We start from the raw sequence: 144,179 nt of genomic DNA on the forward strand, positions 1-144,179 counted from the left end.
TACTAGCAAGGCCCACTGTGCAAGCAGCATTCAGAAATCTAGTAAGCAGAGGTGCCCATAACATTACATTATTTTTAAAAATATCTACCGGGACACCATCTGGGCCCGGTGCCTTGCCTCCCTTACTTGAGTTAATGTCCTTGATTACCTCATCCAGCGTAAAAGAGAGGTTCATCCCCTTTTTATTATTTGGCATTGAAGGTACCTCCTGTATCAGCAGTTCTCCTAGAGGTTCCACAGGGCTATAAAGTGCCTCGAAGTGCTTCACCCAATCATCCTCTGAGATGGCAATCTCTAACCGCGCCTTAGTCATCTTTAAAAAATGGCACGTTGACTGCCCTCCAGAATGCAGTCATGTCCTTCGAGTCAGAAGCGTCTAAAAGTGCCATCCGTGCTGATCTGTAATTTTTACGGAGCTCCCTGATCTGTTTCAAGTCTCTATCATGTTTATTCAAGGCCCGTTTAAGTTTAGTATGTGCCTTAGTGCACTCCGGGTCAAACCAACCCTTCTTTCTATTACCATGATTCCTTAGGTTGAGCCAAAGGCCTTCCTTAATGCTTGTTTTGATAAGTTTAAACGTGTCGAAAACGACGGTGTCATCGTAACCCATGTCCAAGCAAGTTTCAAAACAATTTTTTCTCTCCTTAATCAGGTTACCAATAAACTCTTCAGGTATAACCTTGGACCATTTTAGGGCATTACCATTCTGCCTTGAAATTTCAATATTTTCAGATAGTATCTTAGGGATATTATCTACAGGGGCAGAAGGATCTATAATTTCAACCCTGTTTGGAAAATTATCACTTAAGGTGACGTCCAGTACACTGTAGTTGACTACACTATCCTCAAAACAAGAAGAGATCAGAACATAATCAATTAGAGAAGTTAACCCTCTACCATTAAAGGTTGCAGAGAACGGGACTTCTGGATGACACAGTTTATTTGCAAAATCTAGATTATTCGTGAAGAGGATCTCATTCAAAGCTTCCCCCTTACCAGTATGTTCAAAATGTGTTTGACTCCTTGTCCACCGTTAAACCCCAATTTCCTTTGCAATTAAAATCCCCCCATATGACGACGAACTCCTTACGTTCATTGCATATTATTGCGTTAAGTTCGGAGTTTAAAGTTTTGAACACTGCAACCAAATCAGCAGAGGGAACATTGTTATACAAATTAACAATCAAAATACAGAGGGCATTATGCAAATGCAAACCAACAATATGGTAATAGCGAATATTATGAAAAACCTCCATATTTTTACATTTAAAACAATTCGAGACATATGTGCAGAGCCCACCCTTGGCTCTGCCATGTGATGAGCCAATAGCTGGAGTAAAAACAGTCTTAAAACTATTAATATGGCAAACTTCCTTAGCCCAAGTTCACATCATGATCTTTAACTAGATCGGACCAAAGCGGACTATCCAATTTGGATCTAAGTCCAGCAATATTCCAAGAAATGAAATACTATTTATCCTTGGATTTAATGGTTACGACACGATTTAGGTCGATGACTGTATCTATACTGCTATCTGAAGAACCCTTACTTGTAAACGGGTCCCCCCCAGATGCAGCATCATTTCTTTCTAATTGGAAATCATCTGGATTAAGTATCGGCCACTCTCCTTGTTCTTGGTTTTCCTCAATTACCGGTAATGACTTAGCTTGGGTGTCATAAGAATTTTTAGCAGATGTGACAGCTACCTGGTCCCGTGAAGGTCAAACCACCCCTCCCAGCCCTGACAGGCAATCAAATCTGTTACAGGCTGGGACAGTGAAGTGATGATGATAATTATAATGGCTAGTCGGCACAAAACCTCCACTCATCATATGTGCCATTGGAGCATTAAAGCGACTTCCATTATATGTGGATCTCACTTCATTGAATGGTTCGTATGATTTTAGGTTACCAGGGACAGTAAAGGCCACAGGGTAAAAATAGCTCAAATCTAATGAGAGGATTCCTCCTGTGTTGTTATAATTAGGGAAACCACTAATGAACTGAACTGTTCTTGGGTCCCTAAAATTAACAATAATACAGTCTCCTTCGATATCCTTCGCTATATGGCCCAGCCAGGTTACTCTCCTAACAGTGATAATTTCCCCCCGCAAATCAGGTCTAAGGGGTCTATTTTGTCCCAGCCAGTACATAACTTTGTTTTTTAGTTCGTGAACAGATTCAACCTTGTTATTTTTCCAATCTGGCAACCCCGCCAGCACAATTACATAGGGGTGACAATCCGGGAGAAGATCAACTCTCATCTTATGTCCTTTAATTAAGGTAGCCTCTGTGTTGGCTATTTCTGGTATCGTTTTGTCAGGGCCTCTGGTTAAGCCTATTTTATGAGAGACTACGTTACTATCGCTCTCTGCCCTGGGGACCATTTTGTGATCATTAGCTTTTGACTTCCCACTTGTTTGCTCTGATGGTTCTTTTATAACTAGTCCCTGCTTCTTTCTAGGGGCAGGTTTCGGTTTGTTTTTGGGTAATACGGGGGTGCTAATACTAGCAGATGTATGATCCCCTAGTTTTTTTAACATCTCCGAATTAGCTCGTACAATTCCCTCGAGGGTTTCTAGATGTTCACCTTTCTTCCTGGTCCGTTCCACCAATGGAAGAATTAAGCTCTTAACCAGGTGCTCTATATTTTTCAACGAACACGTAGTACTAGTGGGATGTATTAGCGAACTTTCAGTTATCTCAACAATAGGGCTGGTAGGGTTTGAGCTGGGTTTATCCAGCTGGTTAGGTATCTTGTTCCTATACGTAACCCCAGTATCCCTGATCTTGGAAGTAACTGTTTTAATCTTTTTAATGCAGGATCCTTTCTGTTGATTTCCGCCACGCTTACATTTTAAAGCGGCAACCTGAGATTGTACTACGTGACTACTATCTATTGGCTGTTCCCTGAGTGATAATTGACTTTGGCGTCTGCCCAGATTTTCACTTGGATAGGCCATATAGGAATCTATGCTTGTGTCAATCCCACTTATGTCAAGGATAGTTGAAAGGTCTCGTTGGTGGCTAGCTATTTGATTACTCTGCGTAGTTTGTATATGGGGTTGGTCAGGTGAAGGAACAGTAGCAATACTCCCTAATGACGATCTTTTCAAGAATACAGGGTCAAGAGATAGCCGCTGTTCAGTTAAAGCTATTTCCTTCTCCAGTACAATGACAGCTTTGGTGAAGAAGGCATCTATAGTACCGATGACTCCTCCTCCAATTACCCCACTACCTGTTTTGTTCCCTTTAGAGGTTCTTAACGCCATAGCTATTGGACGTATAAGTGTGCCTCAATTTCAGTCAGTAGTACAAATGTACCTTTTAAAAAGAATTAAAAAGCAATTAAACATATGTGTATAGAGTCTTACTGAATACAGAAACATAAAGGGGGTGGCCCAGTCCAGTCTCAGCCAGTCTCTGACGGGCTCAGACGGGCCCGCCCCTGGCCCAGGCTTCACCCAGCTCGTCCCGTGCAAGTCCTGCGCGCGTCCCGCGCAGCGGGTGGAGTGATGGAATAAGTAGCAATTGGGAGGGACGTGAGCGGGGCTTCAAGCCAAACGCGTGACCAGCTGTAAGAGGTCAGGCAGGGACTCCTGGTACTTGGAGTCCCTGCGGCGTTCGGCGCATTCGTGTGTCCGCCCCCTCGGCCCCCAGCAGCTGCAGACGGCTCCCCAGTCAGACGGAGTCCTTCACCGGTAGCAGGGACCACGAAGTGGCACCCGCGAAGTGGGTGCGGCGAGGAGTGGCAGCAAAGTGTCAGAAGTTCCAAACCCCTCGGCAGCAACAGCAACAGGTCAGAGGTGCTTGACTACACCCCCACTGATTAGCCAGTAATTCCACTGTACTCATATAATACTGGTTCTATGATACATCATCTGCAAAAAGAGTCAAGACTTTAATTTATGTATTTATTTCACTTTATATCAGCACAATATTTCACACTTGGTGTTATTCACCATGGTATTTATCGGTGGTGAACTAGGGGTCAGATGTCGGGCAGGTTGCAAACTCTCGATTTACAATTGGCAACCACTTTTGGTGACCTGCCTCTTAATATATATGAAACATGTTGGGTGGAGGGGTTGCACTCCTGCTTGTCCGTGTTCTCCCTAAATTCAACTCCAAATATTTTCATTACTATTTAACTTTTGGCGTGCTCAACGGAAACGTGCTCAGCCCAATCGTCACGTATTAAACTAAGTCACATCCTAAATGGAACACCTCTCGGTCCCAAACCGATGTCACTGCCATGTACTGCTGTCAGCAGTCAATATTTTTTAGACCTTTTAACATTTTGACATTTCTTGAATGTTATTCTTATTTAAATCCTTTTGTTCACCACTTCTTTGTACTCAATTACTGTGATCCAATCCACAAGCAAGGAAAAGAGGCAATTTTCTAGATTTTTAATGTTTAAATGGGCGTCCGCACCTTCTTCAAAAACACGATTAAAGCCATGTTTATAAAAGGCAGTTTATTCAAACCCAATGCATTTCAAGCCAACCAGGCTCTTCGTCAGGGGTAACTGTAAATTGCAATATACATCAATATTAATATAACATCCATTTAATCATGTACAGTTTATTCTAAGTTTTTTACTGTCATTTATTCGTCTTGTTTAATCATAAACTATGTTGATGTCTCCCACGTCTTTTAAATGCGCTCATTACACATTGCTCACCCCCCAAATGTTTGCTTTTAGATGACCGGTATATTTAACAACCAGAGACGCATGCTCGCTTGCTCCACCACTATCAATGCTGCGCCTGCCCATCAGTGCACTTGTATTCTCCCTCCTCACCCTTAATACAATATATATAATATATATGGCCATTACATTCTCTGGCTACAACAAGAAACAGAACAAATGAGACAAGTTCTACAAGAGAGAGAAGCTGTCCGACCAAAACTGAGACTCATAGAGAGTTCAATGCAGTACTTAAATCATCCACCCATTCTTCATGTGGAACAATGTACTTCTCGAACCATGAACCTCTGGGGAGCTGTGGCTAATCATCTTCTCTTCTGTTAGGCTTTTTCTGCAAGTAATCGTTAGAAAACACAAATAAATTGTTGAAGTGTGACTTGTTCATCGACTGAATAGCAGAATTCACTCAGGCGGTCATGATACTTAATGAGTATGTCAATTGAAAAAAACATTTAGGAGTCAAGGAATAAAAACCTGGACCTAAATGATCAGCATGATATATACACATCAGTGTTAATGGCAACAGAATATTCTAAAGTCAATCATGAATATTAACACATTTATTTATTAAATATCAAAAATAGTTTTTATTTTGTTTTAATGACAAAAATGTATATTTTTCAAATTTAACAATTCTAATAATTCATATATTGTCTTTTAAACTCATTAAGACAAAGCACACAATCTATAGTGTCCTAACAATATTCATATCATGGCTATGTAATCTTGAAATTCCTACGCGCGTTTCGGCTATCAGCCTTCATCAGGAAGCCATGTAACCTTGTAGTTGATGTAGTGCGTTGTCACAGTATTATAGATCAAGGAAGCACCAACTTATTTTCTACCACATCCGTTAGGCAACTCGACACTGGCAGCAACTACGATAGTAAAGAAACTAATAATGGGAGCCTGTGTGCACTAGACAGTGCGTTTCTCACGGATGGATTGTAACATCAACAGGCAGTGTCTGCCCGTTTATAGGGGCCGACGCCTCACTCTAATTGTGGGGTTCTATTTGTCCGAATTAAATTCTTGGCCAAATCAACGTACTCTGCCGAGTCTGACTCGTGCGGTGACTTAATGAGTATCTACAATGCAAATTTACTGTGATGATTATTTGCATATTTTTTGATCATTCTAAATATCAATGAATTTTACTATTTTCGTGAATAATTGAGCAGTCCCATCATAGAGTTGGTCAGCAGCACTTTTGAGGTCCATCGGACCCCCGCAGTCAGTGCTCGGAGGCTGCAGGGATACTGTCTCCACCCATGCCATGTCAGACCACCCATCCTAATTAGATGTAACTATTGCAGCAGAATTCTTGTTTGTTCTCGCAAACAAGCCCCCAAGCAGAGATTTATTTCCAATAAAAATAAACCAAACCAATGTCCCTGACATGAAGGGTGTCCACCCCCCTCCCCCACCCCCCCCCCATCCATGGAGACTACTGTTGTCTTTCCCTGCTCGGTTTCGCAATGTTCCCCAAGGTAGACACAGGCAGGACAGATCTGCTTTGGAAGACCGGCCCTAAATAGAGTGAAGTAGATTTATAAGCCACTTGCGCCACCAGTGCGTAAAATTTAGTGACGCACCCGCGGCGCATTTTGCTGACCCATATTTACAAGGATACATAAAGCAACCCTTTGTGGCTTTTCGTGTCTTTGTAAATATGCCCCCTATTCACGTCGCACTTTGTGTGAAAGGGTAGTGCCATGGGTGTTGCTCTGGGTGTTCCCACGCAACACCCATGGCTCCTACCACATTCCCAGATTTACACCCTTTCGTAAACTTAGCATAGGGATGCGCAACCAGGAGAAATATTTTATTTTCTTCTCGTTTTTTCCTCTTTCAATGTGTGCAGCTTTCAGCATCACACATGAAAAGAGGAAAACACCTCTTGTGATTCTTTTTGTAAGATGTTCATTTCCACACAAAATTTCTCCCCTAACACGCAGTCAGCAAAGGTGCCTGCGCTAGTGCATGGCAGCCTATTACGCGCCAGTGTAGTGGAAAGCACAGGGATGTAACATAATATTGTAAATATGACGCATCCCCGTGCTTTGAAAGTGACTCAGTGCGGCGCAGCAAAACTGCTTGCAGTGCCATGCTGAGCTGCTTTCCTTCGAATAAGGCCCAGTGGGTTTATTGATGCATCAAAGGCAGAGACCAGTGACAGATGGCTTCCTGTCAGTGGAGGCTCCACCAGCAGTCAATCAGCAGCTGTTCACCTCCATTAGGAGGGGGAACTAAGAGTTCCCCAGGGCAGTACCCCACTAATTTACAACATGACTCCCCCTCTGTAAAATGCAGGTCCCCTTTGTAATCCATATTACAATGGTGGGATGAGTCAATTTATTAATTGGCACTTGTGTCCTTAAACACGTCACTACTACCAAATTGGACTATGGAAGATGAGGCTCGTTATTAATTGCCACTAGTGCATTTGACGCATGTCCCTACCACTAGAGTTAGATGGTGGGAGAAGAGGCTACTGATTGTCACTAGTGCCCTTGACATATGTCACTACTAGCATGGTTAGATGGTGGGAGATGAGGCTATTTATTAATGGGCCCTAGAGACTTTTGTTATGGATATCATCTGGAGATGTGAAAGGGTCCAACAGTGGCCCAAGCTGTGTTTGAAAGTGTATATGAACCCCACACACTGACTTCAGGAGGGAGTAAGTGGAAAGAATTTCAGAGCGATCAGCAATTCAAGAAAGTTATTTTTTATAAAGTAAACATGTATGTGTTTGTTGATCCTTTTCTGCTGCTACCACTTCAATCTCATTCACTTACCGAGTGGTGCTTATTGGTCCGACACGAGCAATTCTCCACATGCTGACCTTGAATGCTGAATATTTAACGTCAATTTACACTTGCATATTATACTTTCTCTGCCCCTACTCCCCTATTTATTGAGTCTTGTTCTCTGATCTAAATTGCACAATCCTGCACTAATTGACATCACATGCGATAGTCTAGGACAGAGGTATTCAAACTTTTCCAGGTTGAGCCCCCCCAGCTGAATTCCCCCGGATGTTGGGCCCCCCCACCACCCGACCAAAACCTCGGGAATCCGGCACACCACATGATCGACTGCAACGCGCATACCGCGGGCCATATCCGGCAAACAATGCTCAACACAACAAGAGTGCCTAGCAAACTGCAGGCCTGTGAGTGGGTGTGGCGAAACGACAGAGGCGTTCCACACAGCTCAAAACACAATCCTCCAAGGCAAAGGAAGTCATCACAACCCTCCCCATCCATCATGTACACCTTGTCATCGACCAACCCCCCCACCATTCATTCCGTCCCTCCATCTGTGCCCCATCCACATCCAAACCCCTTCAACCACTTGCAAACCCATCCACCATCCATCCCTCCATCCATCATCTCACCCATCCATCCCTCCATCCACCCCTCACCCATCCATCCATCATCCCTTCACCCAATCCATCCCCTCACCAATCCACCCACCCTCCTCAATCACCCATCCATCCCCACATCCACCCCTTCACTCATCCATCCATCCATCCATCCATTCATTCACCCCTTCATCCGTCAATCCATCCATCCATCACCTCTCTCATCCATCCACCCACCGACTCGTCCACCATCCACCCCCCATCGATCCATCCACCATTTCACTGATCCATCCATCCCTCCACCCATCCATCTATCCTTCCAACCATACACACATCCATCCACTCCCATCCATCCCTCCACTCATGCATCCATCCTCTCTCCCACCATTCATCCACCCCTTCACCCATCCATCTACCCCTCACTCATGCATCCACCCCCCCACCCATACATCCACCATGTCACCCACACATCCACCATTCCACCCATCACTCCACCCATACATCCACCACTACATCTATTCACCCACATAGCAACATAACAGACGTCTGGTGGCAGGCTCCACCGGACATCCCTCACACATTTGATGCTTCAAATTCGAATCTGCACACCACCATCCCTGAACACAGACACTTCGGTGCCCCACACAAAGATCCTCATGAGTTGATGACCGCAGACCAGAGCCCACTGTTCCGATTCATGGCCCAAACCCGGATTGCAACCTCTCCCTCCCTTCCCAAAATAACTGAAGGACTCCCGCCCCCCCTCCCCCTCACACCCACCCCCTTGAAAGGCTGGGGCCCTGGGCCAGAGCCCACCCAGCCCATGCCTCGAACCCTCTCCCGGAAACCTTCTCTCCCTTCTGGGAAGAGCTAACTCTCCCAGGAGGGGGCCAATTCACGGAGTCGACAGCTTCTGCTGCAGTGGGAGGCAAGGGGTCTCCTCTGCTAAAGCTGAAAGCGTGTGTTTCTTTGCTTCCGTTTTTAGCAGAGGAGACTCCTTGCCTGCACTGCAGCTGAAGCTGTCGACTCCATGAATTGGCCCCCACCTGGGAGAATCACCCAGACAAAGGAACAGGCACAAAGGGAAGATCGGAGTGGAGCACGCGCCCCCTCTGGGGTGGTGCCGTGCCCCCCCCCCCAGGGGGGCGCGCCCCACAGTTTGAAGAACCCTGGTCTAGGAGGACTTATGCAATGTAAGGTATCAGGTGTTAGAACTTTGTTTGAGTATTGGTGGACATGTAAGTGGTTTGGCCTTCCAATGCACTAGGGTCACACACTTGCATCCATTCCATGTACAGTTTGTATAAATATCTTCCATTTATCCCTGTGGTTAACTAGTGGACTACAGGGACATTTAGTGGTCTTTGTATACTTTTTATCCTTGACAGAGAACTTGGTATATCCAAGCAGGATCAGCATCCAGAGGGTACAGGCTAACCCCAAGCACAGAGCAAATGCCTGGGTGCAACACAGGCCTTCTGACAATTCTTCTCAGATAAGAACAACACCTCCTTAATGAACCTTAGTGATGAAGAGCCAGTGGATAACTTTACCGTAGATAAACTTACCAAAGGTGTAGTTGGCCTGGAATCCCGTCATATTCACTGACTCATCACTGTGGAACTGGAGCAGAAGAAAGCTCCCGGTGGAGGTCACCGGTGGGACTAGGCTGGATCCGCAGTATTTGCCGATAAGCGGGGAGGTGGTCTTGGCACCATCAAAAATAGACAAGGAGTCATAAGCGCATACTGGATGAGATTCAATGGAAAAAGATGTGAATGTCAATGAAACCTGCAGGGTGTAAAAGAAGTATGTGTTAGCCCTTAAATGATACCTTTGTCATGCCAGCAGTAGACAGTGTACCATAAGGAAGAAAACTATGTGACAGTCATTACTGACCATCTCTATCTTGCAAGTAGGGGGCAGTGTGAGACAATGGAAGATGTATGCAGTGGCGCCTATTTACTATTACTTTCCTGCCACCAGGAGGCAGTGCGACATAAGGAAGCAGAAGTATGCGTTGGCCCTTATTTACTGTCACTGACCCAGCAGCAGGGGGTTCTAGAGCTCTTATATATACACAATTCAGTGCCTACACACCTTCATCACCCAGAAGTGACATATAATCACCTGAGTGGAATGGCAAGCTAGGAATTTTTTTAACATGGCTTTGATTCTCTGTTCTGGAAAATCATGATGCCATACCGCCGTCAAAGGCAGACCCCTAAGAGGAACTTCATAATTCCAGGGCCTACCTTGCGTGTGTTCTTATTGCGTTCTTATTGTCAGTACATTGTGTAGCTGTGGCACTTACCTTGTATCCAGCTGGAGCCACGAGGTAGAAACCACAGTCCATCTTGGGATGGTAAACATTGGGGTAGTAGGGGGATGAGACGGTGCCAGCAGAGCTGGTGAACGTGCCGCCACAATTTACTGTCAAATAAAGGAAAACGTCATCTTAAGTACTCTGCAGCATAGAGTTCTGGACACAAGTTTGCAATGTCCTCACGCACAAACCAAAGAACAGCTCAGCTTCAGCCCTTCAACAACAACTGTGTGCCAAATTGGAGCAAAGAGTAAGGTGCTGCCTGGGGTCCTCTGCACGCTGTTTGTACCTCCGCTCACATGTCCCCAAAAAAGTTGTCCATTGCAATTAATTGAAGATATTAGTGCACATCTGGGAACCAGCTGCGTAATGTCATGGGGTCCCAGTCAGAAAGTAAATATTTTCAGTCAGGATAGGGAATAATAGAGCTCATGTCAAGGGAGCTGTTCTATATCTAGAGGACCCCCACTATCAGAGATCCTTGTTTGCATTCTCCCACGCCACTTAGTGTTTGTGTGCCCATATATTTTGTGAACAGTGTGAGCTTTGCCAACTCCCGATCATCAGTGGGCAAGATTCCACAGGCCACGAGCTCAAAAACAAAGCACCACCCCACCTCCTTACCCAGACTCAAGGGGATTATGTCAGTGTACGGCGCCCACTAAATCTCCTTGCATTCCGTGGTTAGACCGCTATTGATTCAGAGAAACAAGCACTTTCTGCAGTAAACCATATGCCAACATGCCAAGAGATCCTTGGGGAACATCTCACTGGGCCCCAACAAGAGGCCTTTGCGTCCTCTCTCTCTCCCGTCTGAGAGTGTCCTCCCAGCAGGGACTGTAGCATTGATGGAGGAGGTCTTTACGATCTTCCTCTCCTGACCGAGAGTGCCCCCAACACCAAGGACTATCCCATTGCCATAGGATGCCTTTGCGACCGCCCTCCCCAACTGACAGCGACCAACACTGAGGACTGTACCATTGCTGTAGGAGCTGTAGCCCTCCCACCACCTCTGTCTGAGTGCACCCGACACCAAGGGCCATACCATTGCTGTAGGAAGCCTTGACGTCCCACCTCCTCTGTCTCCGAGTGGCCTGATACCAAGAACCGTCCTGGTGCTGTAGGAGGACTTTGCAAACTCCCTCCCCTTTCTGAGAGCGTCCTGATACCAAGGACCGTACCATTGCTGTAAGAGGCCTTTACAGCCCACTCCCATAACCGAGAGTGGCCTGACACCAAAAGCCGCACCATAGCTGTAGGAGACCTTGCCATCCCACCTCCTCTGTCTGAGAAGACCCAAAACCAAGGGCCATACCATTGCTGGTATGGAAGAAGGCCTTAAAATTCACTCCCTTGACTGAGAGTGCTCTGACACAAAGGACCTTCATATTGCTGTAGAACTAATTGCTTCCTCCCTCTCATTACAGAGACCGCCCCACCATTAAGGACTGTACCATTGCTGTAGGAGGCCTTTGCGACCTCCCTCCACTGACTGAGAGCATCCTGACACCAAGTACCATACCATTGCCATAGGAGGCCTTGTCGACCTCCCTTCCTTTACTGAAAGCACCCGACACCAAGGGCCATACCAATGCTATTAGAGGCGTTTGCGACTACCCTCCACTGAAGCAGAGTGTCCCGACACTAAGGATCGTATAATTGCTGTAAGAGACCTCTACATTCCTCCTCCCTGTAAGAGAGCAGCCTGACACCAAGGACCGTACCACTGCTGTAGAAGGCCTTGAACCCATTGGCTGTGATAGAGCTGTCCATCACAAACTCCAGCAACATTTCATTTCCGGAAGAGGTGAATGGCTGGAGCTGTCTGGTCCCACATGCTTTGCTGAGTAAGACTGGAGCTGTCTTATTGTTGCCATCGTAAATTGTGAGGTAGTCAGCGGTGCAGTCTGGGGATGGTTGGAGATCGAAGGCATCAAACAGCAGAAGAATCTGAGAAGAAAGACCAGTAAATTAGACATGCGACCTCCAGAGTGTCTAGAACTTTCTATCCATAATTTCTATCAAAACGACCTTATTTTCAGTTTTTTAAAGTTATCCACATATTAGACTCAGTTGGTGATTTTGCATTCCCTCTTGGACAATACCTATACCACTTCACCTCGACTCTTAAATTCAGTGACAGCTACTGTTTACAGCCTCGCTCAGCACCTTCCACCACTTCAGTTGTGTGTTCAGAGACATGACACCCTTATATTGTCCCTGCACCTCCTGACTTCTCTCATGGTGACTCTACTTGTAACACAACCTCTGCTGAAGCTCAGGTACATCTTGTGAAGAATTTACAACCTAGGGGCATGTTCATGAAAATTGTGCACTGGGCAGCGCCACAAGTCATGTTGTTGCACTGCCCTGCATCACAGGGAGAGGGCATCAATGAACCGTATTTATTCAATTTGGCGAATTCCTGTCCTCTTCCCCTGTGATGGAACCATTTTGGCTGCCTGGTGTCAGCACAGCCAGGGGTGCCTTTCTGCAGAAAAACAATCCTGAGAGGCTTTTTCCTCTTTTAATGTGTGCGATGGAATATAGCACACATAGGCTTAGGAAAAAACGAGGAGGAATAAAGATATTTCTCCTCGTTATGCCTTCCCTGGGAAGGTGTTCAATTTTGGTGCATTCTGAGGTCTAAAAGTCCTTGTAAATTTGGGAATGCGTCAACATCAATGGGAGTTGCTTGGGAACACCCACCGCAAGGTCCATGGAATATCTACCCAGGGCAGAGTGAGGCATTACAGCAATGTGCTCTGCATTGTGTTACTCCAGATTCATGAAGACACTCAGAGCCACACAAAGTGGCTGGGCGTGGCTTCATAAATCTGTCATAGAGGATTGCGTTGTGCATGTGCCATGTTGCGTGGTGCAAGCATGGTGCAAACCACTCGTAAATATGGATTCTTGATTGCCTATGCTAAGCTGCGGTTTTCCACCAAGAACACGTACTTAAAGGAGTTACCGGGAAGTTAGGCTTGTGTAAGCTTGGAGAGACATGGTAAAGTTGGCTCCTCATTAGTGTAGGCCCTAGACCTCTCGGGCACTGCCTCTGGATTATCAATAACCTGTGTCCTTCCTTTGAATGAGTGATGCCCAACAGCAGACCAATGAGATGAAGAAGGCTGCCGCCCTTCAGAGTAAATCTCACAAAGGAGTCCCACACTGGGAACGGAAGCTTATGATTTGTGCGTCAGTTTTTGTGCAAAAGACAAGAGTTCATTATAATAACAGCATGATTGTAAAAATTACATCGTTATTTACAATTACGAACTTCATTACGGCGTACCTAGATAAAAAACAATTAAATATTTTTTAAAGCTACGTTCTTTTAAGAGAAAAATAGGCCAACACATTATAAATAGACATTCACAGCCTAATTACAATCACAGCAATATAAGTCAACCAACATACATCCTAATTAATACTAGAAAAAGTCGCCTTGATATATATATATATATATATATATATATTTTCTTTTTTCTTTTAAGGAATTAAGAAATGGTAAAAAATCTGTGTGCTAAAGGAATAGGGAACCACCTGCTAAAAAAAACTCTAAGTAACTTTTGGGGCCTCATAATATAGTATGTCATAAGAGCTACACCCTAAGGACTTTCAGAAGAGTACTTAGAGCGCCTGATCCATACAGCCATTAGGAAGTTTGCTATACAGAATACAATCATTCGTGTTGTATGTGTCTTCATTATTCTATATGCCTCCTTGTGTCACCTTACTCCCAGATTTGTACAAAGGGGGGTAATCCATTTAAGTCAGGATCAGGAGTAAAGGGGGCAAAAGAATAGTACATGTTCAGGTGTTTCAGTGATCCCTTGGCAGCAGGAGCAACATTCTTGAGTGTTCTCCCCAGCTTTACTGTCATATAGATGCTGCTTTTTCTATATACTGTGTTAAGTTAGCATGAGTTTATTAAATGTTTAAACAACATATTTTTCTTTGGTTTCAGTTTGCACACAACACATAATTGTTATTGTAGCTTTCAACCTAGACGAAAGATGTGATTTATTTGAGAATAATATGTTGTTGCTCTGATATCAGTCATGCTTGGTACACTGTCTGAACAGTGAGTGCTGAACCCTCTAAGTATAACCTAACACAAGGTTGCTGGGAGCTCTGATCCTCGCACCACTAGACATAACACAAATACAGTTGCTGCCAACATTGGGCTCTAAGCGAGCTTAAGATAGAGTTACTGAGAATGCAAAAACACACTTGATGGTGCTTCGCATGCAGAGAGCTGGTAGCTGATGATGTGATCCTCTCCTCCTGACATTTAGAGGTATGGGCCCACCCTGCTAAAACCCAAATGCGACCTTCTTAGATATAATATAGTATGCTAAATAGGGAACGCGAAAAATAGGTGATACAAATTTCTATTGATTTTTGCATTATAATATGCCATTACCGTTTGCTTATTATGGATTAGTGACTATGCTGATAAATCTGATTTTTATAATATGTCTTCTTGTATTATATAAGATACTGCGTTTGAGAACTTTGCATTGAATAATAAATATTTCAAAATTGCACGTGTCCTCTTTTACTCCACGTTCTGGTTTGAAATGATTATATAGCGAAAGAGTGTTCATGTGTTCCACGATACCTGAGGTAACCTAAGTTCATGTTCTGGTTTGTCTAAGTCATTGGGAGTTTGTTATGACCAATGAGACACTGTAGCTAGCTCGGTAAGGGGATTTTGGATACTGAGGTGAGTTTTGGGTCACCCTAATTCACTGAGGTTCCTGATCCCTATGCACAGTTCTGTAAGAGAACGGAATCCCTGCTACATGGCGCCCGTACGTTGTTGGCCTTATATCATGACACTCGAGTAGTATATCATTCATACCTTAACCCCTTCATTCCCGTTTCCGGAAAATGGTGGTTTCGGAAAAACCTACCTATTTTTGAAATAGGTCTTTTCAAGCTTGAATCTATCTAAAACGGTTTCCTTGAATTACTACCCAGTTGTGCTACAAAGTAATCTTTGTTTTTTCACGTTCCTGTGCAGTCATGGCTCAAGCCGTGGACATTCCGCTTCATAGTCGCATTGCGGTGCATGATCATTTGCGGGCTTATAATGTTCCTTTGGAAGGCTTGGCTGTGATAATGGTGGTTAGTGCGGAACACGCTTATCCATACAAATTGTTTTATTCGTGAGTGATTCTGGAGTGTTCCACACATACACTGTCACTCCTGTACCTGCTGAGTATGCTCCGTAGAGGGCACAGGAAGTACCTATTGATGTTTGGCAGCATGGAGTTTGGTTTGGTGGCGCCCTACCCCATTCTTTGACCGCTCCGAGATTGGGTCCTTTGTCCATTCCAGGTGCAAATTGGCCTGCTTTGGCTGGATTTACACCTCACCCTAATCACGGCAATTGTACTTTGGCTGAAATTAGGCGATTTCATGTTGTCGCTATTGCCGTGATTAGAGCTTTAGTACATTACACGAGCCGTAATGTTCAGGGTGCAGCCCCTGGAGGTGCGGCACTTCTGGCAGGGCAGGCTGGTCTGAAAATCAGTCCTGTCTTGGTTAATTCCGTAATGGGCAAAAAGCCCCAGAATAAGGATGATTTTCCTTTATGGCTTGCGGAGAAATTTGACCCTTGGAAGCAATGTTTCCTAATACGACTCCTGGTGAAAAACACTGGATTCTTACGCTTAGTTTGCCGAAAGATTTGGCCCCTGAGCTTGTTGACTGGGAGACCTGGGGTAAGACTTTTGCAGCGGTCTATTCGAGGTGCTTTTGCACCCCGTCTGTGTCCAATCTGTCTACGGTCCTTAAACGTGTTCAAGATGATCACGGACCGTAGTCTGCAGTTGAATTGGGTATGCGCCTGTGTGGCTCCTTTGATGTAGTTTGCAATCTGATCCTTGCGAATGTCAAGGGGGATGCAGTGAACTTTCAGGTGGCCAACGCTTTGGTGGTGGTTCCCAATGCCGAGAACCCCCGACAGTTAGCGAGGATAATTGTGGCCGCAATGCCAAGGGTCTTAAGCCTTTTTCTGATAAAGAGAAAAAGCAGCCCCAGGGACAGTCTTCGTTGGCGAGTGTTCTGCCCAGTTCCAATAAGAAACAAAATTGGCCTAAAAAACAGGAGCAGGGTAAGCAACAGCAACAACAACAAACACAGGTTTCTCGTCCTGCGTCTCCGTTGCCTGTGCAGTCGGAACGTGTTTATGATTTGCGCGACCGCGCAATGATTAAATCACCTGATCGGTTTCAGGCTTCTGACCAACGCTCTCCTCGTTCCTTTCAGGACTCATCGGCTCCGTCAACTGGTGGTGGAGGGGGCGGCAGGGACCGTGGTGGCCAGCAAGGACGTGGTCAGCCCCGCCCGCGCAATGGTGCAGACAAGCAGGAGGGAACTACGCCTCAGAGACCGCAGTTTGCCAAGAAGAAAGTCGCAGCCTTAACGGCGCATCGATATGCCCCAGATTGTGAGAACGCGGCTTCGGAATCTGACGTGGGCTCTGACCTTGCTGGACAGCGTGGCGGAGTTACCATAGTGAGAGAGGCCCTCCGTCCACTACTGAAGGTGACAGCGACTGACACTTATGTTGTGATTGAAACAGCTGATACCAGAGTTGCTCCCCCTGATAGACTTTTTGAAATTGTCCTGTTAATTGAAGGTGACATACAGCGTACCGTAAAAGGGGTATTTTGGGAAAATCTTTCGTCTACGTATGATATTTTGCTTTCGGAGGCTGACTGGCCCCAACCTTTTGTTCTCGCAGCTCCGAGAGGGGAGGAGGTAACCCTCCCCAGTTTCTCTAACACTGTTTCAAGAGTGGAAGCGCTGCACTTTGCAGAAGAGTGGGCTCTGGCGCTTGCACCGGCTGTGTACCACAATCAATGTAGCTGGGATAAATTGTCCCCAAGCCACGAGATTCCTTTATGGTCTCAGCCGCAGCCTCAACCTCAATATCCCATACGACGTGAAGCCAAAGCTTCGGTCGCAGCGATCCTTGAACAATTGGAATATCAAGGTGTAATTGAAACATGTGTGTCACCGATGAATAACCCCCTCTTTACTGTTAACAAGCCGGACAGCTCATATCGTTTGGTTTTGGATTACCGGCATTTAAACTCGCCTTGCCGTAACTGTGCAGTACAGAATACTCACGGCTCTGCCCTTGTAAATAGTCTTGTGCGTAAGCAGTTCAAAACCACGCTTGACATTTCCAATGGTTTTTATGCCCATACATTGGACAGTCTGAGTTCCCAATAGACTTCCTTCACATGCAGCGGTGTCCAAAAAAAGTTTCGGCGTCTCCCAATGGGCTATATGAATAGTCCTGGAGTTTTTCCCGCCCGCATTGTCTCTCTGTTGGAGAGAATCGACCCGGATGCTTGTTTGTATGTGGATGACATTTATCTCACGGAGGACGAGCTTTGGGAGCATCTGTGTCGAGTGAATAGTATTATTTGTAACTTTGCAGACATGGGTTACAAGTTTAACTTTGCAAAATCGCACATTGCAGAGTACACAGTGTTGTTTCTAGGCTATGAACTCAACAATGAAGGAAAAGGCTTGGCTCTTCACTTCCTGGAGAAATGCGCACAGTTGCGCTCTCCGACAACACTGAAAAAATTACAATCTTTACTGGGCTTTTTGAATTTCGGAAGAACATACATTCCGGAATGTGCCCAGCGTATCAAGCCTTTGTATGCTTTGATACAACCATCTTTTTCCAAATCATGCTGGCTGCCAGAGCATTCACCTATTCTGCAGTCTTTGCAAGCTGATTTGCTCGCTTCAGAATGTTTACAGACTCGTGACAACCAGACCAACCTGGTGATAAGAATTGTCCCTGGGACGGTAGGTTTCACATACCTAACTTTTAATGAAGGAGATACAGTGCCTATTGCTTACAAGTCACACTTGTACACTTCGGCTGAAATGCGCTTTTCCACTGTGGAAAAAGTTTTGACGGCTGTGCAGATGGCAATTCTCAAGGAACGTGCCCTGTCACAGGGAAAACGCATGTTGGTTGTTACCCCGTGTCCTGCCTTGGAGGCAGTTACGAAAGCCGGTGTACTAAATTCCAAAGCTTTGCACCCTCAGTGGATTCAATGGGCTGCATCCTTGACATCCCAGGATGTCACGTTTATTTTTAACGCCACTTTGCGGTCGCAGGAGTACTTACAGTATGAATTTGTTCATCCTGCTCCTTTGGCAATGCGGCCATTGGAGGATTTCCATTGCATCATTTACACTGATGGTTCGGCGCAGGTTGCGCATGGCTCTAATCATGCCTACGTTTCTGCTTGCGCCATTGTGGTCGGTGCCAGGGTGAACGATGAGTTCAAGTCCAGTGTCGTGCACACGCAGACACTTGGGGACTGCACCACGCAATTGGCAGAGCTTCGTGCTCTGATGCTTGCATTGGAGTACGCAGATCCTAGTGTGACGACTTTGATCGTAAGTGACTCTTACTACTGTTTCCAGTCTTACAATGAAAACCTGTTCTTTTGGATTCAGAATGAATTTCGTGATTCCAAGGGTAGCACAATAAAACATAAAATGATCTGGGTCAGAGTGGCGGAACTTAAAGTAAAGTTACCACTCGTGTTTGTGATTCATACTCTTGGCCATCAGCGCGTAGAAGTCCACGCTGTCGGTGATTCGCTTGCTGATGAAGCGGCAAAGTCAGCAGTATTAAAATACTTAGTTGCAGCAGTCACGAGGTCCAAAAGTAAGATAGATGATGACATCTTGGCAGCTGTTGCTGTCACTGTGGAGGGAGGTGAATATCCTGCGGGGTTCCCTTCGAAGTTGACATACCACTTAAGTCCCGATAAGGTTCCTTATGTGAAACTTCCTGAAGTTAGCGAACGTTTAATTCCCAACTCGGATCGCAGAGCTGCTTTGGTTACAGCGGCTCATGAAGGTGTGGCGTCTGTAACTCCACTGTAACTCAGCTACAACAGAGGTTCTGGTGGCGGGGACTGTACAAACAGACGTGCAATTATGTCCTTCAATGTGACATTTGCCAGCAGATTAAGCCTTCAACTGCTGCGGGTCCGCCTCAGACACAGTTGTACGTTTCTAATAAACCATTGGGGTGCGTTTATTTAGATCACTGCGGTCCTTTTTCTTCTGATACTGCGTATAAGTACATCTTAGTAGCAGTTGATTCATGCACACGCTTTGTGTGGGTATGGCCCCATCGGAGCGCTGATTCACGGACTGTCATAAGAGATTTGCGTGTCTTTGTAGGGATTTTTGCCTGTGGTACCTTCCATTCGGATCAGGGTCCGGCTTTCGCCTCTTAGGCGTATAAGGATGCTATGGTTTCGTTGGGGGTCCAAATCAAGTTTTCGTCTCCGTACAGACCTAAGTTCATGTTCTGGTTTGTCTAAGTCATTGGGAGTTTGTTATGACCAATGAGACACTGTAGCTAGCTCGGTAAGGGGATTTTGGATACTGAGGTGAGTTTTGGGTCACCCTAATTCACTGAGGTTCCTGATCTCTATGCACAGTTCTGTAAGAGAACGGAATCCCTGCTACATTACACCAGTTTCTTCTGAAGTGATTTAGGGATAGGCACCCATACCTTAACTGTAGGTACAGTTTCTTTGCTAGTGGGGGTACGATTTCATCCAGTGTAGGCTCAAATCGCACAGTCTGTTTAAAAATTATAACATCGGGCGAAGGTGATTCCTTACAATTCATTATCAGGTCAGTTTTGGTAAAGCCCCAATACAGAGCTTTGAGAGTAGATTTGTTTGTCTGGCTTGGGGTTTTTGGGTCTCTCCAGTAGGCAACCAGTCCTAACTTACCTTGGAGGAGATTCGGGAATGTGCGGACACCAACAACCTAATCCCAAGTTATCAGACAGGCTTCAGAAAAGAGACAAGGACCACAACAAATCTTACAGCCCTAGCACTCCTGATGGAAAGAGCCAAAACTAACAACAATCGGTTATATGGCTGTTTCATTGATATTAGAGCAGCGTTTGACCGAGTCAGTAGGGGGAGACTTTGGGAAAAACTTTATGAGTGGGGGCTGCCAAAAAATGTCCTCAACGCTCCCATGCTCCTCTATACAGACACTTGGGCCAGAGTCAAACAAGGACAGGGTTCAAGCCTCACGTCCAAAATTCCAACCGAGGACGTACTAAAACAGGGCTGCGTCCTGGCCCCATGTTTATTCAATCTATACCTGGCAGATCTAGGAAAAAGGCTCGGTCAAATTGCAAGCCATGCTCCGAAGCTAGGTAATACCCCACTGCCAATCATCCAGTTTGCCGACGACATTGTGCTCCTAAACGGAACCCCAATTGGGCAGCAAAGGCTGATAAACACTCTATATCTCTATCTGGATAAAGAACATCTAGAGCTAAATAGAGAAAAGACAAAAGTAATATGTCTTATAGAGCGAAAGCCCATTAAATTTAGCTGGACATTTAACCATCTTACCATTGGGGAACAGCCATACTATTGGTATCTGGGGGTCACCCTAGGCAAAGACAACTCAACAAAAGAACATTCTGCGGTGCTAAAAGCCAAATCCCAGACTTTAATTTATGAATGCAGGCGACTCCTACAAAAACTGGGTGGTCCAAACTACACCTATCTTCTGAAAGTAATGGCCGCCCAGATTTTACCAGCACTGTCATACGGTCTGGTCACTTGGCTTGGGGGGAGGCCGGTTTACTAAACACCTAACAAACCAAAATGTATTCAAAATGTAGTTTTCAAACTCCCGAAATGCGCCTCGCCAGCCCAGGGGCGCTTAGAATTTAGTCTTCAAAATCAACCAATTTCTGCCACAAACTTCGTGCTGCCGATCCACACTCACAAAAAAATCTCTGTTGGCAAGCAATCAATATTGACTCTACCCAGCCCTGGGCTTTTCATCTGCATAATTGCCTTTCGGATCTCGGATTGCTTGAAGCCTCGAAAAAAAAATTGACCAGGCTAGTTTCTGCAAAATTGCCAACTCAAACGCAAAACTGAAGTCATTATTGGAAGACAAACAAACATTGACCCATCGACGCCATGCCTGGACAGTTATTTCTTCTTACTCTTCTTACAACAACCCCAGGCATACTTGGCAACACACTTTAGCCAACACAAGATCCTTATTGACCTCCTTCATGAGTCCAAGGACCTAAGACCCTCCTGGAAATCCCAAGACAACTGCCCAAAATGCAGACTCTGCGGTTATCAAAACAAATCTTTAATTAATTTATTTTGTGTGTGCCCAATCCTTATGGGAGACAGAAGAAAGTTCTTACGGGACATACTAAACAAAATGAACATAAGAACATGTCGCCAGGCCGTTATAATCTGGCTGGGAGGTTCATCACCAATTCTGACTTGCAGGGGTCTTAAATTTATGATTGAGATTGGAAAGCAGCTTCAGGTCCGTGCATGATCATTCAACATTTTGCCTTAGGCCATTTAAAAAAAAATTTTTTTACGTTGTTAGTGATGGGACATGACCTAGTTTTAACCCTTTTTTTAAAACTTTGATACTGCCTTTTGTTTCTGTATTTTAACGTAATTTGTCATCTTTTTACAGGTTAATCGTACCTTTGCTAATTGTATGGATTTTTATTATTTCAACAATAAAATATTCTGACTTCTGACAGTCCTAACTTAACTAACAAATTCTTGACGGTGAGCATGAAGGGGATCTTGTCCACACAAGTTACTGCCATTAGCTCATAGAGACCTACCCTATAAGAGGCGAGAGCTGCAGTGGTCCACAACCGGTGCCAGAACATGAGTATCCACAGGCCAATTTTATGTGAGACCCTCTTCTAGCCAAGATCTAAATAAAGAGGACTAATCAGAGTAGATACCGGAAGGATCACTAGAGATCTAAAAAAATTCTGTTCAATGATTAGGAAATTATTACAGTTAGAACAACTCCAGAGCTCGGCACTATATTAAGTCGAGTCTGGGGTTTTAGTGTTGTAGATTTATAATGCTTGGGCCAGCTTTCTAGATGTGGTTCTCTTATGAATTTTCACAATGCTTGCCGTTTGATATGTCTGGGTTAACTGAGCTTTGACCAATTGTGGGACCCAAATCATGTTCTGGGTGAGACAAATACCCTGATAATCAAACTCTGTCACTAATTCTAGCGATTCACCGCCACATACAGATGTTTCTTACATTTCGTCTTCAAGTTAGATGAAAAATGCATGCATTTTGTTTGGGAGCTGTTTAGATCCAGGCCTCGTTCCGGAAAGAATTCCGGAAAATCCTCCAGCAGCTGCTTGAGCCTTTGCGGTGTCTTAGATATGAGCAGAGTATCATTCGCAAATAGGAGAGCAGTGGCCCATTGCCCTCCTATATTTGGAGCATCACAACCATCCCTGCTAAAAAGTCCAATGACGTTGGTAATGAACAGGGTGGGTGCTAATACGCACCCCTGCCTAACTCCTTTATTAATGTGGATCACTTCTGTTAGGGCCCCATTTCTCCCCACCTTACTTGTGCCAGAGTATTAGTATGAAGTCTTATCAGAATGTTAAGAAGAGGGGCTGGCACTCCCATGTTTTCTAGGACTTCCCACAGTTTTGCTCTTGGTACCATATCAAAAGCTGCAAGAACCCACAAATGTCCATATACTTGAGGGAACTCCTCTGGGATTCCCTCTCACCTTTGGTTTACTGCTCCCACGTGACATTTCTTTGAAGCCCAATTTGAACTTGATTAGAGTCTAATTTAGTTGCCCCTTGTAAACCCACTCTTTAAACTTAATTCCATCTACTCTGCAGTGGCAGCACTACTGTAGGTTTCAAGAATGTCCTCTGATTGGTGCTCTGAAGCTCTGTGGTTATAGTACTAACATCATTGGAGAGAACATTCCAAGGACAGATTCTTCTCCCAGCTGATGGACCACTGTAACCATAGTGACCTGCCTCAGCAGCTGCCTCTGCCACATGTTAATCATGCAGGTACTAACCCAGTGAACTACTCTAAGCGCCCCCCCGACAGCTAGGTCACTTGCAGGAAGAAAGCTGTTCTGACTTCATTACCTTATCACTATCAGAAGGCACTCTGATCAGGTAGACACAGTTGACGTTGTTATGGTGCGAGGAAGGGTTATTGGGTGACATCAGGGTGCCGGTTGGGCCAGTGAGCAGAGTGTTGCACAGATCTGAAACCAAATATGAAAATGAAATGTCTTGAAACTGTACATTGACCCTGACACGTAGAACTTCAACCACTCCTACCCAGAATTTCTCAGTTATGTTCACTAGTATTTAAACAAGCATCTTATATCTCCACTAAGAAGAAGCCCCTTGATATAAACAATGATCTCTGTGGCTGTTGCATGTCTTTGCAATGATACGAAAGCATGCAAAAGAATATAAGTAGGTACCAAAAACTACACAGGGCAAAATGAGATTCAACAAAAACTGCCCTGGTGCAGATAGAACAGCAGTAGGGAGAGGATAGGGTTTCGGAAACATAGATAAAAAAGAAACTAAGCAAAATAAAATTATTTTGCACCAAGAACAAAATCTTTTTATCACTCCACTTTCTCTGTGCTGGTCTGTAGTGAGTTATGCATTCAGATCATAGGAACATACATGGTGTATATGGCTAAAAAGCCAATTAAACCCTAATTTGAACTCCATAAAGATAACAAATGGGCACAGCAGAACTCTAACATCAAAACTATCTGATACACCAACATAAGAGGAAAATTGTTCCATAAATAAGGACATAGTGTTCAGATCTCATCAGGTTAATAATGGGGAGATTTAGTCAGAGGATAAATGATGGCATTTCATCAGAAATAAAAAAAATGGGACCCCACAAGTGGGTAGATGGTAGGATCCCATGAGTGAATTGATGCTGGGATCACTGCCAGAGATGAATTCCAGGATTTCATGTAAGGAAAAAGAATGCAGACTTTCCAACAAGGGTATGAATGCCGGGATAAAATCAGTAGATGAATGCTCGTTTTCAAAAATGGACAATGATGTGGTCTCATGGGTGAATGTATCCAGGATGCTGTGAGTATATGAATGCTAGGATTCCATTGTATGTCAGTTCAATCAAACTAAGGCACCAGTACTGAGGTCCTATTGCAAAATATGTCTTAGTATCTTATCAGGAGATTAGTAAGGATTCTGCCAGTAGACCAAAGCTGACATTGTAGCCATAAATAAATAGTTGGATCCAGTTTACATATAAATGTTCTGATCATGGAAACCGGATGCACTGAATCTATGCTGGTAGTGGAATACTGAGATCCATAAGTACATTTATGCTGGGATACCATCATGGATTGAATGCTCGCATTACACTAGGTATGAATGCTAGGATCCAATCAGAAAATAGGTGCTGGAATCGAATCAAGGGCATAATGCTCGGATCCAATCAGAGAATAAATGCTGGAATCCAATCAGGGGATAAATGTTGCGATCTTATCAGGGGCTAACCAATGGGATCCCTTCAGGAAATACATGCTGGCATTAAGTCATGTGATAAATGCTGGGGTCCAATCTGGGAATTAATTCTGGAATCCCATTGGGGAACAGAGCAATAACACAGATATAGTTACCTACCTTTTTTATTTTTATTTATTTGAGCAAGTTCAAAAGTATACAACAATCAGAGAAAGATTCAAGTCATATGTACCAAATAACATAAATGGTTAATACCACAGAGATACATCCAGGGTTCCCAAGTCATGATCTCCAATTATATACAGAAAGAAAATGATCAAATGTAAAGTAACAATAAGAGTATAGAGTTCAATCCCATGAGAATTTTAGGACCCTCTTTCATTCTCATACCAAAGAGTAATAGGAGCCCAAATCTGTGCCCCAAGCAATCTAGATTTCTTCCCTCTTGTTGCGTAGATAGCTGTCTCTTGTTTATAAGTCCCCAGAAACCGGCTCAACCACATTTGAAAGGTAGGTGGCTCTAGATCTTTCCAGCGGGCAGCAAGTATAATTCGCAACACAGCCATGTCTAAAAATACAGACATTACTTCCTCTTTGCTATACCCCAAAGAGTCATCATAGCCAAATACATACAAAGTCAACAAAGTTCCTAAATTGTGCCGAAAGATTTCTGTCCAGTAGTCGGAGATCATTCTTTTAATTAGATCTAATTTAGGACAGTCGTCAAACATGTGTATAAGGTTCCCTGGTGACAGACCGCATCTTGGACATTGATCATTAGGCCTTTGGCCCCAGGTAAATAATTTTGCAGGTGTATAGTAAAGGTCATATATTGGTCTATAGAGTTGGGCCTTTAAGTTGGATGCTAAGAGCAATATAGAGGATAACATCAGTGACATGTCAACATCTACATTAGGATTGTCTAGTTTTATGGCCCATCCTCTCTCAACACGCTCCACATCATCGCGGTGGCTCTTTATCAGCAGATCATTTATAGCCCCTATCCTGGTGGCCCGCCTAGCTATAATTTCAAAGAAGGGGATAATCTCTGACTGGATTTTTGGTGAGGGTTGTCGAATGGTAGTGTAAACTTGTATGTATTTTAAATAGTCAGTGGAAGGGATTAGGAATTTCTGCTGCAGATCCCCAAATGATGCTGTGGGTCCTTGACCAAGAAAGTCGCCCACAATGGCAATCCCTAAGTTCTCCCATTTTCTAGAAGTGATATCGTTATGCCGAGATGGTAAGATCGAGCTATGCCAGAGAGGCTTATGGATGCTGTATTTCGGAATTGCTATATGTTTTGATGTACGTTTCCAGATCCTCCATGCGTCAGTAATAATTTTAAATTTAATTTTTTTAAAGTACGAGGGCCCTACTAGCCTTAATAACAGCCCTCTAGCTTTGTCCCCTAGTGCCAATTCATATATCGAGGGTATGTTATGATCCAATGCAGCAGCTGTTGTTGGCTTGATGTTAAACAGAGCGGCCATTTGCTGAAGGAGAGTCGCCCATAAATATAGAGTCAAATTTGGAATGGCTAACCCTCCCCTGTGCTGTGGTAATGTGAAAGAGACAGATCTATGAATCATAGGACTACAACCTACCAGTTATTGTACACACTCCAGGCGGGGAGTGATTCTCGAGAGCACGGCAACGAGTTAATATCAATTATCAAAATTAGAGGCAGTGCACGACCAGAACCCAAGCCTATTCGCATGTATCCCATCACTTGGACAGAGCACGCCCATTCAGTAATCCAATCATGCAATATGAGGAAATAACGCACTCTACAGAAAGTAGAGCAGAAACATTCGCATACACAGCAGAAGCAAGTGAACAGATATATTCCTTGATACAAGCGGAGCCCACGGATCAAACACATACTAAATTTATGGAAACAACATATAAAACACCTAATATACCTAACACGGAAGGAAATCAATCAGAGACTCCATGCCAGTACTATGATAAAATACCATAAGGCGCAAAGGATTCCCAGAGGCCTCCGGAAAAAGAGATTACAATCTGATGTATAAGAGAATGAATCTAATTCAAACAATCATTTGGTTAAATGTGATTACAACATGATCAAGTCTAAAGAAATTAAATAAAAAGAACTATGCATTATCATCAATTTTTGGATTGAGCCAGAGTGATTTATCAATTTAAGCTGAAAGAGTTCAGCATGCAACCAGTGCCTTGGGAGACAGATCTATGGATCAGAGGACTGCAACCTACCAGTAATGTCAAATATGGCATTGCCCTCCTAATTTTTGCATAGTTCCATACAAATTTAGACATACAAGAGTCCATAATTTTAATGATATTATCCTCAACCATCAGCGGAATTGCTCGAAATAAATATAATATTTTCGTGAAAATATTCATTTTGAGGTAATTCCCCCTACCTGCGATTGACAGATGGAGATTATTAACTCTTAAAAGATCTTTTTTAGTTTTCTTAATCAGTGGATCATAGTTAAGTTGGTTGATTTCTTTCACCTTAGGAGAAATACATACTCTCAGATATATAGCTTGATTGACTCTATACGGGCTTTCAAATGAAATATTTTCTCTATATAAAACCATTGTCTTGTCCCTATTCAGGGAATACCCTGAGTAGGAGCCAAAGGTTTGGGTGATTTGTTCAATCTCCTGGATTGCCTCAGTAGGGTTAGGTGTTAATATCGCCACATCATCAGCATACACTAGAATTTTGGTATGAAATATGATCCCTGTCATAGGTTCTATTAAATTGGAAATAAGCAGTTTTGAAATTAGTGGATTGATGTAGAGGGCAAATAAGATTGGAGAGCACGGACATCCCTATCTCGTGCCCTTTTCAATACTGATAGCCTCCTGATTCGATGCCCCTTATGGTTAGTTTGGCCTTTGGTTCGACATATAGTGCTCTGATGGATTTAACGAAGCTCGGACCGAAGTTGTGTAGTTCCAAAACTCCCCATAGGAATTGCCAAGAGACTCGATCGCAAGCCTTCTCGGCATCAAGCAGGATCATCGACATCTGGTCCCCCGTCACTCCCATGATGTCAAAGAGGGAGATGGCTCTACGGGTGTGATCTGTAGTGCCCTTTCCGGGGATAAAGCCATGTTGCCACGGGGAGACCAGATGTTCGACAATCCTGCTGAGCCGGTTAGCGAGAATCTTGGCATAGAGCATCAAGTCGGAATTTATGAGCGAAATGGGCCGATATGAAGATGACAACTCGGGTGATTTTCCTTTTTTAGGAAATATGGCTATATTTGTAAATTTCCATTATTCAGGTGGACTGCCGTGCCATTGCACGCCAAGGAACAGGTCTAATAAATATGGCATAATTTGCTTTCCAGGTACTTTATAAAGATCCAGAGGAATTTTATCTGGACCGGCGGCTTTTCCATTAGTAAGCTCGGAGAGGGCTAATTCAAGCTCGGTAATTGAGATTTCTTTGTCCAGATCTTCCCTAGTTAGTTTGTCGATCGTCCTAACTAAGTCAGAATCAAGTAGCCAATCACTTAGAAAATCTTTGGTGGCCGCTACTGCAGCTTGATCCTCATTTTGATACAGCTTTTGATAGTAACATTGGAAAGCACCTGCAATGTCTACAGATGACGTATGTTTCTGCCCCTAAAATTCGATAGATTGTATAGCATTATAAGATTGTTTCTGGCGTGTAAGGAGGGCAAGTTGTTTCCCCACCTTTTCCCTGTTTTCATAAATATTGTTTTGATTCGCCTGAAAAGTCTCAGCTGCTTTTTGGGTCAGGCCACTAATGATCTCTGTTTTAAGGACTAATATTTTACGCATAGTGCTCTCGCATTCTTCTCCACGGTGAATCTGGGTGGCATGTTGCTCTTCTAGGTTTGCTAATTCGGAACTAAGTTGTTCATTTGCCCTATCCTGGTCCATCTTACGTTTACCCACAAAAGCGATGGTCTCCCCCTTAGGGCTGTTTTAAGCAATCCCAGACCACCAGTCTAGAGGCACTATACTGATTATAGTCAAAAAATTCCTGTGCCTAGAGCGTTATATATGTTATATACTCGTTGTTTACCAGAAGCTTTTGATCAAATGACTACTGAGAGTAAGGCCTCTTATAGTTGGTAATATCAAGGGTGAGGATAAACGCATTGTGGTCTGACAGTGTTTTAGGGGTTTTAGCTATCACCGCGGTTACAGCGTTTTTCATAGATGTCATTATATAATCGATCCGGACATATTTATTGTGGGGAAAGGAGAAATAAGTATATCCAGTATCATTTTTATTTTTCAGGTTCCAAATATCAATTAAATTGTGGCTATCCATTAGTTGCCTTACTGCCCTATAGACTTTAGGCTTAGGTCCCTTATAAGTCTGCAGTAATTGACTGCTCTGCGAAAAACCGAGAGCTATAATAAAATCACCACAGACCACTAATGAGCCTGACCAAGATGCCAATTCGAGCTCAAGATCTTGAAATATCTGAGGATCATCTTGGTTCGACCCATAAAGTGAACAGATGGTAATGCCTAATTCCAATTGAACTATCACCCACCTACCATGGGGGTCGGCTAATCTACGTTTGGATTGACCCAAAACAATTTTTGCTAGAATAGCAACCCCTCGTGTCTTGGACGTTTGTGTTGTTAGAGCAAGAACATTATACCCGGGTATTTTTAGCAACTCAAATATCCGCCACAGAAATTTGGGTCTCTTGTAAGCAGAGTACATCATATGAGCCTTGCCGAATTGTCTGATAGAGTTGTGCTCTTTTACCCCTATCGTTGAGACCTGCGACATTCCAGCAAAAAAGTTTTAGCTTCCCCATCTTAGATATTGAGCAATCAGACCATCACTAGCACAATATGTCATTATTTGCCTAAATAGATATAACCACAATTTCAACTTTCCAAATTTCCTTAAAGTTAATTTGATATCACTTGTTACAAATTTTAATATAGCCTTTGAACATTTGAGCTTGCTCTTTTTATTTTTCTGCTGCCTCCCCTCCCCCCTCCCCTTCAGAACCCACCCACCCCCAAACCCCTCCTCCCTCGAACCCAAACAATGGGCAATGAGACTCTGTAAGAGTCTGTGGTGATGGAGTAATGCTACCTAACCAGTGCTCAATGGTATTTAAACAGTGAACAAAAAGAAAAAAATGACTACGCGGAGACAGAAGAGAAAGACGCGGAAAGAGAGGGATAGGAGGAAAGAGTATGGACAAGAGACAGAACCCTCTTGGTTGTTCTACTCATTTACTCTGCCGAGCAGATTTTCCTGTTCTTAAATACTAATATAAATGATCTTAATCTCATTGGGCCTTTAAAAGAAAGAAGAAGCCACATGCAGAAACCACTGCCGAGCAGAAATGAAGGGTTCTGTATGTACCCATGAAGATACTATAGCAATACTGTCCTCCTCTTTTCCCCACTACTCTCCTAATTCTATAATTAATTCAGGCTATCTAAATATTCTTTCGCCTTAATCTCAAAGGTAAAAAACCTCGTTCGGCTCCCAAAAAATATTTTCAGTTTATTGAGATATGCCTGTGCATTTTTCTCTAAGAATGGCTTGATCAGTTGTCGGAGGCGCCATCTCCTTTCCACTGTAACGTGGCAGAAATCCGGTTGGACAAAATACGAGATAGGGTCTCTGCTGCGTCGTGCTTCGGGCCAAGCCTTATCAGAGAAGGCATGTCGTAAAAGAAAGTTCCCGAAGTATGCTAGAATCGCACTGGGGTAACACCCCGGTTTCACTGCTGGTTTCAATGTCAGTGGGACTCTATGGGCGCGTTGTACTTCCAAGTCCCAGTTCCAGCTGGAAAGTTCAGGGAGGGTATCTCGGAATAGCTGTATAATGTATGCACGGACATCGTCTCCCTCAATTTTTTCTGGAATACCTAGGACTATAGTTACCTACCTTAGGTGAAGATGGTGAAATATCTTTATCAGGGCTGATACTGTCAGCTTTATCAGCCACATTCCACACATTGGACTATCACCTACCGCATGCCTGCTCAGAAGGGCACTTTTTTGGATGCAGTTCTAGAATGGTTGTGATAATTTCCTGACAGGACCCAAGAGTCCACACTTTCTCCCCCTCTCTCTTGTTTGTCAAGATGGTATTTTCTATCATTAGGGCCAGAGACCTGAAATATTGTTTATTTGCTGATAACATGCAGATCTATCTGCGTGTCTGGGGCATGAAGGAAAGGTACTGTGCCCTTAAAAAAAAGGCCTAAATAATCTGGCCATTTGGATGAATTAAAGTCGGCCCACTTTGAGTGCAGCAAAAACTGAGATGCTCTGCATAGGCTCATGCCACAGACTCCTGAAAAACCTCACTTAGCCCCCTGACCTTATTTGAGATCCCATGCACCTTCACTAAGACATCTAAAAGGTTGGAGTTCATGTGGTAAACAGAACTGAACTTTAAGGATCACATCAGCTCTGTACTTCTCTGGTTTATTCAGCATAAAACAACTGCAACAGGCATTGACCTACATCCAAAACAAATATCACAAAATCAAATGTTGTCCACTGACTAATTCAAGTCTGGATTAAACCAATTCCTTTATGAGTGGGCTTCCAAAAATCAAATTGCTAAGATGCAACATGTACAAGACATGGTGACATGACTTGTTTCAAAACTAGGGATACATTGTCATTTATCAGCAGACGTATTAATTGGTACCCATCCAAAAGCTATCCAGATGGTCATCATCTTATCAGCAAGCTAGACTTCATTGGTAGCTATCCAAAACCAATATCGAAAAGGGCATTATCCTCAACACAGCATTCCTGGTTTTTCGGTACATCAAGAAAGAGCACCCGACTGTGGGGTAAAAACACTGGACATCTTCCTGCCTGCACCTTAGGATCATGTGGCTTATATCTTCTTCACAGTGCAAGTACTGATATTCAGTGGAAGGGAGACTGCAAATTCTTGCTAGTTTGCCCAAAGATTTTGGATGTAGAGCCACAGGATTCTAAGAATAGACATACTCTACTTACTTTTAGGAAAGCCTTAAATCATGTATGTGTGTTCTTTTTTTGCAGCTCTTGCATGCATATAGTATTTAATAAGCCTGGACAAAGCACTACTCTATGCTCTCGTAGTTTGCGCTACTTCGAATTACGCGAATTGCACGTAGCACAGTGCAAACACGCGTAGCGTAGCGTAGCGTAGTGCAGCAGTCATTGTTTGCTTGCTAGCGGTCCTCAATGTCAAGTTGGGGACCGCTAGCAAGCAAAATTACATCCTAGTGAGACTTTTTCATCGTTCGCGATCAGCAACATCAAGTTGCCGATCGCAAGAGTGGAAAATAAACCTCCCGGCGTGCTTCTCAACGTAGGGAGGTCAGGTTTCTGATTGCGAGTGGTCGCTTATGCTCTAAACCACTCACGATGAGAACCTACCAGTCCGCATTGAGAAAGCTGCCGCTTGAGTAAAAATCTACTTGAGTGGCAGTAAGAGACTGCTCGCACTGTGCAAGATGCCGTTTTAAATGACTGCACAGTACGGCAAGCATCTGGCACTGTGCAATCATCGTGAACAGCGCACTATGCAGTTCACGTAGCACTACGCGTAGCTATGCGTAGTGTTACTACGCAAACTATGCCCAGGGTTAGTATTTAATGCTATTTATTTAGGGAGCCTGGTGCCTAAACTCATTAACTTATTTCATAGTGTGGGCTCTACAAATAATGTCCTATGCAGAATCATTTTAGTTGAAATTGAACTGAAATCATTAAAAACATAATATAATCAGCTAGAAGAAGGGAAATAATGCAAGGACTGAGGGGCATATCAACAACAGCCAGTGATTCGCTAAGCGCGCTTAGCGCAACAATAATTATTGACGGCTATCGCTGAATTTTATCGCTTAGATAGCGCGCTATCAGCGACGCATATCTCCAAAGTGATAAAATTCCAAGCAATAGCTGCTAAATGTGCGATTATCGCTGGAAATCCAGCGATAATCGCACAGTCATAGGCGATAGCTTGATGATAGAGCAGGGCAGACTTAGTCATAATATCCACCTTCCATTGGACATAATGGCTAAGTCAGATTGAAAGCAGGCCTAAGGAAAGTATCGATAAGCGCGTTAAGCGTTACTTTTCTTATCGCTGTGCAGGTTAGTGTGCAGATTAATAATAGTTGAAATATCGCTTAGTGAATTGGCAATTTCTGTGTGTTACGCCCACTTTGCATCTCATTAGCGATGCAAAGCTGGGCGTTGAGGAAACGGGCGAAGAAGCATGAAAACACGCAATAGCGTGTCTTTTGTGATAGGGCGATAAAATTATCGCCACTTTTCACCCAAAAAACGGACGCTAAAGTGGTGATAATTTTATTGAGGGCCTTGTTGATATGCCCTTTAATCAGTAGATGAATCTCATCAGTGGATGTAGCCAGGATGCTATGAGTATATGAATGCTTGGATTCAATTGTGTGTCAGTCAGACTAAGGCATCAGTAATGTAAATGTACTGGAATTTATATAGCGCAAATCACAAAGCGGTTTCTAAGCTCTTGCTTAGGGAACCCGTCCTGGTATTCCCCTGTGGGATAACCCCGGCAGGGTATCTGCAAGGTGAAAGCCAGGCATCCAGCCGCGAGGGGCCGTTGTGGAGATTAAGCAAGCTATTGCCCAGAGTTGCAGCGTGTGAACCCGTGAATCGAGTAGGCACCGGAGCGGAGAATTGTCGAGTCCATGGACATTTTAGGACTCAAGACCCCGCCGAGCCGGGAATTGAACCCTGGTCCCAGGCTGACCTCTGCTTCCAGGTCTGCCTCCTCAAACCAGTGAGCCACACTTCTCCTTTATACTAGGATTTGTAATAGGATCCTATTAGGAAATATGTCCTGGTATCTTATCAGAAGATCAGCAAGGATCCTGTCAGTAGACTAATACTGAAACCATAGTCAGAAATGAATAGTAGGATCCTATTTACATACAAAGGCTGAAATCCAATTATTAGCAAATTCCAGGATCGATTGATTCTATGCCGGGAGATGAATGCTAGAATCTAATAAGGGAATAAATGTTGGGATACTCTCATGAACTGAATATTGAAAACGCACCAAGGATAGATGCTGGAATCAGTCAGGTGATAAATGCAGTAAGAGGTCATTATCTTATCAGCAGACTAGACTTACTTGGTATCCATCCAAAAGCCCTATCTAAAAGGTCATTATCTTCAACAAAGCATTCCTTATTTTTAAGTGCATCAAGAAAACAGCATCAGTCTGTCAGACATGCAGGGAAAGGGAAAATGCAAATTCTCGCTAATGGGCCCAAAGATTTTTAATGTACTGCCACTTTATATTAACAATAGACATAATCTGCTTACCTATAAGAAAGCCTTAAAATACTTTACTGGTATTCTTTTTTGCAGCGCTTACTTGTATATGATATTTTATATCATTTATTTAACAACCCTAGCAACTAAACACAATAATTAATTTCATAGGATGTGCTCTACAAGTAAACTGACAAAACAAATGTCCCATGATTGATTATATTGTTGGAAATTGATCTGGAATTACTAAAAAAGAAAATGTTATTGCCTAGGAGGAAAGGATATTGTGACTGGTATGAAATTTCAGAATCTATCTGCCGGAATGCACTCCTTACTGCACTGGTACAGGGTGTTGATTTTGGAAACATCCAGTTTGCTAAGCCCATCCCTCTGTCCGATGGGTACTTTAGGATCTGGCTTGGGGACCATGCTTGGCTTTCCAGGTTTGTTACTGAAAGCATACCTGTGGAAACAAAAAAATCACAGGTAAAGGCCACAATGTATGTGCCATTACAATTAATTATTCACCCAAACAACTATACAGCGAGTCCAGGTTTGACTACAGCGGGAGCAGGTGAGGGTAAAATATTTGGTGTTTGCTTAAAGCATTGCATGTCTAATGCTTTTACTGAACCAGACCCCCATGGATCCTGCCTAGCTCAGTCTAAAACTTCACAGTTCTCCCTTTCATGAGCCTCTAAGCCATTGGTGGCAGAACACGCTAACCTTAGCGCCCTCACTCACACGACTAGTAATAAAAAAGGGGGAGGCTCTGATCAGTAAGGCTGAGCCCAATAAAGTTAAACAACAAACGAAATGCCAATACTGATATATTCTTTTGAACCAAACTGTCTTGAATACAAAGACCACTTTACAATGCAACCAAGTGCTATTTAATAGCTGTTTATTGAGAAGCTTATTCTTTAAAAATTCATTTGAAATTTAGAAAAAAGTCACCATAAATTTATATATTGACAGTGGAAGTGGACACAAAACATAAACGAAATGTTCTTTAAAACTTCATTAATCCATACTCAAACGTTTCACAATCATACCAGACGCATACACTCAAAAAAATCAAAGACTAGTTTGGGTGGAAAAGAAAAGAAACCACCGAAAAGTAAAGGATCTGCCAACTCAAAATATCTACATCAAGGATGGTTTTAAAATACACCGTACACAGTTCTAATCAACACTATATTACATTCATAGTTAACTATAAGCAACAGGATTAGGTGTATTGTTGCCACAAGGGGAATTGCGAGAAAATTAATTGGCAAAAACACGGGCAACTTGGCAGACCCGATGGTCCACGCGTTTCGAATCTCTTCAAATTAAGAGATTCTCCTCAGGACCAAAAGCCAGTGTACAGCAGATACAGAATCATCAATTTTAGAGCCAGAGTGTATGTGTCTGGTGTGAGAAGTTGGCCTGGTATATAATGCTCACTAATTCTAGTGATCACTTTGTACCATGCCAAGCAACCCTTATGATGATGGTTATAATTCAACCTTGTAGACCAGTTATCCTAGTGGTAACGTGGACAAAGCAGTCTTAGGCTAAACTCTGAAAGGCATGTGAAGCCAGCTGTTATACCATACACAACCCCCTTGAGTACCAAATGAAAGGGACACCACACAGATATATATTGAAAATATATATTGATTTATTAACTATTAAAATCCCCTGGACTCTTTATGAGCACAGAAGCACAAGCGTTAAATCACAAGACAGTTTAAAATACACAAAAGTTGCACAATATGGATGAGCCCTAGGGGCCACCTAAACCATATACTAAGAAAGTGGTATAAGAGATACCAGGAGGAAAGTGAAGAGGCCTAGGGCCTTGGGAATCGCTGGAGCTATTCGAGACTGGCAATGACTAAGTCGGGAAAGGCCCACGGAACTCGGGTGCAGTGTTCAAAGTGCACGCACTTCGCAATACAAAGTCTATGGTGCGTAAAAAGCACAAAGTTAGAAAGTTAGGAACCTTCCGAGTGACCTACGGAGCTGAAACTTAAAACACAGGCCCTTGGGATGTGTACCAGTGCAGGAGCACCGGCGGAGCTGAGTTACCTCACCCACAGGAAGCGGGTGCACAGGGTCGAAGTTGTGTCGGGTTTCGTCACGCTGGTCGATGGTGCTTGGAGCTGAAGATGCTGCAGGCGGCTCGATGAGAAGAGTTCCGGTGGATCCAAGGGTGGATCTGAAGATGTGAAGACATGAAAGCAGAGGGGACAATGTTCAAAGTCACTAGCCAGTGACTACCGTGGAACCAGATTGGAACCAGGCGATGTCGGGTGCAAACAGGCGTTGTCGGGTAGCTTCTTTCTGCAGCCACGTGGATACCCGGGGTCGAGGACGTCCAGGAGTCGGTCACGAGCTGTCCCACGTAGGCTTCTCGCTGTTGGCGGTGTCGGCGACCTGATCGGAGCAAACAGGCCTTGGCAAATGCAAGCCACGCAGAAGTTGAAAGATGCTGTTCACTCGGACCAGCAAGGTCAGAGCAGGTGCTCCTTTTCACAGGAGCTTGGGTAGGTCTGGAGCAACCAGACCTGCTGTGTAAATCTTCGGGTTCGTCGCCAAGATGGCCGCTGACCACGTGGCTAGTGGCCGGGATGGCGCGTCGAGTGGCACAACGCAAAAGGGCCCCACGCAGATCGTGGAGATGCTGGAGGGCTGCACTTTGGTGCAAGGGCTGCTCGGTGGTGGGGGTTCTCAATCCCCAAAGCACAACGTCGAGGATGCCTCAGAAGCTGCGCAGTCAGCTTTTCGAGTGTCTTTCAAGAGGTCCGGTCCCACGTCACTCGGTGCCTCCACGGGTCCCTTCTTTGCAGGGACTGTGGATCGGGCTCTGAGAGGTCTGGGAGTCTGGTTCTTGTTGGGCTCTGGGCTCGGTCTCCGGCGGGAGGCGGCGGCAAAGCAGACGTCGAGTTGCTGGTTGGTACCTGTGTTCACAGGGTGGCCCCTCCTAGGCCACTAGGGAGATTCTCTTCAGTCTTCTGTGCAGCAGAATGTCGAAGTCCAGTCTTCTTCTTGTTTAAAGTTGATTTCAGGATGATCTGCTGTGCAATGGCACTGCTCCCTCTCTTATTCCAATCTGAGGGGTGGATCTCCTGCTAGGTCCCTCCCCTATGGGTGGGACCAGGAAGGGGGGTGGTTACACCCCCTCTCCTTTGTCCAGCTCCTCGCCAGGACTGGGGCTGGAAAGCCCCAGAACCGGTTTGGGCTGGCTTATGCACAGGGACACCTTGTGTGCCCCAGGCATGTCTCAATCTATTCAGCCCTGTCCTACCCAATACACAAAACCCTGTCTGGGGTGGTGCTCGCACCTCCCCAGGCAGGAAACCCTTTGTCCAGGCCCTCCTCGCTGGAAGGACTCCCAGCAGCAGGAGGTCAGACATGTGTCTGTGGTGGCAGCATCCATTTTGTGATGCTGAGGCTCTGGTTAACTTTAACCAGGGTTAAGGCTACACACATGTCGTGTCCCTCTAGAAGGGTGGAATGCTATCCCCGTCGACAGAACTGTCGAGGGGATAGTATTCCAATTCGTATGACACCTTACTCGACATGTTTTGATAAAGCCAAACCAAAGATAGCATATAACCGCGAGGATTATAATGCACTTAAGAGTATATGGTATGGCAATATCCCAGAACAGCTTAGGGAGTGGTTCCCGACAGCTGCAGACAGGCTCAGCTCATGCTAGAGCACCATCTCACATATTTCCAAGCACTCTGCCTCCAGGATTGATGAGGCCTTCCATAGGAGTGGCTGATAGGAACATATGTGTCCAGTTTAGGGTTAGGCACAGGCATACTGTACCTAAGCAAGAGGTGATTACACCAACTTACCCCAGCTGAGAGATCAGCCAGTTGTGTCAAATATGGAGGCCAGGCCAGGGGTGGCACAATACATGCTGCAGCCCCTGGTAGGCCTTGGCTACACCTATGCCCTGGGTACCTATGGTACACTGTTACAGGGGCCTATAAGGTGAACCAATTCCAATTGTTTTATGCACCTAAGGTACATGGAGTCCATTTTAAGGAGAGAGCAATCGGCCTGGGGCCCTGAGTAGCAGGATCCCAGGCCAACTAAGTCAAAAACCAGCTAAACACCAGGCAAAAAGTTTGGGGGTAACCATAGTCAGATATCCACCTTCCTACATAACCCCCCCCCAAACGAAAGGAGATAAGGCTATCCTTGACCAGGTAAGCCTATATTGCCTAAGTGGCCATATAAGGAAGTACCAGCTCTGGCTTGGTAACCCCCTGTTTCATGGTCCACTAAGCAATCCCTCACCCTAAGGGTATCTGAGGGTCTCCACCATAGGGAATCTCTACCTGTGGTGTGTCTTTGCAAAGTCAAAGGCTGGTGTTGAGATGGAGTACTGAAGTGAGTTTCCTCTGTAGGGCTCAGCTTCCTCCAATCACTCTCCACCATGTGTGCCTTTCTTTCTCTGACTGAGTTGCACTGTGCTCTCAGGGTCAACCTCTGGCTACCTAAAGCTGGAGGCTGGGTCCCTCTGTTTGGCTTACTGAAGGGACAGTTCAGGTTTGGGCCCTTAGGGTCCCAGGTTTGGCTGTGCCCAACATTATCCATCTGGGGGAGGTCCCTAACTACTTTTAAGGGGGATCCCTCAGGAGTTTTTAAAGTTTGCACCTCACTAGGGCTACTAGTTTCGGTGCCCCAAATCTGTGGATGGGGGTGCTTTATTTGACAGGGGGCCCTTTGGGTCTCACTGTCCTTCTTGTCCTCTGCAGCCCTGGGCTGAGTAAGGCAAGGTAGAGAGGGGCAGGTTACCTGCTCCAGACTGGGTCCCACCTGAGAAGGGTCCACTGCCATCAGAGGCTCTGTTAGGCCAGGCCTAACAACCTCTGGGACAGTTCCTTCATCAGGGGTAAGATCAGTTCCCTGAGGAGGCTGATCCTTTCCTAAAGTCTGGTGGGAGGGAGATTTCTCTTCCTCCTCAATGCTCTCTGTTTGGGTGGAGTGATCCATCATTTCAGGCTTCTCTACCCATGTATCAGTTTGAGTTTGGGCTGTGGCCATCACAGCCCCACCAACCTTTTCAGGAGGAGACTCAGTTTGGATATGGGCTGTTACTAGTACAGCCCTGCTACTCTTTCCAGGAGGGAAGTTATCTAAAGATGGGGCTGAGGTTTGCTCAGCCCTCCCAACCTTTTCAGGAAGGACATCTTGAATTGGGGCTGTAGCCATTACAGCCCCACTAACCTTTCCATGGAGATTTACCATTCTAGAATGGGTTTGCTGTTCAACCTCAGCCCAGGCTGAGATTTCCAAATCATTACCCAGTAGGCAATCTACAGGCAAGTTTGCTGACACTGCCACTCTCTTTGGGCCAGTGACACCTCCCCAGCTAAGATTGACTACTGCCATGGGATGATTGGTTTCTATGCCATCAATGTTTGTCACCTGATATCTGGCATCAGGTAAAAGTTGCCGTGAGGGGACTAGACATTCAGCCACCATGGTGATGCTAGCCCCTGTGTCTCTGAAGGCCTCCACTTTCAAGCCATTGATGAGGGGCTCCTGTCTATACTTGCTCAAAGTGTTTGGGCAAGCTGTGAAATTGGCAAACCCCATGCCAGTCTCATAGACAAGAGTATCTGAGTTAGGGGACCTGGATAGGCCAGAGTCCACCTGTCCTCCAAAAGTAAACCCACCCAAATTCTTGGGGGTGCTCCCACCACCTGGGGGACCACTGCTAACAGTGACAGGAGGTGTTGGAGCCTTACCTGGAGGTATATTCTCCTTATTGCCATTCTTTGGACAACAGCTATCTGTTTTGTAATGCCCCACCTGTTTACAGGTATGACAATAAGGCTTTTTCTGGGATGTAGAAGTGTCTTGGGACCCACCCCCATTCTTGGAGTTTTGGGGCCCTGGGGAAGTCTTTTCCTTACTTTTATCCCCACCCTTCTCTTGAGGCTTGGTAGTCTCTTTCTTTTGGTCACCACCCTGGTTCTTAGGCCTGATCCTGGTTCTGACCCATTTGTCTGCCCTCCTACCCAATTCTTGTGGGGAGGTCAGATCAGAGTCAACCAGGTGCTGATGTAGAAGCTGATTTTGACAATTACTTAAGATTTGCTCTCTCAAAATTAAATTATACAATCCTGTATAGTCAGTAACCTTACTTCCCAGCAACCAGCCCTCCAGAGCCTTAGTGGCACACTCAACAAATTCAGACCAGTCCTGAGTCTGTGTCTACTGGGTATCTCTGAACATTAACCTGTACTGTTCAGTGGTTAAGCCTAACCCATCAATCAGAGCACTCTTCAGGACCATGTAGTTTCTAGAATCCTCATCACTAACTGTGAGGAGTCTGTCTCTGCCTCTACCTTCAAAGGAGAGCCACAAGATTGCTGCCCACTGCTCCTGAGGGATCTGCTGTACCATGCAGGCTCTCTCAAGTGCAGTCATCCATTTGTGGATATCATCCCCAGCTTTGTAGGGGGGCACAATCTTACTCAGGTTTCTTGTATCAAAGGACCTGTCTTTATCCTTCTGGATATTGCTGCCACCAGTGGATCCTAATCCACTCTCTCTAGGCTGTCTTGCTCTAGCAAGTTTCTCTTGGGCCAGGGCAATCTCTAACTCTTGTCTCTGGACTCTCAATTCAGCCTCTCTAATTTGAGATTCTCTCAATTTGGCCTCATGTTCCCTTCTCTGAGGGCTAGTCATCCTTTTTCTGGAGTGACCATGAGAACCTCTAGAAGCATGGGAGTTGTCAGAGTCACCTGAGTGAGTCCTTCTCCTCCTAGGCTTCTGGTTAAGTCCACCTGGGGGTCTGAATGGGTTGTTACCTGATTCATTCCCAAGTAAGCTTAAGTTAGCCTGGTTCAGTCTGCTGACCAGCACCTGACTATTTCTGTCATTATCTGACTCACTGCTTTCCACCTCCTCCTCTTCCTCTTCCTCTTCCTCTTCCTCTTCATCTACCTGAGGAGCTCCAGTGGTGGAGGCTTCCTCATCTACCAGGATAATAGGGACAGGGGTGTCTACAGTGTCATCCTCTGAAGGATGGCCTCCTTCAGCATTCCCTGTGGGGTTTGCTTTAGAGGGCTTTAGAGTCTCAGACTGGTCTAAGAGCTCTCTTAGGTGGTCTGTAGTAGGGGAAGGCCCTGTCTTCAGACCCCTTAAGACACAAAGCTGTCTTAATTCCTTAAAGGAAAAAATAGCAAATTTGGATGGTGCCCTTGGAGGGTCACTCTCAACAGGAGTAAGTCCACTGGACCCCTCTGCTCCAGACATTGCTCTAGTGTGGGTGGATGTGTTGCAATCTACCTACACTGGTGTTTACCTACTAAACCTATCTAGTAGTTGTAGCTAGGGTGTGCTACTCCCTTTGCTCTACAACAACTAAGTTCAGTAGAACTTAAGTATACTAGTCTTGTTTTATATGTACCTAGCAGGTACCTGTATGATCTTTCAAATGATAATCTCAAAGATTGTAATGGTAAAACAACAGCAAGCTCAGATCCCAATCCGCTGCTCACCAATGTGAGAAGTTGGCCTGGTATATAATGCTCACTAATTCTAGTGATCACTTTGTACCATGCCAAGCAACCCTTATGATGATGGTTATAATTCAACCTTGTAGACCAGTTATCCTAGTGGTAACGTGGACAAAGCAGTCTTAGGCTAAACTCTGAAAGGCATGTGAAGCCAGCTGTTATACCATACACAACCCCCTTGAGTACCAAATGAAAGGGACACCACACAGATATATATTGAAAATATATATTGATTTATTAACTATTAAAATCCCCTGGACTCTTTATGAGCACAGAAGCACAAGCGTTAAATCACAAGACAGTTTAAAATACACAAAAGTTGCACAATATGGATGAGCCCTAGGGGCCACCTAAACCATATACTAAGAAAGTGGTATAAGAGATACCAGGAGGAAAGTGAAGAGGCCTAGGGCCTTGGGAATCGCTGGAGCTATTCGAGACTGGCAATGACTAAGTCGGGAAAGGCCCACGGGACTCGGGTGCAGTGTTCAAAGTGCACGCACTTCGCAATACAAAGTCTATGGTGCGTAAAAAGCACAAAGTTAGAAAGTTAGGAACCTTCCGAGTGACCTACGGAGCTGAAACTTAAAACACAGGCCCTTGGGATGTGTACCAGTGCAGGAGCACCGGCGGAGCTGAGTTACCTCACCCACAGGAAGCGGGTGCACAGGGTCGAAGTTGTGTCGGGTTTCGTCACGCTGGTCGATGGTGCTTGGAGCTGAAGATGCTGCAGGCGGCTCGATGAGAAGAGTTCCGGTGGATCCAAGGGTGGATCTGAAGATGTGAAGACCTGAAAGCAGAGGGGACAATGTTCAAAGTCACTAGCCAGTGACTACCGTGGAACCAGATTGGAACCAGGCGATGTCGGGTGCAAACAGGCGTTGTCGGGTAGCTTCTTTCTGCAGCCACGTGGATACCCGGGGTCGAGGACGTCCAGGAGTCGGTCACGAGCTGTCCCACGTAGGCTTCTCGCTGTTGGCGGTATCGGCGACCTGATCGGAGCAAACAGGCCTTGGCAAATGCAAGCCACGCAGAAGTTGAAAGATGCTGTTCACTCGGACCAGCAAGGTCAGAGCGGGTGCTCCTTTTCACAGGAGCTTGGGTAGGTCTGGAGCAACCAGACCTGCTGTGTAAATCTTCGGGTTCGTCGCCAAGATGGCCGCTGACCACGTGGCTAGTGGCCGGGATGGCGCGTCGAGTGGCACAACGCAAAAGGGCCCCACGCAGATCGTGGAGATGCTGGAGGGCTGCTCTTTGGTGCAAGGGCTGCTCGGTGATGGGGGTTCTCAATCCCCAAAGCACAACGTCGAGGATGCCTCAGAAGCTGCGCAGTCAGCTTTTTGAGTGTCTTTCAAGAGGTCCGGTCCCACGTCACTCGGTGCCTCCACGGGTCCCTTCTTTGCAGGGACTGTGGATCGGGCTCTGAGAGGTCTGGGAGTCTGGTTCTTGTTGGGCTCTGGGCTCGGTCTCCGGCGGGAGGCGGCGGCAAAGCAGACGTCGAGTTGCTGGTTGGTACCTGTGTTCACAGGGTGGCCCCTCCTAGGCCACTAGGGAGATTCTCTTCAGTCTTCTGTGCAGCAGAATGTCGAAGTACAGTCTTCTTCTTGTTTAAAGTTGATTTCAGGATGATCTGCTGTGCAATGGCACTGCTCCCTCTCTTATTCCAATCTGAGGGGTGGATCTCCTGCTAGGTCCCTCCCCTATGGGTGGGACCAGGAAGGGGGGTGGTTACACCCCCTCTCCTTTGTCCAGCTCCTCGCCAGGACTGGGGCTGGAAAGCCCCAGAACCGGTTTGGGCTGGCTTATGCACAGGGACACCTTGTGTGCCCCAGGCATGTCTCAATCTATTCAGCCCTGTCCTACCCAATACACAAAACCCTGTCTGGGGTGGTGCTCGCACCTCCCCAGGCAGGAAACCCTTTGTCCAGGCCCTCCTCGCTGGAAGGACTCCCAGCAGCAGGAGGTCAGACATGTGTCTGTGGTGGCAGCATCCATTTTGTGATGCTGAGGCTCTGGTTAACTTTAACCGGGGTTAAGGCTACACACATGTCGTGTCCCTCTAGAAGGGTGGAATGCTATCCCCGTCGACAGAACTGTCGAGGGGATAGTATTCCAATTCGTATGACACCTTACTCGACATGTTTTGATAAAGCCAAACCAAAGATAGCATATAACCGCGAGGATTATAATGCACTTAAGAGTATATGGTATGGCAATATCCCAGAACAGCTTAGGGAGTGGTTCCCGACAGCTGCAGACAGGCTCAGCTCATGCTAGAGCACCATCTCACATATTTCCAAGCACTCTGCCTCCAGGATTGATGAGGCCTTCCATAGGAGTGGCTGATAGGAACATATGTGTCCAGTTTAGGGTTAGGCACAGGCATACTGTACCTAAGCAAGAGGTGATTACACCAACTTACCCCAGCTGAGAGATCAGCCAGTTGTGTCAAATATGGAGGCCAGGCCAGGGGTGGCACAATACATGCTGCAGCCCCTGGTAGGCCTTGGCTACACCTATGCCCTGGGTACCTATGGTACACTGTTACAGGGGCCTATAAGGTGAACCAATTCCAATTGTTTTATGCACCTAAGGTACATGGAGTCCATTTTAAGGAGAGAGCAATCGGCCTGGGGCCCTGAGTAGCAGGATCCCAGGCCAACTAAGTCAAAAACCAGCTAAACACCAGGCAAAAAGTTTGGGGGTAACCATAGTCAGATATCCACCTTCCTACATCTGGTATGATTGTGAAATGTTTGAGTATGGACGAATGAAGTTTTGAAGAACATTTCGTTTATGTTTTGTGTCCACTTCCACTGTCAATCCTTTACTTTTCGGTGGTTTATTTTCTTTTCCACCCAAACTAGTCTTTGATATTTTTGAGTCACATACAGATCATCAATCCTAACCATTCATGTTCACCAACACAGCCATCATTTAATATCCCCGCTTCACATACAGAACGTTAGTCTTGACAAATCATGGTCACCAACAAAGCCCTCATTCCGTACCCCTTTTCACATACAGAGCGTCAATCCTGACCAATCATTTTCACCGACACAGCCATGCTGGCACCACTCTTCCTCATCCATGGACCTTCCACTCTGTGGGAACATGTTCATTAACACAGCCATGAGTCTACAGTCCTTTCTCACATTTATCACCTATGGCCCATCCAAATTCTTGCATTCATTTCTCTTCCCCCTAACAAGCACAGCCACCATTCTGGTGCTTTTCTTCACATGTAGAGATTCCAATATGTACCAAGCTCTGATCCCTGTATTCACTCCACCTCCAAAGTTGAAATAAACATCACCAATCTTATTGCTGATTAAAGAGATCCCATCAGCATGTGATCAGAATAACCAGGTGTGATTAGGGTTTGATGGACAAAGGATGAAGGGGGTGGAGGAGGACATTAAGAATGCCATCCCGACGGTACTCCATCTGCCAAATTTAAAATTGACCTCAGCTCAGCAGTCCTCTCTACACAATTAAAGGAACCATCATCACTGCAGTTCCTTTCAATTACTAGATATTTTCACCCAGGTTGTGGGAATAGTTGTTATTTTCTTCCAGTCGCACACTTCTAGGTTTTTCCTGGCGGTGATGGACAGGAAACAAATTAAGGTATCACCCCATTCCCCCTAAATAGGGCTGGAATTGTAATGTCATACCTCAGATGGCCACTGCTTCATACACTATCAGAGGAAGAATTCCATCAGTAGAGGCAACAGGGGCTAAGTTGACAAAACACTTAGGGTCCACCCATCTCAAAATGAAGCTGGCGTCCTAGGCTTTGGTGAACACAGTAGTATGTCATGTTTGCAACAGAGTACTGTCTGACAAAACCTAAATTAGGGTCACTGTCTATATATTAAAGCCTTAAATGAGAGTTGTAAACAGAAAATAACTCTTCATTGGGGACTTACCTCCCATAATGCATCACCGAGGCGTAGTCGTACTCCAGGCCAAGGTTGTTGGTGTTCTCTTGGTAAAAGTTGAGGAGGTCTTCTGTTAAAATGAACAGACAGTAAAGATGAGATAGTGACGACTTAGCCTGATAGGGCAAAATCAATGAAGAGAAGTTCCCAGCTTACTAGGGGGCTGTGCTGCTTCTGCCATATCTGGGATTAAAAATAATCTACTGGAACAGAATTTTAAATCTCAATTTCAGCACAAGATCGAAAAGCACGTGATTTGAGGAAAATCACTTAATCGCATCAGCATGTGAAATTAAATTGTGTAATTCTAAATTTAAATCCCTAGCGAGGTTCACACTAAATAACGCCAATGTTTACATACATCCGCAGTGACCTATTCCTAGGACATCCCCGCGCCGCACGGCCACCAGCTGTAGCGTGTGCTTCCCGCCTGCCGCTGCCCTCAGCCTTGCTGATCCTTCCTGACCACGCCCCCGCCATCGCTCGGTGTTGTCCCCAGCTTGTACTGTTTTTGTTTTCTGTATTTAAGTCGATCTCCTTGTTATTTAGCCCTTTGCCTGTTTATTTTTTTGTGCCCCCCTGTGCAGTTTCCCCTGCAGTGCCCCCTGCGCCCACCCGCCCCGCTCCCCGCTTCCCGCCGCCGTCAGTGCGGACACGCCCCCTTTCCTTCTGTGCCCTCCCCACTCCCGCCTCACAGCTGATCCTCCCTCCCTCGCACTTCGCCATAAATGGCGGCTGTGCGCACGCGCAGTGTTGACGCGCAGCGGGTGCGCCGATTGTGCGCCAAAGGCGCGCCAAAGGCAAGCCCGTCTGCGCCCGTCCGCGCCTGGACCGCGCCCAGCGCCAGGACCCCTGGTCCCCACCGCCAATGCAAGACTCCACGACGGACCAACGACGCCGCCACTCTCAACGCACTCAATGCCGGCCGGAACCCTGCCTGCTACCGAGCCACCCCGAGACGCACCAACGGACCCTTCGCCTGCAAAGCTTGCCACTTCACCTGCTACCGGACCTGCACCGCCCCCGCCGACTCCAACACTAACAGCAACCACCTGAAGTGCATCCTGCTGAACACCCGCTCCATCCACAGGCACGCCGTGGAACTCTGGGACCTGCTCGACGCAACTGCACCGGACATCGCCTTCCTCACCGAAACCTGGATGAACGCCTCCTCAGCGCCCGACATCGCCACAGCCATCCCGGATGGATACAAGATCACCCGAAAGGACCGCGTCAACCAGACTGGAGGAGGCATCGCCATCGTACACAAGAACACCATCCGCATCTCGACTAACTCCGACAAAACCTTCTCCGCCGCCGAGCACCTGCACTTCCAGATACACACCGACCCCAAAACCACCCTCCGAGGCACCCTCATCTACAGACCACCGGGACCACGCACGCTGTTCAGCGAAGACATCACAGACTTCATCAGCCCGCACGCCCTTCCCTCCGCCGACTACTTCCTCCTAGGGGACCTCAACTTTCACCTGGAGAACAACAACAACAGACCACGCACCCTACCACCGAACCAACGCCCGCCACCACCAACCTCTGCAACTGGACCATGATCAGCACCGAAGACACCACCCGCACGATGAGCTCCATCCACTCAGGATCACCAACCTACCCATGTCCACACCATGTCTTCAATTAAGCCGCCGCCATCATCGCACCCCACCTCAGAGACACCATCAACTCCTCCTTCCACACCGCCACCTTCCCAGAGAGCTGGAAGCATGCCGAGCTGACCGCCCTCCTGAAGAAACCAACGGCGGACCCCACCGCCCTCAAGAACTACCGTCCCATCTCGCTCCTTCCTTTTCCGGCCAAAGTCATCGAGAAGACCGTCAACAAACAGCTTGCCGCCTTCCTCGAGACAAACGGATCCCTCGACCACTCGCAGTCCGGATTTCGGGCCAACCACAGCACCGAGACTGCCCTGATCGCAGCCACCGACGACATCAGAACCCTGATCGACAACGGGGAAACGGCGGCCCTCATCCTCCTGGACCTCTCTGCAGCGTTCGACATGGTCTGCCACCGAACCCTAGCAAAGCGCCTCAGCAACATCGGAATCCGAGAGAAAGCTCTGGAATGGATCATCTCGTTCCTCACCGGAAGAACTCAGAGAGTCCGCCTCCCTCCGTTCAGATCCGACGCCACAGAAGTCATCTGCGGCGTACCACAAGGATCTTCTCTCAGCCTGACCCTCTTCAACGTCTACATGAGCGCCATCGCACGCCAACACCACCGCAACATCATCTCCTACGCCGACAACACCCAGCTAATCCTCTCCCTCACCAACGATCCCACCACCGCCAGAGCCAACCTACACGAAGGGATGAAAGACGTCGCCGACTGGATGAGGAACAGCCGCCTTAAACTGAACTCAGACAAGACGGAAGTCCTCATCCTGGGATCATCGCCCTCCGCCTGGGACGACTCCTGGTGGCCCCCGGCCCTGGGCACCGCCCCCAAACCAACGGACCACGCACGCAACCTGGGCTTCATCCTGGATTCCTCCCTCTCGATGACCAGACAAGTCAACGCCGTCTCCTCATCTGTTTCAACACCCTGCGCATGCTCCGCAAAATATTCAGATGGATCCCCACTGAAACCAGGAAGACCGTCACCCAAGCACTCGTCACCAGCCGACTGGACTACGGGAACGCCCTCTACGCCGGAACCACAGCCAAACTCCAGAGAAGACTACAACGCATCCAGAACGCCTCCGCACGACTCATCCTGGACATCCCGCGACACAGCCATATCACCGGACACCTAAGAGAACTGCACTGGCTCCCTGTCAGCAAGAGAATCATGTTCAGACTCCTCACCCACGCACACAAGGCTCAACACGACCTGGGCCCCAAGTACCTCAACGACCGCATGACCTTCTACACGCCCACGCTCCTGCTACGATCAACCAGCCACACACTCGCCACCGTACCACGCATCCGCAGAGCCACTGTCGGAGGAAGATCCTTCTCCTACCTGGCAGCCAAGACTTGGAACTCCCTCCCCATTCACCTTCGACGTACCCAAGACCATTTCTCCTTCAGGAAGTAACTCAAGACCTGGCTGTTCGAGCAGTGACACACCCCTCTCCCCCAGCGCCTTGAGACCCTCCCGGGTGAGTAGCGCGCTATATAAATGCCGTGATTGATTGATTAATTGATTGAGTGATGTACTGGAGTTTCCGCCAATTTTAAATATAACTCACTGTTGTCTTTTTGAAGGGAAAATCATCATGTTTTTTCCTTATGAAAACTTCTTTGCCTCATAAAGTGATCTAACCATCTTGATGATCTTCAGGGTGTGTTCTTCACCCATCAGATTGCATTGACATTATAGGTATATAGTGCTTACTACCCCTTACAAGGCCCTGAAGCATGTGATGCCAGAGAGCACACTGCTCCGGGCACTCAAGGTTTAGGATTAGTCTTGTGCTCTCAATAAAACTCTTTCATGCACTTACTCCAGTGTCTTAGAGGAAGGGGAAATTAGTAGGAGTTAGTGGTGATTATTTGGGTAGTGGATCAAGTATTTTTGTTCTAATAGATGATTTGTGGGATTAATACATGAAAGAGAAGATTAGGTATTAGTTTGCAGCAAGGACCTTCAAAGCAAAGGTGATTTATTTGATAATTTGGAATGAAATTAGGACATTAGCAGTAATATAATAATAAAGATTAAGGCAAACATGCCTCTGACTTAAAATAGGCTGTGCTCAGAGAGAGGAGACATGCCGAGTATGAAAAATAAGGAGACAGGCATTCGAATAAAAGGGAGAGGGGAGTTTTTCATGGAGAGGTTTGGGGCTAATGAGGAGGATTTTTGAGATACGTACAATCAGGGAATGAACAAACTGAAGAAACACCATTATTTGTATGTGAGATAGTGGAGTGAGAAAGAGCGATGCTCAAGCTGCTATACATCTCATCAGTGACCAGATGAAAAACACATGCTTTGTGTCAGGTTTATGTTGCTTTTCTAATGCAAGCTCAATGCAAAGTGTTCAACAATTGGCTTGTAAACCAAAGTTGCTTAAAGTAATGCATAGTTGCTCTATGCACTGCCTTGCATTACTTTGTATCATTGGCGGCTCCCCCATAAAGGCAGAGGAGCGTAGCCCCGCTGCTCCGCAGTAGGAAACATAAAATGATAATAACTCATGTCATATATCTTTTTAAGTTTCCTTCTGCTGCGGCAGCTCTCTGGGTGAGTCGGGGCTGCTCCGAAAACAGAGGAGCAGGGGAGGAGTGGTTTGCCCACTCTTAAACGCCCAATGTCTGTTTGGTCAGCCCTCTCAGGCCACCCAAAACGCACATGCGCTTATCCCATATTCTCCATGCAGGCCGCATTACACCCTGCATGGGGAACATGCCCCCCTTCAGCCTCCGGCTGAGCACCGATAAACTGCACTCAGAGCAATCACAATGCAGCATTGCAGTCTTGTGATTGGCTATGGGGAGCGTGGGAGCTGGCTTCCTGCTTCCTGTATCCTGCTGCAAGACAGAGCAGGGGGATGCCGTCAACCCCATACCCTTGCCTGCCCCCCACCACCGAGTCCAATAGCAGCAACTACTGCTTTGTATCAAAGGGGAATTCGATGGGTTGTGCATGGGCATTCCTATGAAACCACCCACAGGTGTAGACATAAATCCCTATCTACAAAATTTGTAAACAGGGATTTGGGACAAAATCCTGTGCTTCCTCAAGAGAAGTGTTTTTTCTTCTTTGCATCTGTGCTGCATTGTATACCTCAAAAGCAAAGTGAGAAAGGTCTCATAGAGTACATTTTGTAAATAAACGAACCGTTTTTGGCATAAATAGTATTCTTCAGACAACGCAGACACTCTAGCCCTACAGTGAAGAGACTCTGCATTGGTGCACTTCTGCCTAAAGTCTGCCACCAGCACTGGGGGAGAGCAGAGCAGCACCACATCTTAGTATTGCATTCCTACAATGCAGCACATCAAATTAACTTGCTGCACTCATTGTGTGACGTCTGTGTAAATCTGGGCCGTCACTGTGAAGCAGGGAGCTGTAGTTGGCAGTCACTGATCATCAATATCGACATCAGGTCATGGGCATTTTAAATACGGGTCACAATTTATCCTGTGCCAGGAGTTTTTATGTAGGCAAGCAACAATGGTTTCAAATGAAGAATTTCTCCAATTAATGCCCTCAGCAGTGGTAACTTTTGTGAAAAGGACACCAGCCTGTGACAGTAACAAATATTGATCACTCTAACCAAGGGTCGGATTGGTAGAAAGGGTATGTTGGTGGGTATTTGGTACAAAAACCTAAGCTGAACAAATCCGGGATCCAATTCATTGCCAAGGTGAGCCCATCAGGAATCTTAGCCGTACTCAGTTTTACTTCTCAGTAGTAAGTGGAGCCCAAGAGGTGTCACTGACCAGGAGCAATGTTCTCTGTCATGATGGTCAAATAGTTGTCGCGGTCGCTGCGGGTATGCTCGTGGTAGAAGCCCAGGACGTGGTTCAACTCATGTTGAATGACTCCTTTCCGCAAACATTCTCCTGAGAGAGATAGCCGCTGACGTCCCCCTGTCTTCCCGGTGTACGACCAGCACCTAGGCGAGAAGATTTACCAGTGAGACCCATAAATCATTGCAATAGCACCTTCAGAGAAAGAATAATACAATCTTACCCCATACAAGGCATCGACCTGTGCGTTTCCTCTCCGACTGTTGTTATATGCAAGGGAGGAGGGATTATAGGATAGTGACAATGTGCAGTTTAGGTTGTGACAAAAGCCCTTTGAATGCAAAGGAAAGCTGTGTCATCCTGAACCAGTCTGACTCATTTCTGGCCTTTCCTGTAACAGTGTTTGTCCCAATGGACTCCATATCTGGGACTATTTTCTGCATGGGAACCCATATCTACCAGCTGTTTAAGGGTAAATCTGTTCAGTCTCTCATAAATAGGATCCATACTCCAACGCTGTCAGTATTCCAGTTGTGTGTGGCATGTTACCTGTGTATTGTGCAGCTAAGAAAGCATATACATTGAGAGTGGTGTCTTAAAATGATGTGTCCCTTCAGGATGTCTTTATCGTTTGTAGACTTTTTTCTGCCTCTGGAATATTGTCAAGGAGACCTCATGGATCTATAGGTGGTTAGACTCAACATTCCTGTCCAGCAAAAGGACCCAAGATCCGCTCCTGCCCTGTGTTGTGATGGGCATGGCTGTGATATGCCCGGTGTTTGACTGGACAGATCTCTATCTGTCCAGTCAAACACCGGGCATATCACAGCCATGCTCATATCCTGTAGCACTTTGAGAATTATAGACACCACCATAATTAAAGAGTTCCTGGCTGAAGCAGAGAACAGCACAACATCCCCCAGAAGTATAACCCTATGCATAGGCTACAACATTACTGATGTACTAGAAGAATGCTTGGATATTGCTTGAGGTTGTATTTTGGCCATCTTCTGTGTTTTAGGTGCTCTCTATGTTAACTCATTTGCTTTCTCTTGTGTAATACAATGCACAAAGAACAATCAAAATGATCAAATAGTCTTTACTAGACTTTTACTTATTCATGTGCAATAACTTTTATCGTACTGGGAGATTCAAACCCTCCACAACCTCCTGGAGCAAGCCTCAGCTACTCATCCTTGCTGCTCTTAAGCAGTCACAAGTACAACAGGAGTAACTTATTATTAGACACTGTTTGCCTTCCAACCTCCTGTTTTTGCTGCCCAAAGCATTCTGCGCTCTTTACCAATGCTAACCAGTGCTAACGTGTTTTTGGTCTTTTCCTAAGTTGTGGTAACATCGGCCAATCGATAGTTGGCATATTTAATTTAATTTACTTATAAATCTCAAGTAATGTGTACTAAATGTGCTCATAGCCTGTAAGTGGAATGCTTCTGTGTGTGCAGGTATAACATGCCAAGTCGATCTGGCAAGTAAAACCTCTTGCCAGGCCAAAATCTAGTTTTTTAATACCTATAAGTCACCACTAAGATAGACCCTGAAAAGCCCAGAGGGCAGGGTGCAATGTATTTTAAAGCAGGATATATGCTTTTAGGTTTTTAATGTCCAATTCTTACATTTGTTTTCCACTACTGCAAGGCCTATATCTCCCATTGGAAAACATTGGGATTACCTTATTCCATTCTATAAACGTCATTTCGAAATGGGAAGATATGACAGGATCGAGTTTGGTGTCTCTGGAATCCTAATTTAAAAAGCTAATTTATGGTACAGTGGGATTTTACTATCCTAAAAATGACCCTTTAGGACAGTATGAATTTTCTTGCCTTAGCCATTTGGGGCCTGTAGCCTGTCTCTTTGCTCATGTTTGAGTTGGGCGACAGCCAGGCTTTGTATATTTCATCCAGGCTGGAACACACAATGGGAGTTTAGGTGTGACCTGATGGGCCATCCTGACAAGATGGTATGGAGGAGCTGGGCACAGTCTCACTTACACTAGAATAGGCTGTGTCTTGTACGCCCACTAAGGGCTGCATACGCCCTCTGTTGTAAGTCTCGAGGCAGGGCAGGAAGGAAGGGAATCTGCACACCTCAAAGGCATCTCTTCAAAGGTACTACTGTATATGAGAACTGGTCCTCAGACACCACAACCACAGTGCACTTCTAGACCTGTGGATACTCTTCCAAGAAGAAGAACTGCTGAAAGAACTGCCACTTTGCTCGACTGCCACTCTGCTAGACTACTACTTTTCTGTGTTGACCTGCTGCGACATGCCTATTTGCTTGGGTGAGAAGGACTGGACCTGCTTCTATGGACTCCGAACCCTAGTTGCCAGGCATCATTATCAGTGTCTATAGGCTTCCAATAACCTAGCATCTGCACCTGGACTCTGCCATCTGTGAATCTACCTTGCCAAGTGGACTCTTGGAGGTGGTGCCACTCCAGTCTTTGGACCCTTAGACATTGGCCTAATGTGCTTACCAGCAGAACCTATGCATCTGCTCTGCTGAGCGGCATATCCTCTGACAAACCGACTCATCTCCATGGCTGAACAGCACATACTCAAGCATAACCAAAGCATCGCTGCTGTTGAATGGATTGAACCCAACCCAGAAGGTCGGCAGTGCCCTTTGCATTTTTGGAACCGACGCATACCTGATGGCACATTGCATCTCCGCCCAGGTCCACACATCCTTTATCCACAGCAGCTCAATGACGACAACAGCCTCTGCCTTGCAGCGTTGGAACTCATCAGAACTGACACATTGCCCCAGCTGAACACCACATCCTCAACACCCAGACTATGCATTGCAAGCCCCTGTCTTTGGGGCCCTTGACAACGATGCAAGAACCTTGAACAGCATCTTGGAGCTGACACATCACTTTGACTGTGCTGCGCTACTCGTCTCAGATCCATGTAAAGCTCTGCAACCAGGATTTAAGATACTTTAATCAGCATATCTAACTTGGTGCCTGTAGCCGACCCGTGCTCCATCACGGTTGGCCTGAAATTGTGACGTCCTCTTGGTTAAGCATGACAAGTTATCTCTTGCTGGATTTTGTGCTTTTTGGGGCTATCTTTTGCTTAATCTTTCAAATTCAATATTCTCTATTGTTCTAAACCTTGTGTGGGATCTTTTAGTGTTATCTTTTCACTGTTTTTACTGTTGATGTGTTGCACAAATACTTTAAACATCACCTTGAAGTTAAGCCTGACTGGTCTGTGCCTCGCAATCAGAAGGCACATGTGGCACAGTAAGCACTGACTGCCCCATAAACCTTCTGAAAATGTTAACAGTTTATTGAAAACAACTCTGTACTGGGGTGAATGTATGACATTGTTCTACATTCTATCCATCAACTGTTCTTTTTGCATTTGTCACCCCGAGTGGGATGGGTATGCTCAGACGTGAGTCCCATGCTATCCACACCACTGGAGTCAAGCTATCCTAGCTGATGACGGCTGATAGCCAGTAACCGGTCCTAGGATGCTTGATTCCGGTCCAGGAAAGACATGGCTAGGCAGTTCGAGCTGGACTGTTCCCATGAGGCACAGGGCCAAGGCTGATTTGCATATGGCCATGTCTGAACTGGGGTGGTGTGGAGTGCAAAAAAATGATGGATTTATGCCCAGATCTCTGTACTGGGGTGAATGTATCACATTGTTCTGCATTTTGTCCATAAACTGTTGTTTTTGCATTTGTCACCCCGAGTGGGATGGGTATGCTCAGACGTGAGTCCCATGCTCTCAACACCACTGGAGTCAAGCTATCCTGGCTGAAAACGGCTGATAGCCGGAAACCGGTCCTAGGATGCTTGATTCCGGTCCAGGAAAGACATGGCTTGGCAGTTTGGTTATGTAGAACCATGTGTGAGTGGGTCAGCAGCTTGAATTGGCAACTCTTCTGTACGGGGAGCAAGTGGAGTTGCCTGAGGTGGGGTGGAATCTCTGACAAAATATTGATTACAAAAATATCGTCATGCTATCTCTAACAAGGTAAGTACAAACATATAGAAAAAAAAATATCGATGTCAGAAATGTTGTTATTAAAAAAATATCGTATTTTTAAATTTAAAAATTATGTAATATAAATAAAATAATACTTATAAATGTAATAAACATAGTTAAAAGTATGTTATATTTAAAATGAATAAATAATACATAATTTAATTTTTTAAATTAATAATATAAATATAATACATAGTACATACTTCCTTGATACTAACTTTTAAAAATAATTTTAATAACTTACAAATAAATAAAAATATTATAAATTACAAATAAATATACACACATAAAATAATAACACAAATAAAAATTAATAAAAATGTAAAACAAATTAAAAAAGAGTAAGTAAATGTTGAATAGCATAGGGGTAAAAATTAGTATTCCCACTCCCGAGAGTGCAACAGTCGGGAAAGTGTTGGATAGCGTAGGGGTAAAAATTAGTATTCCCACTCCAGAGAGTGCAACAGTAGGGAAAGTGTTGGACAGTGTAGGAGTAAAAATTACTCTTCCCACTCCCGAGAATGCAACAGTAGGGAAAGTGTTGAATAGCGTAGGGGTACAAATTACTATTCTCACTCCGGAGAGTGCAACCGTAGGGAAAGTGTTGGATAGCATAGGGGTAAAAATTACTATTCCCATTCCAAAAAGTGCAACATTAGGGAAAGTGTAGGGGTAAAAATGACTATTCCCATTCCAGAGAGTGCAACAGAGGGAAAGTGTTGGATAGCGTAGGGATAACAATTACTATTCCCACTCCAGAGATTGCAACAGTAGGGAATGTATTGGATAGCGTAGAAGGTAAAAATAACATACTTATAAATAAACTAGTAATTTAAAATAATACAAAAATCAATTATTAAATAAATATAAACTATTTACAAATACCAATACATGATTATTAAAAACATGATACACAGAGGCACTCGTAACACAGAGGCGCAGAGGAAGGAGGAGAAAACGCTGCACGCTACCTGCCATCAGCCACCAGCTACACGCTCGCAGACAAGGCTCCTGGGTTGCTACCGCTGCAGTCTCGCCGCGCCGCATTGCTCCATCTTGCGGCCCGCGGCTGGAGACTACAGCTCCCAGGGAGCCTAGCGGGGGACTTCCGGTATCGCCGCTACATCAGCGGGAGGCTTCCTCGGTGGAAGCGGGGAGAGGCACTCGTAACACAGAGGCGCAGAGGAAGGAGGAGAAAACGCTGCACGCTACCTGCCATCAGCCACCAGCTACACGCTCGCAGACAAGGCTCCTGGGTTGCTACCGCTGCAGTCTCGCCGCGCCGCATTGCTCCATCTTGCGGCCCGCGGCTGGAGACTACAGCTCCCAGGGAGCCTAGCGGGGGACTTCCGGTATCGCCGCTACATCAGCGGGAGGCTTCCTCGGTGGAAGCGGGGAGAGGCACTCGTAACACAGAGGCGCAGAGGAAGGAGGAGAAAACGCTGCACGCTACCTGCCATCAGCCACCAGCTACACGCTCGCAGACAAGGCTCCTGGGTTGCTACCGCTGCAGTCTCGCCGCGCCGCATTGCTCCATCTTGCGGCCCGCGGCTGGAGACTACAGCTCCCAGCGAGCCTAGCGGGGGACTTCCGGTATCGCCGCTACATCAGCGGGAGGCTTCCTCGGTGGAAGCGGGGAGAGGCACTCGTAACACAGAGGCGCAGAGGAAGGAGGAGAAAACGCTGCACGCTACCTGCCATCAGCCACCAGCTACACGCTCGCAGACAAGGCTCCTGGGTTGCTACCGCTGCAGTCTCGCCGCGCCGCATTGCTCCATCTTGCGGCCCGCGGCTGGAGACTACAGCTCCCAGCGAGCCTAGCGGGGGACTTCCGGTATCGCCGCTACATCAGCGGGAGGCTTCCTCGGTGGAAGCGGGGAGAGGCACTCGTAACACAGAGGCGCAGAGGAAGGAGGAGAAAACGCTGCACGCTACCTGCCATCAGCCACCAGCTACACGCTCGCAGACAAGGCTCCTGGGTTGCTACCGCTGCAGTCTCGCCGCGCCGCATTGCTCCATCTTGCGGCCCGCGGCGGGAGACTACAGCTCCCAGGGAGCCTAGCGGGGGACTTCCGGTATCGCCGCTACATCAGCGGGAGGCTTCCTCGGTGGAAGCGGGGAGAGGCACTCGTAACACAGAGGCGCAGAGGAAGGAGGAGAAAACGCTGCACGCTACCTGCCATCAGCCACCAGCTACACGCTCGCAGACAAGGCTCCTGGGTTGCTACCGCTGCAGTCTCGCCGCGCCGCATTGCTCCATCTTGCGGCCCGCGGCTGGAGACTACAGCTCCCAGGGAGCCTAGCGGGGGACTTCCGGTATCGCCGGTACATCAGCGGGAGGCTTCCTATGCGTCGCGGGACGCGCGCGGGCGGCGCCGGGCGGAGCCCGGGCAGAGGGCGGGCCGTCTGTGGCCGTCCGAGGTCGGAGGAGGCCGGGCTGGGCCCAAAACTTTGGTCTATTTGCTGTCCCCCATGTGGTTTTCGGACTGGTAGGGATCCTGATTTTCTTTACTACCTTTGACTGTTAAGCAAGTGCCTGAATATTGGATTATTGCTTCTGGTCTGTCACAATCATGCCTAGTGAAACTAGAAGTAAGGCAGCTGCGGGCGGGGCCAAGTTGATTGGCACACTTGACGATTTTATTGTCCGTACACATACGTTGATAGATCAGGGAATAGTCCTAATGGAGAGGAGGGTGTCCCAGGATCTGGCGTTAGCAAAGAGGTCCTCTATGGGCCACATTGCGCAGGCACGTACTCCAGGACGTCCCGCGGCCCAGACTACTTCTGAGCTGACTCTTGTTGAGGTCCACAATAATATGATTACTCAACCCGAGCTTCGGGACTCTGTTCAAATTGATTCTCAGAAATTGGCACCTTCCGGTAATATTTTGATTTCCCCACAAATAGATACCCAGGCAGAAAATTTGATTGTTGATTCACAAGGGGCAAGGGAGGGAGCAATCCCAAAAAAAAGGCATACTCAACAAATTCCTAATCAAAATAAGACAACTGTGACATCTGTACATAGAATAGGACCTGTACAAAGTACAGAACGATTAAGTGGTATTTCTGGAGAGGTCGCTAGGGAAGGAGCAGTTGGTCCACTAATAATGCCTATGACCATCATGGACTCTACCCTAGATGACACACTGGCGGATATATTTAATAACAGTTCGTCTTCTAATGGCACTGTTGCAAATTTAGACAGGGAAGATCCCAGTAAAGAGAGGGAGGACCCCTTTATAATAACATTAAAAAACTTAATTAAAGCCCTGTTGTGCCCTTTGGAAATTAAGCTCCAGGCTATGGAATTACAATTAAAAGCAATGCACACGGATATAATAGCCCTGTGCTCGACTACAACCAAAAATCCCATACAGCCAACCCTTCCTCAAAATAATTTACCATTAACAACAATAACTATAGCAGAAGTAACTAATCCTGCTTTAAAAGTACCTGCACCAAAACCGTGTATTCCAGTGATTAGTAAAAATTTAATTAAACCTACTCCAGCTGTAGAGGTAAATAAATCAACTATTCCAACTAGTTCTGTCGAAAAACCCACCCAAGAAAGACAGGAGAAACGTAGAGTGATTGATTTACCACCAGATGCCTGCCCATATGTAGTCATTTTAAGGGGTGTCCCTGAACTAGCTACTCAAATGAAAGAATCTTTCTGGGCACTCAAAAATAAAGTGTTTTACTGGTTGAACTCAAACCACCCCCTCCCACCTAACTTGTATAGTAACTTAAAGATGGTGGAGCGTGTCCCTTGGGTGGGGAAAAGTACAAAAAGACTACAAGGGGACTGTGTGGTGATAACTTTTGATAACCCGAGATCAGTGGAATATATTTGTGAAAGGTCTAAGGGTCAAAATGGGGCAACAATTGTGGCAAGGCCGCTTTCTTTCTTTTACATGCCTGTGCAGCACATGGATAATAGATGGAGCTGGATGAGGGGCTCAAACTCTGCACAGGGAGGATGGGGAAACAAAACACGACATGACTCAGTTTGTAATGCTTGGGGAGAAGAGGGAAATGATGGTTGGTCTATAGTTAAACGAAGGAGAGGGGGAATAAACTATTCAGACCAATACCGACATAATGAATGGAGGGACTTCCAACAAGCTCCGTTCCCTACTCCTTGTTTCAATCGATTCAGCAACTTGGAGGCTGTAGATTGACAGTTTGATATCCAGGTAGTAAAATCCCCTGTGTTTTTACCCACCCTAAGTAACCCATTGGATAGTCCCGGGCTGACTCTTCCACTTGCTGTGATCCCAAGGCAGGAATCTGGAAAGAACCTAATACCTGAAATTGATGTATTAAATGTGGCCAATATCTTGGGAAATGAGGTTGGAAATTCCAAAGAAATGGACACCAGAAGTGTTGAAAGTACGCATCGGAAAAAAGATACATGTTCCTTAATGATCTGGAATGTGGCAGGACTTAAAACAAAAATCACCAATCCGGAGTGGGAGGGAGTGATAAAAGACATAGAAATCATGGCCCTCCAGGAAACATGGGCCACTGACCAGATACATTTGAATGGTTATAGAACGTTTTGTACACCAGCGATTGGGGCTAGACATGGGAGACCAAAGGGTGGCTTGATAACGTACTTGTCGAATAGCTTAGTATATGAGAGGGTACGCTTTTATCCTAAGTGTGAGTTCTACCACAAATTAGCAATAGACACCAAAACTGGATTGCGTTTTGTAATTATACATTTTTATAATAATATTCCAGTTAATATTTCACGTGATATTTTGAAAATGTTAGCGATCGACCTACAGTGTGAGTCTGATAGCAATGGAAAGGAGGTAATGATTTTGTGGGGGGGTGATTTTAACTGTCCATTATGCACAAAAGGCTCTAAAGGAATTTGTGGTATAATGTTGGAGCAGGATGTTAATTTACCACATTTTGAACACACAGAGACCGGGGATATGTTGAACGAATTATTATTTGAGCATGATCTGGGGGTTGCTAATGAATTAACTGAGCAGTCAATACCATTTCACCAAACTTTTATTGGGAGGGGAGCATCCACCACGATAGACTTTAGCCTTTGGTCTAATGGTTATGGTCATAAATTAGTTAGTTATAAAATAATGGATGCACCACTCAGTGACCACCTACCGCAAAAAATTGAGATGGAGAACCTTTTCTTGGCCTCCTATAATGAGCAAATACAGGTTGTCCCAGACATTACATTAGGCAGACAGAATGGGTACACCCTCAAGTGGAGTAAGGTGGTACCTGAAGGCTTTCTTAAAAAATTGTTAATTAGCTGCCCAGAAAATTTTGAGATCTGTTTAAATGAGGATTCCGATAGTGAAAGTATATTAGTTAATTTTAATATTATTGCTTCCACTATCAAAGAGAACCTACTTTTAGTATTAAAAAATGGTTTAACGAAGGGTACAAGATGGTTTGATAAAACCTGTACTAGGGCTCTAACAGATCTTAAACATGCATTACATAAGGATCCGCGTGATGCTGTAGAGATAAGAACCTTAAGGAAGGAGTATAATGAGGCCCTAAAAAATAGAAGAGAAGCAATTAAAAAAGGAGTATGGGATGAACTTTGCACAGCCTCACAAACAAGGGATGCATCCGCCTTCTGGAGGGTGGTAAACGCCCCCCTATCATACGAAAATACCAAAGCACGGTTGGAAATTGCGATTAATGAGGATAGCTGGGTCACGCATTTTTCCACCCTGTATACGTCAGTAGATGAGTTAAGAAATACTGGGGTAAACACAGAAGGCGAACCAGTTGAGGAGGAAAGTGAACTTAAAGTAACACTACCAGAGATTGTGGAAAGCCTGGGAGCTACCAAGGGCGGAAAAGCGGCGGGCCCAGATGGAATCCCAGCGGATTTGTACAAGTCAAATATCGAACTATGGGGCCCGATACTTGTACAACTCTTTAATGCAGCTCTTGTAAGGGGATTGAACCCTTCCTGGTTCACATCAATTATTGTACCCATTTACAAGAAGGGAAACAGACAAGATTGTGCCTGCTATAGGCCAATTTCTCTTCTGGATTCGTCAATAAAGATCCTTGGTAGGGTGATTTTAGTTAAATTGCAAAACTGGGCGGAAGAGGCGGGGGTAATTAGTGATTTACAATTTGGATTCCAAAAAGGCATAGGAACAATAGAGCAGGGATTAAATTTGTTCCTGATTCAGCAGAAACATACTGTGATAAAAAGGGAGCGCCTATATTGTGCATTTGTTGATCTTACATCAGCTTTCGATTGTGTGTCCCATAGTAAATTATGGGACGTGATGTCACAATTGGGCGTGGAAAAGCCGATAATCCAATTCTTAAGGGACCTATACGCAGGAGCATCAGCTGTTGTACGTTTTGGCAAGAAGGGGGAATGTACCAGATCTTTCGGAATAGGCCGTGGAGTGCGCCAGGGGTGCGTACTGGCGCCCTTCCTATTTCTTATTTATATAAATGGTCTGGAAAAGTGCCTGCTGCAAGAGTGTGTGGATATGCCTAAGATCGGAAAGAGATTTATTCCCACACTCCTGTATGCAGATGATGCTGTTTTGATGGCGCGCACCCCCATTGCCCTACAAAAAATGTTAACATCTTTTAACCAGTTTATGCTCGATCTTAATTTAAAAATAAACTGTAGTAAGACTTTTTCAATGAACTGTGGCACGCGCACCAAAAAACAAATGAAAACAATGTACATAAATAATGCCCCCTTAGAAAGAACATCTACCTTCCCATATCTTGGAATTTTGTTTCACGAAACTGGTACTTGGTCAAGTGCGGTGAAGGTACGAACGCTCTTGTTCTCTAAGACAATCATGGCATTAAAAAGTTTTACACGTAAATTGGGAACGAAACCAATCAGGGAAATTTTAACTGTGTACAATGCGACGTGTGTATCTGTGGCACTGTATGGAGCTGGCCTCTGGGGTTATACCAATATAAAGTCACTTCAGATAGTCGAAAATAAATTTTTAAAGAACATCCTATCACTTCCAGAGAGTATAGCGAACTCTATATGCCATGATGAGTTGGGGATCCCCTATATAACGGACACATTTAGAGTACAACCCATCTTACTATGGCACAGAGTATGGACAGTGAACGAATGTGTATTAAATCGAGCCATAATACAGGATGTCTTAAAAATGGGGAGAGCAAATGTTGTTGAATGGCTAAATTACATCAAAACGTTTCTTAATGAAATAGACCGTTCACTCTATTACAATGATCCGCCTTCCATGGTAAATATTCCTAGAAAAGACCTGAAGACACTATGTATGGAATTCCTCAGAAATAGAAGACAGCTTGATGAATCGAATAAAAATACTGTCACTTCTCATCAATTAATTTTAATAAGCGACAAATTACAGCCATACTTAAGTTTATATATGTGTAATTTTGATAGATTACTTTTAACACGTTTTAGAGCTAACATTGTTTTTAGATTATTTACTTTCCCTGTAATGAATTCATGGGCCAAAGAACTCCCTTTATGTCCCTGTGATGAAATATCTATGCAATCGAATATACATGTTCTATTTTTTTGTAAATTCTATACGCTGCCTCGTAGAAAACTGATTGTCCCCATTTTAAAGGAAATGAATGTGAACAGATGTCGCCTAGCATATTTAGTACTGCAAAAAATGGACAATGTTTTTACTGTGGCTTCATTAATTGAGTATTTTAAATTGGTTTTTAAATTTAGGAAGTCGCTTCGCTTGAATGAACTGTAATAGTGTAAATACTATGTATTGTTTTTAATATCCTCCTACATTGATGTAATACTGTGCAATGTAAATGAAATATGACTGCTGTTGCTTTTATGGTTATACCTTTTTAGCCGAATAAAGTACTTTTTGACTTTGACTTTGATACACAATAAATAATTAAGTAAAAATAAATTAATAACTACCAATTAATAATAACAAATTACAAATTAATAATTAATTAACAATAATATAATTAACAAAACAATGAATTAAAATAAATTATTACATAATTACATTTAAATTACTTCACACCCTGTTCCCCTATAAACCTATAACCTGCTAAAGAACATAATTATCAATTAATCAATTAATTTAAATTAATTACCAATTAATAAAAATTAAAAACCAATTAATTAAAATTAATTTATATTTTCAAAAAATTAATAATTAATTTACTATAATAAAATTATTTCCCACCCTATTCCCCTATAAACCCATAACCCGCTATGGAACATAATTATCAAGCATTCAATTAATTAAAATGAATTACCAATTAATAAAAATAATTACCAATTGATTAGAATTAATTCATAATTCCTAAAAATTAATAATTAATTTACTATAATTAAATTACTTCCCAACCTATTCCCCTATAAACCCATAACCCACTACAGAACATAATTATCAATTAATTAAAATTAATTACCAATTCATTAAAATAATTACCAATTCATTAAAATTATTTTATAATTCCTAATAATTAATAATTATTTACTATAAGTAAATTACTTCCCACCCTATTCCACTATAAACCCAGAACCCGCTACTGTACTAAAATACAAAATTTTGTTAAATTACATGAATAAATATTAAATACATTATACATACATAATAATATACATAAAAATCATACAAAAAACAATATTAGTAACATTGTTATTACTAACATCGATATTAGTAACATCGATATTAGTAACATAGAATCTTACTAACATCGATATTAAACATAATGATATAACTTACCTTCTATATTATGTCCCTTCGATATTTAAACATCGACATTATTGTATGTCGATATTTAAAACTCGATATTTTGTTTGCCTACCGGTGAGGAGTGATGTGGGTTCATCTTGGAAGGCTGACAATGAGTTAGGCAGTGATTTCTACTTAGAGGGCATTGCAGTAGTCTATTCAGCTGGTGATGAGGGCTGGTGTAACGGGGCATCTTGTGTGTAGGCCTAGCCACTTGAAGATCTTATTTTGCATGCGCAGCGGGAAGTAGCAGGCATAGGACACTGCGTTGATCTGTGATTTCATGGTGAGCTTTTTTTCAATGATGATTCCTAGGATTCCTGCATGGTTGGAGGGAGTGCATGCAGATCCTAGGTCTGATGGCCACCAGGAGTTCTTCCATGTGTTGCTGCTGTTGCCAAAGGTCAGTACTTCTGTCTTGTCTGGGTTCAGCTGCAGTCAGTTATTCTTCATCCAGTCAGCGATGTTTTTTATGCATCAGTGGAAGTTGGTTCTGGTGGTGGGTGAGCGAGAAGATGAGTTTTGTGTCATCTGCATAGGAAATTATGTTTAGACCGTGTAATGGGAGCAGGCAGATATGCCAGTCGTTTTTGAGTTAGCTGGGGTTGGCTGAGGCTTTTTTGAGCAGTGGTCTGACTTCAGCATGTTCTCATGCATTGGGAAATGTTTCAGGGGTGATAGATGTGTTGAGCAGGGTGGTGAGGTCCTGACCGATCCTTTGGTTTCTGAGTTTGAAGATGTGAGACAGGATTGGGTCTGTTGGAGCTCTAGAATAGATGGATCTCATCATGGAGGTGGTGTCCTGGGTGGAGAGAATTTTCCAGGTGGTCAGTGTATTGATCTTGTCAGTTACAGTGGTGGCATGTTTGTCAAGGAAGTTCGTAGGTGGGGTTTCAGGGTTTCTGTATATGGCTGTGTTCTTGTCATGGAAGAAGTGGGCAAAGGTTTTCTCCCAGCTCCTGTGAGGGTGTGGTGTTTTTTTTTTTAAATGTTTTTTTGAGTTTTAAAAAAATAAGCACATTCAAAAAAAGAAAAGAAAACGGATCACATTTTCAGGTGTCACATGTGTTTGCTTACATAGGAAGGTGGAAATGCGCAGTTTAACAAGGATTGGGCTGGCCTGCAACAATAAATCAACATACTAGACAACATTGGATATGTATGACCACGAAACCAGACTACACAGACTGGGAGTCAGAACAACATTTCACAGTGCTAGGACATCATAGTCATTATCAACAAGATAAGAAGTGCTCTAATTAAGTCAATCGCACGCCTCTCTTCCTGGTCTACCCTTCTCTTGACCCAAACAGTCAGTTGTTAGTCTTGATTTACATCACTATCATGTTGAATTGCCTAATGTTGTACAAACAAACCCCCAAAACTTTGCGGCCGACTGCTGGGGGGGGCATCGGTTCATTATAGACCTCCGATTGAGTATTACAATACAACATATCTTTTTCCCATTATGCAATCGTCGGGATGGGGCCCCACATCCAGCACATCGCCAGCCTATGTTTCGCCAAAAGCAGAGACATAGTAACCAATTTACAAACACTCTTTCGTAGAGGCTTTGTGTAACCGAATAGCGCCATCTTGGGGTCAGCTGTAAGAGACAGCCCCAATATATCCATTAACGCTTGAAAGATGCTGCTCCAAAAACCTCCAGGGGGGACACTGCCAAGCAAGGTGATGCCACTCATGTTTAATGCGAATAGGTTGAAAAACAAAGTGAGGCTCTCAAAGCCAGACATTAAACCCTTGGGTGTGCTAGGGAACCAAGAAAGTTGGCTGGGTATTTTTGTGGGTCTATAGAATTCAAAGGTCATATAATACCAGGGAAGATATATGTGTCTGTGAAAGGTGACTCCTTAATAAGTTGGATTCATCAACGCGATCTCTATGCGTATGGACCCCAATGCAAATCCTTCTGTTTGTGTAAAAGACATTCCAGTAGTTCGCAGTGTTTTGTATAGATAACTTGCTGAATGAGTTTTCTAATGTTTTCAGAGAAGAGCTGGGGTGTCTGAGGAGCTATGTATCTGAGATTATGCTTTGATCTAATGGTCTTCGAAAAGTGGCTAAAGTTGGAAGTATGCCATTGGCAGTCAAGGATAGAATGAAAGAGAAGTTGGACAGATTGCCTGCTGGCTGGATAATTAAGGAACTAGAAGCTTCTGAATGGCTTGCACCTGTGGTTATAGCATGCAAGACCAATAGTGATGCTAGGTTATATGTTAATTTGAACTAACTTAACAATGCTATGATTGTTGACCACTTTCCCCTCCCCAGCATCAGTGAAACTCTGTTGGTTGAATGGGGCTAAACATTTTTCTTCTTCAGACCTTAGTTAGGTATATCATCAAATTATGCTGACTGACCCTTCACAAGATTTTTACCTTGTTTTCCACTCCCTATGGTACTTTTACGTTTTTGATGTTGACCTGTGAACTTATATCAGCGGTTTCTGTCTTTCGAGGGCAATAGAAAAGGTATTGAGGGGTGTGGCAGGGATGAATGTTTATAAATTATATTTTGTTATTACGATCAAACATAGTGGAGTACAATGGAAGGTTGTGTGAGGTGCTCAGAATATTATAGTAGACAGGGTTGACATTGAAATGGAAAACGTTTAAGTTTAATATACTTGAGATAGAGTATTTAGGGTATCTAATCATTGGATCAGGGACTCGGCCAAAGAAAGGATTGCTGGACACAATAAAACAATTGTCCTTGCCTAAGTGCAAGGAAGAACTTGTGAAGTTCTTGATTATGGCCGAATTCTACAACAAGTTTGTGCCAAAATTTGCTGAAAGAACAGTTCTTCTCGGGTGTCTGTAAAGAAGGGCAACAAACATATATTTGAAGTGATGGTTGTGAGAGGGAGTATAAGGACATGAAATCTAATTTAGAGAAGGCCTCAGAATTTGGAAGTTTTAATACTAGGGATGACATCATCATAATGAGGTATGCCAGCTCTAAGGGGTTGGGAGCTATTTTGATGCAGAAGTCAGAGGGTGTGTTTAGAAATGCAGGTAAGACTGATGATAACAAAATCTGGAATCTTAATAGGGTTGCCAAATGTAGCTATATTCTAGGAAAAGAAGTAACTTCTTCAAGCAAGGAGTTATCCGAGGAGCACAAGAGTTGACCTTCAACAAGTAAGGAAGAGAACAGCTCAGTTTTGTGACTGTGTTTAATTGTACTTTGTTATGTGACTATGTTTAATTTTGTTCTAGTTATGAATTTATATCCTTATTATTGTTTTTCACTTTGCATTTTCTTTGGTTTAATTTGGAGGGGGTGAATTGTAATTATTTTCTTTTTTCATTTGGGTAAATGAGCGCGGTGATGTGGTATCTCAGGTTACAGAATCTTTATGATTCTGTAACCAAGTGGTGAAGCGCAAGCTGGTGTCCAAGGCATCACCGCTCGAGATTAGCTTGTTGGTGAGAGGCTAAGGAAACTGTTGGATGCTGACAACAGCCCTGCCTGCAGATGGGGCCTCTGTACAACTAGATACTTCAATAAAGGACTTAAATAAAACATGGCACAGTGGTCTCTACAACTATACTGGATTCCTGTGCTCTTACCATCCACTGCCGGGGTCTGGAGGTAATGAGTCTATCTGATGGATCCCTACCCCATGTGATGCTACATGTAGGATCAGTCCTTAGGGTTCTATGTGCTCGTACGCATCCACAGGCATGATCTGAAGGCAATGAGTTTGTCTGGATCAGAATGGATCAGTCCTTAGGGTTCTATGTGCTCGTGCGCATCCACAGGCAGGATCTGAAAGGCAATGAGTCTGTCTGTTGGAGCCCTATCTGGTGTAATGCTGAATGTAGGATCAGTCCTTAGGATTTCCTGTGCTCTAACCGATCCGCAGGCAGTGTCTAGAATTAATTAGTCTATCTGATTGAGCCCTATCTGGTGTGATGCTTAACGTAGGATCAGTCCACAGTGTGCCCCTTGTTCTTACCCATCCACAGGCAGGATCTGGTGGTAATGAGTCTATCTGATGAAGTTGTGTCTGGTGTAACGCTGAATGTAGGACCAGTCCTTAGGGTGCCATGTGCTCTTATCCATCCACAGGCAGGGTCTGAAGGTAATGAGTCTCTCTGATGGAGCTGTACCTGGTGTGATGCTGAATGTAGTATCAGTCCTAAGGGTGTATTTTCCTCTTACCCATCCACAGGCAGGGTCTAGAGGTAATGGGTGTATCTGATGGAGACGTACATGGTGTGATGCTGAATGTGGGGTCAGTTCTTAGGGTTTCTCATGCTCTTACCCATCCTCAGGCATGATCTGGAGGTAATCTGGTTCCAACGTATGGGTCACAAAGCGGATGCAGGTAACTTTTTCAAACTCACTCATTGCATTTTTGATGTCATCCACATTTCTGGCGCCTGACGGAAAAAAGAGGAAATGGGCAGGATGACATAAGGTGAATAAACTTAGAAAGGTATCTACGAAAGACAATCTTGAGCACTGGTGTAAACGTGAACTCACTGTAAGTGGGACTAAGGGTGTAGGGCACAGAGACGGTCCCATCACTGGATTTTGGCCAGAAGCAGCTGTTGTTTCGGCATATCCTGGCATTGCGGCCTTGTCGGATGGCAATGTCTGCCTCATGAACCAGCTGTGAGCTGCCTACAATAGTGAAAGACAGTAATAGTAGTCAGTGTCTGTCATAACACTAGAAGGAACACAAGCACAAGAAAGAGAAGGAAGCTGATTTTAGGCCTAAGGTGTGATTTCAAGAAACACATAATAAAATGCAAGAATCCCTTGTGGAGGAAGAAGATTTTGGGTATAACATCAAACTATGATATAAGTTTCAGGGCTTTTGTGACGCAAGGGGCTTGGCTATTAACATCAGTAAAACCAAGTTCCTTGTGCTGAATCCCCACAGGAAGACAGTCCACCCGCCATCTCTGGACTCAGTACCATTAGAAAGGGTTAGGGAATTCGATTACCTAGGAATCAGACTTTGTGATTCCATGAGTTGGAAGGCGCACCACCAAAAAATCATCTTGACACATAGGAGGGTTACGGGCGCCCTCCTAAAAGAACATCGCGCCTCATCCCTTAAACCCATCGGGGTGATACTTGATATCTACAAGGCAAAAGCTGTGAGTGCGGCATTGTATGGGGCTGAGTTGTGGGGTACCCAGAAATTTGATACTCTATCCCATCTGGAGAACAAGTTCCACAAAGATCTAATGAGGCTCCCCCACAGCTCTCCCACTCTACCTCTACTACTTGAAACAGGAACACGATCCATAGCCGATCAGGCCAAGTTACGTCCCCTCCTTCTGTGGGCCCGTATATGGAATGTCCCTGAACTTTCAAGTTATACGGATGCACTAAGCGAACTCCTCTCAACCCCGGGCTGGTGTAAGATCGGTTGGCTCCTGGGAGTAAAGCGCCTTCTTTGCGATTTAGGCCTGGATGACGCTTGGGCCAATAGATCTTCACCACCCAAACAGCTGTTAAAGAAAATATTCTGGATGTGGGTGGATAATGAGAGAGCGACCCATTCGAATCTGTGCAGATCTGCTGTGGAGTTTTTGGCTATCAAATGCCGTCCTTTCAGAGAACCTTACCTTGATGTGATTTTGAATCCAGTAGATAGGGCGTTGTACTTTAAATTCAGGGTTGGGGTTTTGCCTTTAGGCACAAGGACAGCTAAATGGAAACCACCTTGGCAAACCATAGAAACTTGCCCTTTTTGTGCGACCAGGGATGAATCCATTCCCCATTTGATGTTCGAATGCCCAGCCTATGCTGCTCCTCGTCGCAGATGGTTGAAACCGCTCTGCACGAGGCTGGGCACTCGGTCACACTCGGAGGCCCTACAGCTGTTAAGATCAGACCCTCACCCACTGCTTGCTTGTGGCCTGGCAAAATTCTTGGGGTGGGCTTGGAGGATAAGAACCGCGAGGAGAATGATCCTCCAGTAAGGGTGCCAACTTACACTCTATCGGCCCCGCTGTTTATTGTTGCGTCCCCTTTCCTTTATTTTTTCCAAAGATGATAATTACGTGTTTGTATAAATGCTTTTAGAATGGATGCTCTTTACTATGTTGTATATTTTATATTGTCCTTTTGAGATCTGTCAGTTTTGATGGCCAAATTGTATAACTGTTCTCATGTTTACATTGATTTTTTATTGTAATGCTTTTATGAAATGAAATATTTCGAAATAAAGCTATACAACGACAACAACAACGATATAAGTACCTAATAAATAAATGACCCCATGGACAAAAAAGGCCTCAGCACACAAGCATCCTTTTTGTTGCTGCTCTCTATAAATCCTTGATTGATCCACAGTGAGTGATTGCAGCTGTTAATGTTTACTGGGAATGGTTTCCCCTGTCTTACATTCTTATAGTGTTGTCATCATGTCATATCAGGAGTTAATTATGGCACTACAAAAAGCATTTTACTGACTTGCAACAATAACATGGAGCATATTAAGATAGAAGCATATGGTTAACAACTGCAATGGCGAAATGCCTTCTAAGTGCCTTAAGTTGTCTTTCAGCACAGACCAGCAGTGACATCTCACGTGTTGACATTGGCAGCCATCCCACACTGTCACCACCCTAGATTTCGTGTGATTCTTCGTCCACACATTTGTATTACGTCTTTAAATCGAAAATAGGATTGTAGACGTCATTATCTGTCTTACATACAAGACTGAACCAATGTATCGAATTCTTTGAATGTTTACTTATTGAACCAGATCAATGAGCAGGATCGATTCACACAATTTGTAGCACAAAAAGGTTAGTTTGATTTTCATTGATATGATTGTATTACCACAATCCTTCAAAATATATACTACTGTCGGCCAATCATATGCTTGATTAGTAATCGTAGTTCTGTTGAGATGACATGATACAGGTCTGTATGTGTATCCAGATGTTTCTATGCTATGAATATGAAATGTGTTTTGGGATGACTTTGTTTCCCAGAATGCATTCTTTTTAAGTGTGTTACTCCACGCTGTATGTTTTTAAGATATGAGCATCTGATTATGTATTGAGACCAGCTGTAAATGGCTGCTTCAAGCTGCAGTGGCAGGCCTGAGACATGTTTAAATGGGTCCTTTAGTGGGTACCATGAGGAGTGCTGTTGCCCCGTAGTAGAGTTCAATGTACATGCCCTGGGTACACCTAGCACCAGATACTAGGGACTTACAAGTAAATTAAATATGACAATTAGCTGTAGGCCAATGTTACCATGTTTTACGGAGAAAGTAGAAGCACTTTACCACTGGTCAGAAGGGAAAAAGTGCACAAAGTCCTAAAAGTCAACAAAAATGAGTTCAGAAAAGGACGGTAGAGGAAGACAAAAATCTGGAGTGACCCTACAGAAAGGGCCACGTCCAGGACCTTGGTTGTCTTTGGTGATGATTGGCTCAGGATCACTGTTGACTATCTTGTAATAGAGTGTAGCGCCAAGAGGCCTGTAGTTTTCTCTTACTTTGGTTCTGTTTGGTGACGATCTCGAAGACGTCTGAGACAGGGTCACAGCTGACTATTGTTTAACAGAGTCTAGTGCCCAGATACCCTCAGGTTTGTTCTTTTCTTGGTTCCATCTTGATCTCAAAGGCGCTTGGGATCAATGTCACAGCTGACTGTCTTGTAACAAAGTCTAGAGCCCAGAAGCCCAAGGTTTTCTCTTACCTATGTTCTCTTTGGTGATGATCTCGAAGATGCCTGGTAGCTCCTCTGAATCCCGGGTATCTGAAAGAGAAAGGACATTTCCAGCTTCATATCAGCTGCTTCTGCACAGGAATAGGTGGATTGAGAAATCAATTACAAAAGATGAAGTATTCACTCGAACCAAATGTGCATCTGAGTCTTCTTTGCACTAACTGTATTTCTGCCAACTCTCAAATATGTTCATAGATATTGTGTGGGAGGGGGTGAAATGCGCAGAGCTAGGATATATGTGTCAAACGAGGAAAAATGTGCAGGACCATCTGTCTTATGGAATCTCTTAATGACGTCACAGTGGGCGTGGCGTCGGACGGCTGGGGGGCATCCGGTTTGCGCAAGCGTGGAATTTGCACGCACGGCAGGGGAATTCCAGCCGCGCCCAAAGGTTAATGGGTAACTTTCTAAATCTGTTCCCAAATACCGGTTGTAAATACACAATGGAGAGGTTCGATCAATAAACTGCTCCATTTCTTTCACCCAGCCAATGGTGCTTGGGGTTTTGCTTCTCTATGGACGTTTCTCTCATTCTCACTTTCCTTTCTTGGCGACTTCTTTTTGCTTATGGAGTCAGTAGTGTAAATGCTCCCCCTTTCATCCTCACACCTTGTGACTCATAGCAGCATTATATTCATGCACTTGGCACAAAGGCACATCATACTCTCTATCTCTTTGTAAACCCACAAAAAGCAAATTAAACGGATTTAGTAGATCGAACACGTTGCAGCCGCCAACCATGCCCGAAATATAGCGCCTGGTTAGGTACAGGAGCTATGCTCAAGTTTAAACATATCCCGATCGTAAATATACTTACTGTTTTTCTCAAGTCCACCGACATTCTGCAAAAGAGAAAAGTTGCATTTTAATCACCTAATGTAAATATGAGGATTTTAGAACTTTAGCTAACCCTAAAGCCATGTTTTAAAAGATTAAGTAAAATATAGGTTGAGCTTTATGTCATAATATCAAAACAATAAATCTTGATCTGCAATGGCAAGGGCTACAAAACATCCCCTTGCACAGTATCATCAAGGTAAGAGTATTTTGGGGAGTGGAGAGTTACTATTCCAATGCCCCCTTGTTGACTTTCCTTGTTGATACTGTGCAGCTGATATCTTGCTGTCAGTATTGTGGCAGGTCGATATTTAAGCGCCCCATGGTGTGGTAAAACACTTTGGCTCGTGGCCTGGTTTGTCCCCTTGTTTCAAGCACTCTGGGTTGCACAGATGTCGAGGTTAAAGTCTGTGGTTGATGCACCTATTTGGAAGCTGACAACTGCTGAAGGAACGTTTCGGAAAAAGTTTCACAAGCACAAATGGCCTTCAACAGCACAGATGGCTCCGGAGATATACAGAGTTCTCTATAATTTAACAGAAGAGTCTAGGGAGCTGTCCTTAAGGTATCTCAAGTAGAACCATCTGATGTCTGCACTATTCCTGATTTGGGTGCAAACTCCTCTTTGTGCCTTAATAGTAATTCCAACTTGTGTGCTAATCTCTTCCCCTCAGGATTTTTGGAAAGGTAGATTTATTGACAGTAAAAATTGGCAGAAATCAAGCAGGCACACTCCACAACATCTGTATGAAAGTCCAACATATTTACACCTCCTGACACATATGATTTAGGCATCTCCCACATTCCTATACCCCAAAGGCAGAAAAATGAGCACATTGTCCAATAGCCATCCACCGTGTAAATACCCACTAAATACACTACCACACAGGACCATTGCTTACAATGAGCTCAGTTTGATCCAGGAATAACATGGCTCAGTCAGCGACGTGTGCATCTTGGTGGGATACAGACCCAGAATGAGTACCTTGGAACTGGAAAATGTCCTGGGAGGTTCACTACAACCACCCATCCCAAAGTCCTACTCCTTATAGGATTTGTAAAATAAGCCCAGGTGGAAATCATACTTTCAAGTCACTTCAAATTTGATTGACACTTATCACCTGTCCAAGTAAGCTGACCTCTTTTCGCGGTTCGAACGATAAGGTGCCCACGGCCAACGGACCGATACCTCACGAATGCTCATGGAAAACTATACTGTTCCTCAGATGTGCCTCTAAGATTACTTTTGGAGTCTAGACACGTTGTGTAGATAACAATGGTGCAGCAGCTCTAGGGGTGCTGGAGGTGTGCAGGCCTCGCGTATGTAATTCTGTTGCTGATTTACGCTACTGTGCAGTTGAGCTATCTGTGAAGCACGCCTAAGAGGCATTACATATATACAGAGCTACGTAATACTGTCACTTATATACCCTCCTGTGCTCTCTATTAAGCACACCTGAGAGGCTTTACATGCACACAGTATTCTCCTGCACAGGTACACCTTTAGTAAAGCACACCTAAGCAGCCTTACATGTACACAGGGTTATGGAATACTGTCACTGATATACTCTCCTGTACGGGTGCATTTACAGTGGAATACACCTAAGAGGCATTACATGTGAACAGGGCTGTGTGATGCTGTAGGAAGGTGGCTACCTGACTATGGTTACCCCAGATTTTTTTGCCTTGTGTTTCGCTGGTTTTCGACTTAGTTGGCCTGGTTCCCTGCTAATCAGGGCCCCAGGCTATCTGCTCTCTCTGTAAAATGGATTCCATGTACCCTAGGTACATAACTAGATTGGCTTGGGTAGTGTACAGAGCACTATTGGTGCCGAGGGCATAGGTGCATCCAAGGCCTACCAGGGGCTGCAGCATAACTTTTGCCACCCCTGGCTGGCTATCTAAAATTGACACAACTGGATGATCACTCAGCTGGGGCAAGGTGGTGTAATCACCCCTTGCTTAGATATAGTATGCCTATATCTAAACCTATCTGGACACATATAAACCTATAAGCCACTCCTATGGCAGGCCTTAACAATCCTGGAGGCAGAGTGCTTGGTTTTATGTGAGATGGTGCTCTAGCATGAGCTGAGCCTGTCTGCAGCTGTCGGGAACAACTCCCTAAGCTGTTCCGGGATAATGCCATACCATATACTATTAAGTGCATTATAATCCTTGCGGTTATATAGCAACTTTGGTTTGGCTTTATCAAAACATGTCGTGTAAGGTGTCATACGATTTGGAATACTACCCCCTCGCCAGTTCTGACGACGGGGGTAGCATTCCACCCCTCTAGAGGGAGAAGACAGGCTACTTTACTGAAACGCGGTTGATTGAGCCTCAGATCCACAAAATGGATGCTTCTGCCACAGACACGAGTCTGACCTCCTGCTGCTGACCGAAACTCAGCAGAGGAGGCCTGGACAAAGGCTTTCCTGTCCCAGGGAGGTATTACACCACCCCAGACAGGAGATAGTGGATTGTAGCAGGGAGGTTTGAAAGAAACCAGACACTGCCTGGGGAGCACAAGGGTTCCCCTTGCATAATCCGGCAAAACCGGTTCTGGGGCACACCAGCCCCAGTCCCAGCGCGGCCTGGATCAAAGGGAAAGGGGTGTATCCACCCCCTTCCTGGATCCCACCCATAGGAGGGGACCTAGCAGGTAATCCAGCCCCCTAGATTGGTATAAGAATGGGACCAGTGCCAACGCACTCAGATTATCCTGATGAAACATTTGAAACGAAACTCTGGACCCTTCAACATCCTACTCAACGTAGAAGACTGAAGAATCTCCCTTGTGGTCAAGGAGTGACCACCCTGTGCAAACAGGCACCATCCAGCACCTCGACGTCTGCTTTGTTGCAGTTCCTGCCCAAACTCGAGCGACAGAGATAAACGAGATTAAGCTTGCCTGCCTTCTTACAGCCTGATCCACAGTCCCTGCAGAGCTGAGACCCGTGGAGGCGACCGGAAGCGTGGGGCACTCCATCTTGAAAATCAATCAATCAATCAGTGACACTTATAAAGCGCGCTACATACCCGTAGGGTCTCAAGGCGCTGGGGGGGGGGGGGGGGGGGGGGGGGTGCCGCTACTGCTCGAACAGCCAGGTCTTCAGCTTCTTCCTGAAGGAGAGGTGGTCTTGGGTCAGGCGCAGGTCGGTCGGGAGGGAGTTCCAGGTCTTGGCGGCCAGGTAGGAGACGGACCTTCCTCCTGTAGTCGCTCTTCGGATGCGGGGGACGGCGGCGAGGGCGTGGTTGGCTGATCGGAGGTGGCGTTTGGGAGCGTAGAAGTTGACTCGGCTGTTGAGGTAGCTCGGGCCTTGGTCGTGTAGGGCTTTGTGTGCGTGGGTGAGGAGGCGGAAGGTGATTCTCTTGTTGTTGTTGTTGTTGACGGGGAGCCAGTGAAGTGAAAAGACCACGAGACGCTGACTGTACAGCCCATGAGTGGCCCTCGAAGCTGTACACCGGGGTTTGAGAAGCCCCAACCCTGAGCCACTCTTGCACTGAAGCTCACCCCTCTACACTCGACGAGTGCTGCGTGGGGCCCTTCTGCTTTCTTTGGCTTGACGTGTTGACCCGGTCACTTGCCAGCTGGCTTGTGGCCCCTGTGCCGGCGAAAACCTAAATACATCTTGTGATTCTGGTTGCTCCAGACTTGCACCCACTCCTCTGAAAAGGAGCACCCGCTCTGACCCTCCTGGTCCGAGTGAGAAGCAATCTTCCAGGCCTGCGTGGATTGCTCTTGCCAAGTGTTGTTTGCTCCAATCTTAAAGCCGACAGCGCCGACAGCGCCGACAGTGAGAGCCTGCGTGGGACAGCTCGTGACCTGCTCCTGGACGTCCCAGATGCCCCAGAGCCCACATGGGAGCGGAGAGAAGCTCCTCGACAACCTCCTGATTTCCTTCAACATTGCCTGGTTCCGTCCTGGTTCCACCCTGGTCACTGCTGAGTGACCCAGACTCTGTCCCCTCTGCTTTCAGGTACTTTTCTACTCTGATCCACCCTTGGATCCCACCGGACACTTCTCCTTCACATCGCCTGCAGTATCTTCAGCTTCAAGCACCAATAACCTGCGTGACGAAACCCGACGCCACTTTGACCCTATGCACCCGCTTCCTGTGGGTGAGGTAACTCAGCAAAGCCGGTGTTCCCACACTGGTATACACCTCTAGGGTCTGTGTCTAAAGTTTTGTCCTTCTAGGTTCAGCGGAAGTATCCTTAAACTCTATTTGTGTAACTTTTACGCACCATTGGCTTTGCATTGGTGCATGCGTGTACTTTAAGCACTGCACCCGAATCCCGCGGGCTTTTCCCGACTTCAGCATTGCTTGTCCTGACTGCTCCCAGCGATTCCCTAGGCCCTAGGCCTAACCACTGTTTGATTGGTATCTCTTATACCACTTTCTTAATATATGGTTTGAGTGGCCACCCGCCCTCATCCATAATTGTGTAACTTTCATATGTTATACTGTGCTTTTGATTTAACGCTTGTGCCCCTTTGCTCATAAAGAGTACTGGGGATTATTTTAGAAATAAACACATATTTTTATAATATATACTTGTGTGGTGTCCTTTCATTTGATATTACAGGATTGTGATTGGTAAAACAGCTCGCTTAACACGACCTCTTGAGTTTAGACTTTAAGGCTGCTTAGTCTATGCTACCATTAAGATAGGTTGTCTATAAGGTTGACTACAACCAGACACCATAAGGGATTGTTTGGACTGATACAGGGTGGTTCCAGAATTGGAAACAGCATATATCAGGCCAACTTCTCACAGATGCTGTCACTGATATACTCTCCGTAGAGGCATGCTCTCTGTAAAGCACACCTTAGAGGAATTACATGTACCTAGGGCTATGTAATACTGTCACCAATATACTCTCCTGCACAGGGGCGCTCTCTGTGTAGCACACCTGAGTGGCATTATATGAGCACAAGGCAGTGCAATACTGTCACCGATATACTCTGCTGCACAGGTGTGCTTTCTGTGAAGCACAACTTAGAAGAATTAGTTGCGCGCAGGGTTAAGTAATAATAGAGTCACTCAGATCCTCTCCTGTACAGGTGAACTTACTTTGGAGCACACCTTAGAGGTGTTAGATGTACACCAGGCTATGAGAGACTGTCATTCATATACTCTCCTGTACAGGTGCAATGCAGACCTATATATTATGGTTACGGTGGTTCTTAGCTTTGCAGATGCCACCGTAGTCAGGTGAGGTACATCAGAGAGGATGTATGTGTACAAAGGTCTCGCTAACACTATTACTGCTGCTCTAATCTACACAGGTGTGCTTACAGGTATGCACACCTGAGAGTTTACACCTGCACAAAACCATAAATAACACTAATAGCTCTCACTTGCAGAAGTTTACTGGCAGTGATGCACACCAGACAGTGGTGGCTCGCAAAGGGCATGCTGCGGGCAGTGGGGCAGGGCAGGGGAGGGGCAGGGTGGGGGGGGGGGTAGTAAACGTGGACATACGACGGAACAGGGAAACGTAATAATTACTTTCCTCCATTCCGTCGTATGTCTGTGCATGTCAACACTAGACCCCAAAATAGACTCCATGAGCATGCAGGTAGGCTACCTACGAGAAGATCATAAAAAACTGAAAGATAGATTCAAAAACTCTGCATATACCTTAGCCACTCCAAGACCCACAGTCCTAGATACCAACAAACACGTCCAAGCATTAAAAGACAAAGGGAAATTCCTGCGAGCTTGGGTCGATGACCAAGAAGGGGAAAAAAAAGAAGGGAGATTGCGACAAAATTATGTTCACATAGTGGGTTTGCCAGAGAAATCAGTAGGCCAAAGCTTTGAACTTTACTTGGAAGACTGGTTTGTTCACACCATCCTACAAGGGAAACAATCAACCTTCTCTGTGGAAAGAGCTCACATGGTACCCGGAGGCCCGCCTCGTCCAGGCACTCCACTCCGCCCGGTGGTAGCCCACCTATTTAACTACTGTGACAGTGACCACATACTCCAATCTACAAGGGCTCGAGGTCTGTGGATAGTAAACAGCACACCGGTACACATTTATCCAGACTATTCATTAGAGGTGCAGTGCCATAGGTCCTCCTTCCTGGGAATAAAGAAATCCTTACTAGAGCACCACATGAAGTATGTCTTGCAGTTCCCTGCCACACTTCATACACAATACGAGGGCACCACTGCTTTCTGCATGACACCAGATGAGGCATGAAACTGGAAAGGCCAAAAATGATTTTCTGTCTCGCATACATCAACAAAAGGATTCACTTCTCCATGGCAACAACAGAAACGCCTCAAACCTCGCAACAAGCATGGACCACAAGGCCCCTCAAGTGAACAAGCATCTAAAGAGCAGGAAAAAGCAATGAAAGACATAGAGAGACATGCTAGAACTCACTCTCCCTCGGTAGCAGAGAGCCGACCAGATGGAGTACCGCCATTGACAGAATCACAATTGGCTGAGGTACTAGAAGGATGCCACAGACATCTGAAGAACTGATGTAATGAACGAACACCAGCAGGTTTGGAAGGGGGCAACCACACACTGCACATTAACCACAATAGGTGAGAAGGTAATGCTGTAATAATACTGAACATTTAAAATAGATCACAGGGGATATGATCCACACAGGCAGGAACCACAGTCAAATTAAAGAAAAAACTCCAACGCTTTCAGAACGCCTCCGCCCAACTCATCCTAAACATACCCCGCCACAATCACATATCTGGTCATCTGAAAGACCTCCACTGGCTCCCCGTAAACAAGAGAATAACGTTCCGTCTCCTCACCCACGCACACAAAGCTCTCTACAACCTAGGACCTAAATACCTCAACACGTGCCTGACCTTTTATACCCCCACCCGCCAACTACGATCGTCCAATCAAGCCCTCGCCGCGATTCCATGCATACGAAGAGCTACCATGGGTGGAAGATCTTTCTCCTTCTTAGCGGCCAAAACCTGGAATTCTCTCCCCACCCACCACCGCCTTACACAGAACCACCTCTCCTTCAGAAAACAACTCAAAACCTGGCTGTTTGACAAGTAGCGAGCACCCCCCCTCAAGCGCCTTGAGACCCTCTGGGTGAGTAGTGCGCTATACAAATTTTAACTTGACTTGACTTGACTCTGAACATTACCTGGTGACCCCCAACAATACCGTAACTCAGTGATAAATACGTTGTTCTGGTTTTGGATTTGAGTTTTCCTTATTACAGCATTTAAGTGCAAATGGTCGGTCCTCCATTGATGTACTGGCTTGGGAAAGGGAGTTGGATATTGTTACTAATGATTATTTATTGTTTGTGTAAAAGAGGAGAATTTTTAATCTACAATGTATGGAGTTTCTTCAATAGCATCCAAATGTGTGGGTTTGACGGGTGGGCGGAAATTGCGGGAGCGATATACACTAGGACAAATCTGTATTTGCCAATATGACCTTAATGAATCAGACACAGACCTCCAATATAATACTGTTGACTTGGAATAGCCAAGGTTTAGCAGGCTACACTAAACAAATGTTATTGAGTCTATCAATATCTGTGGAGACCAAAAATGACTAAAGCATTGCTACAAGAAACACACCTAACAAACAGACACTGGAATCCACGCCTTAACACTGGTGAGGAAATTAAATAGAAACTACTTACTCTGGCTATGCATTGAGCATTGATATGGATAGGAACTGGCACACTGCTAGAAATTTCACACACTTGCGTTGGCCCAGACGGCTAATATGCTACACTGGAGGGGTTACTCTATGGGCTCCTGTTGTTAGTGATTTCACTATATGCACCTAACTCGGGTCAATCGACGTACCTACAATCTCTGACACCAGCATTACTACACAATCCATTAGCCCTGACATATTGGGGGGAGACTTGTCAAACAATGGCTCATCTCCACCACTGTAGGGCGCCCACTAGATTAAACTCGCCCATCATCTACGGGCATGGGCAGATAACCTTATTGTACAAGAATCATGGCAAAGCCTTCCTCCTACCCTCTGGGAATTTCATACTGCCCTGGACTGCATGACTGCCACAGCAGAATAGATCTCATATAAGGCACGCAGGAAGCTATTGCCAAAGTATACCGAGCAGAATACCTTGGCCACACTCTATCAGACCACGGCCCCCTACTACTACAACTAACATGGGGAAGAAGGAAACCTTGTATGCCTACATGGCACATGGCACTGGTGGCGCTTCAAGACACCATACTTTGCTCTTTCCTGTAAGAACACTTTAAACGTATTTCCGCAACAACATAGACACTGCTTGTGGGGCCCAAACAGAATGGGATGCATTTAACATAGTATTAAGAGGACATATGATAAATGCCGTTTTTGGAAACCGAAAGACCCTCCATAAAGAATTAGCCACCTTGGAACTGGAGATTCGAGAATGCAAGCGAGCATTGCCTAGTGACTGAGCATCTGCGACCACCTTAGAACAGCCTAGATTGAAACGCAACAACACTACAAAGACTAGGAGCTCTAGACTACAGAGAATACCAAGCTAGTAAGCATGTAGAGGGGGATAAAGCAGGCCGCCTATTGGCATGACTACTCAAAACCGAATCACCTTGGACTCCAATCACAGCCACACATATCAAGGAGGGAAATTTAGTCAACACTCAAGATGTCATTATGCCCAAAGCCCCCCCTGAGAACGATCCAAAACAAACAAAGTTATTCCTTAGAGAACCGAAATTGTAGGTGCCATCCAGCAGTTGAAGAGCTGCAAGACCCCAGGAGCAGATGGTTTTCTGATAGAGTTCTATATAGCCTTCCACACACAATTAGCTCCCTGATTGCTCCAAATATATACTGACTCCTATAAGACGGGCGTACTGTCCTCCTCACTCTGTGAAGCCATTCTGGTGGTGCTACCTAAGCCAGGTAGAGACCTATACCAGGCATTTTCTCCCAGGACTCACTAAAAGATCATCCAAACGCCAAACCTTAAATACATTCCTGGACCTCTCCTTAGGATTAGACAATCGTCGACCAGCTATGTTTCGGAAGTCCCCCATAGCCCCATCCATTCGAGTGTGGCCATGCAAAACCCTGGTTTCTGAGCTCGAGATATCACGTGACAATATACCAGGGCACACATTATTACCTGACACTCCTGACTGGCAAGCCTATCTAACAGTAGTTGAAGCGAAGTTGTCGAGGGAACCCGCAGCACTACGCGACACTTTAGAACCAAACAACAGATATAGAAACCTATGATATGATGTAGACCACACTCCACATCTTATAGACGTACTATAATTCATACACTGCTCCCTGCAACTGGAACCTCAACTGAACCACTGCTAAAGATGTAACACAGAACTCACACAATAAACAGGAACCGACTAAATAGGCTAAAAAACCCACTAAGGGGTACATTAACTACACAAATTGTGCCTCTGGTTCTTCTTCTTTTTATTTGGTTGGTTGATTGCTTTATTTCGATATGCATATATCATAAAAGCAGTACAAAGAGTAAAAGCAGCATGTCGAAAAAGTGTGACTGTACATTGAGAATAAAAAGAATAAAAACACATTTGAACATCATAAATTAACTAAAACAGAATTAAATTGATATGGACAGTCTTTTAAGTCAAATCAACCAAGCCCATTTTCAAAACTTGGAAATGGCGCAAACAATGGGAGGGGCTGTGTTGGTTAAAAGGATCCGGAGGGCGACCGAATGCTGGCGAGTGCCCAATTCTCTGCAAATTGGTTTAAGCCATCGTGATCTGGGGCGCCCATAGTCCGGACATTCAAAAAGAAGGTGTGGCACCGTCTCTGGTTTGTCAGGACAAAGGGCACAATGGCGTGATGCGGGCTGGGAATTGTTCCACCTAGAGCAGAAGTCGGCAAGGGGTAGGGTTCCTAGCCGGAATTTAATGTACAAAGACCGGTCCATGGCGATGGTAATTAAGTCCATGTAGGGCTCGAAGGCAACAACATCTTTTATTTGCAAGAAGGCTGCGGTGGCTTTGCAGTGCTGCTGATTGCCGATGCGCTTCGCAAAGACCCATTCCCAGTAAAGTTTTTTTAGGGACTCCTTTGGGGGGGCTGAGTGACTGAGCCAACAGGAGTCTAGACCTAGATCCCCTAAAAGTTGTTTAATTTCCCGGAGCCATTTAATCTTGTGCCAACCGTCGGAGCGCATCACCTCTGCTAGTCCGTCAGCGTAGGGTTTTAGCTTGGAACCCTCCACAGGCGAGCCCAAAGCAGGAGAGGTCGGAGGCGTGCCTGGTCCCCAATTGATTTACAGCCTACATCCATTAGGACTGGGAGTGTCGGGCTACTCATCGGGATGGCAAGGAGGTCTTTAATGAATTTGTTCTCGGCCTTGCTCAGTGAATCCACTTTTCCTAGGCCCCACAGTTCAGCTCCGTAAAGTGACGCAGATACAGCTCGGGCTTTATAAATGTCTATTAAAGGGGCAACACATTGTTTGGTTGAATTATTATACTCCTTAAGGAGGGCCCCCCCCCCCCCACCCTTTTGTGACCAATTGTCATTTTGTTGATGTGGGCGGACCAGCTCATCGCATCACTTAAACGGATTCCCAGGTAATCGAATTCTGCCACTCTTTCAAGGGGGGTGGAGTTCAAGATAGGGGGACGGCCAAGTTTACGAGGTGGGTGCATGACTAAATACTTGGTTTTGTCCACATTGATGACTAGTCCTCTGATAGTGCAGAAGTCCTGGAAGCGGTTCAGGAGTTTCTGGAGACCTTGGGGGGTTTTCGAAATGAGGAGGGTGTCGTCGGCGAACAGCAAAGTTGGAATTTTTACGCCTCCCAAAGTGGGAGCGTCTGCTGGTTCGCCGAGCAGGTGCTCAACCACCCCATTAATGTAGAGAGAGAATAGGGTGGGAGCCAGGACGCAACCCTGCCGCACTCCCCTCTCGACCCTGATCTTGTCGGTCTTTTCCCCATTCAAGCCCCATCTGACCTGGGCATAGGTGTTGTTATGCAGATTGATGAGGAGGTTTAGGATGTACGGAAGCATCCCTAGGCCATGTAACACCCTCCAGAGTTCCTCCCTAGGAACCAGGTCAAAGGCAGTCTTCAGATCGATAAAGGCCAGGTAGAGACTGCCTTTGCCTAGCTCCACCACCTTCCAGTACAATAACAGGAGCCTGAACACTTGTTCGATCGTTCCGGTACCTGAACGGAACCCGGCTTGCATATCAGACAGAATGTGGTTGTCGTCCACCCATTGTAAAATCCTTCCCAAAATGGCTTTCCCCGCCAGTTTCTGACTCGAGTCTATTAGGCTTATGGGCCTATAGTTCCCAGGTAAGTCCCGGCAGCCCTTTTTGAAGATAGGGACTACCTCTGCTCCTTTCCAGGAGTCTGGCACAGATCCTCCCTCGATGATTGCGTTAAGAAGGGCCGAGATCAATACCCCCCATTCTTCAGGGTAGGCTCGGAGGATGTCTCCTGGGAGACCGTCCGGGCCAGCTGCTTTTAATGGCACCAAAGTTTTGATCTGCTTTGTGACATCCAGAACGGAAAACAAATCCAGGTCTCGGTCTAAGGTGTAAGGAGGGAGGATGAAGCGATCATTGAGTGGGCCTTCAATGGCGGAATAGAGTTTTTGAAAGTGGGAAAACCATGACTGAGCGTTGATGCTACAGGTCCTCAGTGTGTCATCGGGACGGTTCCTGTTTCCCACCAAATCCCAGAAGCCTTTGGCGTCTTTCCCACGACTGGCAGCCAAGAGGTCCTGCCAGTAATTATCCTCCCACTCCTTCTTGGCATTTTTTTGGCAGAGTGAATAGTGCCTCCTGGCCTCCCTAGTCCTGGAAGGTATTTTAGACTTAACCGCTTCAATAAGAAGCGACTTCGCCTCCCTACACTTCTGATTAAACCAGCCCTGTCTAGCCCATGTGCGGGGTTTTCTCCTGTTAATACTAGCTGGGACTACGAAAAGGTCACTGATGGCCTGGGTTATGGTGCAGAGCCTACTGGTCACCTCCAACAAACCATCCTCACAGGGGTCAAGGTCATCTAGAGCTGCAGTAAGAAGCTGCCTGATGACAGAGGTTTTCTCCTCTGAGAGCGACAGCTTCGCCCACTTTAGCCGACGTCCACAGTTAGAAACTGCTGACAATTCCGGGGCGGGATTACGAGTGGTTCTGGTCGCAGTGCTAGATAGCCACCTATGGGACAAGGTGAGCGAGAGGAGATTGTGATCACTCTCTACAGATGGTATGATCACCATGTTCTTTACCATGCTCCACAAGTTTACGTCAAGAAGAAAATAATCAATTCTTGACGTGTGTCCCGGCCTATTATAAGTATGGGCCCCTGCTTTATCAGAACCAGTCCTGCCATTAGCAGCCCTCAGGCCAAACTCCATAGTTATGGAGTTAATCTGAAGGGCCACTTCTGTCCACTTTTTGATAGGGCTAAGTTCTAGGGACGGTATCCCCCACCTAGTGTCATGTTCCTCTTGAACTTGTAAAATTTCGGAGTCCAGGGGCTCAAAGGTGCAATTAAAATCACCCGCCACCAGAGTGCAATACTTGTAAGGTGACAGACGGAGCAGGGCTTCAAGGCAAGTTATGACTGGGGATTCTCTACCCCCCTTCGTACCTCGGGCATAAATGTTAAAAATGTTTAAGATAACTCTACCCTGAGGGTTTTTCAGGGAAATGTTGAGGAGGTCCTGGCATTTAGTGTCCCGCTCCACCACCCTGCAGTTGAGTTCAGAGGCCACCCAGATGAGGAGGCCGCCTGAAGGGCGACGCCTACCAGTTCCTGCTTGGACAGCTGGTAAATAGTGGGTGGAGTATCCTGCCTTGTGTAGGGGCTCCTTACTCCAGGTTTCCTGGAACAGGCATATGGAGTATTGCTCCACAAGCGTATTCCAGTCGGGCAATGCCAGCTTTCTCTCGAGGCCTGCTACATTCCAGCTGAAAACCCTAAGGGATGGGTCCGTCACAGCCGCAATGCTACAGGTCTCGACATGAGCAAGTGAGTCCACAACACCCTCAGTAGAACCAACTGGGGGGTCAAGTAGTGCCCTCGCCTCCCCTAGTCCCCTTGCAATCTCAACGATGACCTGGTCTTGTGATGTGGTCGGAGGGCTATGAATTTCAGCAGAAGGGGAGGACTCGACGTCGGGACTCCAAGCCACCAAAGCCTCCTCAGGAGCGTCACGGAGTCAACAGCCCCAGAAACCCCAGTTCGGTAGTGGTGGAACTGGATGGGACTGTGCTAGGGTAATTCCTGGGAAAAATTGACCATGGACGTTGTTTTGGAAAGGGGGCCCGGGATGGATAAAAGGGGTAATCGGGGCCGGCCGAGGGTAGAAGAAGGATAGATCAACTGCATCGACTCCCGGACCGGCCACGGTTCGCCCTTGGGAGCATATTGAATGGGCAGCTCTTGTGTCTTGGAAATTGACCACCACGCAGTCTCCCTCAAAAGGTTTTTTCCCGTGTCCAATCCAGCCCACCCTGCGCACCCCAAGAATCAGGCCATCCACTCCCAAAGGAAGGGGTCTATTGGTTTTCAGCCAGTGGATGACCTTATTCTTTAGCGCCTGGTGAGTTTCCTGCTGTGTATCTTTTAGGGGGGGAACTTTGGTGAGAACAACAACATACGGGTGGCATTCGGGGGGGAGATTAACCGGGGGGCACTTACGTGTCGGATTCTGCGGGGTGGCCACTGTAGAGGGATTTTTAGGCAAAGTGGTGGTAGGTTTGACCTTAGAAGGTATCGCTACTCCGCAGGTTTTTGCCAGCGCAGCCGCCACAGGTTGCAATTTTGGACCAGCCCCTCCCTTCTGTTGTTTCTTATGGGCAGGATTAGGCGCAGATATTATCGCTGCTGGGGGGGAGTACCGTGCACTTGAGCTGCATGAATGGAAACACTCGGCCTTGCCTGCTTCGCACTGGCCTGGGAAGCTAAAGTTGGTGCTTTCCCGGTAGCCAGTGTCTTGGCTGGCAGTGTCGACTGGACTCCAGATGGTTGGCTCACTGGAACCCCTTTGCCAGCATTCCTGTCTGTATTGACCTCACTAGGCTTTGGCTGTAGTTTCAACAAGGTTTTCAGGGAGAAAAAATTGTCCCTGGTGACCTGTTCAAACTTGTCAAGCCTGTCCCCCAGGCTCTTAACTTGGTCAAGGAGTGGAATCAGCAGGGACTTTACCAGTTTCTCGAGGGGCTCGAGTGAGGATCCCTCGTTTGGTGGAAAAAGTATTGCCGGGACCAAGGGGGGAGGTGGCGGGGAATCGGCTGCAAGCTGGGGGGGGCTGGGATTCCCGAGAGATTCGGGCCCTCCGGAGTCTGAGTGTGAAGAACCCCTTTGAAGCTGTTTCCTAGGACGCTTGTAGAGCGTGGAGTAGCTTCCCTTCCGAGTATTGGTCCCCCTTTTCCTTTTCCTGTGCACCCGGGTAGGTCTAATCTGGGGCAATGATTTTGGGTCGGGTGAGGGAACAATAGAACCAGATTGAGACCTAGTACCGGGAGAGCTAGCTATAGGATGAGCGGGGCCGGAATCTACAACCGCAGTGCAAGGACTGCTGGGGGGAGAAACTGATATCAGGCTTTCTATCCTGTCTATTCCTGCCTCTAACGCTACAATATGTTGCTCCCCAGATAGGGACCCAGGCGGAGGTGCAGTGGGGATAGAGGAAGTTGGGGACAAAACATGTGCCGCAGCTCCCAGGGAAGAGCGTTTGGATGGAAGGAGGTCAAGTGAGAGGCGGCGTTCCGTCATTGCAATCTCCTTTTCAATGACGGCGGCCACCCTGGTGATGAATTTGTCCATAGTGCCAATCATCGTTGAGCCCCCTGAATCACTTTCTCTACCGCCCCTCAAAGCTTTGCCGGAGCGAGTTGACATGATGGCTACGGGTCCCACAGGTGAACTCCGGGGTCTTAGACCCGAGGCAATAGATGTAAGGGGGGTGGCCCAGCCCAGCCTCTGTCAGCCCCTGACTGCCACAGACTGCCACAGACTGCCCGCCCTTTGCTCGGGCTTCGCTCGGCTTCCCGCTCGCGTCCCGCTGAGTGGTTACCAGTTGATTTTGTGCCGAGCGTTGCGGCCGGGGGCGTGTCTTGCTGGGGGCGTGGCCGTGCACACCTGTGCAGCGCAGGGACTCCTGGTCTTGGTAGTCCCTGCAGCTCGCGCCTTCAGTTGACTCAGATGTTCCCTCCTCCTCCTTTCTCCAACCACAGCTGATCGCACTCCAGTGGCCTCGACCCCACGCCTCACGCCGCGCAGCGGCACCCGCGAAGCGGGTGCTGCAAGCTGTTACTACGCGGGGGGGCGGTCAATCCCTCCAGGGATACGGGGAGTCCAACTGGGAGGCGGAAGCAGAGTGGCGTTCCGGGCGGCAGCAACCGGTGAGTTCCTCAGCACAAGGGGTCCTTTTTATTTGTTAGGCAACCAAAATATTTCTAAAAATGTATTGTTACACTTTGAGTGCAATGCATTCCCCAACCTAGGATTGGTTACTATATTTATACCCCTCTATCTTTTGCTTCTTGAAACCATTGTATTGTGAACACTCAAGGTGTAAATGTATAAATTCTCCTGATCTGCGAGACTGGCTTTATCCTTTAGAAAATAAATAAAAAATATTCAACCAAAAAAAACCACACTGTTACATCAGCAATAACAAAGAACCATATATAGCACTGTCACTGTGGCTCTCACCTGCACAGGTGTACTTACAGTGATGCACACCTAAGAGTCTACAACTACACAGAACCATAGGTAGCACTGTTGTATCAGCCATATAATACTAATAATGCATCTTTCATCTACACAAGTGCACTTAAAGTGATGCACACCTGAGAGTCTACACCGACACAGACCACATATAACACGGTTACTGCAGCTCTCATCATCACAGGTGTACTTAAAGTGATGCACACCTGAGGGTCTACACCTACACAGAACCATATCTAACACTGATAATGCGGCTCTCATCTACACAGGTGCACTTAAAGTGATGCACACCTGAGCGTCTACACTTACACAGACCCATATCTAACACTGATAATGCGGCTCTCATCTACACAGGTGTACACACCTGAGAGTCCACACCTAAACAGAAGCATATATTTAACCCAATTACTGCAGCTCTCACCTGCACAGGTATACATACAGTGATGGACACCTGAGACTCTACACCTGCACAGGACCATATATAACACTGTTACTGCAGCTCTCACCTGCACGCAGCTCTATATACCATTGTTGAATGGGTCCAGTGGTCGAAGTGGGAAAGAAAAAGTAGGGGAACTGTGGGTGGAGAATCAGGGGGGCGGGAATAACCGAAGATTGAATCAGTGGGCTGAGTCAGGAGTGTGGCTAGAAATAGCAAAACATACCAATTTTTTGCACGTTTAGCATTTCACTGACCAGTTACAGCTTATAACGTTATTTAATTAAAACAATAGATAAACATGTTTATTTGAGGTTTAATTCAGGAAAAGCAAACACTCATAGGGAATACAGGTTTATGTAAAGCGTGTGAAATGAAAGCAGGAACAACATGTTAACTTAATGCTTTTACTCTCATTGTTCAGAAATCCATGATTATTTTTTGTCTTGTAGGGACTCTTCAGGAGAATAAAGACTCACTCAAACCCACAAAGGCTCCCTCATTTTCATGTCAGCCAGCTAGCTGCTCACTCATAATATAGAAAAAAGAACAACTGGTGGACAGAATGCAGAACAATGTCATACATTCACCCCAGTACAGAGATCTGGGCCTAAATCCATTGTTATTTTGCTCACCATGCCATTCCAGTTTGGAGGCAGCCATATGCAAATCAATCTTGATCCTGCACCCAATGGGAACAGTCCAGCCTGAACTGCCAGGCCAGGTCCTCCCTGGACTAGAAACAAGCATCCTAGACCGGTTTCGGGCTTTCAGCCCTCATCAGCCAGGATAGCTTGATTCCAATAGCATGGAGAGCACGGGACTCATGTCTGAGCATACCTGTCCCACTCGGGGTGACAAATGCAAAAAGAACAATTGATGGACAGAATGCAGAACAATGTCACACATTCACCTCAGTACAGAGATCTAGGCCTAAATCCATTGTTTTTTTGCTCACCATGCCATTCCAGTTTGGACCCAGCCATATGCAAATCAGTCTTCATGCTGCGCCCAATGGGAACAGTCCAGCCCGAACTGCCAGGCCCTTTGTATTTAAGAGTCCTTTCATTCGGGAAGTGAACACAAAGCATTACCCACAGAACTATGCACATAACATATTGCTCTTTGATATGCATGGTACATGTTCTTTGCAGCAGGCATATTACCCCATTGCGCTACCTTAGATGAGTAAAACAGCCACTAGACAAAACATGCTCCCATCTCTCTCCAGCAGGTACATTGATGACCAATGTTCACTGCTCCTGCCCCGTTCACTGCTCCTGCCCCGTTCACTGCTCCTGCCCCGTTCACTGCTCCTGCCCCGTTCACTGCTCCTGCCCTGTTCACCGCTCCTGCCCGGTTACCACTCCTGCTCATGCCTAATCACCGCTCCTGCCCTGTCACCCCTCCTGCCCCGTCACCCCTCCTGCCCCGTCACCCCTCCTGCCCCGTCACCTCTCCTGCCCATCACCTCTCCTGCCCATCACATCACCTACCTGTCATGTCACCTGCCCGTCACTTCTTGTGCTGGGTCACCTCTCCTGTCCTGTTGCCTCTCCTTCCAAGTCACCTCTCCTGCCCCGTCGCCTCTCCTGCCCATCACTTCTCCTGCCCTGTTTACTGCCCCTGCCCCATTCACCGCTCCTGCCCCGTTCACCGCTCCTGCTGTGTTCACCGCTCCTGCTTTGTTCACCGCTCCTGTCCCGTTCACCGCTCCTGCCCCGTTCACCGCTCCTGCCCCGTTCACCGCTCCTGTCCCGTTCACCGCTCCTGCCCCGTTCACCGCTCCTGCCCCGTTCACCGCTCCTGCCCCGTTCACCGCTCCTGCCCCGTTCACCGCTCCTGCCCCGTTCACCGCTCCTGCCCCGTTCACCGCTCCTGCTTTGTTCACCGCTCCTGTCCCGTTCACCGCTCCTGCCCCGTTTACCGCTCCTGTCCCGTTCACCGCTCCTGCCCCGTTTACCGCTCCTGTCCCGTTCACCACTCCTGCCCGTCACCTCCCCTGTCCCATGACCTCTCCTGCCCTGCCCTTTCTGCTGCCCGGTCACCTTTCCTGCCCAGTCACCTTTCCTGCCCAGTTACCTCTCCTGCCCAGTTACCTCTCCTGCCCAGTTACCTCTCCTGCCCAGTTACCTCTCCTGCCCAGTCACCTCTCCTGCCCAGTCATCTCTTTTTCATGTTTCCTCTCCTGCTCTGTCACTGCTCCTGGCCCGTCACATTTCCTACCCCATCACTTTTCCTGTCCCGTCACAGCTCCTGCCCATTCACTGCTCTTGTCCGGTCAGCACTCCTGCCCGATCACCGCTACAGCCACATCACTTCTCCTGTCCCATCACTTCTCCTGCCCTGTTCACTGCTCTTATCCGTTCACTGCCCCTATCAGTTCACTGCTCTTGCCGGTTACTGCTCCTGCCCATTCCTTATCACCGCTCCTGCCCCTTCACTCCCCTGCCCCATCACTTCTCCTGTCCCATCACCTCTCCTTCCTGTCACCTCTCCTGTCCCGCATCTGATGCACATGTTCCCAAGTGCTGTGCAGCCTAAAAGCCGTCTGTTCCCATTCACAATATTTATTGTGCCTCACTGTAGCGAGGATGTTATATCTGGGGATTCTTTGGAAGATTAGGATTTCGGGCCTGCATACTGTGTGTCTGATATAATTGCACGTAGACCAGAGAATAGCGCGCAGCCCTACTGAGCTGCCAATAGACCAGAGAATAGCGCGCAGCCCTACTGAGCTGCCAATAGACCAGAGAATAGCGCGCAGCCCTACTGAGCTGCCCATAGACCAGAGAATAGCGCGCAGCCCTACTGAGCTGCCAATAGACCAGAGAATAGCGCGCAGCCCTACTGAGCTACCAATAGACCAGAGAATAGCGCGCAGCCCTACTGAGCTGCCCATAGACCAGAGAATAGCGCGCAGCCCTACTGAGCTGCCCATAGGCCAGAGAATAGCGCGCAGCACTACTGAGCTGCCCATAGACCAGAGAATAGCGCGCAGCCCTACTGAGCTGCCCATAGACCAGAAAATAGCGCGCAGCCCTACTGAGCTGCCCATAGACCAGAGAATAGCGCGCAGCCCTACTGAGCTACCCATAGACCAGAGAATAACGCGCAGCCCTACTGAGCTGCCCATAGGCTCCTGGAAGTACAACCTTGTTTACTTATGTTTGACTCAGTTATTTAGTAGGCAGTCAGCAGATCAGTGACTCAATGCATTCATGGCAAATGTGCCTCGTCAGGGCGGCAGCATTCTCGGAGCCAGCTGTTCTTGAACAGGTAACTTTGGTTATTGTACCAGAGTAGTTTCATTTTACAAGGAAACCCCCAGGGCTCTGCTAATGGCGGAAAAGCGGACTTTGCCATTTCACTGTAAACGCCCAATGATGTGTAAAGTCTCCACTGATGTGTAAACTCTCCGTGCACTAAAGATATCTCTGCCACCCTTTAACCACACTCCCCGCTGGCCCAAGGGCTTCCTAGAAAGGCATCTCCCAGGCGCATTGTCATTCGAAAGGAGATAATCGACCTCAATCGGAATGACAATGGGCCTGCCCTCTGTCTGTGCGCGCTCAGGGAGGGGCTGCTGCAGCCTCTGGAGCTCAACAGAGAAGTGCGAGCAGCCCCTGGAAGGTGAAAGGAAAAGCTTTCGTTTGCCGTCCCGGGACGATATTTTGACAGAAAGAAGTAGGGGAACGGACTGAAATATTTTTTAGAAGTAGGGGCACGCCGTGCCCTTCCGTCCCCGTCCACTTCTACCACTGAATGGGTCTCACCTGTAAAGGTAAGCTCCAGCAGGTGCTCAGCAGACACACTGCGACCAGGGCCCATCCTCCGCCGTCCATCCTCGGGTTCTGGGCAGTGCTCAGGTCACCAGATGCTTTGTTGACCCCGGAAATAGTCCTTTATTTACCGATAAGAGGTTGCGCATCCTCCAATCAGCTCCCAGTCCCAAGGATGACACCTCTTTCTGCACAGGTCACAAGGCGTGTCTGTCCGAGAGAGGATGCGCTGGGATCGCCTCTGAGATGCCACCGCCAAAATTATAATAAGCAGCTGTTAAGTGTGGAAAATGTGGATTGTGACAGACCCTGCACCGTGATATATTATCGTTTGAAAAACGTTCACTCTGTTGATCTTTCTTGTAAGAGGGTGGATTTGTGATTGGACACAGTCGCACCTCCCATGTTTGGCTCCTCAAACAACAACAAAACTCCTCGAGGCACCGAAAGACCCGCATTGTAGATCACTGGAGACACAAAGTGCATCTGATGAGCTGGACTTGCGTCTGAAGAGTGGATTTAATTTTTCAAGCAAAGTTAAGTAGCTTTGTACACAGGCCCGGTTCTAGAGGGTGGGCCGGGTGGGCCAGGCCCACCCAAACGTGAGCCTGGCCCACCCTTCGGCGTCGGATTGGCAAGGCGGGCCCAGGGCCCAAGGCTTGTTGTGAGCCTCAGTGTTCGGGCTTGCTCTCTGGATCCGAGCTCGAGAGGCTGCTGCAGCCCAGCACAGATTTTCGCGGCCCATTGTCACATAAAGAATGACAATGGGCCAAACCCAGCAGGCACAGCATGTTGTGGGAGCTCCCCCCCTGGCCTTAGGGTATGACAGTGAGGCCTCACCACGGGAGATGCTGCTACTGTGGGCCAGAGTTTTCACTTCCCTTGGAACAGGAAGTGATGGGGGCAATAAACAGTGTTCTGCTCCCTCCCAGTGCTTAATTTGTAAAAAATTAAGTCCCGGTGCTCAATATTTTTCTTAGAGGGTGAAGCCACTTTTTCCAGTTGTCCGCGCAGCTATTCCGGGCACCACTCAATTGCACCATTGTCGTGACCAAGCATTCAAAGTCTGTCCTGTGCCTCTGCTTTCGCAGCCTACCTCACTCAGTTCAATAAGATGCCATCCCTCCCTGATGCAATTATTTAATGGGGGCGCAGACACGCTATATTAAGCAGGCCAGGTGATGAATAGATTAGAGAGCAGGGCACAATTATTTAGTTGGCTGGACAATAGGGCATGTTAACTTCACTAGAATGATAAACAGTACACATTCATCATGCTTAAACAAGGGGGGCAGTCTGTGGAGGCATGCCACGCAGTCGCCCAGCTAGTTATATTTATTTTGAACCAGGCGAAGGTGTATAATGATATCCAGAAAGGATTTGTAAAGATGTGTACTCAACTCCCATCCAGGTAGGAGTCAGCGGAACATTAACAGTGGGTGCTGTGAGACATGCGGGCTCAGTCTGATGCTGGTGTGATACATGCAGTGCAAGCAAGTCTGGCGCGTATAACATTTGTGTCTGCTACGTACATTCAACTCTCTTTACATAGATAGGTGCATAAAACATGCAAACATGTAGAAACAGTATTTGTGGCGTCCTTTTGTTTGGCATTTTATGTTTTACTGGGCGCTTTCTCTAAGAGCTAAAAGGTGCAATATGTGAGCACAGATAATTTGCGCTCAGCTCCCAAGTGCTACCAGAACTGTTTTGCACCTATTTGTATTTTATCACCAGAGGCAGGCGACTGGAATGTACATTTGTTAACGTCGGCAAGAGAATCCTGTAAGATACGAAGGCACACTTGTGAAAACTGGGGTGGGTGTCCTTGCACTTACTATACCATCGCTATGATATCATGCCAAAGATGGCCACTGACTGCAGCGACAAGACAGCAGGAACATGTAGTTTCACACAGCTTGAATATCGGGAATCTTCTCCTGGCAGGCACGTGAGAGGAATCACTTCTTGACACTGTGGACTGGAGGGCAGATGGATGGGGAGATAAGAGGCACTTCACATAGGACAGGTTAAACTGGGCCCTGTACAGACTGCCCAGGGCAGGAAGGAGTGTCACACACAGGACAGAGGAACCGCATTCACAGCAGTACCCAAAAAAGCGTGACAGGCAGCTAGCCAGTGCAGGATTGGGTGCCAGGGAGGAGGGGCTGGAAGGGAAAGGGGCACACATGGGAGGCACGAGGGAGCCAGGCGCTGGCACTCACATACAGCCAGGCCAGTTGGTGCCAGCTGACAGCCAGGCAGCCAGGTGCCGGCACAGGTCCAGCTCTGGCGAGAATCCACCACCTGCTCCTGGCATCTTCCCGTAGACAGGGTGCTAGTACTGAGACACACGCAGCAGCTGGCATCGGGGTGATGATGAAACCGCTGGAGTGCCAATACTGGGGCACAGGCAAATTCTGGTACCAGGTTGATTCTGAGCTTGCTTAGTGAGAAGAAAACATGCGTAGTCCTGGCCCTGTGAATTAAGTGCTGGTGCTGAGCACCAAAAACCACCAGCACAAATTAAGCACTGCAGAGTGCTTAATTTCTGCAGATTGTTGGTAGTAGTTGGCACAAGCACTCATTTTAACATGAGATTTTGACCAGCGTAAGAGAGAGAACGTCAGAAAATGAGGGGAACACAGTCATAGGAAACTACTGACCAAGGAAGAAAGGAGAGCCAAACAAGACTTTCACAGTAGTGCTAAAGCCGGCCCTGTCATGCCCTTTCTGTTTTTTGTTTATTTAATTAGCAGTCAGGTCATGAACGCACAAAGACTGTTTGGTCGGCCCTCTGAGGCTCCCCAAACTAGTCATACCCACTCTGCCCTTCTCCACGCAGGCTGCATTGGCTGCAATATAGCATGCATGGAGAACATGGCCTCCACATAAGCCCCTGGCTGGGCGGCGGCCCGAGCAATCACAACACTGCTTGCAGCGTTGTGATTGGCTTTGGGGAGGGAGCCTGGCTGCCTGCTTCCTGTTCCTGCCGGAGGCAGAAGATCAGGAGCCGAAAAGACGTGGGACCCGGCCGGCGTAAAGGTAAGCTACATTTTAAAAAATGCACCCTCCCCCTAACCCCCGCGAGTCATGCCAGCCGCGACTGCCGAAGTGGCCCACCCAAATGCACCCTTGGCCCACCCAAATAAAAATTCCTGGAGCCGGGCCTGTTTGTACATGGAAAAGAAGTAACCCGTTGTAAGTTGAAGGCAAGGTAGGAGGATGAAAGGAAGAGTAGGAGGATGAAAGGCAGAGTGAGAGGATGATAGGAAGACTGATGGAACGAAAGGCAGAGTAGTGGGATGAAATGCAGGGTAGGAGGATGAAAGGCAGAGTGGGAGGATGAAACGAAGGGTGAAGGGTCGCTGAAAAACATAGGCGGAGGCTGAACGAAAGGAAGGGTGGAGTGAGGAAAAGAAGGGTGGAAGGCTGCATGGACATAAACAAGGTACATGGCTGTGGACAGATGGAAGCAAGGGTAGAGGAAGGAGTGAAATGATGGAAGGAAGGGTGTAAGGATGGCGTGATCAGGGACATTTGACCTTACACTCTCAGGAAGGGAATACGGTGCTCCTTCCTGAATTACATACCTCAATCTCAGCTCAACCTCTCCGTAATAAAGACATTCCCACTGAGTGCAGGAGAGCCCGCCCCCTGCCTGCCAGCTTTGCACCAATAAGCACCTTCTGTAACCTCCAGTCATTTGTTTTCCTTCATAGAGCATGCTGTCTTTTGTTTTTTAGGGGTCGGTGTAACGGGTGTCATTATAACCAGTGTAATTACTAGTAACCACTGCAATATGACTGGGAATTATGCATCATTACACGAAGAGCTTAATGCAGCATTTACCAATATTATCTTGATGCAAAATGCACTCTTGTATCCAAAATGCCAATAGTGCTACATGCTCCAGGACACGGCAAGCAGTAGCGAGCAGCCCCTCACTCTCTCTGAGATCCGTCTTCTTGTGCTCCCGCAGTAGGACTTTTGCCCAAAATTATTCTAACACAATCTCGAGAAATTGCTGAACTTCAGCAATTTTGCATCACAAGAGAGATGTGTAATTATTTAAATTACTCCAATTACGCTAGGGTAATTGAAAGTTTGCCCAGGCCTAGTTTTTTCATGGTGTATGATATGTTTTCTTTTTTTTCATAGATAACTGCGGCTTCTGTTTTCTGTTTTCTCTGGTCTACTCTGTTCTGTCCCTTAATGTAAAATATCTTCTGTTTTCTTTCGTAGTGCATGATTTCGTGTTGTCCTAAATGGTGCATAGAGTCTTTTTGCTTCTTTTTGCAGGTGTTTTGACTCCTGGCCTTTCTCTGTTTCCTTGCAAGCATCCTGTGCTAGTATGTGCCTATTTTACTCCCCAATCTTTTCCTGCATAGAGGCCTTTGCCATTGCACCACACCACTGATGACTAACAAGCACAACTTCCAGCTGTTCCAGTACTGGACATACACATAGCATTGCAAGTGCACTCCGGCACTGACATGCAAAATATGCACCTGTGTCGGAGGGTGAGGCATGGCAGGTCCTGGTACAGAACAGCTGGTGGGTACGGACGTCATCATGGCCGAACTTAAGCTTTTGTGCTATTGATCCTAGAATTTCCGCCCTGGCCCGATGGCTGGATACCATGGGCGGACGACTTGACCGCCAGTAAAAAAGACTTGGTGCTGCGGAGGGACAGGGGTCGGATCTGGGGGACGGGGCAGCGCTGACCTCAAAAAAGCTTGGAGAGAATGGAAAAACTGCTGAAACTTTGGCCAATAAAAACGACGACTTGAAGGCACAAGGAAGGCACAATAACCTACACCTCATGGTATTGCAGAATCCACTAACACGGTACGATTAGATCTGTTTGTTGAGAGACGTTTGTGGTGGAGTGGGCACACCACTCATTAAGCCCCGCCCCAATCCTCAATGCCCCCTGAGGCAGATTATTGCAAGACTGCTTAACTTAAGTGATCAGGACGCGGCCCTTTGACAGTCAAAACTGGTCCATTACAATGGCAGGGCTCCACAATTTCCCTCTTCTCTGATTTCATCATAGTGGTGCAAGAAGCACATAAAACATTTGCAAATGTCAAGTCGACACTGCGGAATGCTGGGATTGCGCTATGGAATGCTGTACCCTGCATGCCTCAGGGTTGATGTGTGGAGTGGTGTGGCTCACTGGTTTGAGGAGGCAGACCCGGGAGCAGAAGTCGTCCGGGACCAGGGTTCAATTCCCGACGCGGCAGGGTCGTGGACTTGGGTCAGCAGACTCGATAATTCTCGCTTTGTTGCCTACTCTAATCAGGGGTCCCACTCGGCAACTCTGGACATTAGCTTGCCTAATCTCCACAACGGCCACATCAACGCTGGGGATGCCTGGCTCCACCTTGGGGACTCCCAGCAGGGACCATCCCACAAGGAAATCCAGGACGCGTTCCCCAGCGTTATACAGCACCAGGAAACCTACGCGTAGCAGTGCGCTTTACAAGCTCAAACATTAATTAATTGATTAATTAATTAATTTGATGTGGATGGTAAAGCCACTTCTTCGATACCCGACTGCAAAACAACATTCTGGAGACCGTGCGACCATCACAGTGTTCCACCCCTGATAGATCTCCTCTGGACTTACATACCAGCGCCAGTGGGGATCTTTTAATACAGGCTGTCGCTTGCAAGCTACTACCTACCTATGTCTTGTGGCACATGGCGTCATCACATTCTCTTCATTTCAATCAGTCAGGCAAGACCACTTAAACTCTCAATCTCATGCATTCCATTTCTTACAAAACTCATACCTCTACATATCCACAGGGAATAGATTGCGACTGGGCATCTGTTGTGGCGTTTCCCGCCCCCAGTGGTATACACACCTATGATCACTGTTTTCTTTCTATGTCTTATTAATATTTCTTGTTTTGGGTTTCGCCGGGCCCATGAATGCCTGGTGTGGGTGCATGGAGGGGGTTAATTCAATTGTTTGCTTTCATGTTCAGTATTCCTTGAAATCCCAATTCTACCACAAGTCATATGTCTTGAGCACTTCAATTGATTTACAGGTATTTATATATGACTTGCACACGTCCCCTTGAGCCAGGGTCAATAAAACTCCAGTATGTCTTGGAACCATAGAAGCCTCAATAATCCACATAAAGGCAGTTCAGTACAGCAGTACCTGGCACGTCATGGTGCACAGATTACCTTTCTGCAAGAATGGTAGCTCCCGTCTGGGGCTCACAACACTATTTTTCCTGTTACAGCCTTTATTCCAGAGGTTTGCATCCTAATTTATAAAAACGATTTATTCCCCCACACACAATCCATCATGGAAGAACAGGGCGGATATGCTTTGGTCACTGGGACGTTAGTAGATCACTCTGGCTAATATATGTGCCCTGTTGCAGGGATTTTGCTAAATAGCAGAGCTTTGCCGGGGATCACGGGGCATCAGCATGGAGGCACACAGTCACCTTACCACATCAGTACCTATGGCCCCAAATCCAGACTAACTCTTAGTGCTCTACCTCCTCTCCTAACCTTCCAGAGAGAGCGGTTACCTAGCACCCCAGAACACAAACACGCTGAATTACCTCAAAAGTTGCAGTAGCAAGTCCTCACTTTTTTATCTCACTTACAAATGTCCACAATAAAGGGAAAGAAACACGTTGAAAGATTACAATATTTATTGAAACTAGCATGCTCTATCATGGAAAAAGTATGCTGCAATTAGGGGACATGAGCAACTCAATCATGTGATCAGCAGAACTAATACACCACACACAACGAAACGCCCTGTCATAGTGAATGACAAATCAGCCTAGGCCTACTCTTGCTTTGTAAATAGCATATTATACTAAAGTTCTCTGGGATTATTACCGGGCCCCATACCTGAGAGCCATAATCAATTGGTCTACATCTCAGGCTCGTTGGTCTCAGAACCTTTTGTCTGCAGTCCATGTTGTGCTCTGTTTTTAGAATTGCAAGTGTTGGCTTATACAATAAGCTTTGCTCTGTTAAACAAACAGCAGCTGAAAAATACAGGGGAGAATGTTGTTTGGCCTTGCAAGATGTACAAACTAAATCCCAGCAGAAGAACGGAATAATAAAACATGTGCATTTTATTACGAAAATACCAGCGTGGCACAAACACCAGAGGTTACTGCATAACATGTTCAAAGCAAAGCGCCTATTATGTATTTACTTGGGCTAACATAAGGCAAAACTACAGTGGACCCTGTAGGGGACTCACAACACCATCCCTTTGGGCAGCCAAATACCACTACAACTAACTAAATAATGAAAAATAAAAAACATACCATAAGCCGACGTGAAGCATTGTTCAATGGGTATTGAATTTAAATGCTATGAAAATAAGAAATGATTTGGAAAACACTCATCATGTCAACTTATGCAAAAGTTGCCAAATTTAATGTGTGAGTGGTATCCATGATGTTACATGCAAAATCATAAATGAGTAATTCCGAAATGGCTTCAGCTCCACAGACGATGATAGGTTCACAGACATGATCATCAGTCTCAGCCAATGCTGAGAAAGTAGCCAAGCAACCCGCATCCAATATTTTGAGCCATCCCTCAGTATTCCATGTGCGATTGCACTGGTCTACTCAGGCAGGAGTGGCTCATAGCTTGCTTTCTGGAGAAACCTTAGGCCCAAGGGATAACTTTGAAAATGGGTTACTAAATAGGTCATCAACAGGTCTATGTCTATGTCCACGGGAGCCGGCGTTGGCAGAGCCAGTCAAATACCAGACAGGTTGAAATGACCAATCAAGGTCCAATTACTGAAGCATGTGAATTCCCAAGAATTGTATAATGCACTCATGGCACAAACGGAGCAGTGGTAGGTTCAGTGTGCATGCAAAAAAAAACGCACCGTAGAGAAGCAAAAATAGGACCAACTTGCTGCAGATTAGGATTAACAGCAGCAGAAATGCTCCAAACATGCAGAAGAAAAAAGAATGGATAAAACCCGGTATTATTCTAAAGATGGTTTGGAATGCACTTACCAAGCCAGAACCGACAACTTAAAAAAAATGGGCAAGGCCAGCTGTATTAGATGCATTCAAAATATGGTGCGCCAATTCACCAAAATGTAATGGGAGGTTTGTGTTTAACAAGGACTGCATTGCACTGGATGCCCTTGCAACTTGTAATTCAAAAGTTTCTCACGCAGATGTGTTAGCTACTTATTACTGAAACAATAGTGCTTTGAGTCTGCTCAGATGACTGAAATATGCCTTCAAAGTGGTAACAGAAAATCAAAACAAGCTATCTATGACTCCTTGTGTTGGGGGAAAAAGGACATTATTGCAACAGGTGGTGAGCTGGGAAATAGACAAAATGTAGGGGATTCCAGCTCACATTCCACAGTAGTCCTGATCACTAAGCATTACATAACTTTCATTCGTGAGGGCGGTATCAAGTGGGAGTATTGCGGGGGCTGGTATTCCTTTTAGATAGCTGGCCTAATTCGCGACTGATGCAGTGCATGAAACGTGGGTGGTCACATGTTTGCAAACAGTTGATTGTTTGACAGAAGAGTTGCATTCCTGTCCAGTAAGTAAGATTTAATTATTGGTATGTTCACCACGATATGTAAATGGGAGTGACTTTAATTCATGAATGAAGCTGCCTCCTAGGGGTTTATATCTACCTATAGGGAAATGTTTCATGCAAGCTATCAATTGGAATGTTGAATTTGGCAAATATATTTATTAACCAGACAGCAGAAGGTGTTTCAGCTATTGTAAATGGGAGCGGTTCTAACTTCTCTAGATGCAACATTGTATAAGTGGCATCCTTTTATTCACCAGTTGTTTAACTGTCAAATTAAAGGGCAGAAACAGTTGACTGAAATTTAGATTACACCAGGGTACACACCCAATTTGAGGGTTTGTAATGTCCTTCTGAATTGCATAAGAGATCTGAGCAGTCTTTGCCTATGATACAATGTCAGCATGCCACTTTGCATACTATAAATACAGAGGATAGAGTGTTAGTCAGATTGCAAATATGAGAAGACGTATTCATACTTTTATCAACAACAGCAAGCACTTTATCTAAATTGTATTGATCAATTTGTCTCAAACATGCACCATCTTCTAATTGTGACTAATGCTGAATTTCATTATAAATATTATAAATAAATCTTTTAGAACATGGGGACTTAGGGCCTAATGAAAAATCAGACAAATCCATATCTTCGTGCAGGGGAGGAAGATGTTGTTTAACCAAAGACATTGTGGAATGTTCCAATCATTGTTTACCAAATTTCCCCACGGAATAGATGGGAACAGCACCTGAATGTTGGGAGTGGGAGTAAAAGGGATCAAACTTGCTTGCTTTAAATCTTAATTTCGTTTAATTGTGTCGTTATAATATTCATAACCTTTAACTGCCAATTGTATGCCGAATGAAGCAATATATATGTGCTTGGTTTGTGTAAGCATATATTTATTTGGAGAAGTAGTAACTAACAAAGTAATGCAATGTTGCGTCTGAGGTATTGTATCCTGTAAAATAGGTAAATTTGTCTTTATGGATTTTAGAACTCCCTAGTGGGGGAGTGGGGCAATGTTCCTATTGAGTGTAATTAAAAATGTTGTGCTGGACTGTAGCTTGATGCAGAAAATAATTGTCCGAAATTATCACAGAATATTTCCCCATAATTTGCAGAATTCATCTACAAATCCTCTGACTCAAAACAGTATAATATTCCAGCTCCAAGAGCATAGAGTTTACAGTTACAACATCTCAATCATCTGAAAATGAACAAAGTACTATCACATCACCCTTAGAGACTCTAAACACATGTAGTATCTGTAGGATCTCCTTAGGACCGAATATATCAAAAGGAACTTTGCTTAAAACAATTTCATTGGTCACTGGTCACTGGAATAGCTGAAATGTTCACGAGGGACAAGTCTCTTTTTAGTTTATGTGAAGATGAATTTGGTACCAACATCCCATAGACCAATTCTGTAGCAGAGCATTCTGGTAGATAATGGCCCTTCATCAATTAAAAAAAAACAATCACAAAGCCAAGCCACAGAAATAAGAAAACTGAGTAAAGTGTAGTCCAAACATATATCCACGGCGAGACCAGATAAGTGCTTTTCGGCCATGAAATAAAAAGACAGAACACGATTCACTGAAGTAATCTGAAATGAAAGTGTAACTTTATGACTTTCAATATTCACAAAGGGCATTCACAAGTTGTAAAGTTAGACTTTTGTCTCATTCTAACTCACATTTTTAACTGGATATGGGAGTGGGTGCTGCCTAGGTTCACACTCAATAGCATCAGGACCCAATTCTTGATGTAATATGTGCCTATCAGGTGGCTACACCCAAAGCCCACCGAATTTAAATGGATTATTCGAAACATATTATAGGTTGGTACCTGATATTATTTACATGAATTCCTGGGATACAAAATCCCCAAATTGTGTTTTCGATGTGGTACACTGTATTTATTAGTTGCCAGAAATAAATTAGACAAACAGCCGACACGTGGTTCGCCGTATGGCCAGCAGGCCAAAGGCTTTCTCAAGGCAAAAAGTCTCATAGCAAATTGCTCAGTAGGTCATGTAAGATAAGTTAGTGGTTCTGAATGGAGACACAAGTAGTCTTCGGGCAAGGACGGTCTCTGCTGGCAGTACGGGAAAAACACGTGTCAGCTGTTTGTCTAATTTATTTCTGGCAAATAATGAATACAGTAAAACACATGGAAAATGAAACTGTATTTTGGGATTTTGTATCCCAGGAACTCACTTAAATAATACTGGGCACCAACCTATCATGAGTTTAGATTAACTTACGTTTTTGTCCTAGGTCTAAGAGAGAAGAATACTTAAGTTAAATTGAGAGAAAAGTCTATCTTTACACAGCGTAAATGCCTTTTGTGGATACCAAAAGTCATACAATTAGACTTTCATCTCAGTTTGCCTTTGTGAATCGGGCCACAGATCCTTAATGAAGGAGGGTCAACAGCAAAAGAACTATCATCTCGATCTATACAATACCCAGAATCGTGATTTCAAAATTGGTGGGTCAGGTACTGGAACCAGACTAGAGGAATCCAGAAGAGGTAAATCCAAAGCATGTGTATCTGTATACACAACTTATGCTGTGGAAGGCGCAGTGGTAATGGCAGTAATCACTTCAGTCGCATTGCTGGATGCTGATGCAGGGTTTGAGTGTGGTGTATTCTGCACCTCCTCCCAGTTTATTATTGAGGATCGGCCACATGGTGCAGTTTGACTTGATCAATGGAGACAAATAGATAATCTTTAGAACCAGGAAGTGGAGGCAGGATAACAGTTCTCAAATCTTGAATTCCAAGGATGGGTACCAACAATCGGTATGAAGAACCAAACTCCTTTTACACTGCCACATTCACTTGAATGAGATCACCAATTTTTGGAATCCATTCAGAAGATGCTGGTTTCTTCTCAATGCTTGCAGAGACAGACATTTTCATCTGCTTGTTGGAATAGGTGTTACAGAAGTCTTGTAGATGCTTTAAAACTGCACAACAATTATCCATGTCAATGAGCAAGGCTGTCGCCACAATGTCTGGACCGTCTAGGTCTGGAATATACATTTTGATACCAAAGAGGACTTCGTGTGAGGTCTGGCCACCCACAGATCTTTCGTGGAGATTATTCCTTACTACTGTTGAGGATTGCTTTTAGTCACTGTACATCCTTTCCACAAATGAATTGCCCTCAGGCCAGTCTAGAGAAGAATAATGCGTGGTGCCGGGACCCGCGTGATGTCATATGTGTGCTGGGTCGCGCTAGATGCGCGACTCCCGAAAAAAAAATTATGTTTTAAAAACAATATGTTTTAAAACGATATGAATATAACTTTAATGTACAGATTAGAACAAGAGATTATCTAAACTATTAAAAAATATATATATTTGTGCTTCTAATAAACTTATATTATTGTTCAATATATTTTTGCGACATCGCTTTGGGTGTGCTCGGTTTGTGCGCTGGGTGCTCGACTCCCATGTGACTTTGAAACAAACTATTTGATTGTTTGACAAGGTTTTTCCATTATAGAACTTGGAGGACCCCACACTATTTAGTCATTCTCTGCTGTATCAGAGGAGAGCAAAGCAATAAAAAAGGGGATGATGGACGGAGCGTTTGAGCACATCAAACACTCACCCCCAGTCAAATGATCTGGGTTTAATCCATCACCATTCTTTAGCTCACTCTGCCACCCCAGTTCAGACATGGCCATATGCAAATCAGTCTGACCCTATGCCTCATGGGAACAGTCCAGCCCGAACTGCCAAAACCATGTCTTCCCTGGACTAGAAACAAGCTTTCTGGGACCGGTTTCCGGCATTGCAGCTGTCCTCAGCCAGGCTAGCTTGAATCCAGTGGCAAAGTGAGCAAGGTACTCACGTCTGAGCATACCCTTCCAACTTAGGGCGAACAAAGCGATACAAAAGGGGATGATGAATGAAGCGTTTGAGCAAATCAAACACTCACCCCAGTCAAATGATCTGGGTTTAATCCATCACCATTCTTTAGCTCACTCCGCCACCCCAGTTCAGACATGGCCATATGCAAATCAGTCTGACCCTGTGCCTCATGGGAACAGTCCAGCCCAAACTGCCCAAACCATGTCTTCCCTGGACCGGATACAAGCATCCTGGGACCGGTTTCTGGCATTGCAGCCGCCCTCGGCCAGGCTAGCTTGAATCCAGTGGCAAAGTGAGCAAGGGACTCACGTCTGAGCATACCCTGCCAACTTAGGGTGAACAAAGCGATACAAAAGGGGATGATGGACAGAGCGTTTGAGTAAATCAAACACTCACCCCCAGTCAAATGATCTGAGTTTAATCCATCACCATTCTTTAGCTCACTCCTCCACCCCAGTTCAGACATGGCCATATGCAAATCAGTCTGACTCTGTGCCTCATGGGAACAGTCCAGCCCAAACTGCCAAAACCATGTCTTTCCTGGACTGGAAACAATCATCCTGGGACTGGTTTCTGGCATTGCAGCTGTCCTCAGCCAGGCTTGCTTCAATCCAGTGGCAAAGTTAGCAAGGGACTCGCGTCTGAGCATACCCTGCCAACTTAGGGTGAACAAAGCAACACAAAAAGGGATGATGGACAGAGCGTTTGAGCAAATCAAACACTCACCCCAGTCAAATGATCTGGGGTTAATCCATCACCATTCTTTAGCTCACTTCGCTACCCCAGTTCAGACATGGCCATATGCAAATCAGTCTGACCCTGTGCTTCATGGGAACAGTACAGCCCGAAGACGGCTGAAATGCCAGTAGCAGGTCCTAGGAAGCGTGATTCCGGTCCAGGGAAGGCATGGCTTGGCAGTTCGGGCTGGACTGTTCACATGAGGCACATGGTCACACTGATTTGCATATCTCTGTCTGAACTGGGGTGGCAGAGTGGCAGAGTGGGCTAAAGAACGGTGTTGGATTAAACCCAGATCTGTTGACTGGGTGTGAGTGTTTGATTGGTTCAGATGCTCCGTCCATCACCACCCCCTTTTGAACCGCCTTATCAGAGGAGAGACATCTGCTGTGTTTTTCGGAGGAATAGTGAGAGTTTTTTGGGTGTTTACTTGAAAAACGTCTGTAATGGCTTCTTCTAATCCACCAATAGACCTTCCATCTGATGATGAAGATTTGGGACCACCTGCCATAAAAAGACCAGATCCTATTGTTTGAAAATTCTTTACCATTTAGGAGAAAGAAAATTAAATGCAAGGGAGGTGAGCTGCACGCTCTGTCCCAGAGTTTTATCAAGAATAATACTCGAGTGGCACTTACAGTATGTATAAGCATCTACAGACCATACATCCGGGACAACTTGCACGAGAACAACTGCGATGTGCTCAAGAGGCCACACAAACTGACCAGGGAGATGGTCCCAGCACTTCTGGAGGCTCAACCTCTGCATCACGCGGTCCAGATATCCATACAGAGTTTGCGACGTGCAAAAAGCATTGTATAAAATGCAATGCAATTTTATGCTGTGGGGAGCAATCAGTTGACGCTGTATGTTCAGCAGCTACAAATCATCACTGCTAAAAAAAATTAAATTCAGTTGGAATGAAATTTTGATTCCAAAAGTTTAAAATTTGTCCCTTTGGTTTTTTGTTTTTCAAAAAACACACCAAAAATCTAAAAAAAAATAAGAAAAAAAACAGTTTTCCTCAGAACTACCTTATTTGGTTAAAAAAGAGAAATAACTGCATGATAACATCTGGGTGATTGGTAGAGTACATGTGTAGAGCATGATTGATTCTAAGAGTGCATGTGTAGTGACAGGGAGATGGCTGGACTGCATGAGTAATTCACAGGTAATTGTAGGTCTACATGTGTTAGTGTCTGTGTTATTATAGAAGTACATGGGTCCTGACTGGATGATTACACTACTGCAAGGAGAGTGCATGGAGATTTTATAAGTGTTTGAGTTTTGGCAGAGTGATTGGATAAGGACAGGGGACTGGCTGAGTAACTGGAGGAGTGCATTGGAAGTAACAGGGAGATTAGTAAACTAAATAGGTAACAGTAAAGAAAATGTAGAAGTGCATGAATAAGTGCCTGTGTAATTCCATGCGTACATGGGTACTGACTGGATGATTAGAGTACTGCAATGTGAGTGCATGGTGAATTTATAAGTGCTTGGGTATTGGCGGAGTGATTGTAATAGTACATGGTACTGGCTGAGTGATTGCAGGAGTGCACGATGGAGTCACAGTGTGATTGCTGGACTGCATGGGTACTATCTGGGTAATTGGAGGACTGAATCAGTAGTGTGTAGGTGGTTAGAGGACTGAATAGATATTGCACATGTGATTGGAGCACTGCATGTCTTAGTGCCTGGAACATTGCATGAGTTCATGGGTACTGACTGTATGATTAGAGTACTACAATGTGAGTGCATGAATAGTGAATAGATACTTAGGGCCAGATGTAGGTAGCCAAATACCGGTCGGTAACGGCCCAAAATCGGTAAAATCTGCCGTTACCGACCGGTATTGAGAAAAAGAGATGTAGGTGTCAAAAATATACCGAATCTGTAAAAATGAATCGGTAAAATACCGATTCTGTATTTTCCGAATGAATATTTACAGATCCGTTATTTACCGATTCCTTATTTGCCGAGTTCTTATTCACCGAATCGGTAAATAAGAAATCGGAAAAAATGCCCATTGAGATGTAGGAAAGGCCAAAAATACTGAATTCAATGAAATCCGGTATTTAAGAGTCGGTATTTACCATGGACTGAAATCAGGTGGTAACCATGTGCATGCTATAAAAAAGTGCCCAAAATGCAACAGTGTTGCAAAAATGGCGGCACTCTATGTGATTGCGAGGAGGCGGAGCCTACAGGCTGCAGGTCTGAGGGTATGGCAAAGGGAGGAGCAGGTGTACAGGCAGAGGATCACTCTGTTCCAATTGACTGAGCCTGAGATACTCCAGAGGTACAGGCTGCACCCCACAACCATCATGGACCTAATAAGGGACCTCCACCCATACCTGGATCACCCAACACCCAGGGCCCACACCATCCCACCCCATGTCCAGGTGCTGTGTAGCTTACACCTGCTGGCCTCTGGGAGCTACCAGAGTGTGATAGCTGCAGTAGGAGGTGTATCCCAGAGCTGTCTGTCCCGTTTTTTCAGGAATTTCCTGGATACCATGACGCAGAGAATGGGACATTACATCCAGTTCCCTGACACACCTGCGGAACTTGCTAAAACAAAAACGGACTTTTATGGACTAGTACACTTCCCGCATGTGATAGGCTGCATTGATGGCACCCACATTCCCCTATGCCCACCTGCAGCCACCGAACACATATACAGAAACCGTAAGTCTACGCACTCCATCAATGTGCAGGTGATATGCAATGCAGGGAACATCATCACCGACATAGTTGCCAAATTCCCTGGGAGCACGCACGACTCCTACATTTTCCAGAACAGCGGAATATACACACGGCTAGTTGCTGGAGATTTTGGAGATGGATATCTGCTAGGTAAAAAAGTGTAACACACCCTGAAATGATTGTCAGCTGAATGTGCAATGTGAATGTAACTCATGTACCTCTCATTCCCTCCCAGGTGATAGTGCATATGCCCTGCGTTCCTTTGTGCTCACACCGTACCTCAACCCAACCAACAGAGCAGAAAGGCGATACAAGGTGGCGCACAGGTCTACTCGCAACATAGTGGAGCGAACATTTGGACTACTCAAGAGCAGGTTCCGCTGCCTCCACAAGAGTGGAGGTGCACGACAGTACACCCCCATCCTGTGTTGCAAGATAATAGTGACCTGTGCCATTTTGCACGATCTTGCTACCAAGGAAGGCACAGAGGTGGAGTTGACACATCACAAGAACATCGATGATGACCAAGAACATGCAGAGCCCCAGGCAACAGGACCAGCAGCACTAGATTGTAGATTGAGACGGACTGAAATTACACGACGATATTTCTAGGTAATGTATGACACATAGACAGGTGTAGTTTATGACAAGTGTAGTTTAATCTTCACTACATCATCATTGTCACATCTAAAGAGGATCCATTAATCTAAGTCAATGTCTCTGGCTGCTCCTGCTCAGTTGCCGTCACTGTGTGCAGTAGGTCAGTGCTTGCGTCCACGCACTACATTGCGGGACTGTTGTGCCTGGCCTTCAGATTCCCTGCTGGTGCCTGATTCAGCATGGCTGCGCCTGCCGCTCCTACGCACCTCCGGTACAGGTGTGCTGGAGCCACTCCTGCTGGTTGACCCCTCTGTCTCCTCCACACCCGTGTCACCAGCATTGCCTGTGTTGGCGTTGAGCATCTGCTCCATCGCAGAGGTCACTCTTCCCATGCCCCGTGTCAAGTCTGTGCAGCAGTGCACTATTGCATCCTGCATGGAAATAGAGCGTCTGCACAGTAGTGCTGTATTAGTTGCAAACCTATTCATGGCCTTTGTTTGTTGGCGCATATACTGTTGTTCCCTACCACGCTGTAGATGATCCCTGTCCAACTTATCCGACAGTACTCCCATGTATGTGGAGATGTCTGTAATCCCCTTTGAAATTTGCTCCAGACTCGATGCAATGTGGCCTATGCCCTTGTCCATGTTGGACATTTTGTTGTTCATGCAGCGAACCTGCCTATGCATGGCTAACAGTGCTTTGGCCTGCTGGCGCGGTACCTTTACCATTGTGCCCTCCAGGCCACAGAAGACGCTCTCCCCTTCCTGCCCCTCCCCACCCTCACGTGCCCTCCTGCCAAGAACACTGGTGCACGCAGCGCCTGCTGCAATCAGTGGTCTTGGCATGTCAGCCACAGGTGGACTCTTTTGGGGGACATCATCCTCTTCCTCAGAATCAGAGGTTTGTAGGATCCTCTGAGGGGGCTCCGCATGCCTACTTGCCCCTCCAGGCATGGACACCCTGGACATTGCAATGGGTGTGTTTGACAGGTCAGGAGATCCAAACAACAGAGGGGATAGTGGGACAGGTGTTGTGGGTCAGTCTGGAGATGAGGCCTCCTGGGTGGTGTCGTTGCCTCCTTCTACCGCGCTGTGACCAGATTTTCTCTTCTCTTTCTCCCCTCTCTTAGTTGCTGGTGCCCTCTTCTCCCTTGGTGGTGCCGAACTGCGTGACGACTCTCCTGTGGAATGAAATTGACATAGGGTCAATGTATGTTGTTCATCTGTGTGTAGTTCTTAATTAAATAGTCTAGACACCTTTGCACAGTGCACATTGTGTGTTTGGTGATGTGTGTGGCATGCCTTGCTGAGTCATGTGTTGTATACTTTGCATCTATGTATTCATGACTACGTCTACCATGATGCATTGCTGACACCAAGTCTGAGCTGTTATGCAGTGGGATGTTTGTACACAGTGGGGTACGGGGTCAGGTTGATGGGTGTGGATAAGGGTACATGCCTCTTACCTTGTTTCTTTGTAGCTTTTGCTGTGCTATCCAGGTCTCCTATTCCATGGATGCATTCTGGCTCCATGGTGGTTTCCACTAGCTCCTCAATCGGTGTCAGCTTTGGTGCTTTGCTCCTGTCACCTCCAGTCACACCAGCATCCTTTTTCTGGGCAGCAATCTTTTTTTTGTCACGATGTGCAGGTCATACCACCTCTTTTTATGTCCTCAATCTCCCGGTGGGTCACACAAATGGCATTCACTTTGGCCGGTATTGAAATCCAAATGTTCCTCTTCACAGTCTCTGCAACATGCAGAGGCTGTCTCCCGAAAATTTGGCTGTAGTGGCTTACAATTACATCTACAGCCACCTGTAGTTCCTCTAGGCTAAACTTGATCTTCCTTTTTCTCTCCCCACCATACTTCTGGCCTTCATGTGTCTCCATTCTGTCGCACTGCTTGCCTGTGGATGCTCTGCTCCTCTCACCTCTGCTGAATTGTTTGTACTGTTGGTTTGCACCTGCATGGGTGTGGCCACTCCCAGGTACTGGGGTGGGGTGCTTCAATCTGATTGGTAGGATTCACAGGGCCTTGGTTGTGGGGTGTGTAGGCTGTCCCTGATTGGTTGGCAGGCTCACATGGCGTTGTGAAGAACCAGAACATATATCCAGAAGATTCCGAATACCAGAAACACTTTGGATTTTAGTTTCATCAGTTCTCAATTTTACAAAAATAGGATGCAACAAGGAACAAAACCTTTTTTTTCGATTCTCCATAATTTGCTGTTGGATATTGTTTACAAAAAATATGACGTTCACCACTACATTAGCATAGCGGTTGATACCTGAACTATTTTCTGACTGATAGTCAACAATCTCTTCAAGACTGTCCCTTTTCTTTGTGTTTGGAATCTCAACAGTGTCTTGATTTTTTTCTTTTTCCAACTTCACGACAGAGATTCTCATAAATATGTTTTTGACCTACTACACCCTTTTTATATATAGGATATTCACCTAAATTGGGAGCATACATTCTTCTTAACCGATTATACACAATTTGCAGCTGCACTAATCTTTCTCTCATCAAAATCAATCAAATACAATCCAGATAAAGTTCTGACTCAGGACAATGCAACATAAGCCATTCCTTCTTTAAACATGGTATTTCCAATGTTTACCAGAGCACTGCCTACACTTAAACCTTGAGATTTATAAATGGTCACCGCATATTCTAAAGAAAGAGGAAACTGTTTTCTACGAACATACAAATCCAAGCAATAAACAAACAGAACAACGTCCAATCTGTTTTACTTCTTCAATCTGATCAAATTTAATCTTTAAAAATTAAATTCCATCACTATTTTCATAATTAACAAAATCATCAACTTTTCCCATTGCTCCATTTACTAAACCTTTTTCTACATCCAAATTACAATGTAAAATTTCAGTTTTCACATGCATATAAATTCTTTTCTAAACCAGTAGTTTTAGATGTAGATTTTTCCAATGAATCCAATTTTGTTTTTAAATTTTTCTGTTAAAATAATAGTAATACCTTTGTGCTCTATTTTATCAATGTCTTCCATTTTTATTACTTGTTTTTCCAGCTTTAAAACTTCTTCATTGAATGTAGAACACTCCTGCAGTGTTGTCATTAGGCAGATTATAGATTTATGTTCTCCATTTTTGTATTTCCGGAGCAACACTTTCATTTGGAAACAAGTTTGTAAGTAGATGACTTTGCAAAGCTTCTTTACCATGCTCTGTCAATACACCCATTCTTATATCTTGAAAAATACTTCCATAGTCTTCAATACTTGCCTGTCGCATATTTTTAATACGTTCTTTGTATTCAAAATATTACCAAATGTTGACATTTCCAATATTTCCCAAAGACTTTCTGGTGTTTTCATGCAAGAGTGTTTTAAATACTGGTTGCCCTTTTGACATGAGTAAGTTGCAGTAGATCACCAAAAACTGTCACGTTTTTCTCCAAATAAGACATTGTATTCTGTTTTAAAAATTTGCTGATTCTTCAATGCACAAAGGCAAGCATTAAGTTTGAGACCATGCTCACCTCATCAATAATCAGAAGTTAAATTATAATTTTTTTATCTCACTAATCAACGTGGACTGCAAGATATACGCCAAAGTAGGTTACCTTAAGAACAGACTCTCACAAGATAACACCGGACTCCTCTGCCATCTCATAAACCGCACAGCCAACAGCACGGAAAAAGCAGTAATGATTGCACTGGACGCCGAAAAGGCTTTTGACAGAGTCTCATGGCCATTCCTCAATGAGTGCATGCGCCAGTTCGGCCTAGGGGACAAATATAGGGGGATGGTCATGTCACTCTACCAGAACCCCCGTGCCCGAGTGGTGGTCAACGCATCCACATCAGCAACGTTTACCCTACAAAGAGGAACTAGGCAGGGTTGCCCCCTCTCACCTGGACTATTCTTACTAGCCCTAGAACCACTCCTCCACATGATCAGAACCAACCCGCTAATAACTGGAGTTCGCGTAGGAGGTCAGGCGTTCAAGCTAGCAGCATACGCGGACGACAGCCTTATCACTACCCACAACCCTAAACCGTCAATAGAAGCTTTAATGTCCACCATTGAGGAGTATGCCCAAGTTTCGGGCTACAAACTAAACCGTGACAAAATCGGAATGTAAACCGATGAACTGCCACACCACCAGGGAGGTGTTGGGTGAGTCAGGCCTGGCATGGCAGATAAAACCGCTGAAATACCTAGGCCTCCTCTTTGACAGAGATCTAAGGACAACGCTAGACAACAATGAGGAAGCTATGCTTAAAAAACTGAAAGGCAAACTGGAGGAGTGGAGCCCAAGATACATAAGCTGGTGGGGTGGCGTAGAGACGATAAAAATGATGATCACACCTATGCTAAACTACCTGCTGGGCATGCTACCGCTCACACTGACTGCGGATTTCCACTGCAAGTTAGACAAAGCACTCCACACATTCCTATGGGGGGGGGAAAGAGCCAGAATCAGCCTCTCAAAACTAAGACTGAAGAAGGAACTAGGAGGGCTCAACCTAACTAATTAGAAGGCATTCCAAACGGCTTGCCTTGCGAAACAAGGCATACACTGGATCTCCCCCACACCAGACTATTCGCCAGTATGGATGGAGGTGGAGAGGAACATCCTGGGGGGGGGGCAAAGCCACTAATGGCGCTAACAGCCAGCAAACACCCAGAAACAAAAATGCCATCATCAGGAACACCAAGACAGCCCTTATCAGAGTGGACAAAGAATTGGAGGTCAGCATCAGAAACTCCAAGTGGGAATCCTTGCGGCACAACTCCAGAATTACATACAGAGAGGCCATACTAATGAATGAGGGGTGGTGTAGCAAATGGATCACAACACCGTCACAACTAGAGCTTAACAATAACCCACTCACTTTTGAGATGCTGCAGGAGACACACACACTGCACAACAGAGACTTCTACACCTTTCTTAGCACCAAAGCAGCAATCACCAGAGCCAACCTTTCAAATAAAAAAACCCTTAATATTACAGTACACACAGAACCTAAACAAAGTGGGACACCAGACAGCGCACATCTACAAACTCATCACCCCGCGCACTACAACGCTCAACAACAAGACACTAGCATTTTGGGAGCAGGCATACAGTAACCCACTCACCGAAGCAGCTAGAGCCAGACTATGGTCATCGGCCTCAAAAAACAAAGTAACATCCCAGCTTGCCCAAACGAAATACTGGCTGTTGCACAGGCTACATTGGACACCAGCCAAACTAGAGACAGTGGGAGCTAGGGATAATGACACCTGCTGGAATTGCCAGGAAGCAAGGGGAGACCTGGCACACATTCTATACGACTGCCCCAAGGTCAAGGCATTCTGGGGCAGGGTCCATGACTTTATAGACACACTCACGGGCAGCCACTCCACACGCGGCCTACCAGGCATCACCATGGCCTTCCTGGATACAACACTCGACTCAAAAGACCTGGTAGATGTTCTGCTCACTGCCGCGGCCAAAACTGTTCTAGGCAACTGGAAGGACACGGGAAAAGCCTCTTTCAAACGCTGGTTTAACTGGGTAACCTTCCTGAGAGGGGCAGACAATATAACAGCAAATTACCAACCCGCCAACCATACAGCAACAAGGGGGATGTGGTCGGCCCTAGACGCCCACTTTGAACAATAACCCCCCCCACACCCTCTTCTTCTTTTCTTTTCTTTCTTTGTATCCACGGTCGCTAAGCCAAGCAAACGGGTCAACTGCATTATTTTGTATATGCAAATTATATTTTTAATAAAAATACTTTGAAATAAAAAAAAAGAAGTTTAATTTTCTTTAGCATTCTTGAAACTTCATAACAAGCTTCTCCAGATAGCTTGTGATATTCCAATTTGTTTTCATGCACTACAGGTAGCATTAGTAAGCGATGTAATGTAATTCCTTTAATGGTGTGTGCTGCCAACCCAGTTGGAGCAGTTGCAACACAAGATAATTGTGATTCAGTGGTTTTCTGTAAATAACTGGTCTAAACTTTAATTAAAAAGCGTTATCCTGTATAAGCTTGACCACTGACACATTCGGATAGGTTCAAATGATGTGCATGTGCATTCTTTCTTTTCATGAAGAAAACCATGGTCAATCTGTTCTCTCACTTGCTTATATATTTCTTTCTGTTCAATATTTAGTTGTTCTTCCCAGTTTCCTGGGTCCATAATATCTTCTTGAGCTTGGCGCATTGCTGTTTCCACTACACTCATGGCGATTGCTGCTTCATTTTCAAGAATTGGTTGTCCTACTGGATCTTGACTCAGCGGAGAAGAACTTTGACTGTCTTGAGAACTGTGTCTAGTAATCTCAGCTGCAATAGTAGCTTCTTGATCAATTTCTTCATTCACATTTTGAGATAATTTGGTAAAACTGTGTATTCAATGCTATCTTTACATGCATTAAAAGAATCTTCATAGCACTGAAAATCTCCAAGTAATTCCAGTTCAGTATGCCAAGGCTTGAAGAGTTAAAGAAGTGCTAAAGAGTAAAATTCTCTTTATCAGGAGTATCACAATGACGTTTCCCATGATTAATCAGGTAACCTTTACTATGTTTCACCGAACATCCTTCTGAACCAATCACTGCATATATTTCTTCAATATGTTCTCTGTAATATTTCTCTTAAAACTGTAATATTGCAGCACATCATAGAGGCATATGTTTTCAAGATGAGGACTTCTATTTGGATAGTACATATCCAACATGTCAAAGACTATAGATAAACCTCGGCACTCAAGTCAGTTAAATTTTGATTTATACAAAAATATTTTTTATTTAATGTATCAACAGACAGTAAGTTTATTGATACATTTTGGTGCTTGCTGTTCAATAGAGTAAACATATGAATTAAACACATTTAGACAATATGTTTAGAAACAGATGACATTATGTTACACCATCCACTCCGGCTCCCCCACCGACCCCTGCCCACACCACATCTTCAACAAAGCCGACTCCATCATCGCACCCCAACTACGGAACATCATCAACAGCTCCTTCGCATCCGCCACCTTCCCGGAGAGCTGGAAACATGCCGAGCTGAGCGCCCTCCTCAAGAAACCCACTGTGGACCCCACGGACCTGAAGAACTTCCGCCCCATCTCGCTCCTCCCCTTTCCAGCCAAACGGATCCCTCGACCCACACAGTCTGGCTTCCGAGCAAACCACAGCACCGAGACCGCCCTCATCGCAGCCACCGACGACATCAGGTCCCTGCTCGACAACGGGGAAACGGCTGCCCTCATCCTCCTGGACCTCTCAGCAGCCTTCGACACCATCTGCCACCGCACCCTGATACAGCGCCTCAGCAATACCGGAATCCAAGGAGCGGCCCTGGAGTGGATCATCTCGTTCCTCGCCAGAAGAACCCAGAGAGTCCTTCTCCCACCGTTCCGCTCCGCGGCCACCGAAGTCATCTGCGGCGTCCTGCAAGGATCCTCACTCAGCCCCACCCTCTTCAACATCTACATGAGCCCCCTCGCAGCCATCGCCTGCCAACACAACCTCAACATCATCTCTTACGCCGACGACACACAGCTGATCCTCTCCCTCACCAACGACCCCGCCACAGCCAAAGCCAACCTCCAGGAAGGAATGAAAGACGTTGCGGAATGGCTGGAGATCAGCCGTCTAAAACTGAACTCAGACAAGACGGAAGTCCTCATCCTCGGACCATCCCCCTCCGCCTGGGACAACTCCCGGTGGCCTCTGCCCTAGGCAGCACACCCAAACCAACGGACCAAGCACGCAACCTGGGCGTCATCCTGGTCTCCTCCCTCATGATGACAAAGCATGTGAACACAGTCTCATCATCCTGCTTCAACACCCTGCACATGCTCTGAAAGATCTTCCGATGGATCCCCACCGAAACCAGGAAGACGGTCACCCAGGCCCTGGTCACCAGCCGTCTGGACTACAGGAACACCCTCTACCCTGGAACCACAGCCAAACTCCAGAAGACACTCCAGCGCATCCAGAACGCCTCAGCACGACTCATCCTGGACATCCCGCGCCGCAGCCACATCTCTGCCCACCTGAAAGACCTGCACTGGCTCCTTGTCAACAAGAGGATCATGTTCAGACTCCTCACCCACACACACAAGGCTCTTCACGACATAAGCCCGCAGTACCTCAAAAGCCGCCTCACCTTCTACACACCCACCCGCCAGCTCCGATCCACCAGCCTCGCCCTCGCCTCCGTCCCAAGAATTCGGAAATCCACCGTCGGAGGAAGATCCTTCTCCCACCTGGCAGCCAAGACATGGAACTCCCTCCCCACTCACCTATGGCTGACCCAGGATCACCTTTCCTTCAGGAAAGAACTCAAGACCCGGCTGTTCGATCTGTAGCGACCCCCACACCCCCCTCAGCGCCTTGAGACCCTTACGGGTTAGTAGCGAGCTATACAAATTTTGTGATTGATTGATTGATTGTTTCAACAATGGAAAGCTTGATACAGTGATCCTTCCACATAGCGATGGACCGGCAGCTAACACGTGTTTTCGTTTCAAGAGAAACTTTTTCAAGGATGTAATAAATGCTATGAAAAGAAATCCAATATTTCAAAACATTAAGACAGAAAGCACCAGAAGAAAACAAGAACTTTTATTGTTCTCAAATATAATGAGAACAACAATAATATAATTATATATAAGAAATATACTGTATTTCACAACCATAATGATATGATAGTGCGGAGAGATAGATATTTCGAAATCCAGTCAGTAATCAACCAAAACCAACCAAAAGTGAGCTCACATGGTGTGCTTAGTGCTCATATGTCAAGATAAAAGTGATTGAAAGCAGAGACCCAAAGTAGCCAAAAGTGAGTTAATAGTACACATGCTATACTCGTGCAGGAAAAGTGAAAATTATTGAACATTATTCATAGATTTAAGAAATTAAGAAGAACGCTATAAAAACAGATTAATATATAGTACCTTCTGAAAATAGTAAATAACTTCTCAAAGTATTCCATATGAAATTCAACTCTTCCAGCGAAAATATTTAGTCCTTAACAAGTGTTAAATAAGAAAAAAGAACATGGTAATATTATAAATGAGTCCATATTCAAGAGGAAGTAGTAGTTCTGTAATAATTGACTAAACTTTATTAAGAATGAGAAACATAGTATTGTGTACCTATTGGAAAAGGTCATTTTATCCAGAACAAAATTGCTCCCCTTTAAATGAATATAATATTTGTTCTGGATAAAAATACCTTTTTCAATAGGTAAATATCCTTCCCCTTTGACATTGATATGTGGAGTAGCTACATATTTGGGATGCGCCTGGTTGATACGAACAAAGTCTCAGGCAAAAATGCAAAACGTCTTAACATCTGACACATGTATGGCCGATAGTTATGACAAAATTAATGTCCTAAAAGAATAATAATGTAAAAACTGCTATTCTGCTATTTTAGTCTTGCGAAAATGGATTTCCACTTTTCTACTGCATATCTTTTTAACTTGTATATATTGTAGTTTTTTTAACCACTTGGAATTTAATGTATATTATGATGGTTTTTAAAGGTACCATGTCTATACAAATTGGATTTTATATGCTTATGCTTTTATGATAAACTTTTTATCAAATAAAGCTTATCTACTACCATTACCACTAGGCTCCTTTGGCCACAGCGGATAACACCTTAGGTAGTGGGGTGTAAATCTATAACCTTGAGGGGCACTAATACTGTGAATAAATATCTAATGCACTTAGAAAGTGATGTGCTACCAATAGGACCACCACGACCATTTGTAAATATTGTACGTATCCAACATGTTTGTTTTAACAATATCTGTGCTTTTCGGTTCATTCAATGCTAAATATCCGATTTCTTGTATATATTTGAGTACTTGATTTTGTGTTGCAGCAAGACCTAGACTAACACAAATTATTCCTCTTGACTTTGAATATAAACTTACAGAGGACAACCGATCCGAGCATTCGTAGAATCCAATCTCTCGATGGGACAGCATCTTCAAACTAAAGCTGTACAATTTCTTACTAAGACTCTTCTCATAGGAAATTTCTTCCCACATTTCTGTCAACTCCGTCTTTTCTGATTTTGTTATGTATGATGTTACATATCGAGCAACAGCAATTGCATTATCCACAACTTACTGGATATCCATATTTGCATTCTACATTGACAAAATCACTGGATTATAATCATTAATATTCTTTGATTGTTCACTTCTTTTTAAATTCTAAGTATTTTTGGGAGATTTTCTAGTGATGGTATGTCTCACTGCTGACATAACACTGTTTACTCTTCCTTTGGATATTACTGGACGTGAAAAACCAAAACGACATTTGGTATAAAACTTTTCCTTCAACTTGTATTTGCGTCGACAGTATGTGCCGCATAGATGATTTTGAAACCGTAACACTTGTTGCCTTAAGGTGTTTTCTTCTCTTGTTTTTGGTAAAGCACATGTACATGCACATGTAACATAGTCTTCAATAAAAGATAAAACAGTCTCATCCGAATCAGTTCCAAATTTGGTTGCATCCTTGATCCATAAAAGCATATGTATATGAGGAGCACCTCTAGCTTGATACTCCTTTCTACAAAAGAAATCAATAACTTCTCCAAGATGAGGATTGTTTTTATGACAGATAAAAGTAATATTAGCTTGAAACCTATAAATAAAATATCTGCATTCATTTACAGAATCCAATGAACACAGTTCTCCAGGTGTCTTGATTTCAATGTTTTTAATATTTGAAATTGCTTCTCGCAGAAATTCAAGTAAATCGTCATATGCGTATTTAGCACAGCCTAATGTAACATACCATGTAGGAGTTCCTAAGTTCCTTAACATGCATTTAAGTTCTTCATGACGATGATACCAATACTCATTAGTACCACGCTGACACGCCATCAAATTAATCAATTGAGATTCTAAATGATTATCTCTCTCATGTCATTATCCAGGAGTTCCTTTGTAGAAATATTTTGAAGATGAACTCCTGTTTTTAGTATGTTGTTGACTGCATATGAAAGTCGACAAGTCATTTTCAAACAAAAGATGAAATACATATGGGATACATTGTCGGAATCTTGGATCTTTTGAGTACAACCTGGTTGTCCGATATTCTGATGTGGGAATCTGTACTGGACGCTCATCATATCGTCCACCTTTTCCAGTGGGGAAGAGCTGTGGAAAACAATGAGCTTCCAAACTTTTTTCCCAAACAGGGATGCTCCTTTGCTTTCTCCATTTGGAATAATTTAATAGTATATCCTATCACTTATTTGGAATGTAAAAGATGTACACTATAATGTTCATAAATGTCTTCACTTCATATGTCAACTTTTTCAATTTGGCCACTTGAAATTTCGCTATCATCTCCTAAAACTATTTCTTCTTCTTCCACATACACATTTTTGTAGTAATCATTGTTTTTTTATGAGATATAATGTTGCCTTTTACACTTTGCTGACATCTACTACTTCTTGCCATATTTTCCTACTCTTCTTAGGAACAACATTAACTAGAATAACTAACGGTTCAGTTTCCTCTTTCTCTACACCAATAGTTTCAATATTGTTCTTAAAATCTAAAGGTAAAGATATTACTCTTCCTTGTAATCCTCTCTGTAAATCTGTGGGAGGCAATTTACCTGTTTTAGGCTCTGTAGGAGAGTAGGATCTGCTTACTACGGTCACCCCCTTTTTTTGCTGGTGTTTCACTCTTTTTCAGCTATAGTCTTGCTGGGGCCCTGCTATACAGGACCCCAGTCTAGCTGCTTCCTCTCTAAAATGATTGCATGTACTTTAGGTACACTCCAGTTTGGTTACTGGGGTACCCTTGTGAGTCCCCAGTATATGGGACACTATGTACCCACCGAACCGACAACCCAGACATCGCAGCCCGCAACCTCAGACAGTGGATCGACGACTGTGCCAAAACCCTCGCCCCACTCAAGAAAACCTCCAACAACCACACCAGCAAGGGAGCCACCTCGTTCACCGACGAGCTGCAGGACTCCAAACATGCATACAGGAAACTGGAAAAGCTATGGCTCCACAAACGCACTCCGGACAACCACGCAGCCCACAAGGACGCCACCCGTAGACATCACCACCTCATCAGATTACCCAAGAGATCCTCCTTCAAAGACCGCCTGGACAACAAGTCACACGACAGCAAAGAGCTCTTTAGCATCGTAAAGGAACTCTCCAACCCCAGCGCCAACGACATACCGCCCTCACAAGAACTGTGCAACTCACTAGCCAACTTCTTCCACCACAAGATCGCTAACATCCATGACAGCTTCAACACCATGACCGTCCCGACTACGCCTGACCCCACCTCCCCTGTGAACACCACCAGCACCAACCGCATGACCTCCTGGTCCAACGTCAACGGTGACAAGATACGCAAGGCCATGAACTCCATCCACTCAGGATATCCGTCAGACGCGTGCCCACACTACGTATTCAACAAAGCAGACGCTGACATCGCACTACGGAAGGTCATCAACATCTCCTTCGAAACAGCGACATTCCCAGAAAGCTGGAAACACGCTGAAATCAACGTCCTCCTCAAGAAGCCCAAGGTGGACCCCAAGGACCTCAAGAACTTCCGGCCCATCTCCCTGCACCCATTCCTGGCGAAGGTCATCGAGAAAATCGTCAACATGCAACTGGCCCACCACCTGGAAGACAACAACATCTTAGACCCGTCCCAGTCTGGATTCAGATGCAACCACAGCACTGAGACAGCCCTCATCGCTGCCACAGACGACATCAGGCGCCAACTAGACAATGGCGAAACATCAGCCCTCATCCTCCTGGACCTGTCAGCCGCCTTCGACACAGTCTGCCATCGCACTCTGAAGACGCCTCCTAGAAGCCGGAATTGAAGAGAAGGCCCTTGACTGGACCACGCCCTTCCTCTCCGGCAGAACCCAGAGCGTCAGCCTCCCGCCCTTCCGATCCGAGGCAGCCAACATCATCTGCGGCGTCCCCCAGGGCTCATCCCTCAGCCCGACGCTGTTCAACGTCTACATGGCCCCCCTCGCACAAGTGGCCCGCCAGCACAACCTCAATATCTTCTCCTACACCGAAGCCACCCAGCTCATCCTCTACCCCACCAAGGACCCGCACACCGCCAAAACCAACCTCCACAAGGGAATGAAGGCCGTCGCCGACTGTATGAGGAACAGCCGTCTGAAGCTGAACTCGGACAAGATTGAGGTACTCATCCTTGGACCCACCACCACAGCCTGGGATGACTCCTGGTGGGCGCCCACACTGGGAACAGCACCAACACCCACCGACTATGTACGCAGCCTGGGATTCATCCTAGACTCCTCCCTCTCATGTCTAAACAGGTCGGCGCCGTCTTCTCCTCCTGCTACAACACCCTCTGCATGCTCCGCTGGATCTACAAGTGGATCCCGACCAAAACTAGAAGAACAGTGACACAGGCCTTCATCAGCAGCAGATTGGACTATGGCAAAGCACTCTTCGCAGGAATCCCAGCAAAACACCTACGACGACTACAATGCATCCAAAACGCCTCCACCCGACTGATCGTCAACGTCCCCCGCCGAAGCCACATCACCCCCCACCTGAGAGACCTACACTGGCTCCCCGTCGACAAGAGGATCACCTTCAAGCTCCTCACCCACGCACACAAAGCACTCCACAATGCCGGACCAGCCTACCTTAACAGCAGACTCAGCTTCTACGCCCCCTCCCGCCAGCTCTGCTCCCCCAGCCTCGCCGCTGTCCCCCGCATCCAATGAACAACCTCTGGCGGCAGATCCTTCTCCTACCTCACCGCCAAGACCTGGAACAAACCCACGCAGACCCAGGACCTGCTCGCCTTCAAAAGACTCCTTAAAGACCTGGCTCTTCGAGCAGTAGTGGCACCCCCTCCCCCCAGCGCCTTGAGACCTTCACGGGTAAATAGCACACTTTACAGGTACTTTGAATGATTGATTGATTCATGTACGAAGCGCAGAGGTACTCCAGAGGCCTACCAGGAGCTGCAGCATGTATTGCCACCCCTGGGAAGCCTTCCAAAATGAAATGACACCACAGGACTGGTACTGCAGCCCGGGTAAGGTGGTGCATGCACTCCTTACTAAGATATACGTTAACTATATCTACCTTTAATCACTGACACATATAAGCCTATCAGTCACTCCTATAGAAGACCTTATCAATCCTGAAGGCAGAGTGCTTGGTTTTGTGTGAGAGGGTGCCCATGCATGAGCTGGGCCCCTCTGCAGCTTTCGGAGCCTATTCTCTGAGGCTGTTCCGTTATACAGCCAGACCATATACTCTTAAGTGCATTATAACCTCGCAGTAAATGCTTACTTTGGAATGGCTGCATGGAAACATGTTGTGTTTGGCGTCAAACACTTTGGAATCCTACCCCCCCTACCAGTCCTGGCAGCGGGGGTAGAACTCCACCCTTCTACAGGGAGAGGCATGTACACACTGGTATAACCGGTAATAGTTTGAAAGCTCTGGCATCACAAAATGGATGCTACAGCCACAAACATGAGTCTGGCCTCCTGCTGCTGGATGAAAGTCCAGCACGGGAGGCCTGTCACAGGGAGTTGTAACCACCTCCCAGAGAGGTTTTTTTGTATTGGGGCTGGGAGGGGGCACTCTGAGAGTGCTATGAAGTCAGCACTCTGGGCACATTTGGTGTCCCTGTGCATAGCCCAGTTCAAACCGGTTGCAGGGGCTACCAGCCCCTGCTCTGGTGTGAAACTGGACAAAGGAAATGGGTGTAGCCACCCCTCTTTCCAGACCCCCCCATAGGTGGGTCCCCAGAGTATGTCCAACCCCTTTTCTTAAATATTTACGTGTCTTGTAAAGCGCACTGCTGCCCTGAGGCGTCGTGGCACTGTAGACCGCTGGGGAACCCGTCCTGGCTATCCCTGTGAGATGGTCCCTACTGGGTATCTCCAAGGTGAAACCAGGCATCCCCGGCGAATGTGGGGGGTCATTGTAGAGATGAGGCAAGCTAATGCCCAGAGTTGCCGAGTGTGATCCCTGGTTAGAGTAGGTACCGAGGCGAGAATTATCGAGTCCGGTGACCCTGGTCCACGACCCTGCCGCGTCAGGAATTGAACCCTGGTCCCAGGCCGTTCTCTGCTTCCGGGTCTGCCTCCTCTAACCAGTGAGCCACACCACTCCTTTTCTTAGTGTAAGTAAGGGACCCCTGGCAAACAGGACTTTAGATTACACCAGGACCAAACTCTGACACTAAATCCTGGAACTTCAACACTCTACTAGAGACTAGAGGATGGAAAAATCTCCCTTGGGGTCAAGGAGTGACTCCCCTGTTCAAACAAGCACCAACAAAGCATCTTGCTGTTCTGTATTTCCAAAGCTCCTGATGGACTCCAAAGTATCTGCAACACAGGACAAGGATTTCCAGATTTCTCAGAGGCTGACAAAAGTCCCCAGCAAAGCTAGGACCTGCAACCCTCATGAGTGACGTGGTACCGGAACCCCTGGACACCGTGCACATTTGCTAGTGTATCAACTTCCCGAGCTTTTCTGAAATTGTGCATTGAGTTATTTGTAGCCCAAGCCCCAAGCACCATCTGTAAGAAGATGTCAGCCTTCACTCCACAAGTGTTCCGTGAGTCTGCTTCTTGCATTTCCGCTTGAGGCTCCTTTGCGATCCCTGGGTCGTCAACTGGTGGGTCCCCTCGAAGGTAACTCTACTTTTCTTTGGGATTCCCTGGTTGCTTGAGACATATCCTGACACCCTACCAAGTGGTGAGTCCCTCAGATCTTGCTGGTCTGCACCAAAGCCAATCTCTACTTTCTGCATGGGTTGCTGTTGCCAAGTCTTGTTGGGTCCAATCCGGAAACTGCCACCGCAGTACTCAACATCCTTTGTGAAGCATCTCAATTCCAGAACCTGGTTGTCATAGATGCCTCCTGCTCCTCGTGGCTGAAGAGTCAAGCTTCACCTTCTTCACCTGCAAGCAACCAACATCGTTGGGCATCTGCCTAGCATCTTCCTAGTCACTGGCAAGTGACCCATACTCTGTCCCCTCTGCTTTCAGGTTCTTCTCATCTTCAATCCAGGCTTGGATCACACCGGACACTACTCAAGTACTCCAGTGCTCCCATGGGTGATGACTCTAGAACCTCCTAGATCTAAAAGGGTTTTCTCCAAGTCCTCTTCTAAGTGTCCTTTAGCTTTAAAATTCCAACCGCGACTTTCCCCATAGAAGTTAATGGTGATTCGCACCTGTGTTTAGACACTGCACGCGTACCCCGAGGGTCCCCTGTGTCACTACCTTGGGTGGTTCCTGGTGGCCCCAGTGGTTCTACAGGCTCTAGGCCCTGTCTCTATGCCAGTCGTGGTTCTTATACCACTTTCTTAATATATGGTTTGGTACGCCCCTAGGGCTCAACGTATATTGTGCTAATTTACTATGTGTTATTAATTTTACTGAATGTACTTTTGCCTCATAAAGGGACTAGTGGGATGTATTTAGAATAAATACATATATTTTATATATATAACTGGTGTGGTACTCCTTTCATTTGATTAGTCACAAGATTATAGACTGGTAAAACAAGCTGCTTTACATTCCTTCAAGAGTTAGCCTGAAGGCTGCTTCCCACAGCTACCACTTGGATTGCTTTCTATTAAGGTTGTCTTGAACCTACCATCAATAAGGATCATTTGGACTGGTGCAAGGTGCCCACTAGAATAGTGCACAGCATATGCCAGGCAAACTTCTCACATTAGTGTGCAGCGTGTGGGATTCCAGCTTGCTATTGTTTTACCAGATAATCTCAAGTGTTTTATTAATTGAAAACGACTAAAGGTACCAGAGGTACATATAATACAATCTTCAGTACAGTAAGTTCTACTGAACTTAGAGTTGTGTGTTAAGGGCTTAGCACACCCTTTCTACAACTCAAGAGAGTTTGGTAGGTAACAACTAGAATAGGTAGGTGCATACACCACACCTCACTAGTAATGTCTTCCAGGCCAGGAACCAGTGGGTCCCTGCCAGATGTCAGTCAAGTACAGGCATCCAAGTATGACACATTCCCTTTTCTAGAGTTAAGGGCTCTGTGTACTATGAGGAAATTGAAGACAGGCAAAAGTGCCAACACCCAGCGCCTCATAGAGGTGTTACTGCTAGATGACCTTAGAAAGGCTTCAGAGCCTAAAAGGGTACGCAATGGGGTGGAAACAGCAGAGGAAGAAGAGCCCAGTGGTACAAACCACCAGGACTCAGACTCTGATTCTGACCAGGAAGGTGACAATGACCTTGACCTGGACCATGCAGCTCCTACTAGAAATGAGGATGAAGGCCAGCCAGGCCCTATCTTTGTTCCCCCAGGAAGAGTTGGCATGTGCCTAGAAGGTCAAGATCTCTTTCACATGAATCTAACCATTCTGGCACATCTGTAGGGACCTCGGTCTCTTCTCATAGGAGAAGAGGGAAAGACAGATGAGGCTTCAAGAAGCTCAACTGAGAATAAGGAACAGCAAGAAGCCTTAGAAAGGGAGTCCCTGGAGCTTGCAAAAGCTAGAAAAAAAGATGGGGCTAGAGTCCCCTGGTTACAGAAACTTTCCTAGTGGTAAAGAGAGATCTCATGACCATAGGAATTTAAACATGATTGTCCCTCCCTACCAGAGTGGGGATGGCATCGACAAATGGATAACTGCACTGGAAATGGCCTGCAAAGTTCAGAAGGTCCCCAGGAGCAGTGGGCACCTGTCTTATGGCTCTCCTCTGCAGACAAAGGAAGAGACAAGCTCCTCACTGTAAAAGAGGAGGATGCTGATGATTATACAGTCCTGAAGGGTGCTTTGATTGAAGGGTTTGGCCTAACCACTGAGCAACATAGAATAAAGTTCAGAGATACCCAAAAGGCTCAGACTCAGGACTGGGTTGACTTTGTTGATTGTGCTACTACAGCTCTGGAGGGCTGATTACTGGGCAGTAAGTAAAGTGTGTGATTATACAGGATTATACAACAGGATTGTAAGGGAGCAGATCCTTAATAACTGTCAGAATCAGCTGTTGCATCAGCACCTGGTAGACTCTGATCTCACCTCTCCCCAAGAATTGGGAAAGAAGGCAAACAAATGGGTCAGAATCAGGGTGAAACAGAAGGTACAGAACCAAGGTGGTGACCAGAAGAAACACAATCCTAAAGAGCAGAAGTCTTCACAAGGCCCCCATGAATCTACAAATGGTGGGGATTCCCAATCTCCCAAAATGAAAGGCCAAATGAAACCACAGTGTAAAGATTGTAAAAGCAACAGCCCTTTGATTAGTGACTGTAATAGTTCCAACGACTCAACTCCAGCCACCATTGCCCCTAAGGCAACTGTTCCCCCTTGTTCAGCTCAAAGGGATAGTACTCAGAATAAGGGTGTTGAAGGGTTAACCCTGGGTTCTGAGATGGACTCTGGCCTAGTCAGAGTTCCAACTCAGGCAGTCCTGATCTGTGATGGAGGCATGGATATGTCCTCCTGTGTAAGTCCATGTAACTTTTGTCAAATACAGTCAGCAGCCTTTGATAAATGGAAAAGAGTGTTTGGCATATAGGGATACAGGGGCAAGTGTCACAATGGTGACACAAGACCTTGTGGACCCTGGGCATATCATACTTGATGAACTAAACCAAGTGACCAATGCTGGCAATGTCAGGACCAACCATGCCCTGGTAGTTGTTATTTTCTCCTGGGGAGGGGTAACTGGTCTCAAGAAAGTTGTGGTAAGTGCATACCGCCCTGTAGAATACTTGCTTGGCGTTGATTTAGAGACTTCAGCCTGGTCTGAAGTGGAGCTCAGTACCCATGCAGAAATGTTTGGAATCTCTGCACATGCATTTGCTATGACTAGGTCACAGGCCAAAATGTCTAAAATTGAACAGGCACCGGATTCTGGAATAATGAACCAGGTGCCTTCCATTCCAAGAAAAGGAGCAGTAAGGTTAAGGCAGTGCCTTTTCCTTGACTCAAAGTGAAGATCAGTCTCTTGAGGGAAATGATTGTGCTCCTGAAGAAGGAACTGTATCAGATGAGCTTGAGCCTGATCTTGGTCAGTTCATGGGGATTGGGGGCCCTTCCAGGGCAGATCTGAGTCAGGAGCAGCTGAGCTGCCCTTGTCTTGAATCACTCAGACAGCAGGCTGCTGCTGAGGCTGCTGGGAATGCTAGTGGTACCCATAAGATTTATGGGATGATGGACTCCTGTACTCATAGAGTAGAGACCCCAAGCCTGGTGCAGCCAGGAGGTTGGTTATATCTTTGAAATTCAGGGGCTTCCTTTTGACACTAGCCCATGATATTCCTTTAGTAGAACACCTGGGCCAAAACTAGATATGGGACAGAATTGTTCCTCCCTTTTATTGGCCCCACATGCCTGAAGACACAAAGGAGTGTTGTCGCTCCTGTGTCACCTGTCAAGCTAGTGGTAAGGCAGGTGGTACCACAAAGGCCTCCCTGATACCACTACCTGTGGTGGGGTACCCTCTGAAAGGGTAGGGATTGACATTGTTGGTCTCATGGATCCTCAGAGGGCATCTGGGCACAGATTTATCCTGGTGGTGGTGGACCATGCCACAGGTCCCCAGAGGCAATTCCCCTTAGGACCACTACAGCACCTGTGGTGGCAAGAGCCCTCTTGGGAGTGTTCTCAAGAGTGGGTTTACCTAAGGAGGTAGTTTCTGACAGAGGTAAACATTTTATGTCCAGTTACTTGAATGGACTGCAATGTTTAAGGAGTGTGGAGGGAATTACAAATTCACCAAACCCTATCACCCACAATGCAATGGTTTAGTTGAAAAGTTCAACAAAACCTTAAAGGGTATGATCAAAGGTCTCCCAGAAAAGGTTAGGCATAGATGGGACATCCTACTACCCAGCCTTTTATTTGCATACAGGGAGGTTCCCCAGAATGGGGTTGGTTACAGCCCTTTTGAACTTCGGTTTGGGCATTCTTTAAGAAGTCCCTTGTGTTTAGTGAAGAAGGGATGAAGTTACCTCTCAACCCCCCTAAGGAAGACATAGTGGACTATGAACTTGGTCTCTGCTCCAGGATTGCTGAGTACATGAAAAAGGAAACTAGAAACCTTGAGGCTAGCAAGGAATTACAAATAGTCTGGCATGACCAAAAAGCTGTACTGGCTGTTTACCAGCCAGGACAGAAAGTGTGGGTGTTGGAGCCTGTGGCCCCAGCAGCCCTCTAAGACATGTGGAGTGGCCCCCATATAATTGTAGAACAGAAGGGAGAGGTTACTTATCTGGTAGACCTTGGAACTCCCAGGAGCCCCCATAGGGTGCTTCATGTCAACAGACTGAAACCATATGTTGACAGGGCAGACATGGGATTGCTTATGGCTACTGATGAGGGACAGGAAGAAGTGAGTGATCCACTCCCTGACCTGCTCTCACAGAATCCTGATGATGGGTCAAATGATGGTGTAGCCTTGGCAGGCAGCCTCACTGGCCAGCAGCAAACTGATTGCAGACAGGTACTGAATCAGTTCAGACATATGTTCTCTCTGACTCCAAGTCAGACTACCTGGTGCACTCATGAAGTGGACACTGGGAACAGTCTGCCTGTTACAAATAAGATTTACAGGCAACCTGACTATGTCAGGGACTGTATCAGGACTGAAGTCCAGAAAATATTGGATTTTGGAGTTATTGAACCCTCCAATAGCCTTTGGACTAGTCCAGTGGTCCTGGTACCTAAACCTCACACCCAGTGGGCCCTATCAATTGGTGGTAATGCCCTTTGGTTTGAATAATGCACCTGCCACTTTTCAAAGGTTGGTAAAGAAAGTCCTAACAGGTCTGGAAAACTGTAGTGCAACATATCTAGATGATATTGCTGTCTTTAGTTCCACCTGGGAGGATGACCTGGTCACCTGGGAAATGTTTTGGAGGCCTTACAGAAGGCAGGCCTAACTGTCAAGGCTACTAAGTGCCAGATAGGGCAGAGTCAGGTTGTATATCTGGGCCACCTTGTAGGTGAAGGCCAGGTTCAACTCTTACAAAGCAAATCCAGACCATCATGGAATTGACTGCTCCAACTACCCAGACTCAGGTCAGAGCTTTTTTGGTCCTGACTGGGTACTACAGAAGATTTGTCAAGGGGTATGGTTCCATTGTGACACCCCAGAATTACTTAACTTCTAAGAGAATGTCAAATAAAGTCCAGTGGACTGTTAGCTGTCAAAAGGCATTTGATGACCTGAAGCAGGCCATGTGCACTGCACCATTGTCCAAACAGATGCATCTGAGTTGGGGGTAGGGGCTGTGCTGGCAAAAAAGAATGATGAAGGCCTCGACCAGTCAGTAGATTTTATTAGCAGAAGGCTGACGCCTAGAGAGAAAAGTTGGTCAGCTTTTGACAAGGAGGCTTTTGCTGTGGTTTGGGCACTGAAGAAGCTGAGGCCATACTTGATCTGTGATGGAGGCATGGATATGTCCTCCTGTGTAAGTCCATGTAACTTTTGTCAAATACAGTCAGCAGCCTTTGATAAATGGAAAAGAGTGTTTGGCATATAGGGATACAGGGGCAAGTGTCACAATGGTGACACAAGACCTTGTGGACCCTGGGCATATCATACTTGATGAACTAAACCAAGTGACCAATGCTGGCAATGTCAGGACCAACCATGCCCTGGTAGTTGTTATTTTCTCCTGGGGAGGGGTAACTGGTCTCAAGAAAGTTGTGGTAAGTGCATACCGCCCTGTAGAATACTTGCTTGGCGTTGATTTAGAGACTTCAGCCTGGTCTGAAGTGGAGCTCAGTACCCATGCAGAAATGTTTGGAATCTCTGCACATGCATTTGCTATGACTAGGTCACAGGCCAAAATGTCTAAAATTGAACAGGCACCGGATTCTGGAATAATGAACCAGGTGCCTTCCATTCCAAGAAAAGGAGCAGTAAGGTTAAGGCAGTGCCTTTTCCTTGACTCAAAGTGAAGATCAGTCTCTTGAGGGAAATGATTGTGCTCCTGAAGAAGGAACTGTATCAGATGAGCTTGAGCCTGATCTTGGTCAGTTCATGGGGATTGGGGGCCCTTCCAGGGCAGATCTGAGTCAGGAGCAGCTGAGCTGCCCTTGTCTTGAATCACTCAGACAGCAGGCTGCTGCTGAGGCTGCTGGGAATGCTAGTGGTACCTATAAGATTTATGGGATGATGGACTCCTGTACTCATAGAGTAGAGACCCCAAGCCTGGTGCAGCCAGGAGGTTGGTTATATCTTTGAAATTCAGGGGCTTCCTTTTGACACTAGCCCATGATATTCCTTTAGTAGAACACCTGGGCCAAAACTAGATATGGGACAGAATTGTTCCTCCCTTTTATTGGCCCCACATGCCTGAAGACACAAAGGAGTGTTGTCGCTCCTGTGTCACCTGTCAAGCTAGTGGTAAGGCAGGTGGTACCACAAAGGCCTCCCTGATACCACTACCTGTGGTGGGGTACCCTCTGAAAGGGTAGGGATTGACATTGTTGGTCTCATGGATCCTCAGAGGGCATCTGGGCACAGATTTATCCTGGTGGTGGTGGACCATGCCACAGGTCCCCAGAGGCAATTCCCCTTAGGACCACTACAGCACCTGTGGTGGCAAGAGCCCTCTTGGGAGTGTTCTCAAGAGTGGGTTTACCTAAGGAGGTAGTTTCTGACAGAGGTAAACATTTTATGTCCAGTTACTTGAATGGACTGCAATGTTTAAGGAGTGTGGAGGGAATTACAAATTCACCAAACCCTATCACCCACAATGCAATGGTTTAGTTGAAAAGTTCAACAAAACCTTAAAGGGTATGATCAAAGGTCTCCCAGAAAAGGTTAGGCATAGATGGGACATCCTACTACCCAGCCTTTTATTTGCATACAGGGAGGTTCCCCAGAATGGGGTTGGTTACAGCCCTTTTGAACTTCGGTTTGGGCATTCTTTAAGAAGTCCCTTGTGTTTCGTGAAGAAGGGATGAAGTTACCTCTCAACCCCCCTAAGGAAGACATAGTGGACTATGAACTTGGTCTCTGCTCCAGGATTGCTGAGTACATGAAAAAGGAAACTAGAAACCTTGAGGCTAGCAAGGAATTACAAATAGTCTGGCATGACCAAAAAGCTGTACTGGCTGTTTACCAGCCAGGACAGAAAGTGTGGGTGTTGGAGCCTGTGGCCCCAGCAGCCCTCTAAGACATGTGGAGTGGCCCCCATATAATTGTAGAACAGAAGGGAGAGGTTACTTATCTGGTAGACCTTGGAACTCCCAGGAGCCCCCATAGGGTGCTTCATGTCAACAGACTGAAACCATATGTTGACAGGGCAGACATGGGATTGCTTATGGCTACTGATGAGGGACAGGAAGAAGTGAGTGATCCACTCCCTGACCTGCTCTCACAGAATCCTGATGATGGGTCAAATGATGGTGTAGCCTTGGCAGGCAGCCTCACTGGCCAGCAGCAAACTGATTGCAGACAGGTACTGAATCAGTTCAGACATATGTTCTCTCTGACTCCAAGTCAGACTACCTGGTGCACTCATGAAGTGGACACTGGGAACAGTCTGCCTGTTACAAATAAGATTTACAGGCAACCTGACTATGTCAGGGACTGTATCAGGACTGAAGTCCAGAAAATATTGGATTTTGGAGTTATTGAACCCTCCAATAGCCTTTGGACTAGTCCAGTGGTCCTGGTACCTAAACCTCACACCCAGTGGGCCCTATCAATTGGTGGTAATGCCCTTTGGTTTGAATAATGCACCTGCCACTTTTCAAAGGTTGGTAAAGAAAGTCCTAACAGGTCTGGAAAACTGTAGTGCAACATATCTAGATGATATTGCTGTCTTTAGTTCCACCTGGGAGGATGACCTGGTCACCTGGGAAATGTTTTGGAGGCCTTACAGAAGGCAGGCCTAACTGTCAAGGCTACTAAGTGCCAGATAGGGCAGAGTCAGGTTGTATATCTGGGCCACCTTGTAGGTGAAGGCCAGGTTCAACTCTTACAAAGCAAATCCAGACCATCATGGAATTGACTGCTCCAACTACCCAGACTCAGGTCAGAGCTTTTTTGGTCCTGACTGGGTACTACAGAAGATTTGTCAAGGGGTATGGTTCCATTGTGACACCCCAGAATTACTTAACTTCTAAGAGAATGTCAAATAAAGTCCAGTGGACTGTTAGCTGTCAAAAGGCATTTGATGACCTGAAGCAGGCCATGTGCACTGCACCATTGTCCAAACAGATGCATCTGAGTTGGGGGTAGGGGCTGTGCTGGCAAAAAAGAATGATGAAGGCCTCGACCAGTCAGTAGATTTTATTAGCAGAAGGCTGACGCCTAGAGAGAAAAGTTGGTCAGCTTTTGACAAGGAGGCTTTTGCTGTGGTTTGGGCACTGAAGAAGCTGAGGCCATACTTGTTTGGCATTCACTTCACTGTTCAAACTGACTATAGGCTCCTCGTATGGCTAAAACAGATGAAGGGTAAGAAACCCAATCTTTGAGGTGGTCCATTTTCCTACAGGGGATGGACTATACAGTGGAACATAGACCTGGGAGTAACCATGTCAATGCAGATGGACTCTCCAGATATTTCAACCTAGAACATGAAGACTCAACTGGTCAAGGTTAGTTTAATGTCCCTGCTTTTATTTGGGGGGGGGGGGGTTGTGTAGGAGAGTAGGATCTGCTTACTATGGTTATGAATCTGGTATTGTAGCGCTATACTGCCAGACTGCTCTTTGCTATTGATATCAATAGCGCATTGCTCGCATTGCTCCTGCAATTATTTGTGCCTGATTGCTGATTATATTTATATTGTCGCGCTATTCTGCTAAAGTGCGGATTAATTATTAATAAATTGTGCTTTGCTGCCTCTGCCTGCTTAATTTATTTATGCCTGATTGTGCCGGTGCCACTGCCCATTTCATAGCCATTATTCAGGTTGTGCCCCAATCTCGTCCTGTTTGGCTTTTGGCTTGCTGCCATTTTGTTGTTTGTTGTTGTGCCTCCCAACCGGCTCTCCACCCCGCTCCCGCCTCCCAGCTGCTCCTCCCTCGCTCCGCCCCTCCACTATCCACATGTGACAGACGCATTTGCGCGCAGCGTTAACCCGCAGCGGACGCGCCCCATGCGCGCCAAAGGTGCGCCAATGGTAAGCCCGTCTATGCCCGTCCGTACCTGGACCGCGCCCAGCGCCAGACCCCCTGGCCCCCGTAAAATCCACTCCACCCGCATAACGTACGATGCCGCAAACCTCTCAGCACTTAACCCCGGCCGACTCCCAAACTGCTACCAAGCCGCACCAGGACACACCCATGGACCCTTCACCTGCCACTCCTGCAACTTCAACTGCATCAGGACCCACATCAAATCCACAGACTCCAAACAGAGGTCCGACACTAACCACCTGAAGTGCATCCTGCTCAACACCCGCTCGGTCCACAGACACGCCATTGAACTTTGGAACCTACTCGACACCACATCGCCGGACGTCGCCTTTCTTACAGAAACCTGGATGAACGCCTCATCAAAGCCAGACATCGCCATAGCCATCCCGGACGGCTACAAGATCATCCGAAAAGACCGCATCAACCAAACAGGAGGAGGTATCGCCATCGCCCATAAGAACACCATCCGCATCACGACCAGTTCCGATGACAACCTCACAACCGCTGAACACCTTCACTTCCAGATTCACACCGACCCTAAGACCACACTCAGAGGCACCCTCATCTACAGACCACCCTGACCCCGCACACAGTTCAGCAAAGACATCACTGACTTCATCAGCCCACACGCCCTCCCCGCCGAGGACTACATTCTACTGGGAGACCTCAACTTCCACCTGCAAAAGAACAACAACAGCAACACCACCACCCTTTTGGACAACCTCGCCAATCTCGGACTCAAACAACTTGTTGACACCCCCACCCACTATGCCGGGCACACGCTCGACCCAATCTTCACCTCCAGCAAGCATGTCTCCTTTAATCACACCACAGCTCTCCATTGAATGGACCACAGTTGCGTTCACTTCAACTACACAAAACTACAACCCACAACCACCCACAACTAATTCCCCGGAGAAACTGGAACAAAATTACCACCGACCAGCTCTTCACAATGCTTCACCAAAACCCTCCTGCAAAATCATCAGACCCAAACCTTGCAGCCACCAACCTCACACAAATGATCACCCTCAGCGCTGACGAATTAGCACCCTTGAAAAACCTTCAAATCAAGCAAGGCATCAAAAAAGCCCCCTGGTTCAATGATGACCTTAAGAAATCCAAGAAGATCTGTCGCACCCTCGAGAAAGCCTGGCGAAAAAACCCAACCACTGACAACCTGGCCACCTTCAAGAATGCCACCCGCAAACACCACCAACTGATCCGATCCACCAAGAAATCAGCATTCAAGGATCAACTCGACAACAACGCCCACAACGGCAAGGAACTAATCAACATTGTTAAAGAGTTTACCAACCCCACCGCCGGCACCAACGACATCACTCCCTCCCAAGACCTCTGCGACTCTCTAGCCTAGTTCTTCCACAACAAAATCGCTGACATACGTAACAGCTTTGGAGACCAGTCCACCCCACCCACTTCCGAACTAAAAACCCCTCCCAACATCCTTTGCGCTTGGAACCCAATCACCTCTGAAGACACCATCCACCTGATGAACACCATCCACTCAGGATCGCCAACCGACCCATGTCCCCACCACATTTTCAACAAAGCAGACTCCATTATCGCACCCCATCTCCGAGACGTCATCAATTGCTCCCTCAACTCCGCTACCTTCCCGGAAAGCTGGAAACATGCCGAACTCAGCGCCCTCTTGAAGAAACCCACAGCAGACCCCACTGAACTTAAGAACTACCGCCCCATTTCGCTCCTCCCATTCCCTGCCAAAGTCATTGAGAAAGCCGTCAACAATCAACTCGCCGCCTTCCTCGAATCCAACAAATCCCTTGACCCTTCACGGTCCAGCTTCCGAGCCAAACACACCACCGAGACCGCCCTCATCGCAGCAACAGATGACATTCGAACTCTACTGGACAACGGAGAAACAGCTGCCCACATCCTACTTGACCTCTCCGCAGCCTTCGACACAGTCTGCCATAACACCCTTATACAACGCCTCAGCAACGTCGGAATACAAGGAAAAGCATTGGACTGGATCATCTCGTTCCTCGCCGGAAGAACGCAGAGAGTCCGCCTCCCCCCTTTTAGATCAGAGGCCACCGAAGTCATCTGCGGCGTACCACAAGGATCTTCACTCAGTCCCACCCTCTTCAACGTATACATGAGTCCCCTCGCATCCATCGCGCGCCAACACAACCTCAACATTATCTCCTACGCAGACGACACCCAGCTGATCCTCTCCCTCACCAAAGACCCAAACACCACCAAAACCAACCTACATGAAGGGATGAAAGAAGTAGCCGAGTGGATGAAGAACAGCCGTTTAAAACTGAAATCGGACAAAACGGAAGTCCTCATCTTAGGATCATCCCCCTCCGCCTGGGATGACTCATGGTGGCCACCGGCCCTGGGAACCGCACCCATACAAATGGACCACGCACGTAACCTTAGCTTCATCCTGGACTCCTCCCTCTCGATGACCAGACAAGTCAACGCGGTCTCATCATCATGCTTCAACATCCTACGTATGCTCAAAAAAATCTTCAGTTGGATCCCCACCGAAACAAGAAAAACGGTCACCCATGCACTGGTCACAAGCCGGCTGGACTACGGAAACACCCTTTACGCCGGAACCACAGCCAAACTACAGAAAAAACTCCAACGCATTCAAAACGCCTCAGCCAGACTCATCCTAGACATCCCCCGCCAAGTTTCCATTTCCGGTCACCTGAAAGACCTCCACTGGCTCCCCGTCAACAAGAGAATAACTCTCCGTCTCCTCACCCACACACACAAAGCCCTCTACGACCTAGGACCCGAATACCTCAACACGCGCCTGTCCTTTTACACGTCCACCCGCCAACTACGATCGTCCAATCAAGCCCTCGCTGCAATTCCACGCATCCAAAGATCCACCATGGGGGGAAGATCCTTCTCCTACCTAGCGGCCAAGACCTGGAATTCTCTCCCCACCCACCTCCGCCTTACACAGAACCACCTCTCCTTCAGAAAACAACGAAAAACTTGGATATTCGATAGGTAATGTTCCCCCCTCCCTCAAGCGCCTTGAGACCCTCTGGGTGAGTAGTGCGCTATACAAATTTTAAACTTGAACTTGAACTTGTACTACTTTAGTGTGGTTGGGGCCCTGCTATCCAGGACCCCACCTTGCTGCTTCCTCTTTAAAATTATTGCATGTACTTTAGGTACACTCCAGTTTGGTTGCTGGAGTACCCTTGTGAATCCCCAGTATATGGTACACTGTGTACTAAGGGCATAGGTACCCAGAGGCATACAAAGGGGCTGCAGCATGTACTATGCCACCCCAGGGAAGCCTTCCAAAATGATACCACAGGACTTCTACTGCAGCCTGGGTAAGGTGGTGCATGCACCCCTTACTAAGATATAGGTTACCTACATCTCCCTGTAATCACTGACACACATAAGCCTATCAGTCACTCCTCTGGCAGGCCTTATCAATCCTGAAGGCAGAGTGCTTGGTTTTGAGTGAGAGGTTGCCCATGCATGAGCTGGGCCCCTTTGCAGCTTTCGGAGCCTATTCTCTGAGGCTGTTCTGTGATACAGCAAGACCACATACTCTTAAGTGCATTATAACCATGCGGTAAATGCTTACTTTGGAATGGCTGCAAGGAAACATGTCGTATTTGGTGTCAAACACTTTGAAATCCTGCCCCCCCCGCCCCCAATAGTCCTGGTGGCAGAGGTAGAATTCCACCCTTCTAGAGGGAGAGACATGTACACACTGGTCTAACCGGTAATAGTTTAAAAGAGCCCTGGCATCACAAAATAGATGTGCAGCCACAGACACGAGTCTGGCCTCCTGCTGCTGGACGAAACTCCATCAGGGGAGGCCTGGACAATAGGTTACCTGTCACAGGGAGGTGTAACCACCTCCCAGGCAGGCATTTGTGTATTGGGGCTAGGTGGGGGCACTCTGAGAGTGCTTTGAAGTCAGCACTAGGGGCACATTTGGTGTCCCTGTGCATAGCCCAGTTCAAACCTGTTGCAGGGGCTACCAGCCCCTGCTCTGGCGTGAAACTGGACTCTGGGGACCCTCCCATAGGTGGGTCCCCATAGTATGTCCAACCCCTTTTCTTAGTATAAATAAGGGAGCCCTGACAACAGGTCTTTAGATTACATCAGGACAAGGGATTCCAGACTTCTAAGAGGCCGACACGAGTCTCTTGCAAAGCTGAGACCAACAACCCTCGCCAGCGACGTAGAACTGTAACCCCTGGACACCATGCACATTTGCTAGTGCATCAACTTCCCGAGTTTTCCCGAAGTTGTGCTTTGGGTTACATTTGGTGCCCAAGCCCAGAGCACCATCTGCATCAAAGATTGTTGGCCTACACTTCACGAGTGTTCCATGAGCCCGCTTCTTGCATTTCCGCTTGAGGCTCCTTTGCAATCTCTGGTCCATCGACTGGTAGGTCCCCTCAAAGGTAACTCCACTTTTCCTTGGGCTTCCCTGGTTACTCCTGACATGCCCTGACTTCCTACCAAGTGGTGAGTCCCTCAGACCTTGCTGGTCTGCACTGAAGCCAATCTCTGCTTTCTACTAAGTTCCTGTTGCCAAGGCATGTAAGGTTCAATCCAGAAACCGACACTGCAGCACTCAACACCCTTTATGGCACAGCTCGATTCCAGAACCTGGTTGTCGTCCACACCTCCTGGTCCTCGTGGCTGAAGAGTCAAGCTTGACCTTCTTCCCCTGCAAGCACCTGACATCGGTGGGCATCTCCCTATCGTCTTCCTGGTCACTGGAAAGTGACCCCCAGACTCTGTCCACTCTGCTTTCAGGTTCTTCTCATCTTCGATCCAGTCTTGGATCGCACCGGACACTTTCCACTTGGACGCCAGCAGCACTTTGCAGCAGATCGTCATTGAAAACGACGACGAAACCCAACACGAAAACATACCTATGCACCTGTCTTCCCTGGGTGAGGTAACTCGAGTACTCCGGTGCTCCCATGTGTGTTCTCTCTAGAACCTCCTAGTTCTAAAGGGGTTTGCTTCAAGTCCTCTTCTAAGTGTCCTTTATCTTTAAAATTCCAACCGCGACTTTCCCCATAGAAGTTAATTGAGATTTGCGGTTGTGTTTAGACACTTTACGCGTCCCCCGTGGGTCCCCTGTGTCACTACCTTGGGTGGTTCCTGGTGGCCCCAGCGGTTCTACAGGCTCTAGGCCCTGTCTCTATGCCAGTTGAGATTGTTATACAACTTTCTTAATATATGGTTTGGTACGCCCCTAGGGCTCAACGTTTATTGTGCTAATTTACTGTGTTATTAAGTTTACTGAATGTACTTTTGTCTCTAGCCTCCTACAGGGACTAGTGGGATGTAATTAAAATAAATTTACCGTGAGCAGTGAGCTACGCTTCGCTCGCAGAGTTTGAAAAGTTTTAGTAACTTTGTGGTACACGCAATCTACAGCGTAGCATAGTTGTGTTTTTGCTTGCGTGCTCAATATGTGTTCTCGCGTGCGCGGTAACGACTTACCGTGATTCTGTGTTCGCCGACTCAATTTTCTATCCCGGTCGCGTGCGCCATGAGGTTTGGAATCCGGCCGCACAATCCCGCGAGACTGTGCGAAAGCTAACACGTCATTCGGACGCGCGAACACGTCATTCGGACACGCTATCCTCCTTCCAACGCAGTGTTGGTAAGATCGCGTTCCTGAACACGCAGAAACTACAATCTGGCACAGAATATCTCCCAAGCAGGATAAAACCTTCTCGAAAATGATCATTTTGCTCAGAAAAACCCCTCAGATTGTGATTTGGCTGTAGATTTTCGTGCAAGGAGTCCTCTTTTTTTCTACTCTTTTTTTCAAGAGGAAGGAAGTGTCCCTGAGTTTCCAACTTCCTGTTCCAGTCCAGCAGGCTCCTCCCAGTGCTTTGATTGGGGCTTTTTTTTTACCTACAGTTTTCTGGGCTTTTCATCCTTATTTAAAAATTATTGTTGTGGGAGGCCTGTACTTTCATGAGGGGCCAAGTTGTATTTCTTTAAATTTCAGCCAGTAGGCCCAGAGGTACCCATGGGTCCAACCATGTTTCTGGTGTGTCTGTTGAATTTCAAGTTTTTAAACATCATGGATGGCATTGGAATGAATTCAAACTGTGTTTTTTGCAGTGAAATTTCAGTTTTTGGGTGTGTGTTAATTAAATAGGGACTTTTCAGCCAGTAAGTAACCCAGGAGTTCATTTAGTTAGTGCAGGCCTGCTAGGCAGTTGCAGGCCCTAGGCACTAAGCAGACCCAGGCAAGTGAGGTACCATTTTTTTTGGGAGACCTGGGGCAACGTAGAGATAGGGTCAAAAAACAAAAGGTAGGCTCTTTGCCAAAAAGTGTACATTTTCACTGCGAAATTGAGGTGCAACCACTTTGCGTTTTGCTCTGTTTCCTGTCGTAGGCACTAGGCAGACCCAGTGAAGTGAGGTACCATTTTTTGGGGAGACCTGGGGGAACACAGGGTGGCTGGAAATTCGATGATCCTCGCAGATTCCAGAACTTTCCACCACAGAAATGTGAGGAAAATGTGTTTTGTTTGTCAATTTTTTAGCTTTGCAAGGAATTCTGGGGAACAGAACCTGGTGGGAGGCAGTCAAGTCACCCCATCCTGAATTCCCTTGGCTGTGTAGTTTTTAAAAATGTATAGGTTTGCTAGGTTTCCCTAGGTGCCGGCAGAGCTAGGGTTCAAAAACTAAAGGTAGGCTCTTTACCAAAAAAGGACACGTTTTCACTCGAAATAGAGGTGCGACCACGTTGCAGTTTGCGCTGTTTCCTGTCGCAGTCACTAGGCAGACCCAGGAAAGTAAGGTACCATTTTTTTGGGGAGACCTGGGTGAATGCTGGGTGGGTGAAAAGTTGTTGATCCACGCAGATGCCAGAACTTTCCACCACAGAAATGTGAGGAAAATGCGTTTATTTGTCAATTTCTTAGCTTTGCAAGGTATTCTGGGTAACAGCACCTGGTGGTAGCCAGTCGAGTCACCCCATCCTGAATTCCCCAGTGTGTCTAGTTTCAAAAATGTATAGGTTTACTGGATTTCCCTAGGTGCCGACAGAGCTACGGTTCAAAAACAAAGGTAGGCTCTTTGCTAAAAAAGGACCCTTTTCACTGCGAAATTGAGGTGCGACCACATTGTGTTTTGCGCTGTTTCCTGTCGCAGGCACCAGGCAGACCCAGGCAATTCAGGTACCATTCTTTTCGGGAGTCCTGGGGGAACGCTGGGTGGGTATAACTTTGTTGATCCACGCAGATTCCAGAACTTTCCACCACAGAAATGTGAGGAAAATGTGTTTTTTTGTCAATTTCTTAGCTTTGCAAGGGATTCTGTGTAACAGAACCTGGTGGTAGGCAGTCGAGTTACCCCATCCTGAATTTATCTAGTTTTCAAAAATTTATAGGTTTGCCAGGTTTCCCTAGGTGCCGGCAGAGATAGGGTTCAAAAACGAAAGGTAGGCTTTTTGCCAAAAAAGTGTACATTTTCACTACGAAATTGAGGTGCAACCACGTTGCGTTTTGCGCTTTTCCTGTCGCAGGCACTAGGCAGACCCAGGGAAGTGAGGTAAAATTTTTTTTGGAAGACCTGGGGGAACACTGGGTGGTTGGAAATTCGATGATCCACGCAGATTCCAGAACTTTCTACCACAGGAATGTGAGGAAAATGCATTTTTTCACAATGTTTTAGCTTTGCAAGGGATTCTGGGTAACAGAACCTGGTGGGAGGCAGTCACGTCACCCCATCCTGATTTACCCTGGGTGTCTACTTTTCAAAAATGTATAGGTTTGCTAGGTTTCCCTAGGTGCCGGCAGAGCTAGGGTTCTAAAACCAAAGGTAGGCTCTGTGCCAAAAAAGGGCACATTTTCACTGCGAAATTGAGGTGCGACCACGTTGTGTTTTGCGCTGTTTCCTGTCGCAGGCACTAGGCAGAACCAGGCAAGTAAGGTACCATTTTTTTTTCGGGAGACCTGGGGGAACGCTGGGTGGGTGGAAAATTGTTGAACCACGCAGATTCCAGAACTTTCCACCACAGAAATGTGAGGAAAATGCATTTTCTTTGTCAATATTTTAGCTTTGCAAGGAATTCTGGGGAACAGAACCTGGTGGGAGGCAGTCAAGTCACCCCATCCTAAATTCCCTTCGGTGTGTAGTTTTTAAAAATGTATAGGTTTGCTAGGTTTCCCTAGGTGCCGGCAGAGCTAGGGTTCAAAAACGAAAGGTAGGCTCTTTACCAAAAAAGGAAACGTTTTCACTCGAAATAGAAGTGCGACCACGTTGCGGTTTGCGCTGTGTCCTGTCGCAGTCACTGGGCAGACCCAGGAAAGTAAGGTACCATTTTTTTGGGGAGACCTGGGTGAACGCTGGGTGGGTGAAAAGGTGTTGATCCACGCAGATTCCAGAACTTTCCACCACAGAAATGTGAGGAAAATGCGTTTATTTGTCAATTTCTTAGCTTTGCAAGGTATTCTGGGTAACAGCACCTGGTGGTAGGCAGTCGAGTCACCCCATCCTTAATTCCCCTGTGTGTCTAGTTTTCAAAAATGTATAGGTTTACTGGATTTCCCTAGGTGCCGGCAGAGCTACGGTTCAAAAACCAAAGGTAGGCTCTTTGCTAAAAAAGGACGCATTTCACTGCGAAATTGAGATGCGACCACATTGTGTTTTGCGCTGTTTCCTGTCGCAGGCACCAGGCAGACCCAGGCAATTCAGGTACCATTCTTTTCGGGAGTCCCGGGGGAACGCTGGGTGGGTATAACTTTGTTGATCCACGCAGATTCCAGAACTTTCCACCTCAGAAATGTGAGGAAAATGTGTTTTTTTGTCAATTTCCTAGCTTTGCAAGGGATTCTGTGTAACAGAACCTGGTGGTAGGCAGTCGAGTCACCCCATTCTGAATTTATCTAGTTTTCAAAAATTTATAGGTTTGCCAGGTTTCCCTAGGTGCCGGCAGAGATAGGGTTCAAAAATGAAAGGTAGGCTTGTTGCCAAAAAAGTGTACATTTTCACTGCGAAATTGAGGTGCAACCACGTTGCGTTTTGCGCTTTTTCCTGTTGCAGGCACTAGGCAGACCCAGGGAAGTGAGGTAACATTTTTTTCAGGAGACCTGGGGGAACACTGGGTGGTTGGAAATTCGATGATCCACGCAGATTCCAGAACTTTCTACCACAGGAATGTGAGGAAAATGCATTTTTTCACAATGTTTTAGCTTTGCAAGGGATTCTGGGTAACAGAACCTGGTGGGAGGCAGTCGCGTCATCCCATCCTGATTTACCCTGGGTGTCTAGTTTTCAAAAATGTATAGGTTTGCTAGGTTTCCCTAGGTGCCGGCAGAGCTAGGGTTCTAAAACCAAAGGTAGGCTCTGTGCCAAAAAAGGGCACGATTTCACTGCGAAATTGAGGTGCGACCACGTTGTATTTTGCGCTGTTTCCTGTCGCAGGCACTGGGCAGAACCAGGCAAGTGAGGTACCATTTTTTTTTCGGGAGACCTGGGGGAACGCTGGGTGGGTGGAAAATTGTTGAACCACGCAGATTCCAGAACTTTCCACCACAGAAATGTGAGGAAAATGCATTTTAGCTTTGCAAGGAATTCTGGGGAACAGAACCTGGTGGGAGGCCGTCAAGTCACCCCATCCTGAATTCCCCTGGGTGTGTAGTTTTTAAAAATGTATAGGTTTGCTAGGTTTCCCTAGGTGCCGGCAGAGCTACGGTTCAAAAACCAAAGGTAGGCTCTTTGCCAAAAAAGGGCACATTTTCACTCGAAATTGAGGTGCGACCACGTTGTGGTTTGCGCTGTTTCCTGTCGCAGGCACTAGGCAGACCCAGGCAAGTAAGGTACCATTTTTTTGGGAGACCTGGGTGAATGCTGGGTAGGTGGAAAGTTGTTGATCCACGCAGATTCCAGAACTTTCCACCACAGAAATGTGAGGAAAATGTGTTTTTTTGTCAATTTCTTAGCTTTGCAAGGGATTCTGGGTAACAGAACCTGGTGGAGGCAGTCAAGTCACCCCACCCTGATATCCCCTGGGTGTGTAGTTTTCAAAAATGTATAGGTTTGCTAGGTTTCCCTAGGTGCTGGCAGAGCTAGGGTTCAAAAACGAAAGGTAGGCTCTTTGCCAAAAAAGGACATATTTTCACTGC

At 46.0% G+C, this 144,179-nt stretch overlaps 1 protein-coding gene across 1 annotated transcript; it reads right to left on the reverse strand.

Annotated features, from left to right (window-relative positions):
• Positions 1-4,465: 4,465 nt before the first annotated feature.
• Positions 4,466-92,477, reverse strand: LOC147729336 (embryonic protein UVS.2-like). The gene is made up of 13 exons (XM_086959622.1): positions 92,332-92,477; positions 72,390-72,414; positions 71,543-71,602; positions 68,355-68,495; positions 68,134-68,251; positions 51,023-51,198; positions 45,585-45,666; positions 34,450-34,577; positions 23,440-23,561; positions 12,137-12,362; positions 10,401-10,519; positions 9,655-9,877; positions 4,466-5,047 (listed from the first exon to the last, which is right to left on the reverse strand). Exons 1-13 carry the CDS (start codon positions 92,398-92,400, stop codon positions 5,037-5,039), a joined length of 1,500 nt encoding a protein of 499 aa, XP_086815748.1. The 5' UTR covers positions 92,401-92,477; the 3' UTR covers positions 4,466-5,036.
• Positions 92,478-144,179: the final 51,702 nt, after the last annotated feature.

This window comes from Lissotriton vulgaris, chromosome 2_2, assembly GCF_964263255.1.
Source record: "Lissotriton vulgaris chromosome 2_2, aLisVul1.2, whole genome shotgun sequence".
NCBI classification, from domain to species: domain Eukaryota; kingdom Metazoa; phylum Chordata; class Amphibia; order Caudata; family Salamandridae; genus Lissotriton; species Lissotriton vulgaris.

What these genes read in the sequence shown, in the direction of transcription:
- LOC147729336 (XM_086959622.1), bottom strand. Translation starts at nt 92,400, where the DNA reads ATGGACGGCGGAGGATGGGCCCTGGTCGCAGTGTGTCTGCTGAGCACC. An exon ending in TCGGTGATGCATTATGGGAG is followed by an intron (nt 34,578 to 45,584) that starts GTAAGTCCCCAA and finishes TTGTTTCCACAG; the next exon opens with GTATGCTTTCAGTAACAAAC. An exon ending in CAACACCCTGTACCAGTGCA is followed by an intron (nt 23,562 to 34,449) that starts GTAAGGAGTGCA and finishes ATTTGGTTTCAG; the next exon opens with ATCTGTGCAACACTCTGCTC.